At 39.9% G+C, this 144,179-nt stretch overlaps 1 protein-coding gene across 1 annotated transcript; it reads right to left on the bottom strand.

Annotated features, from left to right (window-relative positions):
* Positions 1 to 46,769: 46,769 nt before the first annotated feature.
* On the bottom strand, positions 46,770 to 107,602 carry COG6 (component of oligomeric golgi complex 6). Its single transcript, XM_068984448.1, has 19 exons — positions 107,427 to 107,602; positions 104,785 to 104,928; positions 102,038 to 102,109; positions 100,043 to 100,101; positions 96,380 to 96,491; positions 94,423 to 94,505; positions 93,989 to 94,059; positions 90,900 to 90,993; positions 85,077 to 85,205; positions 84,908 to 84,999; positions 83,362 to 83,426; positions 82,167 to 82,258; positions 80,582 to 80,699; positions 70,197 to 70,328; positions 69,694 to 69,861; positions 66,776 to 66,883; positions 65,675 to 65,728; positions 64,155 to 64,234; positions 46,770 to 48,271 (listed from the first exon to the last, which is right to left on the bottom strand). Exons 1-19 carry the CDS (start codon positions 107,577 to 107,579, stop codon positions 48,124 to 48,126), a joined length of 1,974 nt encoding a protein of 657 aa, XP_068840549.1. The 5' UTR covers positions 107,580 to 107,602; the 3' UTR covers positions 46,770 to 48,123.
* Between the last annotated feature and the right edge of the window lie 36,577 nt (positions 107,603 to 144,179).

Raw genomic sequence — 144,179 nt, forward strand, 5'->3', positions numbered from 1 at the left:
ATTTAAGGAGGCAGAATTATTTTTGCAGGTGATGGGACTGTTTTTCGGAAACTGCTTTCTCTGGAAAACCTAAGAGAATCTACTAAAAATATGTCATAAATAATAAGAGAATTCTTCTGGGGGAGAGACTTTGATGACTAAGGTCCTGGATGTAGGAAGACTACGATTTCACCGTATATCCTTGTGTACCTTTTGAGTTTTTTGCCATCTACCTGTTATTACATACAATAAATAATAAAATTAAAACTAGCAACTACAAGTGAGGATATTTTAATCATCCCCTGCATAACTATCTCTGCCAACTGAAGTATTTAATAAGGAACTTTCGTGACAAAACAAGAGGGAATTGTGAAGTTTAAGAGAAAGGAAAAGAATGACCAAATAAAGTTGTTCAAGAAATGCATCTCTAGGGCTTAATTTTCTCACGTTATTCTATCTTTTTGTTATTGTTCAGTCGCTAAGTCACATCCAACTCTGCGACCCCATGGACTGCAGCGCGCACCAGGCTTCCCTGTCCTTTACTGTCTCCTGGAGTTTGTTCCACTGAGTTTGAGCAATTGTCCATTGAGTCAGTGACGCTGTCCAACCATCTCAACCTTTGTCGCCCCCTCCTACAGCCCTCAATCTTTCCCAGCATCAGGGCCTTTTCCCAGTGAGTTGGCTCTTCGCATCAAATGGCCAAAATTTTGGAGCTTCAGCTTTAAACAATCTACAAAAACTAGCCATCTGGAGAACAATATACATCTAAGACAAGAATATCAGTAACAATAATAACCAACATCTAATTAGTGATTACAGTTCGTCAGACACCATTTTCAGTGCTTTTGGTCTATTCATTTGTTTAATACTCACAGCAATCCTACGTGCTGTAAGAGCATATTATTACCCATGTCAGTAAATATGAGTTTCCATTTGGTTCATTTTCACCAAGTAGAGCACAGTGTAGACAAAGGCTGATGACAAAGCCATCTGGCCATGTTTCTATTAGCCAGGGCGCCGGGCAGAGTTTTCCAAGACCTTATCACCTCCCACACCTGGAAGGGTTCCAGAAGCCCAAGGTCTGCACAGGTCACAGAGATGATGATGACGGTCCCAGGGGTGGCCTGACCTTGACCAACAGTCAACATTCAAAGACAATGTTGCTGATGCTGCAATTTCCTGCTTGGAATGCTCCACATTCCTGAGAGCTTGCGGTGAGAGCTAACGGAAAGACTCATCCAGGACTGTGTCCTGAGTGCCTGCGGGGGTGGACCTGTACAGATGAAGCCAGCAACTGGGCAGTTTATTGTGAGTGGTAACAGCACTCACTCAGGAGAAACTGTAAGCATGGCGCTTTGAGAAAATCCCACTACAGAATATCTTAGCTCCACACCTCTGTCCCGAGTGCCTGAAATTTCATAAGGAAGCACTGCTGTCTGACAGCTCCACTATTCCAATAAAAGTAAGATTATCTATCTATGGATTTCCTAGTTGGTGCTAGTGGTAAAGAACCTGCCTGCCAATGCAGGAGATGTAAGAGACGCAGGCTCGATCTCTGGGTCAGGAAGATCCCCTGGAGGAGGGCATGGCAAGCCACTCAAGTATTCTTGTCTGGAGAATCCCATGGACAGAGGAGCCTGGCAGGCTACAGTCCATAGTGTCACAAAGAGCTGGACACAACTGAAGTGACTTAATATATATATACATATATATATGTATATATATACATATGGCATATTATATATATAATTATGGCTAACACTAAATAAAAAGTGAATTGTTTTAAAACTGCAAAAGCATAAAAATCATTGTCAGATATTTGTTTTAAACTTTTCTATGTCTTTTAGTAATTCTGTGCCACCAGGCAAGTTACTTAATTTGAGTTGGTTTCCTCATCTGTAAAACAAGGCTGCTGCTGCTGCTGCTGCTGCTGCTGCTAAGTCGCTTCAGTCGTGTCTGACTCTGTGCAACCCCATAGAGGGCAGCCCACCAGGCTCCCCCATCCCTGGGATTCTCTAGGCAAGAAGGCTACTAATTCTCATTTCATAGGGTTGTTGTGACAATTCAATACAGATGCACACACTCCATCTTATACAGAATCCAGCTGAATGTTAAAGCATCCAGTTAAATGTTCCACTAACATCAGTTTCCTCCTACGCTTTCCTACCTAATTAACCCCATCTTCTTGGAAGGCAATACAAAGGCATTTTGCTGGAATCAAGCTTGACCCGCTTGCCTGGAGCTGGCCCTTTGTGCAGGAACCACCACGCCCTCTTGTTCACTGCACTCCCCTGACCCTTGACCCATCCACTTGCTACAGTTCAGAGCGTGGTGAGCCAATCTTACAGTGAAAAGAGACATTTCCTACCCTTGAAAAAAAAATTGGGCAGAGAACCAGCAGACGTGTGGTGCCTTCCATTTCCCATCTGTAAATTTCTCAAAATACTTTCCAGTAAGCAATCTCTAAGGGCTCATAACCTGATTAATAATATTGTCTCTCAGTCGCTTTTAGTATTTCAGATGAAATAGCGTCTTGAGAAGGTACAGTCGCTGAATTGTGAATAGGAGGCTGTGTGGTCTGCGCTCTTTCTATTCACATGTATGCTAGACTCTCAGAGGGGTGACGGGAATCGACTGGTCATTCAACAAGTTAAAGTTTTGCTTGAGCCTCACAATGAACTAACTCACAGCGCTGCTGCGGATAAAATCCAGGGTCACTTCCAGAAACTGGAGACCTCAACTCAGAAGGGCCAAAGAGAAGGGACATCACCGAGTGGCTCTTCCTGGGGGCTCTTGAAAACATGAGTCTCAGGTTCCTTTTGTCTGAAATTCCATTGCTACAAAGTTGCCCCCTTCAACGGCAAGTCTAAGTATGGTTTTCTCTGTGCAGAACCTTGCAGTATCACTTACGGGCTGGGGGTGGTCAGTTTCCTAGCGATAGGATGCCTAGACTGTCCAGACCTCACAACTGTGCCTCCTGCCACCACTCCCTGCCGACGGTCGTCAGAGCCACCTGCCCTTTTCCGGGCTGGCACCATCCTTCACTCCCTGTCAGATGAATTTGCACAGGCAGGGCCAGCGTGGCGGCCGCCTCTTTATCTGCCAGCACACTTCTTCCTCTGCCCATTCAGGCTGCCTGCAGAGGTCCGGATCAGCTTCCTGTAATCTTGGAGGGGAAAAACGTCTCCTTTCAGCCCAGCTTGTGAGCCTAGTTGCTGTGGGTAACTGATTTCCTCCTCTCTTCTTCCTTGAGTTCACGTAGCTTCCTTTGCCTAGCCTGCTAACCCTCCTCCAACGGTGGGGAGTCTTCTCTACACCCTGGGATCTCAGCGCGTTCCTCCCCTTTCTGCGTCAGAGCACAGGATTTCCTGATCCTGGGATGTATACACAGAGCAGGCACTGCTGGGGTCTGTCTTGACCCCAGGCACCTCCTAGGGATCATCCCTTTCCCTATACATCACGTCGTATTTATATCCACAGCACTGAGGCCGCTCCCAGCTTTGATATATCATTTCCTTCATCCCTAGAAGTTGAGCAAAGCGGAAAATCCTTCATCCTCCAAGTCTACTAGCCCCCTACTCTTTTTCCTGCTTTGACTTGAGGACATTCTTGCAGCTTCAATCCCTAAGCTGGAGGAATTAGTTAGCACGAAGGATGAGTTAACAGTCAGAAAAGTGAAATGTTGCAGGAGTTATCATCTTCCAGCTGAAATCCCTTCTAAGAACCCTAAATGTTTAACACATCAAATAATTTGAAAATGGTCAAAGGGCTTCTGGATATACTTAGAGTATATCTCTGATCGTTTTTGATTCTGATGGAGTTTAAGTAGACATTCGTCGATTGGAAATATGGATTGCATCTGTGGAAAAAAACTCTGGAATGGTGACTAGAAAATGATCATAGAGATCAGTTCACTTTCAACCTGGAAAGGTACATTTACCTATGGAGATCCATAATAAAATATTACATTTCTCACGCGGTCCTAAAGCAGGAAACCCGGTCCCATTACTTCCTGCCATTATACCTCCACTCCCCGGTCTCCCTGCAACATACGCTGTTACAGCCCAGAATTCCCAGGTGTTACTACTAGAATCTGAAGGCAGTTTCTAGCTTTCCAGCCTCACTACTAGAGCACGGACTCAGATGCATCTGTCAAGGTAACCTTCAGTGCCGCTGCAAGACAACCACAGTGCCACCAGCCAGTGCCAAGAGGTCCTCTCTGAGCCAGGCAGTGCTTATGAGCCTAAAAGCATATTGTAGTTGGTCCTGACTAAAACTGTAGATGCCATTCAGATATCCCTTCTCAGAACTTATAATTGCAGGGTGAAACAAACCCACTCCTTGGAGGGTAGGGACACTCACTTCTTAGGAATCTCCTTCCCTGTTCCCCTTTAGAATGGCACCTTGTAGACAGTAAGTGCTCAATAAACACTGATCATGCTTTAGTTAGATTGTGTAAATGGGAAGTCTGTCTTCATCTGGAAACATTTTCTTAGTTTGCTGCTGCTGCTAAGTCGCTTCAGTAGTGTCCAACTCTATGCGACCCCATAGACGGCACAGCCCAACAGGCTCCTTTGTCCCTGGGATTCTCCAGGCAAGAATACTGGAGTGGGTTGCCAGTTCCTTCTCCAATGCATGAAAGTGAAAAGTGCAAGTGAAGTCGCTCAGTCGTGTCCAACTTAGTTTAATTCCCCTCAAAATTGGACATTGGTTTCCACCTCGATGATGTTACATTGGCATTGATTGGTTGTAACTTCATACTTCCATCCACGCATGCTCAGTAACTCAGTCATGTCTGACTCTTTGCAACCCCATGGACTTAGCCTGGCAGGCTCCTCTGTCCATGAAATTTTCCAGGCAAGAATATCGGAGCGGGTTGCTATTTCTTACTCCAGGGGATCTTCCTGACCCAGGGACTGAACGTCTTGCGTCTCCTGCATTGGCAGGTGGATTCTTTACCACTGTGCCACTTGGGAAGCCCCTTCGACAATATAGGCATGAAAAAGTCCCCTCTTTAAACTTAGAAGTTGAACTTGTGTGTGAAAATTGTATTACTGTTGTGTTGGCTATGCCTAAATTGAGGGAGACCCAGGTCAACAGTTAAACAATGTCCAGATGTTATGGGATTAAACTGAGACAGACCCTGGGTCATTTGCTGATGTGGAAACAGAATCCAAATCGGGGACGGTTATTTCATAATATGGACAATCTGGCCACTCAGGGTTAGTTTGAATTGGTCTGTAGTTTAAGAAAGCCACTGGCAAGTGTTGTCCTGTTCAATCTCAGAAGCACATGAGTGACACTGCCAATGTGAATAAAGTTTACATGCGTAAACATGAGTAAAATTTACGTGAGTAAACGGCCATCATTTTAAAACAGAAAAAGACTCAGTTCTTGACTCTAAGAATTTAACATAAAACACAGAAGAAAATAAAACAACTTTAAAATAAGCTACTGTGTTCACACATAACATTAGGAATGACAAAAGAAGAAAACTAAAGGAAGAAACCCAAACAAATAAATATTAATAGTGCAGTAATTGAAAAAGCCAGGCTTTTATGTTGCTGACCATCAGTAAATTTCTAAATAATCCCACCCTGCTAGCCGGATGGCCGCCATGCTCTTGTGAGTGAAAATTGTTATTTCTGTTTGAGAAGTATAAGTTTCCTAACAAAGAGCACAGGATTGAACGGTATAGCTTTGTCTCCACCTGCAGGAATGAAGAGACTGAATTTTTTGTTGTTATTTGAAAATATGCAAGGCCTCTAGGATCACGTAAGAACAGGAGATTGAATCAGTGTGTGTACGTGTGTGCTCAGTTGCGTCTGACTCTGCGATCCCACAGACTAGCCCGCCAGGCTCCTCTGTCTGTGGAATTTTCCAGACAAGAATACTGGAGTGGGCTGCCATTTCACTCAAGTTTACTACACATTCTTCTATAATAAACTAACAATTGGATCAAAACAGGTTCAGTTAAAAGAAGCACATAATTAATGTGAACCACTATGCTTATTTCTATAATGTCTTAATGAACCTATGCATAGAGAAATATTCACCATGTGAACACACTTGTAACCATCATCCATAACAGAAATGACATCAGCAGCACCCCTTACGAACTGCACTTTATTTTTAAAACCAGAATTGAAAACCTTAGTCTTTTTTTTTCCTTTTGAACTTTTTATTTTTGTATTAGGGTATAGCTGATTAACAATGTTGTGATCGTTTCAGGTGAACAGCGAAGGGATTCAGTCATACATATGCATGTATTCATTCTCCCCAAACTCCCCTTCCATCCAGGCTGCCACATCACATTGAACAGAGTTCCATGTACTGTACAATAGGTCCTTGTTGGTTATCCATTTTAAATACAGCAGTGTGTACATATCCCTCCCAAACTCCCTAACTATCCCTTCCCCATGGCAACTCTATGTTCGTTCTCCAAGGAAAACCAAAGTCTTTAGCCATCCATTCTAAGAAAGAGAGGAAGCCACTAGCCACTGACGGACTCTTGTTCCCTAAGCAGCCTGGTCCGGGTGCTGTCCCCAAAACGGCCATCATCAGCCTGGCTATGAAAGGGAGAAGGCAGCAGCTACCACTGGGGCTCCAAACATTATGAGCTTAGGAACTTACCTGGTGGTCCAGCATCTAGCTTAGGGCCTTCCCAGGTGGTGGCAGTGGTAAAGAACCCACCCAATGCAGGAGACAGAGGAGACATGGGCTCGGTCCCTGGGTCAGGAAGATCCCCTTGAGGAGGGCATGGAAACCCACTCCAGTGTTCTTGCCTGGAGAACCCACGGACAGAGGAGCCTGGCAGGCTACAGTCCATAGGGTCACTGAGAGTCGGAAACGACTGAAGTGACTTAGCACACACTCCAGCGGCTAAGACTCCACAGTCCTGATGCAGGGGGCCCGGGTTCAATCCTTGGTCGGGGAACTAGATCCCGCATGCTGCAACTGAAGATCCTGCATGTTGAAAGTAAGACCTGGCACAGCCAAATAAATAAATCAAAATAAGTATTGAAGAAGAATGATCTGTAGGGATTTTTATACTGGTTGCTATAGAATGAGCAAGCATTCTAAGTCACAGTAAGAACTACCCCCACCCCACCAAAAAAGAAACAAACATGATCAGCTCATGGTCATGTCCAAGGATAGGTCTGTCCTTGTCTACATGAAGCTAAGTCTTGATGAAAGTTAATCAGAATGTGGTTTGTCCTCAGAAAACCCCTCTCTTGTGTACTTCTTGCAGAATCTTGGCATGCAGTATGTGCGGAGGTCTTCTCTCTGCTGTGGACGAGTAGAGGTCCCGCTGGTCACTACAGTCAGCGTGGCCAGTATTCTACACCCATACCAAGGCAGAAATGAAACTCTTGTGTTTATGACCCAAACTACAACTTCTACATAAAATAAACTTCCATCTGATTTAAATTATTGTAAGCTGCCTATGGTCCGGTGTCTCAAAACTCTTAGTCCATATGGTGTTTTTGGACTTGGGATCATTTAAGACAGGAGGGTACACCCAGCGCCTGTTATTCCATCTTGGCTGGGAGCAGAAATCTGAAAAATTACTCTCCGACAATCCTCCAGCCTCTTGAGAAGAATAGGTTTTGAGAAACACAAAGCATTTGATTCTTCTAATGCTTTGCTCTGTAATGGGTCCTGTTTTTTGGTGTTTTTTATTCCCCCTTGACCACATATGTGTGGCTGCTTGTTTTGTGACCACAAAGTCTGTAGATATTGTCAGGCTCAGACTTAAAAACAATTAACCATCCCCCTGATTCAGCTGGGAAAGAAGGAATTCACAGCTTAAGAACCCAAGGGGAAAGGAGACAGGAGCCAGGAAGAGTGGAAGGGAAATTATAAAACTGAACAAAACGTGCCAGGATCTGTTTTCTTTTTAGGCTTTAATGTATTTGTTTAAATCGTTTGTTAGTCTGTTTCTAATATTTGTTTAAAAATCATTGTAAAATATATATTTGGACATCTGTCACTCAAAGGGTTAAGCCAGACAGTAGGGGGGCAGGGTGGTTCTGGAGGCTAGTGACCCTGCCAGGTGCTTTTGGTAAAAGGGAGGTAACAATGTGTCTAGTGCATACATATTGTGGGCACACTTCAGCTATTCAAACCCAGACAGAGGAAACAAGGAATGGAGGTTGGGGGAGGGATGGGGCTTAGAAAAGGAACAAAAAGAGAAAATGGCCCAAAACTCTCTGCTGTGGCTCTTCATGTGATGAAAGCCTGCATTGTGTGAAGCTGTGAGTCAAAAGAAGAAGGTTATTCAGCTATTGCAGACTGCATCTCAAATATGAAACAGTTCTCTTCCAGCCTCTTTGCTTCTCCTGCTACAAAAAAAGTCCTCATTAGCTACCATTTTTCTTCTGTGGCATAAAGTCATTTCACATTTTCAGCAGAAAGAATTTAATTTTTTCAAACCTCTCTTCTCTAACCCATCAACCGAATTTGCGCATTCTGGTGAATGGGAGTGAATGCTTGGTCCTAATTTGATGTTTGCCAAAGGCATCCTCTGGCCCCATAATAAGCATCCATGGATTCTGCAGGGAGCAAGCCCTCATCGACCCTCCTCTGAAACAGCTCCCTCAGAGTCCCCAGCCCCCAGGTCCTTCATCACGATCTATTTTCCTTGGATGAGAGCCTCACAGTGAATAGGAAACATTTTTAAGAAAAGGGAGGAGGGGTTGTGAAAGAGATTTAGAGGCCAAATGGGGCCTTCGCAGGAAAAAGAATTCAGCATGGCTGTTGGAACTCAATGGTATTCACTGTCGCAGAAAGTAACGGGCTTTTCACTTAGTTAGCAGAGGTTCACCTTGTGTCCTCGTCTAATTGGAGAACATTTTCCAAGAAGAAAAGAGGGGTCGTGGTTCACAGCCACGCGTCTATGCGTGGGGCTGGGAACCACCCGCCTTTTCTTGTGTAGACTTTTGTGCCGGGAAAAGACTCCTTTTGTGTCTCTGCCTGGTTCCTTGTGTGGCGTTCTTCTGTGGGAATCAACACCAGGGGAAATTATGTAGTTCATCATCCATTTTAAAAATGTACAATTTTCTAGAACCTGCATATATGCATTAATATATGATATTTGTTTTTGTCTTTTCGACAGACTTCACTCTATATGACAGTCTCTAGGTCCTCAGATGATCTTATATGCAAAACAGATATAGAGACAGAGAGATAGAGCACACACGTATGGACACCAAGGGGGAAGGCAGGTGGGGGGATGAATTGGGAGATTGGGACTAGCGTATATTTTTTATAGGAGGATAATTGCTTTTCAACACTGTGCTGGTTTCTGCCACACATCACCATGAATCAGTCACAGGTTATGTGTATGCTATTGATACGATGGATAAAATAGCCAATGAGAAACTACTGTATAGCAGAGGGGACTCTCCTCAGTGCTCTGTGGTGACCTAAATGGGAAGGGAATCCAAAACAGAGGGGATATATGCATATGTATAGCTGATCCACTTTACTATACAGTAGAAACTAACACAACATCATAAAGCAGCTATACGCTGATAAAAATTTTTTTAAATGAAAAAACCAAAAGGTAAATTTTGCCTGAAAATTCTGTGCTTGAACTTGATCATAATATTCTATGTCCAAATAGCTTCAGATCTCCTTAAGTAATAGCGTATATAAAATATCCAAATACTGACCCTGAAGCTGAGTCTTCTATTAAATTAGCTGAAAGTGAAATACTTTGAGAAACTATATTACTAGACTATCTGACCAGAAATAATAATTTTCATTTGTGGCATTAAAATCTGTAAATTACTTCACCCCACATACTGCCTTTGAATGGAAGGGACATTTCTTTCAGGGGAGGGTCAGCCAGCAGACATGCATGCCTGAGGGTGACTTTTCTGCTTCTTGGTGGTCTCATCTTACCTGCAGCAAGTCATTATGCTGCCTTATATATTGAAAGGAAAGTTCTGAGCTTTTCACTTTAATTTGGTTAGTTATCAGAACTTGGGCTATCTGCAGGCTAAGTCTCTTCAGTCGTGTCTGACTGTTTGTGACCCCATGGACTGTAGCCCGCCAGGCTCTTCTGTCCATGGGATTCTCCAGGCAAGAACACTGGAGTGGGTTGCCATGCCCTCCTCCAGGGGATCTTCCCAACCCAGGGATGGAACCTGTATCTCTTAGGTCTTCTGAATTGGGAGGTGGGTTTTTGTTTTGTTCTGTTTTTACTACTAGCACCACCTGGGAAATCAAACGGTAAAGAATCCACCTATAAAGCAGGAGACCCAGGTTTGATCCCTGGGTCATTAAGATCCCCTGGAGAATTGTTCTTGCCTGGAAAATTCCATGGACAGAGGAAACTGGTGGGCTACAGTCCATGGGGTTGCAGAGTTGGACCTGACTGAGCAACTAACACTTGAGCTATTTGCACACACTATCAAATTTCTTCTCTCCTTTTGCAGGCAGCCTTCATGGTCTGAGGGCTATCCCTGGGATTAGTAGGGAGCGATCTGGGTTTCTAGTGTGAACAGTGCATTTGTAAGTAAAAAGCTTAAAACTTTTTCCTTATTAAACTTCCTGACACATGTTCTTGGAATATCACTGTGAATTTTGACCGTCGCAAATGGCAGTTAATCTCAGTAAGATCATACACAGGTTAAAACGCTACTTATTCTTTGGCCATCAGAAAGTTGCCTCCAGGTTGGAAAATACCATGACTTGCTCATACTAGATACCCAGTAAATGTTACTAATTTGATTTGATCTAGGATATCTCTAAGGACTATTTGGAAGCCAGGTTCTCAAACATTCCCACAATACTTTTTTCCTAGTAGCTCAGTTCTCAGGAACTGAGGTGGGTGAAACTGCAGCGATTTCCCGCCCTGGGTCCCTTTCTTATGAAGTCAGAGACACAGCTTTCTGAGGTGACTTCAGGACAGAGCTGTGGAGGAGTCCTTCTTCAATGAAGCCACCCTAAGAATCTGAAAGGATCTATTCAAGGGTTCTTGGGTGGCTCCTCGCGGCTCAGCTGAGATTTATACCTCTGATTTCAGCAGGACTGTTAGGTGCCTTTGAACCTGAGAAGTCACATAATCTGGCTGGCACCTTTCTAGACTCACTTCCTCTGGTGAGAAAAGAATGAGTCTTTATAACAAAGAAGAAAGCATACTGCCTATCCTGGGTCCCCAGCCTAGGTAAGAACAGCATCTACATTTGTCAAAGCCCAACTGGAGGGTGTGGAGATAACTCTGGTTAGGAAAGAAGGACCAGTTTAAGGGGAACCCACCACTGGTGGCAGCATACATTGCTCTTGCCTCCAGATTAGCTCCATCACAGGCTAGAGGTCTGGAATACAGTTAGCAATCAGCATAACAGCTGCTAATACTTATTGAGCACTTATCATATATCCTGGACTGTTTCCAGGTCTTCGCGTTAATTCATTTTATTCTTACAGCTCTACAGGGCAGATACTAATATCATTCTTATTTTACTGATGAAGAAACTGGAGCGCAGAGATTTTAAATAAATTGCCTGGGGAATTCCCTGGTTGTCTGGTGGTTAGACTTTGCCTTCTAACACAGCGGGTGCAGGTTCCATCCTTGATCAGGGATCCCACATGCCTCGGGGCCAAAAAAACCCAAAACATAAAACAGAAGCCATGTGTAAAAAATTCAACAGAGACTTTTAAAAATGGTCCACATCAGAAAAATCTTAAAAATAAAGAAATAAATTGCCCAAGGTTACACAGTGTGATGGTGTAAAAATATGGACACAATTCTTTGAAAGTCTCTTTTCAAAAAGTGTTAGTCACTCAGTCATGTCTGACTCTTTGCAGCCCCATGGACTGTAGCCCGCCAGGCTTCTCTGACCTTGGGATTTTCCAGGCAAGAATACCGGAGGGGGTAGCCATTCCCTTCTCCAGGGAATCAAACTGGGTCTCCTGAATTGCAGTTGGATTCTTTACCATCTGAGCCACCAGGGAAGTGGTGTATAATTCTCCTCCTCCCTTGATTTGAATCAGACTTAGAGACTCCATCCTAATGAGTAGAAGGTGGTGTAAGTGAGGAAATATGCTTCCTAAGTGAGGATAACGACATTGCCCCTTCTCCCAGCTCTCTTTTGGGTCACTTACCCTGGGGAAAGCCAGTCATCACTGGCTTCAGGACTCTCAGGCAGCCTATCCAGAGGCCCATGTATGGGGACCGGAGACAGACTGCAAAGGCAAAAAGAACAGCTACCCCGGCCCCGGAATCCCAACCCTCGCTATGGCTCACCAGGGCGGATTGCCGCACGCACGGCAGCTCTGCCTCCGTAGACGTTTTTCCACGCAGCAGCCGTGACGCTCCTCTGCTTAAAATCGAGAACAAATTCCAAGTTTCCTGCCAGGTAATACAGAGTTTTCTACAGTCTGACCCTGGCCTAGCTTACCTCCCAACAATCCTCCTGATTTTTCAACTTAATATCATTGAATTCTATGCAATTTCTGACTCCACACACCCTTTCTGACTCTTTGAGGACAGGGCCTGGGGTTCGTCTCACCTGGGATATCATCCCTCACTCCACCTGACCCCTTCCCTCAGGCGTTTCTCTTCACTGCTGGAGCGAACACTTACCCTCCACTCTCCAACAGTAGCCTGAAGACAGCCCCACGTATGGGGTATGCTGTGCGGACAGTACCTGCCTGAATGCTTGTCCCCTCCAGGACGTTATAAGCTCTTAGTCAAAAGCTGCAGGATCATATTTAACATTGCATTCCTGGTATCTGGCAAATAGTAGGTGCTTAACAAATGGGACAATGAGTACAAAGTATTTAAGACAACACCTGACATAGTAAGTGACTAATTCATGTTGTCATTGCTGTTGTTGTTAATTTGTTGAATGAAACCAATGGCTACTGCTCATCTATCCACAAACAAACAAACAAAAAAATTGTTTGCTTTCTTCCAGGCAAAAAGTGAAGAGAAAAACGCTAAATGAAAAGAAAAGAAAATGGAATATTACTCAACCATAAAAAGGAACATTTGAGTCAGTTCTAATGAGGTGGATGAACATAGAGCCTATTATAGAGTGGAGACAGAAAGAGAAAAACAAATATCGTATATAAAGGCATATATATAGAATCTAGAAAGTTGGTACTGATGAACTTATTTGCAGGGAGCAATGGAGATGCAGACATAGAGAACTGACTTGCGCACACAGTGGGGGAAGGAGAGGAAGAGACAAATTGAAAAAATAACCCTGAAACAGTACCTTACCATATATGAAATAAACGGCAGTGGGAGTTTGCTGTATGATGCTGGGAGCTCAAATCTGGTGCTCTGCGACAACCTAGAGGGATGGGATGGGGTGAGAGGTGAGAGGGAGGTTCAAGAGGAAGGGGGTATAGGTATACTACGGCTGATTCATGTTGATGTATGGCAGAAACTAACACCATATTATCATTATCTTCCAATGAAAACTAAATTTTTTAAAAAGGAAAGAAACAGAAAACAATGAAGAATCTAAAGACACTAAAGATATGCAGTTAAATAGCCTAAATCAAACGAGATTAACGAGAAAATCAATGAGATTAATGAGAAAATCAAACAAAGCAAGGGGAATTTGTCAAACTTTCCTAGCAGGCGAGATAGTCTCCGCTTGGAAAGTGGCTGTAAGGGAAGTGGCAAATTCCCTATAACTTGAGTCACTAAAAATGAGATCAGACAAACCACTTAAAAGTATACAGCAGTACACATCAGGGTACTGGCAAGAGTTCGTGGGCTTTTTCATCTAATTTCTCTGATTCATTCATAAAATATTTACAATAAAGCTGCAAAACATTTGTGACATCTTTTCCCAGTGTTGGCCTTCATTTTTCCAAGGGGAAAATGCATAGCATTAATATTTACTCAGCTAAGATTACCAGGCAAGGGGACTGTGCGACTCCACCACGGCTAATAATTGAACAATAACATTGGAAATGATAGAGACCGTCATTTTACTGGAAACTTTCTTTGACACTACTTGATTATTTTGATTAGGTCTGTATTGGGGGGAAAAGTCTTGGGGCAGATTGCTACTGTTTGCTGATTTCTTCTTTGAATAAAATTGGTCAGAAATACATTTTCTTAAAATAACAACCGCATATGACGCTCACGTCGTACTTTATTTCTCTTGCTCCCTTACTGCCTCCTCCTTCCTCTGCTTCTTTGTTTCATTTAATGGTTCCTAGAAACCAAGGCAGACACTAGAATAAAAGAGCTGATATTACTATTCTCCTGCAGTTGTTTTCTTTAGCTTTTCAAATACAGTCATATTTTCCCAACTCTTTGTTGATCAAAATTTTGCCTTAAAAAATATCTTTCAGAAATATCTCTGAAAAGATGGTTTTAGAATCTTTCCATCTCTCACTTTAACTGGCACCTGGATTTTCTTCTGATGAATTAAGATGTAACACTACATTAAAAAAAAAAAAAGTTCTCAGGGTTTTTTTGACTCACACGAGCACTCTTGGATGTTAGAGGTGAAGCGTTCAGGGTCTCCAGGACAACCCTCTCATTTTAGCTGAGGAAACCAAGTCCCTGGAGGTACAAAGCCAGAGAGAGTTAAAGCCAGGAATCCAGATATCATAGCTCTTTTATTTAATTAATTAATTTTTATTGAAGGATAATTGCTTTACAGAATTTTGTTGTTTTCTGTCAAGCCTCAACATGAATCAGCCATAGGTATACATACATCCCCGCCCTTCTGAACCTCCCTCCTATCTCCCGCCCCATCCCACCCCTCTAGGTTGATACAGAGCCCCTGTTTGAGTTTCCTGAGCCATACAGCAAATTCCCGTTGGCTATCTATTTTACATATGGTAATGTAAGTTTCCATGTTACCTTTTCCATGCATCTCACCCTCTTCTCCCCTCTCCCCATGTCCATAAGCCTATTCTCTATGTCTGTTTCTCCACTGCTGCCCTGTAAGTAAAATCTTCAGGACCATTTTTCTAGATTTCGTATATATGTGTTGGAATACGATACTTATCTTTCTCTTTCTGACTCACTTCACTCTGCATAATAGGTTCTACGTTCATCCACCTCATGTCTTCTCTCTTTCTCTGGAACTTTGTCTGCTATACCAAGGATGAACGGGGTAGAGATCATTGAGGATGCACTTGTTTTTTCTTTTCCTTCAATCCAAATTTCAGCAATATAACTGTAATGAAAATAAGAACAGCTAACATCTCGTGATCAAACCAGTCCATCCTAAAGGAAATCAACCCTGAATATTCATTGGAAGGACTGCTGCTGAAGCTGAAGGTCCGATACTTCGGCCACCTGATGCGAAGAGCCGAGTCATTGGAAAAGACCCTGATGCTGGGAAAGACTGAGGGTGAGAAGAGAAGGGGTCGACAGGGGCTGAGATGATTGGGTGGCATCACTGACTCAACGGACATGACTTTGAGCAAGATCCGGGAGATGGTAAAGGACAGGGAAGCCTGGCGTGCAGTTCATGGGGGTCACAAAGAGTCAGATACTTAGCGACTGAAAAACATCATCCTGTGAATGCTTATTTTGTGCGCTGTGTTATCCTACACTTTTTATGTGTTTTAGTTTGAGTCACAAAACTATTATCCCCGTCTCACCAGTGAGGAATACGAAGCACTAGAAGGTGGCGTGACTGTCCCAGGGGAACCTGCCTTAGGTAACGGGAGACAGAGGGAGGATGGGATCCTGAGGCCCGAGTTCTGGGGACGCTGCCCCATCCTTACCCTTGAGACCTCTCAGTAAAAGCAGACCTTCCTTGGGGGCTGGGAAAGCAATGGAGGTGCCTGTTCCCCAGTCTAAGTGCTGATATTTGCTTTATTTTTTAAAAAATATTTATTGGATAAGTGTTGATATTTCATTGCTATTCCAGTGTCATCACTGTGGCTTTGCGTTTTCATAATTCCTACTTTATGTCATCATTACCAATGAATTTGGTACCAATCTCATTCCTTGGAATTTCCTGACTATAACAACGAGGATTTGTCAATAATGTGAAAATGCGAATTTTGCCTCTTTGTAAACTTTCTAGATGTAAAAATATTTTTTAAAAGTTGGCCCCAAACCACTGATAAAAAATAATTATAAAGAAGCAGATTGACAGGACCAGTATAAAAATTTATAAGAAAGAAATTCTTTGCCACCTAAATCCACAGATCAAATAGAAGAGCTTTTGAGAATAACGAAAGTTGTACAAAACACTAAATATAGTTCTCAGATTTTTTTCAAAACCTTATAGGAGAAAGGAGTCTTAAAATGGGCATTACATTTATAAAGCTTTAAAATTATATGAAGTTTGGGGAAAAGTAAAGAATATAGAAGACATTGAACGCTGAGACTAAGGTTTCCTTTGGCAGGTATGAACTTGGGGCGTATTGGTGAGCACCCTATGGATAGCCTGCCTGGGCTTGTTAACACAAGCCTGCCTCCAGTTAGCACACTGAGGTAAGCAGTCGGCTGGGCCCTTTCCTGCAGTTAGACAACCCCCCTGCTGTGAACGTGGGGGGACCACTTTAGGGTCTGTTCATTCAGCACACACCACACACACGTGGATTTTCACCTAGTCATATCTACCCAACTCCTTACAACCTTTGAGTTCCTTTTCATGATTAGTTTTTAGGTTCATTTCAGCCAACAATTAGATATCATGGAGCGAACAAAAAACTGTCAGTAGATTCATAATTTCTGTTCCCACCTGGACAGATTAGAGTACAGCATGCCAGGTTTTACACAAGCTGTGCTGTGCTTAGTTGCTCACTCACGTCTGACTCTTTGTGACCCCATGGACTACAGCCCACCAGACTCGTCGGTCCTTGGGGATTCTCCAGGCCAGAATACTAGAGTGGGTTGCCATGCCCTCCTCCAGGGGATCTTCCCCACCCAGGGATCGAACTTGGGTCTCCCACATTGCAGGCAGATGCTTTACCTTCTGAGCCACCAGGGATGCCCAAGGCCTGGTTCTCCTTTGCCTTTCAGCATTCTTGCCTTGAGAACCCCATGAACAGTATGAAAAGGCAAATCACAGAGCCACCAGTGGCAGCAGCAGAGAGTGCATGGTTACACAAGCTATCACCGCATTTCTTATTGTATGGAACACATTTACTTTTAAATAATAAGCAGCTGACTATTAGGTGGATGGGATTCAAGTCCTAGGAAAGGAAGTACCTAGTTCTACAAAACTGCCAGCCTTAACAGTGTCCTGGTTGAACTTGGGCTGGGGCAGAATTCCTATATTCCCATAACTACTCTACTCTAGACCAGAGATAATAGCCTGACTCTTCACTGACTGACTGGATTAGTAAATCTAGAATTAGATCACCAATCCAAAATCAGACTATTTTCAGTTCAGAGCTTGTGTTTTCTTTTCCACCTGTTCTGATCAAAGCTGATGTAGAAACAGATAATCAGCTTCTATTTATTGAAAATCATGGTGTCCCGGCCTCTTTGGTAGTTAGCGGGAAAATGTGCAAATGGCATAAAAACTCGTCTGTCAGAAGCCTCACAAGCAACCTCCAGTGCTCAGGGCTCTCACTGTTTGGAGATACAGAGCTCACGAAGTGTCCTCTCACCCAACAGCCAGGGAAGTCCACTTGGACAGCACTCACCGCTTCTTCAACCCTCTTCCCAAACGAGCTGCTCTCTCAGAGGCCAGTCTCTTTCCTTTGATCACCTTAGAGACTGATCTGCTATTTTTCCCTTCCTGTAGCTGGCATGCCAAGAGAATGCACTGGTCATAGCAAACACCCTCTTCCAACAACACAAGAAAAGACTCTACACATGGACAATATCAGATGGTCAACACCGAAATCAGATTGATTATATTCTTTGCAGCCAAAGATGGAGAAGCTCTATACAGTCAACAAAAACAAGACCAGGAGCTGACTGTGGCTCAGATCATGAACTCCTTATTACCAAATTCAGACTCAAACTGAAGAAAGTAGGGAAAACCACTAGACCATTCACGTATGACCTAAATCAAATCCCTTATGATTATACAGTGGAAGTGAGAAATAGATTTAAGGGCCTAGATCTGATAGATAGAGTGCCTGATGAACTATGGAATGAGGTTCGTGACATTGTACAGGAGACAGGGATCAAGACCATCCCCATGGAAAAGAAATGCAAAACACCAAAATGGCTGTCTGGGGAGGCCTTACAAATAGCTGTGAGAAGAAGAGAGGCGAAAAGCAAAGGAGAAAAGGAAAGATATAAGCATCTGAATGTAGAGTTCCAAAGACTACCAAGAAGAGATAAGAAGGCCTTCTTCAGCGATCAATGCAAAGAAATAGAGGAAAACAACAGAATGGGAAAGACCAGAGATCTCTTCAACAGAATTAGAGATACCAAGGGAACACTGCATGCAAAGATGGGCTCGATAAAGGACAGAAATGGTATGGACCTAACAGAAGCAGAAGATATTAAGAAGAGGTGGCAAGAATATACGGAAGAACTGTACAAAAAAGAGCTTCATGACCCAGATAATCATGATGATGTGATCACTAATCTAGAGCCAGATATCTTGGAATGTGAAGTCAAGTGGGCCTTAGAAAGCATCACTACGAACAAAGCTAGTGGAGGTGATGGAATTCCAGTTGAGCTGTTTCAAATCCTGAAAGATGATGCTGTGAAAGTGCTGCACTCAACATGCCCGCAAATTTGGAAAACTCAGCAGTGGCCACAGGTTTAGAAAAGGTCAGTTGTCATTCCAATTCCAAAGAAAGGCAATGCAAAAGAATGCTCAAAATACCGCACAATTGCACTCATCTCACATGCTAGTAAAGTAATGCTCAAAATTCTCCAAGCAAGGCTTCAGCAATACATGAACTGTGAACTCCCTGATGTTCAAGCCAGATTTAGAAAAGGCAGAGGAACCAGAGATCAAATTGCCAACATCTGCTGGATCATGGAAAAAGCAAGAGAGTTCCAGAAAAACATCTATTTCTGCTTTATTGACTATGCCAAAGCCTTTGACTGTGTGGATCACAAGAAACTGTGGAAAAATCTGAAAGAGCTGGGCATACCAGACCACCTGACCTGCCTCTTGAGAAATCTGTATGCAGGTCAGGAAGCAGCAGTTAGAACTGGACATGGAACAACAGACTGGTTCCTAATAGGAAAAGGAGTACGTCAAGGCTGTATATTGTCACCCTGCTTATTTAACTTCTATGCAGAGTACATCATGAGAAACGCTGGACTGGAAGAAGCACAAGCTGGAATCCAGATTGCTGGGAGAAATATCAATAACCTTAGATATGCAGATGACACCACCCTTATGGCAGAAAGTGAAGAGGAGCTAAAAAGCCTCTTGATGAGAGTGAAAAACTTGGCTTAAAGCTCAACATTCAGAAAATGAAGATCATGGCATGGTCCCATCATTTCATGGGAAATAGATGGGGAAACAGTGGAAACAGTGGCTGACTTTATTTTTTTGGGCTCAAAATCACTGCAGATGGTGAGTGCAGCCATGAAATTAAAAGATGCTTACTCCTTGGAAGGAAAGTTATGATCAACCTAGATAGCATATTCAAAAGCAGAGATACTATTTTTTCGACTAAGGTCCGTCTAGCCAAGGCTATGGTTTTTCCTGTGGTCGTGTATGGATGTGAGAGTTGGACTGTGAAGAAGGCTGAGCACCAAAGAATTGATGCTTTTGAACTGTGGTGTTGGAGAAGACTCTTGAGAGTCCCTTGGACTGCAATGAGATCCAACCAGTCCATTCTGAAGGAGATCAACCCTGGGATTTTTTTGGAAGGAATGATGCTGAAGTTGAAGCTCCAGTACTTTGGCCACCTCATGTGAAGAGTTGACCCATTGGAAAAGACTCTGATGGTGGGAGGGATTGGGGGCAGGAGAAGGGGACGACCAAGAATGAGATGGCTGGATGGCATCACGGACTCGATGGACGTGAGTCTGAGTGAACTCCGGGAGATGGTGATGGACAGGGAGGCCTGGCGTGCTGCGATTCATGGGGTCGCAAAGAGTCGGATACGACTGAGCGACTGAACTGAACTGAACTGAACTGTAGCTGGTATGGAGGAAGAGTGGAGAGATGAGAAGAGCAGAGAGGGGACAGAATTGGCTTTGATCCTTGCTCTGCCACTGGGGAACAGCTCTCAACTCCCCAGATCCTCCTGATTCTCATTGAACAACAGCAACACCGACATCTGCCTAGTGGGGTTGATGTAAGGGTGAGACGTGAAATATACAAAGTGCCCGGTCCCAAGCTGGTGATTCAAAATGGCAGGCATATAGAAGGACAGTGACGGGAGTGTGGGTCTCTATCAGCTGGTTGCTGGTCTGAGACTAGGACCTCTGGCTAGAAGATGGATGCTCTGGAAAACCCTTCAGTTCCTCAGCAGGAACAAGAGAGCCCAAGGTAATTGCCAGAGGGATGTTTTTCAGTTTTCAAAAGAGAGTGTAAATGGGGTCAAGTGCTTGCCTACTGGAACCATCCATAAGAGGTCAAGAACTGAGCTCTCAGGCCAGGAAGGGGAGTCTGGGAAGGGTCCCTGAGCCAGGAAATAGATGGTAAATGATGCGAGCCCACAGGGCCGGGGAGTAACTTTAGGAAAGTCTGTTTCAGGTATTTATTGGAACGCCTCTGATGTTCAGCGACCAACTCAGTTCAGGGGCAGGTCTCCCTGCAAAGAACACAAACTAAGGCCCAGCTCTTGCCCTCAAACAAGGGAGAGCTGAGGAAGTAAAGACGACAAGTTCCCTGAGCGCAGGAACCTTGTCTGGAAGGAAGGTAAGGGTCAGTGAAATCACAGTGACTCCCCCCAAGGTAGCACCCCAAGTCAGGGCTAAAGTCAGGACTGGCCTGCCGAAACCAAGGGCTCTGGACCAATGCTATTCCTCCACTCCCTGCTCCAGGGTCCAGTCACGGTTCGCAGTAACAACCCTGTTCCAGGACTACAGCAGGACTGGGGAGACCTGGGGGAAGGCTGAGCCTCCCCGCACATTCTGCCTCCATCTGGATGCCTCAGGGACAAACGCACCTGGCTGATCTTGCTCACCACTGAGACGGTGCGCAAAAGACGTGCTTGGGAAGCTTGCAGTGAGACCTGAGCGAGGCAAGTGCTTTTCGGCATCCGTGAGAAGTAAGACAGAAAGACTGCTGCGCCTGTGATCAGCTGAGTGAGACTCCAAAGGGCAGGACAGGCCCTGAGTCACTGGGGATTGAGGCGGTTCTCATCTCTCAGCCTTGAGTGAAATGACCCAGGCGGTGGCACCGTGTCCCCTTGCTGGGCTGCACCACAGCTGAGGCCACACCATCTGAGCTGCAGCTACACAAACACAAAACGCAGTCACCAAGGAGCAGCTAGCCTGAGCCCGGAGAACGACAGGGGGTGAAAATGAACGTTAAAAAGATGATCAACATTACCAAGTGAGGTCTCGTAGAAAGGAGAAGAGACAGTGAGGCAGCGGGAACTGGTGAAAAAGCCTCCCGGCAATACATATGCAGGAACTACACGCTTCAGTTGTTACCAAACTTTCCACTCATTAAAACTTAACTGGGAGAAATTAAAGTGCATGATCTTAAGCAGCCTTTTATAGTTTAATTCCTGAACTGTTCTTAAAGCAAATTTGACAGCAAACTTTCTTCAGTATTCTGGTTACTGGCTACTGCTTACAGATACCTCCGAAGCCACAAACAGATTTCCTTTTGTTTTTAAATAATCAAGTGGCTTATATTGACCATATATGTTCATATATATTCATATAACATAGAAAGGAGAAATGAATAAACACATTAGGGAGCAGGACACAGCAAGACATGGCGAGAAAGTGGGGAAACTCAAGGTCTAGCAACAGAAGACTGACCTCAGTCAAGCTTCTGCAATTTACATAACACAAGCCACTTAGTCGCCTCTTACTCTCAGTTTCTTTATCTGTAAAAATGGGAATAGAAGTAACATTTAACTCTGAGGACCTTGGTGGGGAGACAACATAGATCTTATGGAAATGTGCTTTGTAAAAAGCCCCGTCCTAGTATTACGGCTTATAGCATCATCAGCTGACTCTGAGGGCAGCTCCAGTGAGAGGAAGCCTTGGTGTAGCTCGTGCTTCTTACTAGGCTCGGAGGGCACAGGCACTCACTGGCAGCCCAAAGAGAAAACCCAACTAACATGTAAAAGACACCAGCGGTAGCAGTAGGTGTTAAGTAAATCACCAAATAACCACCTTTGATACAAACCAGAAAATGTTAATACCTTCTGATAGCTTACTGATCTCTCATTCTTTTTGCAGGACAGATTTAAATTGTGAATGGTACTAAATAGCTAATATAGTAAGCCCCCTACGTATGAACTTTCAAGTTGAGAACTTCCAAAGGTGTGAACGTGCATTCTGTCAAGATCAGATGTGAGTGAAATTGCAGCTTGCCCTCTAACTGTGTTAGCTGGTCACCTAAATGAGCTTTGCTGGCTGAAGCTCCAATACTTTGGCCACCTGATACAAACAGCCGACTCGTTGGAAACAACCCCAATGCTGGGAAAGATTGAGGGCAGGAGAAGGGGGCGAAAGTGGATGAGATGGCTGGATGGCAGCACCAACTCAATGAACATGAGTTTGAGCAAACTCCGGGAGATAGTGAAGGACAGGGAAGCCTGCCATGCTGCAGTCCATGGAGCAACGAAGATATGACTGAGAGACTGAACAACAGCAATGACAATGGGCTCTCAGAGCAGAACTTGTTCATACATAGGGGACTTAGTGTATCCGCAACAACAGCACAAGAGATTCTGCATTAGTTTCACCTGGCAGCGTTAAGGTGCTGGATGGCTGGGGGATGCTGCATTTTCATAAGGCAAGGAGTTTGCCAAAGTGACCACTAGACAGAAGGTACTGTACTCACGTACTTCCCCTCACTTTACAGATGAGAAAACTGAGCTTAGGGAGAACAGCTAATTTTTGAAAGGTCCCAGAGCCAACATCTGGAATTCATATCCAAAAATGCTCATAACTGTTGTGTCACATTAAGCACAGAACACTTAGGAATCTGGAAAATTGAAGAAAAAAAAATACTGGCTGGCTGGAGGGTTTCTGAATTGGTTTAATCACTTTAGATAACAATTTGGCATTCTCTTATAATCTCGAACATTATCATGCTCTACAATCCAGAAATTTCACTCCAAGATAGAGGAATTCTCATGCATTGAGTATGTACATAGGAATGTTATGGAAGCCTTGTTCATAATGCAAAACAAAACAAAATATCTGGAAAAACCAAAAGTTCTTTTGACAGGAGAATGGACAGATAACTTGGGACATTACATAGCAGTGAATATAAATGAACTGCAACTGAACACAATTGCAAAGATGAATCTTGAACATCACACTATGCAAAGTGTAAGTTACAGAGGGTTACCTATAGAATGACACTGTTTCAATTAAACTCAAAACAAGTAAAACTAACGAATAATGAGTGTGGATACATACATCCTTGATAAAAGTGCTAAAAAGTCAGGGGAAATGTAGGGACCAAGTTCAAGCAGATGATTCCCTCTAAATGCAGGCAAGGGTGGAATAAATGGCCACGTGCGTGTGCTGTGGCCTCAGCCATATCCGACTCTTTGTGACCCCATGGCTCTCTTTGTAGCCCGCCAGGCTCATCTGTCCATGGGATTCTCCAGGCAAGAACACTGGAGTGGGTTGCCATTCCCTTCTTCAGGGGATCATCCCAACCCAAGGACTGAACCCATGTCTCTGCAACACCAGCATTGCACGTGGATTCTTTACCACTGAACCATACCAGGCAAGTCCCAATGGCCACAGGTAGATGCAAAAGTGTTGGGAACATTCTAGTTATTAAGTTGGGGGTTAAGTCCATGGGTCACCACTTTGTTATGCATCACACTACCATATAAATTAGATATATTACTTTAAATGAAGTAGATATAATGAGGGCTTCCCTGGTGGCTCAGACAGTAAAGAATCTGCCTGCAGTGCAGGAGACCCAGGTTTGATCCCTGGGTTGGGAAGACACCCTGGAGAAGGGAATGGCAACCCACTCCAGTATTCTTGCCTGGAGAATCTCATAGACAGAGAAGCCTGGTGGGCTACAGTCCATGGGGTCGCAGAGTCGGACATGACTAAGCAACTAGGACTTTCACTTTTACAGGTATAATGAAAATCTTATTTTTTTTAAGTTACCCCTGGGACTTATCTGCAAAGGTAAATGGGCATACAGAAGACTCCACCTTCTACACCCTCCCTTAGGTACCTGAAGCCTAGACAACTCCAGGAAAAGACACCAGACTGAGGGGACATGGGTCTGATTAACCAAGTCTGTTTTCTGGGCCCTCCAAGCTTGATGGCTACCTGGGGCTCCGGGGCCTGGGTAAACAACCCTGTCAGCCCAGCAGAGCAGATGAGAAAGCGCTGGGCCACCCAGGCGGCAATCTCGATGTCTGCTGGGTGGGCCAGAAACTGCGGGTGTCCCTGCCCTGTGGACACAGGAGCCCCCTGCAGAGAGCACGGGGAGGGGCGGGGGCAGGGGGAGTGTCCATGCTCCAGAGCTCAGGGGCCTTGGCCACCCCACCACCCCCGGACGCCAGCAAGCCAGTGCCAGAGGGACCTCAGCACGGGGCTCTCTAGCTGAAGCAACTGAAGTGAGTGGATAATTGCACATAATAGAGTTGAAATATAATTGCCTCATTAAAATGGGTTACTAAATCTCATTGTGCCTGGGTGTGAAAGAGAGAGACAGAGATGCGTGTATTAAACTGCAAGTAGAACAAAACAGCATAAATGAATGTGAGCGGGAGTGATCTGAGTGTGCCTGACTGTACCACCAGGTTCCACAGGAGACCCCAGTGACCGTGGGGTCATCTGAAGGACTGGTGAAGCCCGTCGTTAGTGGCTGCTTCGGGCAGAGATGGCTCAGAGCGGGGCTGACCCAGAGCAGGTCTCATCTCCTGCTGATGCGTCTCCATCTCGGAAGATGAAGCTCTGGTCTTGTAGCAAGCCATCTTTGTCCTGCCACTGTATATTCAGAGCTCATCCCTGCACGGCTACCCAAGCAAGCTGGACAGTGGGCACTTCTCATGCCTTCCTGGCAGAATTCTGAGCAGGCATGGGACCTGTCTGCGGCAAGGATGCCGAAGAATCAGAGAATGACACTCCCAGCACAGTCCTTGCCAACCTGTAAGGAAGTCCCTACGAGTGCCATCTTCCCCTCCTGCCCCAGAAGTGTGGACACAACTCTGATGAGATCATCACATGCTCCTGCCATCAACACAGAGAAATAACACTCTTCTTCCCTCACAGGGGGGCCACCAACTGCAATGCTTCCTGCTGCTCCCCCTTCCAAAGCCACCCCTCCAAAGTGCCAAAGCCCCATTTGAGAGCTCTCCAAGGGATTCTTGCCTGGAGAATCCCATGGACATAGGAGCCTGGCAGGGTACTGTCCATAGGGTCGCAAAGAGTCAAACACAACTGAAGCGACTTAGCATGCACACACTGGAGCACAAGGGGAGAAGACCCCAGCTCCTCACCCAGTTTGGAACATTTGAAAGAAAAAAAAACAGGTATTTCTGAAAACAACTCTGAGTTCTTATTGCCTCAACAGCTGCAAAAGGTCATACCTCACTTTGTTATTAAGTTTCTAACATGCATTCAATCTGACAATGAGCACAACTTAGTCCAAAAGAGCAAGTTTTTTTTTTTTTTTCTCAAAATGCTCACACAATAAGATGTCGAGACTAATGAGTTATTTTCTTTTCAGTAGTAGAAAGCAGATAAACACGGACAATCTGGTGTCGGTTAAGGGTCACTAACAAGACCCAAAACCCTCTTTAGAATCCCAAAGTCCACGGGTGTCCGGTGTGGGCACAGCCTAGGTGAGGACTTTCCAGGGGACTTTCCAGTGGTAAAGAATCCACCTGCCAATGCAGGAGACACAGGTTTGATCCCTGGGTTGGGAAGATTCCCTGGAGAAGGAAATGGCAACCCATTGCAGTATTCTTGTTGGGAAATCCCATGAACAGAGGAACCTGGTGGGCTACAGTCTATGGGTTGGAAATAATCGGACATGACTTAGCAACTGAGCTCACATGCACAGCTTTAGTTGAGGGACTGGAGATGCAAAAAGACAGGAAGGGGAAAGGGGCTGCAGGCCCCAGCCCTAACTGCAGAGAACACTGAAGGCGCCCCCTCGCTCTTACCAGCCTGCATGACTCACCGCTGCTGGTAAGCCCTTGACTTCAAATGCAGATTTTCACTTAGACAGACAGATTTGTCTCTACGCATGATTAAATACTCTCTTGATGCCTCAGATAAGTTCAGAAGTGCAAAAAAGGAGGAGGATAAGCTTTTTAATTACAAGCAAGTCAGCCTGGCAAACAGAACTCTCAACCTGTCCAAGTTGAGATGGACTTCCGGACCTCGCCAAGATCCCCATCTGCTTCTTCTGTGGGGGCTTGGGGAAGGGGGTGCTGATTCAAGTTCCCACAGAAAGAATTAGAGAATCTTGGACCAAATGCTTAGCTCAAACAAATAAAGAGCCTCAGTTCTGGATAAAAGTCAAATTGTTAAATTGCACCACTCTGTTTTGGGGTTTTTGTGGGGAGGGGGCAGGGGGGGTTGGATAGGGGGTTGCGGGACACAGCAGAATGAGAAAGTGACAGAATCAGATTTCAGCTCATCTTGATACGATTTTGGAGTTACAAAAGCAACTCTTTTTCACGGTTTCCCCAGGCTTTGCTGGGTGCAGGCAGGGGTGCCTGGATGCCATAATCCCCCATGTGGCTCTCTCTCTCCCACCCCCGCGCTCAGCTTCCTTGAGTGCCAGGATACTCCAGAGCCTCAGAATGGAGCCCTTGAAATGTTATGAAACAGGAATTGGCAATCCTTTCCTTTCAAGCTGCCAAGATGGAGAAGGGGCTTGAGCAGTGGGGAGGGAGCAGAGGGGAGGAGGCACAGGAAAGGTGAATGCAATATGTCAGCTGGTGTCACGACTCAACCACTAAGGTGCCTCCAACTGTGCGCCCACCACTCTAGCGGCAGCCAGATGGAGGGCCGATGGGCAAGAAGACGGGGACAGAGGCAGCATTGGGGAGAGCGCGGAGAAGCCAGCAGCTGCCGGGCTGGCAGCTGATGCGGCTATGCCAGGCTGGCACGGTGATCAGGGAGCCTGGAGCGCCCCCTGCTGGTAAGTGAGCAGGGGCTTGGTTGCTAAATCTCCTCCCTACAGGCAACTTGGCATTTTAGCCTTCATGGTTTTGGCACGTGGCCTAATTGCTCAGAATACCGGCTCAGTTAGAGAGTGGCTCCTTCATCACACTCAGTAACTATCTGCACACAGCACAGAAGCTGTGATATTTCTATTCCAGCAAGTCCTCTTTCCCGACCACCAAAATTCCATGGAAAATTCTCAGAAGCTGCTGGATATAAACCAAACTGAATTTTACATTAATTTTATGCTTCAGATTACAGATGATTCTATAGCTGGCAGATTGGCCACCAAGCAAGAAAATTGCCTCCTTATTTTGTTCAAGAAACCATCTACAATGAATATTGCAAAGTTCAGTGATATAAAGGATTCATGTTTTTATTCTCAAACAATCTGGGAGCTGGAAAACAATGTGGCATGCTAGCTTATGCTTGTGACTGTGATTATGTGCCCTAAATCACTTTGGGACGAGGTCACAGAGGTTAGATCAGATTCTCTCTAGTATATAAGATATCAGGATTGCAGAGATTACAGTCAGATGATAGTATTTGAAAACCGGTAAGAGCCAACAGAATCCAAGTCACCCAACCCAGGGTTTGAGAGAGAAGGAAAGAACTGAGCAATATGAATGTGAAGATTTAGCTTAATTTATCATGGGATCAAAGTGACTGGTGCTGCTAATAGTTTATAATCAGCTTAATTGGTGAGTCCACAGTTAATAACTTTGAAGCGGGACACAGCCAACAGGATTCTAAAACACGGGATGGCAGAAAAAGATCGACTTCGTTATCAATTATTCTTTTTAAAAATAGATTTTTTTGATGTGGACCATTTTTAAAATCTTTATTGGACTTGGTACTTTATTGCTTCTGTTTTGTGTCTTGGTTCTCTAGCCATGAGGTATGTGGGATCTTAGCCCTGCAACCAGAGATCAATCTGCACCCCCTGCACCAGAAGGTGAAGTTTGAACCACTGAACCACCAGGGAAGTCCCTCAATTGTTTTTTTTTTAAGAAATAAATTTTACTGCCTTTGCTAAAAACTTTAACAGCAAAAAATCCATATAATGCACTTCTAAGTAACTAATAACTTCAGATATGCAGATGACACCACCCTCATGGCAGAAAGTGAAGAGGAACTAAAAAGCCTCTTGATGAAAGTGAAAGAGGAGAGTGAAAAAGTTGGCTTAAAGCTCAACATCCAGAAAATGAAGATCATGGCATCTGGTCCCATCACTTCATGGGAAATAGATGGGGAAACAGTGGAAACAGTGTCAGACTTTTTTTTTTTTTTGGCTCCAAAATCACGGCAGATGGTGACTGCAGCCATGAAATTAAAAGACGCTTACTCCTTGGAAGAAAAGTTATGATCAACCTAGATAGCATATTCAAAAGCAGAGACATTACTTTGCCGACTAAGGTCCATCTAGCCAAGGCTATGGTTTTTCCTGTGGTCATGTATGGATGTGAGAGTTGGACTGTGAAGAAGGCTGAGTGCCGAAGAATTGATGCTTTTGAAGTGTGGTGTTGGAGAAGACTCTTGAGAGTCCCTTGGACTGCAAGGAGATCCAACCAGTCCATTCTGAAGGAGATCAACCCTGGGATTTCTTTGGAAGGAATGATGCTAAAGCTGAAACTCCAGTACTTTGGCCACCTCATGCGAAGAGTTGAGTCATTGGAAAAGACTCTGATGCTGGGAGGGATAGGGGGCAGGAGGAGAAGGGGACGACAGAGGATGAGATGGCTGGATGGCATCACGGACTCGATGGACGTGAATCTGAGTGAACTCCGGGAGTTGGTGATGGACAGGGAGGCCTGGCGTGCTGTGATTCATGGGGTCGCAAAGAGTCGGACACGACTGAGCGACTGAACTGAACTGAACTGAAGTAACTAATGGTTCAAAAAATATAATGAATAAAACTTAAATATCGAGAAATAACTTCCAAGCATATAAGGCATAAACTGACAAAACTAAAAAGAAACAGAAGCCAATCCACAATCACAGTTAACATTTTTTAAAAAGTACCTCTCAGTAGCCAGTACAAAATGCCGATCAAAAATCAGGACTACAGATGATCTGAACAAGATTAACAATATTTACCCTTGTAATGTGTGGAACATTGTACCCAATAACTACAGAACACATCATTTTCCAGTATAAGGAGGATATTATTCACTTACATAGGTCATTTGCTGGACCCTAAAGCAAGTATAAACAAATATAAAAGGACTGATACACAATACATATTTTATGGCTCCAGCAGAATTAAGCTCTAAATCAATAATAAAAGATAACTAGGAAATCTTCATATATTTGGAAATACCTTTCTAATTAATCCATGAGTCAAAGAAAAAAAAATCACACAGGAAATGAGAGAATACTTTGAAGTGAAAGATTATAAAAATATGACATAAAAGTTATGGATACAGCTAAGTCTGTGTTAGAAGGAAATAAAGGTGAACATATTTATTAATGAATATATTACAAAAGAAAGTTTGAAATTTGATGATATAAATTTCCACTGCAAGAAGGTAGGAAAAAAAGAGCAAATAAAATACGAAGAAAGCAGGAAGAAGGAAATGATACAGATAGAGAAAAAAAATCAACAAAATAGAAAATAATCAATCACACAAAAAACAGAATTCTTTGACAAGACTAGCAAGACCATAACTCTTAACAAGACAAAAAAAAAAAGGAAAGAAAGCACAAATTACTAATACCAGGTTCACAGACATTAAAAAAGATCAGAGATAACCTAACAACAAATTAGATGAAATGGACATACACCGTGAAAAAAAGAGCTCATCGAAACTAATACAAGAATGAATGGACCATACAAATAGCCCTATATTTATTTTTAAACTGATTCTGTCATTTAAAACCTTCCCCCAAAGACATCACAAGATAAGTAGGCTTCACTTGGAATTCTAAACATTTAAGGAAGAAGTAATAACAATCTTACACAAACTATTCCAGATTAGAGAAAAAAGGATAATATGTCCCACTTAGTTTTATGAGGTCAGTATAACTTTATGACAAAAACCCAACAAAGGCACTGAAAAAAAAAAAAAGGAAAATAACAGAGCAATCTCTCTCATGAACATAGATGCAAAAATTCTACATACAAAATGAATAAATCAATTCAAGAGATATAGAAAAAGAGATTGTACATTATGATCACTGCAGTTTATTCCAGGAAGGCAACATTTGACATTTGAAATTCTCCACACTGAGCAAATAACTACATGGTTATCTAAATAAATAGAGAAAATCATATGGATAATATTCAATACTCATGCATGACTTAAAGTAATTAGAACAGAAGGGAATGTAGTCAATTCAGTTCAGTTCAGTCGCTCAGTCATGTCCAACTCTCTGCGACCCCATGAATTGCAACACCAACTCCCGGAGTTCACTCAGAATCACATCCATCGAGCCGGTGATGCCATCTAGCCATCTCATCCTCTGTTGTTCCCTTCTCCTCCTGCTCCCCAATCCCTGCCAGCATCAGGGTCTTTTCCAATGAGTCAACTCTTCACATGAAGTGGCCAAAGTATTAGAGTTTCACCCTCAGCATAAGTCCTTCCAATGAACACCCAGGACTGGTCTCCTTTAGGATGGACTGGTTGGATCTCCTTGCAGTCCAAGGGACTCTCAAGAGTCTTCTCCAACACCACACTTCAAAAGCATCAATTCTTCGGCGCTTGGCTTTCTCTATAGTCCAACTCTCACATCCAAACGTGACTACTGGAAAAACCATAGCCTTGACTAGACGGACCTTTGTTTTTAATATGCTATCTAGGTTGGTCATAACTTTCCTTCCAAGGAGTAAGCATCTTTTTAAATTTCATGGCTGCAGTCACCATCTGCAGTGATTTTGGAGCCAAAAAAAAAACAAAGTCTGACACTGTTTCCCCTGTTTCCCGATCTATTTCCCATGACATGATGGGACCAGATGCCATGGTCTTAGTTTTCTGAATATTGAGCTTTAAGCCAACTTTTTCACTCTCTTCTTTCACTTTCATCAAGAAGCTTTTTAGTTCTTCTTCACTTTCTGCCATGAGGGTGGTGTCAACTGCATATCTGAGGTTATTGATACTTCTCCCGGCAATCTTGATTCCAGCTTGTACTTCTTCCAGCCCAGCGTTTCTCATGATGTACTCTGCATATAAGTTAAATAAGCAGGATGGGAATATGCAGCCTTGATGTACTCCTTTCCCTATTTGGAACCAGTCTGTTGTTCCATGTCCAGTTCTAACTGTTGCTTCTTGACCTGCATATAGGCTTCTCAAGAGGCAGGTCAGGTGGTCTGGTATGCCCAGCTCTTTCAGATTTTTCCACAGTTTCTTGTGATCCACACAGTCAAAGGCTTTGGCATAGTCAATAAAGCAGAAATAGATGTTTTCTGGAACTCTCTTGCTTCTTCCATGATCCAGCAGATGTTGGCAATTTGATCTCTGGTTCCTCTGCCTTTTCTAAAACCAGCTTGAACATCGGGGAGTTCACAGTTCATGTATTGCTGAAGCCTGGCTTGGAGAATTTTGAGCATTACTTTACTAGCATGTGAGATGCGTGCAATTGTGCGGTAGTTTGAACATTCTTTGGCATTGCCTTTCTTTGGGATTGGATTGAAAACTGACGTTTTCCAGTCCTGTGGCCACTGCTGAGTTTTCCAAATTTGCTGGCATATTGAGTGCAGCACTTTCACAGCATCATCTTTCAGGATTTGAAACAGCTCAACTGGAATTCCATCACCTCCACTAGCTTTGTTCGTAGTGATGCTTTCTAAGGCCCACTTGACTTCACATTCCAAGATGTCTGGCTCTAGGTGAGTGATCACACCATTGTGATTATCTGGGTCGTGAAGCTCTTTTTTGTACAGTTCGTCTGTGTATTCTTGCCACCTCTTCTTAATATCTTCTGCTTCTGTTAGGTTCATCCCATTTCTGTCGTTTATTGAGCCCATCATTGCATGAAGTGTTCCCTTGGTATCTCTAATTTTCTTGAAGAGATCTCTAGTCTTTCCCATTCTGTTCTTTTCCTCTATTTCTTTGCACTGATCACTGAGGAAGGCTTTCTTATCTCTCCTGGCTATTTTGAGGAACTCTGCATTCAGATGCTTATATCCTTCCTTTTCTCCTTTGCTTTTCGCCTCTCTTCTTTTGATTGTAAGGCCTCCCCACACAGCCATTTTGCTTTTTTTGCATTTCTTTTCCATGGGGATGGTCTTGATCTCTGTCTCCTGTACAATGCCATGAACATCATTCCATAGTTCATCAGGCACTCTATCTATCAGATCTAGGCCCTTAAATCTATTTCTCACTTCCACTGTATAATCATAAGGGATTTGATTTAGGTCATACCTGAATGGTCTAGTGGTTTTCCCTACTTTCTTCAGTTTGAGTCTGAATTTGGCAATAAGGAGCTCATGATCTGAGCCACAGTCAGCTCCCGGTCTTGTTTTTGCTGACTGTATAGAGCTTCTCCATCTTTGCCTGCAAAGAATATAATCAATCTGATTTTGGTGTTGGCCATCTGGTGATGTCCATATGTAGAGTCTTGTGTTGTTGGAAGAGGTTGTTTACTATGACCAGTGCGTTCTCTTAGCAAAACTCTATTAGCCTTTGCCCTGCTTCATTCTGTACTCCAAGGCCAAATTTACCTGTTACTCCAGGTGTTTATTGACCTCCTACTTTTGCATTCCAGTCCCCTATAATGAAAAGGACATCTTTTTGGGGTGTTAGTTCTAAAAGGCCTTGTAGGTCTTTATAGAACCGTTCAACTTTAGCTTCTTCAGCATTACTGGTTGGGGCATAGGCTTGGATTACTGTGATATTGAATGGTTTGCCTTGGAAATGAAGAGAGATCATTCTGTCGTTTTTGAGATTGCATCCCAGTACTGCATTTCGGACTCTTCTGTTGACCATGATGGCTACTCCATTTCTTCTAAGGGATTCCTGCCCGCTGTAGTAGATATAATGGTCATCTGAGTTAAATTCACCCATTCCAGTCCATTGTGTTTCACTGATTCCTAGAATATCAATGTTCACTCTTGCCATCTCCTGTTTGACCACCCAATTTGCCTTGATTCATGGACCTAACATTCCAGGTTCCTATGCAATATTGCTCTTTACAGCATCAGACCTTGCTTCTATCACCAGTCACATCCACAACTGGGTATTATTTTTGCTTTGACTCCATCCCTTCATTCTTTCTGGAGTTATTTCTCCACTGATCTCCAGTAGCATATTGGGCACCTACTGACCTGGGGATTTCCTCTTTCAGTATCCTATCATTTTGCCTTTTCATAGTGTTCATGGGGTTCTCAAGGCAAGAATACTGAAGTGATTTGCCATTCCCTTCTCCAGTGGGAATGGAGACCTCTTCACCATGGCCTGTCCATCTTGGGTGGCCCCACACGGCATGACTTAGTTTCATTGAGTTAGACAAAGCTTTGGTCTGTGTGATCAGATTGGCTAGTTTTCTGTGATTATGGTTTCAGTGTGTCTGCCCTCTGATGCCCTCTTGCAACACCTACCATCTTACTTGGGTTTCTCTTACCTTAGACATGGGGTATCTCTTCATGGCCTCTCCAGCAAAGGGCAGCCGCTGCTACTTACCTGCTACTTACCTACTTACCCGCTGCTACGAAGTTGCCCCTCCTGACCTTGAATGTGGAGTAGCTCCTTTTGGTGCTCCTGTGCCCGTGCAGCCACTGCTACTTGGACGTGAGGTTGCTCTTCTTGGCTGCCCCTCCTGATCTCGGACTAGGGGTAGCCCCAAGTTAATCTACAAAATACCTACGTAGTGAAAGCTCTCCCTCTTTCCCCATATTTTAGAAAAAGAGAAGAGTGACCACTCTCACCACTTCTATTCAACACTATAACACTGTATTGGTTAAACATTATACAGTACCAGAGAGCTAGGAAAAATAAGAAGAATCAAAACTCCCACTAATTACAGACTATGTGATAGAATATATACATAAAAGTTTACAAAAGAATCTACAGATAAAATTTAGAATTGGTAAATTTAGTAAAGTCACTAGTCAACATACAAAAATATATAAAAATCCAGTGTTTTATACAAAAAAACAGAAAATGAAATGATCCATTTAGGATTATCCCAGGAATGCAAGAGTAGTTTATCATCAAAAAAAAATATAAATGTCATTTACCACAAGTAAAAGAAAAAAGATGCATGCTCATCTGAATAGATTGTGAAAGTCATTTAATAAAGTTCAACACATTCATAATTAATAACTAAGAGTATAGAAGACAAAAAGAACTTTCTCTCTGGTCAGTGGTGAGATACTGTGAGCATTACCTTTAAAATAAGAATCAAGTGTCCATTATCATTGCTATTAGTTACACTGTGTTGGAGGTTCAAGTCAGCATATTAAGATGAGAAAGAGATAAAGGGCACATAGATTGCAAAGAAACAAACAAAACTGTTATCTAGTCTCAAATAATACGAATGTTTATACAGAAAATCCAAAGCAAAATCATCATAAATGAGTTAATGCTTGGATCTAATATAAACAACAGACAAAGATCAATTCCATTTCTATATACAGCAACCAATAATTTGAAAATGCAACTTAAAAACAGCATTTACACCATAAATAAGAATTGTAAGTGTCTTTGGAAAAAAGTACAACAAAATTTTCTTAGATTTAAATAAAGTTAAATAAAAAACCTAACTCTACACCTAAAGCAACTAGAAAAGGAAGAAATGAAGACCCTCAGGGTTAGTAGAAGGAAAGAAATCTTAAAAATTAGGGCAGAAATAAGTGCAAAAGAAACAAAAGAGATCATAGCAAAAATCAACAAAGCCAAAAGCTGGTTCTTTGAGAGGATAAATAAAATTGACAAACCATTAGCCAGACTCATCAAGAAACAAATGGAGAAAAATCAAATCAATAAAATTAGAAATGAAAATGGAGAGATCACAACAGACAACACAGAAATTCAAAGGATCATAAGAGGCTGCTATCAGCAATTATATGCCAATAAAATGGACAACTTGGAAGAAATGGACAAATTCTTAGAAAAGTACAACTTTCCAAAACTGAACCAGGAAGAAATAGAAAATCTTAACAGACCCATGACAAGCATTGAAATTGAAATTGTAATCAGAAATCTTCCAGCAAACAAAAGCCCAGGTCCAAACAGCTTCACAGCTGAATTCTACCAAAAATTTAGAGAAGAGCTATCACCTATCCTATTCAAACTCTTCCAGAAAATTGCAGAGGAAGGTAAACTTCCAAACTCATTCTATGAGGCCACCATTATCCTAATATCAAAATCTGACAAAGATGCCATGAAAACTACAGGCCAATATCACTGATGAACATAGATGCAAAAATCCTTAACAAAATTCTAGCAATCAGAATCCAACAACACATTAAAAAGATCATACATCATGACCAAGTGGGCTTTATCCCAGGGATGCAAGGATTCTTCAATATCCGCAAATCAATCAATGTAATACACCACATTAACAAATTGAAAAACAAAAGCCATATGATTATCTCAATAGATGCAGAGAAAGCCTTTGACAAAATTCAACATCCATTTATGATAAAAACCCTCCAGAAAGCAGGAATAGAAGGAACATACCTCAACATAATAAAAGCTATATATGACAAACCCACAGCAAACATTATCCTCAATGGTGAAAAATTGAAAGCATTTCCCCTAAAGTCAGGAACAAGACAAGGGTGCCCACTTTCACCACTACTATTCAACATAATTTTGGAAGTTTTGGCCACAGCAATCAGAGCAGAAAAAGAAATAAAAGGAATCCAAATTGGAAAAGAAGTAAAACTCTCACTGTTTGCAGATGACATGATTCTCTACATAGAAAACCCTTAAGACTCCACCAGAAAATTACTGGAGCTAATCAATGAATATAGTAAAGTATCAAGATATAAAATCAACACACAGAAATCCCTTGCATTCCTATACACTAACAATGAGAAAATAGAGAAATTAAGGAAACAATTCCATTCACCATTGCAACGAAAATAAAATACTTAGGAATATATCTACCTAATGAAACTAATGACCTATATATAGAAAACTATAAAACACTGGTGAAAGAAATCAAAGAGGACACTAATAGATGGAGAAATATACCATGTTCATGGATCAGAAGAATCAACATAGTGAAAATGAGTACACTACCCAAAGCAATCTACAGATGCAGTGCAATCCCTATCAAGCAACCTACTCCAGTACTCTTGCCTGGAAAATCCCATGGATGGAGGAGCCTGGTAGGCTGCAGTCCATGGGGTCATGAAGAGTCGGACATGACTAAATGACTTCACTTTCACTTTTCACTTAGTGGGAAATGGCCACCAACTCCAATGTTCTTGCCTGTAGAATCCCAGGGATGGTGGACCCTGGTGGGCTGCCATCTATATGGGGTTGCACAGAGTCGGACATGACTGAAGTGACTTAGCAGCAGCAGTAGCAGCAGCAGAACAAATAATTTCACAATTTGTATGGAAATACAAAAAAACTCAAATAGCCAAAGCAATCTTGAGAAAGAAGAATGGAACTGGAGGAATCAACCTGCCTGACTTCAGGCTCTACTACAAAGCCACAGTCATCAAGACAGTATGGTACTGGCACAAAGAAAGAAATATACATCAATGGAACAAAACAGAAAGCCCAGAGATAAATCCATGCACCTATGGACACCCTGTCTTTGACAAAGGAGGCAAGAATATACAATGGAGAAAAGACAATCTCTTTAACAAGTGGTGCTGGGAAAACTGGTCAACCACTTGTAAAAGAATGAAACTAGAACATTTTCTAATACCATACACAAAAATAAACTCAAGATGGATTAAAGATCTAAACGTAAGACCAGAAACTATACAACTCCTAGAGGAGAACATAGGCAAAACACTCTCCGATATAAATCACAACAGGATCCTCTATTACCCACCTCCCAGAATATTGGAAATAAAAGCAAAAATAAACAAATGGGACCTAATTAAAATTAAAAGCTTTGCACAACAAAGGAAACTATAAGCAAGGTGAAAAGACAGCCTTCAGAATGGGAGAAAATAATAGCAAATGAAGCAAATGACAAAGAATTAATCTCAAAAATATACAAGCAACTCCTGCAGCTCAATTCCAGAAACATAAATGACCCAATCAAAAAATGGGCCAAAGACCTAAACAGACATTTCTCCAAAGAAGACATACACATGGCTAACAAACACATGAAAAGATGCTCAACATCACTCATTATCAGAGAAACGCAAATCAAAACCACAATGAGGTACCATTTCAGACTAGTCAGAATGGCTACAATCCAAAAGTATAAATGCTGGAGACAGTGTGGAGAAAAGGGAACCCTCTTACACTGTTGGTGGGAATGCAAACTAGTACAGCTACTATGGAGAACAGTATGGAGATTCCTTAGAAAACTGGAGATAGAACTGCCTTATGACCCAGCAATCCCACTGCTGGGCATACACACCAAGGAAACCAGAATTGAAAGAGACACGTGTACCCCAATGTTCATTGCAGCACTGTTTATAATAGCCAGGACATGGAAGCAACCTAGATGTCCATCAGCAGATGAATGGATAAGAAAGTGTGGTACATATACACAATGGAGTATTACTTGGCCATTAAAAAGAATACATTTGAATCAGTTCTAATGAGGTGGATAAAACTGGAGCCTATTATACAGAGTGAAGTAAGCCAGGAAGAAAAACACCAATACAGTATACTAACACATATATATGGAATTTAGAAAGATGGTAACGATAACCCTGTATGTGAGACAGCAAAAGAGACACAGATGTATAGAACTGTCTTTTGGACTCTGTGGGAGAGGGCGAGGATGGGATGATTTGGGAGAATGGCATTGAAACATGTATAATATCATATGTGAAATGAATCACCAGTCCAGGTTCGATGCATGATACAGGATGCTCAGGGCTGGTGCACTGGGATGACCCAGAGGGATGGTATGGGGAGGGAGGTGGGAAGGGGGTTCAGGATGGAGAACACTTGTACACTCGTGGCGGGTTCATGTTGATGTATAGCAAAACCAATACAATATTGTAATTAGCCTCCAATTAAAATAAAATTTATATCAAAAAAATTTTTTCTTAGATTTATATGGAGAAAATGATAAAATTTTTCTAAGGGACACTAAAACTACCCTAACTAGATAAGGAAAATTCAACATGTTCATAACTTGGATTATTTAATATCATAAAGATATTAATTCTATCCAAATTGATACATAGATTCAAAGTAATCACAACCATATTCCCAACTGCTGTTTGTGAATATAGTGAGATAGCAAAAAGCCAAGAATGCCCAAAGCACTCTAGGTGAAGAAAATAAAATGGAACACTCTACCAGATACCAAGATTTTTCCCTGGTGGCTCAGATGGTAAAGAATCTGCCTGCAATACAGGAGGCCTGGGTTTGATCCCTGGCTTGGGAAGACCCCCCAGGAGAAGGGAATGGCAACTCACTTCAGTATTCTTGCCTGGAGAATACCATGGAGAGAGGAGCCTGGTGGGCTGCAGTCCATGGAGTTGCAGAGTTGGACATGACTGAACGACTTACACACGTTATAAAACTTACACAATTCAAAAATCAGTTATAGGTGCAGAAATAAATGAACCCATGAAAAGAATGCAAAGAAAGATCCAGAAATGTGTCCACATATATGGAAATTTGAGAGGTATGACAGAATGGCACAGCCTCACCCCACCATGATGACACACAGAAAGCAGGAAGCAATATTAACTCAGAACCATCCCCTAAGATTTGCGGTTACCAACAGCAACACCACAGTTAATGATTTACCACTTGCAAAGAGTCTTTTGATAAATCATAAGAGTGAATTTGCACATTTTTGGTTTCTGCAAATGCCATTATGGTTTATTATTGCATGATTCACTTTTAACCTGTTAATACTCAGTGGATAAGTGGTTTTCTTCTGTGTAAGATTCAGAATAAGGCAGGGTACCTTGATGTTTTCTTTTTGTTGTTTATCTTTTTAAACATTTTTAAGTGGAGGATAATTGCTTTACAATATTGTTGGTCTCTGCCATACATCAACAAGAATGCCACAATTATACCTATGTTCCTTCCCTCTTGAGCCCCCTCCCACCTCCCATCCCATTGCACCCCTCTAAGGCTGGGATGAATTCAGAGAGGAGCACTGAAACACATTACCGTATGTAAAACAGCCAGCCAGTAGGACTATGCTGGATGATGCAGGGAGCGCAAACTTGGTGTTCTGTTGTTTACCTTTGTTTTTAACGATGGCCTTTTGGCCTTCGAATGCTTGCTTTACTTACATCTTTGTTTATGAAAAGGAACTAACATGGTTTTTAAGCAAGGAAAATTCCTGATCTCCCATTAAATACATATTGCAAGTCTGTGAAATATGAATCAAATCTTTGGTCTCCTTTTTAAGACTTGGCTTCTACGGTAAATGTACTTTTTTTTTTAACCTCAGTTTCATCTCTATTACCATTTTATATTGCATCTGAGTCCTGGCTAACAACAGTGGCCAGCTCTTGTCTGAATCCTGCAAACTAGGCTCATAACAGACGACACCCCTAGAAAGGCTGGGCTCGACACAGGGGACCCAACTTCTGATGATGGCTTTGCATGAGAAAAATCACTCTTGTCTCTTGACATTTTGTGGTTAGTGGGCAAAAAATGAATGCTTCCTCCAGGGGAATTTCAGATCTTGACATTAATGGAAATGAAGAGCATACTCAAGTAAATTAATTTCGTGGTGGCAAAGTAATAAACCTTGAAAACCCCAGATTGGCTTGGACCTTCCCTGTTTAAAATACACAGTGACAGAATACTTTTCAAAAAATGATATATCCCCTCAGAGCAAGCAAATATTTCATATGGATATTTCTGGCTCCATCAAAAATTTTCCCCAATTCAACTCATTTTCATAAACTTAGTACCATTCATTTTTACTTATCAGTGCTAGGAAAGTTTTATTTTTAATATTCACTGGCATTAATGTGAGTTGAATTTGATAGACTAGCATGCTGTTATTAGTATGATTACTATATTCATTTCATAGCCAACTTATGATTGTTTTATGTCAGCTGTCTCCAAAAGCATATTCTGAGGAGGAATAAGTATGTATTTTCAAGACAGTTGTGTTTAAATGCAACTATAGTCCAAAAGTAATCATATGTAAGGCCTATCTATTTACAATTGTTAACAGCATATTATTAACTATTAATAATTAGAAAAATAAATTGATCTCCTGGAAGTATTCAACAGTATTATGTGACTGCACTTTTACTTATACTTAAAAATCCATTATATTGCATGGAAGATGAAAACTTGTTGCTTAAGGCCACAAAGATTTATACCTACAAATGGCTCAGATGGTAAAAAAATCTGACTGCAATGCAGGAGACCTGGTTCAAACCCTGGGTTAGGAAGATTCTCTGAAGAAGAGAATAGCAACGCACTCCAGTATTCTTGCCTGGGGAATTCCATGGACAGAAGAGCCTGGCGGGCTACAGCCCATGAGGTCACAAAGAGTCAGACATGACTAAGTGACTAACACTTTCACTTTTTTCTTCTCAGAGATTTAGTTTTTAGCTTTTACATTTAGATCTTTCAGTTGATTTTCAGATATGAGATATAGTCCAGTTTCAATCTTTTCTGTGTGGTTTTCCAGTGGTTCCAGTGCCATTTATTTAAAAGATTATTTTTTCCTCATTGAACAGTCTTGACAGCCTTGTTAAAAAAAATTAACTGATGATGGATGTACGGGTCTATTTCTGAACTCTAAATTCTGTTCCATTGAACAATATGTCTATCCTTATGCCAATCAATATCACACTGTTTTGCTTACTGTATCATTTAATAAGATTTGAAATGGCAAAGATTCAAGATAGCTCAGTTGGTAAAGAATCTGCCTGCAGGGCAGGAGATCCTGGTTCGATTCCTGGGTTGGGAAGATTCCCCTGGAGAAGGCAAAGGCTACCCACTCCAGTATTCTGGCCTGGAGAATTCCATGGACTGTACAGTCCCTGGGGCCGCAAAAAATCAGACACAACTGAGTGACTTTCACTTCACTTAGATTGTTTTGGCTATTCATAAAGTCTGCTGTATGCCCATATGAATTTTAGGATTAGCTTGTCTATTTCTGGAACACAAAAAGGTAGGTGGAATTTGATAGAGGTTGCACTGAATCTATAGATCAATTTTGGGACTACTGCCATCTTGACAGTATTATTTTCCAATCCATGAATATGAAATGTCTTTTCATTTAGATGAAAGTGAAAGTGGAGAGTGAAAAAGTTGGCTTAAAGCTCAACATTCAGAAAATGAGATCATGGCATCTGGTCCAATCACTTCATGGGAAATAGAAAGGGGAAACAGTGGAAACAGTGTCAGACTTTATTTTTTTGGACTCCAAAATCACTGCAGATGGTGAGTGCGGCCATGAAATTAAAAGACGCTTACTCCTTGGAAGGAAAGTTATGACCAACCTAGATAGCATATTCAAAAGCAGGGACATTACTTTGCCAAGTAAGGTCTGTCTAGTCAAGGCTATGGTTTTTCCTGTGGTCATGTATGGATGTGAGAGTTGGACTGTGAAGAAGGCTGAGCACCGAAGAATTGATGCTTTTGAAGTGTGGTGTTGGAGAAGACTCTTGAGAGTCCCTTGGACTGCAAGGAGATCCAACCAGTCCATTCTGAAGATCAGCCCTGGGATTTCTTTGGAAGGAATGATGCTAAAGCTGAAACTCCAGTACTTTGGCCAACTCATGCGAAGAGTTGACTCACTGGAAAAGACTCTGATGGTGGGAGGGGTTGGGGGCAGGAGGAGAAGGGGACGACAGAGGATGAGATGGCTGGATGGCATCACGGACTCGATGGATGTGAATCTGAGTGAACTCTGGGAGTTGGTGATGGACAGGGAGGCCTGGCGTGCTGCGATTCATGGGGTCGCAAAGAGTCGGAGTCAGACACAACTGAGTGACTGAACTGAACTGAACTAACATCTTTCAACAGGGTTTTGTGGTTTTCCATGGAGAATCACTCCCTTGGTTAAATCTTCTCCTAAGAATTTTATTGTTTGCAGTGCTACTATAAATGAATTGTTTCAATTTTCAGATTGCTCATTGCTAATGTTTAGAAACACAACAGACTTTTGCATACTGGTCTTGTATACTGCAACACTGCTATACTATTAATTCTAATATTTTTATTCTTCAGTGTATATAAATTATATATATATATATATATGTTACATATATATATATAACCATGTGCTGTGCTAAGTCACTTCAGTTGTGTCTCTTTGCAACCCTATGGAACATAGCCTGCCAAGCTTCTCTGTTCATGGGATTCTCCCAGCAAGAATACTGGAGTGGGTTACCACGCCCTCCTCCAGGGAAATCTTCCCGACCCACGGATTGAACCCACGTCTCTTGTCTCCTGCACTGTCAGGTGAGTTCTTTATCACTAGCGCCACCTGGGAAACTCATATATAACTGTGTGCCATTCGGTACTTAGTCACTCAGTCCTAACTCTTTGCGACCCCATGGACTGTAGCCTGTCAGGCACCTCTGCCCATGGGAATTCTCCAGGCAAGAATACTGGAGTGGGTTGCCATGCTCTCTTCCAGGGGATCTTCCCAACCCAGGTCTTCTGCATTGCGGGCAGATTCTTTACCACCTGAGCCACCAGGGAAGCCCAAGAATACTGGAGTGGGTAGCCTATCCCTTCTCCAGGGGATCACTCTGAATCAGGAATTAAACTGGAGTCTCCTGCACCGCAGGCAGATTCTGCACCAGCTGAACTATCAAGGAAGCCCAATATATGGCCATAATCAATCCGCAAACAGACACAGTGTTGCTTCTTCCTTTTTAGTTGGTGTGCCTTTTAATTTTTTCTTGCCTAATTGCTCTGCTAGAATTTCTGGTATGCTGTGGAAAAGAAGTGGTAAGAGTACATCCTTGCTGCTGCTGCTGCTAAGTCGCTTCAGTCATGTCCAACTCTGTGCGACCCCATAGATGGCAGCCCACCAGGCTCCCCCATCCCTGGGATTCTCCAGGCAAGAACACTGGAGTGAGTTGCCATTTCCTTCTCCAATGCATGAAAGTGAAAAGTGAAAGGGAAGTCGCTCAGTCGTGTCCAAATCTTCACAATCCCACGGACTGCAGCCCACCAGGCTCCTCTGTCCACGGGATTTTCCAGGCAAGAGTACTGGAGTGGGGTGCCATTGCCTTCTCCGAGTACATCCTTATCTTGTTGATAACTTTAATGATGGTAGCCTTCGATTTTTCAGCATTAAGTAATGCTAGCTTGTTTTTCATAAATGTCTGTTCAGTTGAAGAAATTTTCATCTATTCCCATTTTTTTTTTTTTATCATGAAAGGGTGTTTGTTGGATTCTCCTACATCTATTGAAGTGATCATGCATTTTTTTTTCCTTTACTTATACTGTTAATACTGCATAGTACATTGACTTGCCGTGTCTCACTGACCTTGCACCCGGAACTAATCCCCTTAATCGTAGTATATAATTGTTTAATGTGTTGCTCGATTCCATTTGCTAGTATTTTGTTAAGGATTTTGTGTCAGTATTCACAAAGGATATTGGTCTGTAGTTTTCTTGTGGTGCCTTTTCTGGCTTTGCTTATACTAAAAACAAATGCTGGCCTCACAGAATATGTTAGGGTGTGCTCCCTCCTCTTCTATTTTTTTGGGAAAAATCTGATTAACAATTACTGTTACTCCTTCAAACATTTGATACAATTCATCAGTGAAGATATCTGGCCCTAGACTTTTAAAACTAGAAGTGTTGTATTGCTAAGTCTCTGCTAAAGGTCTACTCGGATTTTCTTTTTCTCCTTGAATCAGTTTTTCTAGTTATTTTTCTACTTCATCTATATTATCTGTTGACATATTTATTTGTAGTTTATCATTTTTATTTCTATAAAGCAGTAATGCCCCTTTTTATGTACCTGGTTTTAGTAACCTGTACCGTTTTTTTTCTACTTGACCCAGCTAAAGGGTAGTCAATTTTTTTGTCTTTTCAAAGAACCAACTTTTCACACTTGTATTTTGTATTTTTACATATATAAGCACCTCTTTACACATGATGCTGAATGGTCAGCACACCCAATAACTGAAATAACATTCTTCTTCTTAACATAACGAGCAGGGAGCACTCTTAGAAACTTCTTCCTACGTATGTCTTGAAACACCTGTCTGCATGCATTACACAAGGCAGTGTAAGATATAGTTTCAACACACTGTGTTAAGAAATAACTTTTGAAACATCCTTTTTTACATATGTACTCAAACACATCTATACATGCATTCATGCATTAGATTCCCTCTTAGTCCTAGGCTTTTTTTTTTTTTTTTTGATAATTTGATTGCATGATGTACTTTTGTGTGTATTTCTTTGAATTTATCCTACATAGAATCTGGTAAATTTCTTGAGTGTGTATAGTAAAGTTTTCATCAAATGTGTAAAGTTTCCTTCCAATTTCTTCCAATATTCTTTCGGCCTCCCCCGGCCTTTTTTTCTGAGATTCCCATTGTGTGAATATTGTTGACAATATTCAAAATCTTTGAGTTTCTGTGCATTTTCTTTCATTTTATTCTTTCCTTTCTGTTCCTCAGACTAAATAATTTCAGTTGACCTGTCTTCAAGTTTGCTGACACCTTTTTCTATCTGTTCAAATCTGATGAACTCCTATAGTGAAATTTTGTTATTATACTTTTCAACTCCAGAATTTTTTAATAAATTTTTATCAAATTATAACTTTATCATTTTAAAGATTATAAACATAACTATAAAAACCTCCTTTTGGAAATTTCTTCCTCTTTCTGGATATTCTCTATTTGGTAAGATATAAATTCTACTGAATTCTAACTTTACCCCAGGCCCTGTGCTAAACAATTTCTTTCAACCTTTTTTTTAAAAATTGTGAAATATGTAAAGAGTTCATATTTTAGAAAATTTAAAAATGACCACACATATACTAACAATCAAGCATAAGAACAGAACATTAGTAACTTCTAAGGATCCTGTGAGGTAACCTTGAAGTCTGCATTAATCCTTTCCCATATTTCCTTACAGCTTTACCACATACATATCCATGAATAATGTGCAAATTTGCCTTATCTTTTATTTTAAAATTCTATAAATGGACTCATACTATTCTGAGATTGTTCTGTTCAACATTACGTATTTGGGAATTGTTTCATTTTTCACTACTGTGGAGTATTCCACTGAATGGATGGATCTAAGGATGTGAGCTAATAGTAGCCAGAGAAAGTTGAGCTATGCATACTCCTGAGGGGGAAAAAAACTGAGGATCAAGCCCTAGAGTATGCCAACTCTTAAAGGTCACAAAGACACAAGAGAATCAGGGAAGGTTTGGTGAGTGAAGTGAATGGAAAACTAGCAGAAAGTTGTGCTGTGAAAGCCTGGAAAGCACAGTATTTCAGACAGAAATGTGTGGAATGCTATTGAAAGTTTAATAAAGGAAGGAATGAGAAGAATCCACTGATCTGACAACACACAATGCTATGGGGATCTCATCACGACTGGCTGTGTTGCAGTGATGTGGGGATGCTGAAGCCAGCCACACAGGGGTAATTCAGGACACAATGGCAGTAGAAATGTTAAGACTACATGCATAAATGACCATAAAATGCAGCAGAGAAATGGAGGTATTAGGATCCGGGAGGTGGCAAGTTTTAAAAAACATTATCAACACTAGAGCACTGTGTATGCTGTCAAGAATAATCCTACAGAGAAGTCAGAAGTCGCTGAAGCAAAATAAAGGGTTAACTTGAGAGACAAAAGTCCCTGAGAAGGGGAGAGAATGGAACCCGGAGTCCAGAGGAAGGGAACTGCTTGTTACACGAAGAGGATGCTGTCTCCAACACAAGAGGAGGAAAGACGAAGATGATGAATACAACTAGGAGGGTAGAAGAAAAATGAGGGAGATAAATCTGACAGCTTCCATCTCAATGAATCATGAAGGTCATTAACTAAGTGAGGGTGAAGGGTCATCTTGAAAAGTAGGGAGCTGAGCTCACCTGAGACAGAAAAGGATTACACAAAGCAACACCAAGTAGCATTTGAAACTGTGCTCATGAATTAAAAAAGTCAGTCATTCTACTGGGCGTGATTTTTCTCAGGTAACATTCACTGGTCCAATACAAGCACAGAAAAAGAATTGGAAACATTCCATCAGAGAAGGCTTTGGTCAGGCAAATAACCTCCCTCTCTAAAGGGAAGGCTGACCTGCATCACCCAAGGTTATACTTAAACAGTTCAAAATGTAAACTATGAAGTAAACAGCAAATACAGTGTTAAGCTCCTGAACTAACCCTTGCAGTCTTTTATTTTAACTAAGTTCTCAACATCACACTGACACCACATCATGCTCGCCCATCTTCCACTGGTTTTATCAATTTGGCCCTGTATTGTACTTTCCTTCCCATTAGCCTATTTTCTAAAAACACATTGACAAGATGTACAAAAATACTGCAATGATCGCTGTTCTAAAAACACTTCAGTATTTTATTTGAAAAAATTAGGTAGAAAGATAAATATATTTTTATTCCCCCTAGAAAACAAAGGAATTCACTAGTGGTAAGCAAGCAATCTTTTCTCACAATAGATACAAATTATATAAAATTTAAGCTCTTGCCTTACATCATACTTTATTTTCTTTACTATATCACATTTATTAAAGGAAAAATTAAAATACAGATTAAACACCAAAAGAGATGATATGTAACCAATTACTCTTGCTCCAAAAAAATACAATTGTAATTTCAGATAGAACAGGCCCCGTTCTGACAATACCAATTTGTTATATATTCTGTATTTGCCAAATAAATATTATCTTACTACTTTTCAAAATATTTCAACCTAACCAAGGTTCTCCTTATACCTCATTTTCTCATTTGTAATTTGGGGACACACCTCTTTTTATAGATCTACCAGAAATTAAGATTTTGCTAATAAGAACTGTCCTCAACATCTTACGAACAAAGTCAAGTCACATCAAATACATTTAGATTTGTTTAAAAAAAAAAAAAAAACTGATTTTGAATCTCAGTTTTGGTCAAGTTTCAAAGTCAGAGCCCAAACAATTTTTTGCAAGGGGCCATCATATGGGTAGATATGTCATCAATTAGAAGTTTGCTACTTTGGTATTTTCCCTCCAGTGATAGAATACATCAGTTTTTTGTTGGCTTAAACATCAGACAAAATGAACAGACAGTTGAATTTAGAGTCCACATGGTACAACAAACACATTCCTTTAAACTCCAGACTGACATGCAGCACACTTCACACCTACATCCTAGCCGAAGTGCCGAACTTCACCTTGAGTTCAGTCCAGGGCAGACACAGAGTGGAAGCCACCTTTAAATGACTGTTCTCTGTTTTTGCTGAATGTATATTTCTGCTCCTCCGTTTAAGCATACTTACGCACAATATCTAATAAGGAAGCAAATGAATCTTTAAGTAAAGAGATGCTTATTAATATTAGGTCATATCTTCAAACTAACTCTTAAGTTTAGATAATTTTTAATGTACAGTTAAATTTAGAACTAATCTTGTTTAAAAAAAAAAATCCCTGAAACCTCTCATTCTACTCTTTTTCCACATATGTGTATTCCAGAATTGAGGGAAAATAGCAGAGCTAGAGACAAGGTTAGCAAAAACAGAGTCCTTCTGTGTGGAGAGCAGATACAGAGCAACTGCTAATAACCCAGGTCAACATGTTACTTACTTACACATTACTGTGACCAAAGCAGTTACTGGGATTCACATTCTTATGATACAAAGAAAATTGCAACCATCAGATTTCAAAGTAAAGATGAACAGACTAAAAACCAAGAAAACCTTCAGGGTTTTAGGAATGCAGTATTCTGCTACCACACTCAAAGGCGATGATCAGGAGAGAAGTGTCCGCACTTGCTGTGGCGATCGGTGTAGAATGCTCCCAGGATCTTTGTACTCATTGACCGGATTCATCACAGCTGCATACACTTCCCCATAGGCTCTGCAGACTAATTCTGTAGACTGTTTTATGATCTGCTCTCTATTGATAAACAAACAGATCTGTGTTAACACATAAGCTGAAAACGAAAGACTAAGCATTCCAAGAAAGCTCCATACTTGAACCAAAGTATTTCATATTTATCACATCTTATTAAAAATCTTTGTACAACTACACAAGTTATCTTGGTTTGGGGATAAAGGGTTTTTTTATATTTATTATTTCTTTATGAAATCTCCATTAGTATGTAGGTTGCAGAAGGGCAGGGGCAGTGTTTTGCTCACTCTGTAGAACCGTGATGTTTAGGATGGAACATTGGCTAATATATTGTGAATTACTAAACAAGAAATAGAAACTGCAACCCACCATCAATGGACTGATTTTGCAAACCCAACTGACAACACATTAACTGTAAAGAGGCTTATAACCATTCAAATGTACCAATCCTTCAAATCTCAGAATAACTTACAATATACAGTCCTTTCACCTACAGCTCCTATACTAATAATCACATCTCCTCGATTACTAATAATCTTCATCTCTCCCACAAAGGTGACACTTGTCTGCAACAAATCACAGCATTTTTACAAACACACATTCCTATACAAGCACATAAGAAGAGAAATAATTTTAAGTAAACTGAAGTAAATGTCTTTAGAAAAAAATAGCACTGGGTTCTTTAAATCTGCATTAATTGTTTAATAGTTTTCATGACATTTAGTTCATCAACTCCAACTGCTCCTTTATCACTATACCTACTGATGAAAACAGGCTTCCCAGGGGCCTGCCAATGCCAGAGATGTGGGAGACACAGGACATCCCAGATCCCTGGGATGCACAGGTTCCCTGGAGGAGGAAATGGCAACCCACTCCAGTATTTTTGCCTGGAGAATTCCATGGACAGAGGACCCTGGCAGGCTACAGCCCATGAGGTGAAAAAAGTCAGATACAACTGAGCACACAAGCACTGACAGAAACACTTTTCTGATGTTCACAGTAACTAACTTAAAACGTGTCTTTAAAGCTTTACTCTCAACCCTACTTGTTTGGTACCTCTGTCAGTGTCATATCTATGTGCCATCACTTCAGTTCAGACCGTAACAAACTCCCGCCGGGAGGAGAAAGCAAAATCCCATTGGTCTTTCTCCAGCCAGTCTCCTCCACATTTAGTGTAGCTTAAGCAGATGACACCAAGCTTATGGCAGAAAGTGAAGAGGAACTAAAAGCCTCTTGATGAAAGCGAAAGAAGAGAGTGAAAAACTTGGCTTAAAGCTCAACTTTCAGAAAGCTAAGATCATGGCATCTGGTCCCATCACTTCGTAGGAAATAGATGGGGAAACAGTGGAAACAGTGTCAGACTTTATTTTTTTGGACTCCAAAATCACTGCAGATGGTGACTGCAGCCATGAAATTAAAAGATGCTTACTCCTTGGAAGGAAAGTTAGGACCAACCTAGATAGCATATTCAAAAGCAGAGACATTACTTTGTCAATAAAGGTCCATCTAGTCAAGGCTATGGTTTTTCCAGTGGTCATGTGTGGATGTGAGAGTTGGACTGTGAAGAAAGTTGAGTGCTGAAGAATTGATGCTTTTGAAGTGTGGTGTTGGAGAAGACTCTTGAGAGTCCCTTGGACTGCAAGGAGATCCAACCAGTCCATCCTAAAGGAGGCCGGTCCTGGGTATTCATTGGAAGGACTGACGCTGAAGCTGAAACTCCAGTACTTTGGCCACCTCATGCAAAGAGTTGACTCATTGGAAAAGACTCTGATGCTCGGAGGGATTGGGGGCAGGAGGAGAAGGGGACAACAGAGGATGAGATGGCTGGATGGCATCACCAACTCGATGCATGTGAGTTTGGGTGAACTCCAGGAGTTGGTGATGGACAGGGAGGCCTGGCGTGCTGCGATTCATGGGGTTGCAAAGAGTTGGACACGACTGAGTGACTGAACTGAACTGAAGCACTGTTAGATTAATCTTTCTAAAGCATAACTTTTATCATGTCTCTCCCTTACCCAGGACCCTTCAAGGCGACTCAATGTTTTCTTCCAATTTCAGAGAAGTCAGAATTCCTTACCCTTTCACTTAAAATCTTCTGTAATGCTATCTGCATCATTACTCTAATTCTACAGTCCAGCTCAACCCCTGACTGGCCTATCTGCCCTGCTCTTCCTGACCTCAGGTCCTTCGCTCCCTCACATACCTCCATTAGCCTGCAATGTCTCTCATCCACCTTTCAATGCTCTTAATTCTCAGGAAAAATGGACTCCCTCATCCACGAAGACTTCCCTGTCCTTCAGTGCTAGAAATAACCAGTTCTTAGAACATCCATGACCAAAATTATACCTCTGTTAAGATTATCTGTGGAAATATGGGGATCAGTGGTCTAAAGAAGAATAAAACTGGTTGAATGGAATGAGGAAGGGAGTCCACTTATGGTCTTGGGTCATTGCACACTGTTCCGATGGGGTCTCAAACTCTCGATTTGAGCAACTGTGATTTGTTAGAACAACCCCACATTTCCCTAAAGCTTCCAGAATGAGACTGAGTAGAAGGCAGATACGCTGAGTAACTTTTTTGAGCAGAGTGGAGCAATGCTATTGGCTGTACTACCTTGGAAGGGAGGATGGTAGAAACTGATTTGGTAACCTACTTTACCAGATGAGGCTTGGAGATTTTTTAAAAAAACCTGCTGGTTAGTGATTGCTCCTATAATTAACTGAGCGTAACAATAGATGTATCAAAATGATACAACAATCATTTTCTGTAAGTGACACAGCTGAAAAATACTATAATTAGCATTTAAAAAATCTGTTAACTGTAATATTTTATACTCATTTGCAACAAATAATGAATTTTAGATATAGCACTTCTAGTTCTCTACTAAAATCAGTAAGACTTTTTATTTGAATTGTTTTAATATTTTATTGGAATACAGCTGATTTACAATGTTGTACAAATCTCTGCTCTACAGCAGAGTGACTCAGTTTTACACATACATACATTCTCTTTTTAATATTCTTTTCCACCATGGTTTATCCCAGGGGATTGGAGATAGTTCCCTGTGCTATATAGTAGGACCTTGTTTATCCATTCTAAATGAAACAGCTTGCATCAATCAACTCCAAATTCCCAATCTATCCCTCTTCCTCCTCCATAAAAGCAGTAAGATATTTGGAGGTTTATAAAATATTACTCACACCTCATACTCTAAAATCTGTACTCAGTCTGAACAGTGTGTACTTAAGCTACATGTGAAACATACAAACAAGGCTATTCCTTCTTACAATAGGTTTAAAATCAGAATAAGGTACAAAAATGAATATTAAACACATTTTTTAAAAACCCAGAGTTAATAACTGGTAAATACAGAATTACTGAAAATTCTGAAAATAATCAATTTAAAATTTTAATTTCAAATCCATGCAGTGAAAATTTTTAACATTACTAAAGCTTAGTTGTAACTCAGGGCACATTTCCACCTTTAAGCCACAACTCACAAGACAGCTGAAAATCATTATAAATCTGCAACACAGAGAACCAGAATAAAGCAACACTGCTAAGACAAATAATTAAATAAAACCAAGCCAATAAGACCAAGTAAGAGTTTGTAATTCATTTTAAATGTTTGTATTTGATGGCATAGGGCTTCCTCATTCCACTCCCCAGTTTAAGAAGCCACCAAGACAAGGGAGGGATCAAAACATGAACACGGCTGCACTGAACAAGATGAGAGATCCAAAAGCCTGTGGACAAAAAAGTCTTTCACAGAGTGGAAAGAAAAAGGGAACGGAACAGAAGGGGTCCTCCTGGCCTAACAGCCAGCTGTTAAAGTCAACAGGACAGAAATGCAACGGAAATGGAGATTCTCCAAGTGAAGCCGAGTCAAGCCAAACTGTGAAGAGCAAGAACTGTGACTGATAGTGATTCCATATTTCTGGACAAATGTTAGAAGTTCATTTATTACTACCCAAGCCAGGTACAGGTCCACACGCTCATATTCATTAATGTTTTCCTAATGAGTTATACATGGCAGAGGTAAATGGTACAGTGAAGGACATTACTGTCAGAAGATCTTGACTCTAGCTCAAGTTCTGCTACTTACCGCTGCCTTGAACAAGTAATTTAACCTTTCCAAGCCTAATTCCAATATCATAAAACAAAATACTGACCTTGATAACCTTTACTAGATACTTTCAGCTTTGAAATTGTATTATTTCATTAAGCTAAGAGCTTTTTAAAGAACTGCTGTTAAAAAACCTATATATGCTTATTCATACACATACACACACATATATGCATCCACGTACATCACTTTGTGGAACTCGGTTCCCTGAGTAACGAAACGTATCAGTGACTTATACATAAATGGGTAGTGTTTCTAGAGTAATAAAGCAATTTTCTTGCCATTTTACTATCTCCTCCTTTTTATTTTTAATGCTAATTACTATGTAAGTTCACCCCTTATGTTAAAAAGTTATCACGTATATCTTATCTGTCTGCCTTCTGCCTGCCTGGTATCTTGGTCCAAATTATTCACTAATATTATGTGTGAAATATGAAGGTCAAATAATGAATCATTACAGTGAAAAATAAAATCAGTGTCAAAAGTGGAAAATTCAAGAACTGTATAAATACAAAATGACCAGCAAATCATCTCAGTCTAGTCATGTGCTTCTAAAAAGGTGGAATATCCTTATCCACTGATCTTTTCAAGTACAGGTAAAGAAAAGCAGTATTTTTTTTTTTTTTTTTTGCCTCAGTCATGTATGCTATTTTCTAGCATGGGTACTGACCTCAGATTTTACTTTCTGTATTTTGATCAATCACAGCCAATCACATACTTGATGAGTGTGATACTTTTAGAACTGTTTATGTTAAAATTCTAAAGATAAATCCTGCTTTTCACATGACCAACAACAGATATGCAAAAGTCCAGTTAAAAGGGAAAAGCTTCTGAATGTAAGCCAAGATTCATCTATAAAGTTAGATCATTAACTTTCTTGGTCTCTTTACATGTCTTTACATGACATTCTCACTGTAATTTCAAAAAATTTAAAACAAGACACATACAAATAATTCATTAATGTAGGAAATTATTAAGATGGTAAAGTTGATTCATAAAACGTTTTGAGGAAATGGTCATTTACAGGCATTGGAAAAGGAAGATTAGGATAAATCAGGTTACAGATAAAATGAACTAACATCTCATAGAGCAGGAAAGTTTCATCTCGGAACCTTTTAATCCATAGTAAACAGAAAATCAAACAAGGGTACATTCCCCTAATTTTTGATGGGTCTATTAACAATGTTTCAATATGACATGAAAAAGACATGCTGGTCTCCCAGACCCTACACACCTTACTTCCATGGTCTGGAAAGTCTTCTTACTTTTGCAAAGTACAGTTGCTGTTTCCCCCCACCCCCCTGTATAGTTTGCTATTCTAGTATATCAATATCAAAGATAATAATCATGTAGCTAATGTGCTATGAGAAAAAATAAGAAATAAAAGAGATGAGCTTGTTACACAATTTCACAGAAGTGCAAAGTATTTTAGTTATCTATCTGTGAGAATACCAGACATTAAGAAATTATTTTTGTCCAGTTATAAATGTCACAGTATAAAACTACAGTTATAAATTCTGAAAATACTAATAAACATTATTGTATAACTAAATGGAGATACCATTCTCATTTTAAAACATGCTCACTGAAATTACCTTACATATAATTTAAATAATTATTTAAAGTACTGAGCCATAATAAGAAATTAACTGCTAACTTCCAAAATCAGTGAGCTTGTCATTAATCAGTACTTTAAGATTTTTGGTTGCCATAACAACATGATAAAACTTTCAACATTACCATAAACCCAGCACTTCTAAAAATAACTTATTTCAACATTCAGGTTCTGTGATCACTAAAATTGAACTTTATTACAGCACCACAGTTAAGAGGCAATCAAACATGCCACAGGAGAAAAGAAGGTGTTACAGTTTAACTATTCCCAAAAAACTAAGGGGAAAAAATATACCTATGTATACTAGATTGGTTTAGAAATGAACATTTTGATTTCTCTCTATCACAATATAAATACCAAAGATGCCACAGTGGGTCAGCTTTCTGTCATTCACAGTAAAAATTAAAGTGTATCTGAGGTGAGACCAAGGCACAGATCTCACATATGTCTCATACAGCCTATCACATATGCCTAACATTTTTGAGTTTCCTTTTAAAATAGTAAAACAATATAATCTCAGCAGAGAAACAGTTAATACAAATACAGTACAAGCTAGTGTTAAAGAGAACAGGCTCTGGAATACTGGATTCGAATCTTGACTCTGCTTCTTGCTAACTGTTTGACCTTGTTTCAATTATTTAACCTTTCCAAAAAAAAATGTCCTTTCTGTAAAATAGAGAGACTAATGTACAGACTTACCAAGAGGGTTAAGTAAAGCAATTCATTCAAGGATCACTCTAGCTGAGATGCTAAAATTAGACTGTAGAGGCCGGTGTGGGAATGGTAGAGACGGCAAGGGTCAAAGAATAGTTTCAAGGCTGATGTGATAATCCAGGCACAGATGATACTACCTTGGACCAGAGAGGTAACTGTGGAGACAGTCAAAAGTGACTGGAGTCTGCTCTCATACATTTCTTTCTAGGTAAATATTTAATAAATTGGTTCCATGGCATTTTGATTGGAACTACACTGGGAATTTACAGCTTACTACATTACATACCCAGTTAAGAGAAGAATATCATGTGTCCACATTGGAACACTGGAAATCTACAGCAAACATCACACTTCAGTGACGAAATATCAGAAACATTCTCAGTAAAGTTCAAAGTAAAATACGCACACTCACCATTACATCTACTATTTACCTGGAGCACCTAGCCAATGTGAGTTTAATCATAAATACTGAAAAAAATTAATGACTCATTAACTTCAGATGTCTGTATCAAAACAAACAAACAAAAAAAATCAAGGCAAACAATTGATAAACTAATAGAACTAAGAATTTACTTACCTGGTCAGATTCAAAATTAATGTACAAAATTTAGTATTTTTCCCTATTTACCAGCAACATCTAATGAGAATACGCAATGGAAAATAAAGGACCTTATCAAAGGAGTCACAAAACTGTTTCCTAGGAATAAACCCAACAAGATACATGGACAACGATATGAAGAAACTAAGTTTTTACTGAAAATTCTAAAAGATGATCTGGATAAACAGGTAGGTATACCACGCTCATAGGAAATACTCACCAGTGGCTTTCTTACATCTATTTGTTCTTATGTTAGCTGACTGAATGTTTTACATGCACTTTAAAAGAATGTTATTTTCTGTAGTTGTGTGTGGTATTTTCTTTCTGTTCGGTTGAGCTGATTAGTGACACTGTTCAGTTCCTTTACACCAAACAAGTAGTTTTCTACTTTTTCCATTAATTATCGAGACAGGAGGGTTGAAATATCAAAAGGAATGCCAATTTATCTATTCTTCTTCAATTTCATAAGCTTATATGTCATGTTTTTTGAAGCTCTATTAGTTGCACATATTTACTATTATATCTTCTTCATGAATTGATCCTATTATTGTGAAATATCCCTCTTTATCTTCAGTAGTATCATCTTCCCATCAGCCTAATTTTTCTGATATTAACATCAGAATATAGCTACTTCAGCTTTATTATATTTTTATTTGCATAGTATAATATGATCTTTTAAACATGCCCTTCAAGTGGGTTTCTTACAGACTGCAGACAGTTGGGCCAGGTTTTTACACCCAGTCTAATACTTTCGGCCTTTCAACTGGAGTGTGTAGCCCTTTTACTTTTAATATAGTTACATTTGGGGCTGAATTTAGGTTTATCATCCTACTATTCATTTTATATTTGTACCACCTGCTCTTTTTTTCTCTTTTTCTGCCTTCTTTTAATCTAATTGTCTTTTAAACATTCTATTTTATCCACTGGCATATTATTTATTTTAGTGCTCGCTGTAAGGTTTACAATCTATCTTCAAACAATATTATGCACTTTATGAGCAACCTTCAACATCTCAACAGTGTACTTCTACTTCCTTCCCCCTTCATCGTTTATGCTTTTGCAGCCATAAACTCTATTTCTCAGGGTTAAGAACCCCACATTCACTGTGAGTATTTTTATTTTAAAGGTCCACCATCTTCCATATTCAGCATTTCCTGCGCTAGTCATTCCCTGGTATAGACATGAGGTTTCCTGTGGTATCATTTTTCTTCAGCCTGAAGAACTTCCCTTATCATTTCTTGCAGTGCAGTATACTGGTGATAAATGCTCTCTACTTTTGTTTATCTTATCTCAAAATGTATTCTTTTTGCTTTCAGTTTGAAAGATACTTTTGACGAATACACAAAGTTGAAACTGTTTTATCATTCAGCTTTTTAAAAGATGTGATTTACTGTCTTCTGGTTTGAACTGTTCTAACAAGAAGTCAGTAGTATCCTTATCATTGTTCCCCACAAATAATATCATTGTTCCACTTAAAATCTTGCTTTTTAAGATTTTTTTTCTCTTATCACTGGTTTGTAGTAATTTGATTATGGTATACCTTAGTATAAGTTTCCTTGTGATTTATTTAGCATCCTGAATCTGTGGGTTCATGTTTTCCATCACATCTGAAAAAAATTCTTTTATGCCTTTGATTTTTTTATGCCTTAATCTCACTATGACCCTTCACTTATATTCCAATGCTTGTTATTGTCTCACAATTCGCCACCTAAGATTTTCCATCTGTTCTACAGCTTTTAATTTTTTCCTACCTGAGCTTCAGTCTGGGCAATTACTACTGTGCCCTCTACAAACTGATTGATCTTTCCCTCCATAATGTTCAACTGGTGATTATATCTACCCAGTGAGTTTTCCTCTTAGTCCTTGAACACATCTGGAAATAGCTATTTTAAAGATCTTACCTGCTATTTCTGTAAACTATGTCGGTATGTCTGTTTCTGTTGACAGATTTGTTTCTAGTTTTGGTTCACACATTCCTAGTACTATATCCAAGTACTTTTTATTGCATGTTCAGCACTATAAATGTAACACTGTTTATTGTATTTTGCCATATTTATGAGTGTTAAGTTATGTTCTGGAAGGCAGTTAATTAAGTAAAGATCCACATGATCTTTTAGAGGTTTGTCTTTTCTTTATTAGTATGAGTCTAAAGTAGCCGAAAGGAGCTACCCCCAACCCGAGGTCAGGGGCTGCGGCCGGGAGGAGCTACCCCACCTCCGAGATCAGGGGCAGCGGCCGGGAGGAGCTATGCCTTGCCAGAAGCCAGGGGCGGCAGCCGAGAGGAGCGTCCAAGGAGCGCTGTCTGCGCAGGCGCAGGTGGGCCTAGGAGGGGCTGTGGTGAGGAGATACCCCTCATCCAAGGTACGGAGCAGAGGCTGTAACTTTGCTGGAGCAGCCGTGAAGAGATACCCCACGTCCAAGGTAAGAGAAACCCAAGTAAGACGGTAGGTGTTGCAAGAGGGCATCAGAGGGCAGACACACTGAAACCATACTCACAGAAAACTAGTCAATCTAATCACACGGACCACAGCCTTGTCTAACTCAATGAAACTAAGCCATGCCCTGTGGGGTCACTCAAGATGGGCGGGTCATGGTGGAGAGGTCAGACAGAATGTGGTCCACTGGAGAAGGGAATGGCAAACCACTTCAGTATTCTTGCCTTGAGAACCCCATGAACAGTATGAAAAGGCAAAATGATAGGATACTGAAAGAGGAAATCCCCAGGTCAGTAGGTGCCCAATTGCTACTGGACATCAGGGAAGAAATAACTCCAGAAAGAATGAAGGGATGGAGCCAAAGCAAAAACAATACCCAGCTGTGGATGTGACTGGTGATAGAAGCAAGGTCCAATGATGCAAAAAACAATATTGCAAAGGAACCTGGAATGTTAGGTCCATGAATCAAGGCAAATTGGAAGTGGTCAAACAGGAGATGGCAAGAGTGAATGTCGACATTCTAGGAATCAGGGAACTAAAATGGACTAGAATGGGTGAATTTAACTCAGATGACCATTATATCTACTACTGCGGACAGGTATCCCTTAGAAGAAATGGAGTAGCCATCACGGTCAACAGAAGAGTCCGAAATGCAGTACTTGGATGCAATCTCAAAAACGACAGAATGATCTGTTCATTTCCAAGGCAAACCATTCAGTATCACAGTAATCCAAGCCTATGCCCCAACCAGTAATGCTGAAGAAGCTGAAGTTGAACGGTTCTATAAACACCTACAAGGCCTTTTAGAACTAACACCCAAAAAAGATGTCCTTTTCATTATAGGGGACTGGAATGCAAAAGTAGGAGGTCAAGAAACACCTGGAGTAACAGGCAAATTTGGCTTTGGAATACAGAATGAAGCAGGGCAAAGGCTAATAGAGTTTTGCTAAGAGAACCCACTGGTCATAGTAAACAACCTCTTCCAACAACACAAGAAAAGACTCTACACATGGACAATATCAGATGGTCAACACCGAAATCAGATTGATTATATTCTTTGCAGGCAAAGATGGAGAAGCTCTATACAGTCAGCAAAAACAAGACCGGGAGCTGACTGTGGCTCAGATCATCAGCTCCTTATTACCAATTTCAGACTTAAATTGAAGAAAGTAGGGCAAACTGCTGGACCATTTAGGTATGACCTAAACCAAATCCCTTATGATTATACAGTGGAAGTGAGAAATAGATTTAAGGGCCTAGATCTGATAGATAGAGTGCCTGATGAACTATGGACTGAGGTTCGTGACATTGTACAGGAGACAGGGATCAAGACCATCCCCATGGAAAAGAAATGCAAAAAAGCAAAATGGCTGTCTGGGGAGGCCTTAGAAATAGCTGTCAAAAGAAAAGTGAAAAGAAAAGGAGAAAAGGAAAGATAAAAGCATCTGAAAGCAGAGTTCCAAACAACAGCAAGGAGAGATAAGAAAGCCTTCCTCAGCAATCAGTGCAAAGAAATAGAGGAAAACAACAGAATGTGGAAGACTAGAGATCTCTTCAAGAAAATTAGAGATACCAAGGGAACATTTCATGCAAAGATGGGCTCGATAAAGGACAGAAATGGTATGGACCTAACAGAAGTAGAAGATATTAAGAAGAGGTGGCAAGAATACACGGAAGAACTGTACAAAAAAGATCTTCATGACCCAGATAATAACGATGGTGTGATCACTTACATTCATCTAGAGTCAGACATCCTGGAATGTGAAGTCAAGTGGGCCTTAGAAAGCATCACTACAAATAAAGCTAGTGAAGGTGATGGAATTCCAGTTGAGCTGTTTCAAATCCTGAAAGATGATGCTGTGAAAGTGCTGCACTCAATATGCCAGCAAATTTGGAAAACTCAGCAGTGGCCATAGGACTGGAAAAGGTCAGTTTTCAATCCAATCCCAAAGAAAGGCAATGCCAAAGAAAGCTCAAACTACCGCACAACTGCGCTCATCTCACACACTAGCAAAGAAATGCTCAAAATTCTCCAAGCCAGGCTTCAGCAGTATGTGAACCGTGAACTTTCAGATGTTCAAGATGGTTTTAGAAAAGGCAGAGGTACCAGGTTGCCAACATCTGCTGGATCATCGGAAAAGCAAGAGCATTCCAGAAAAACATCTATTTCTGCTTTATTGACTATGCCAAACCCTTGACTGTGTGGATCACAATAAACTGTGGAAAATTCTGAAAGAGATGGGAATACCAGACCACCTAACCTGCCTCTTGAGAAACCTATATGCAGGTCAGGATGCAACAGTTAGAACTGGACATGGAACAACAGACTGGTTCCAAATAGGGAAAGGAGTATGTCAAGGCTGTATATTGTCACCCTGCTTATTTAACTTATATGCAGAGTACATCATGAGAAACTCTGGGCTGGAAGAAGCACAAGCTGGAATCAGGACTGCCAGGAGAAATATCAATAACCTCAGATATGTAGATGACACCACCGTTATTGCAGAAAGTGAAGAGGAACTAAAAAGCCTCTTGATGAAAGTGAAAGAGGAGAGTGAAGAAGTTGGCTTAAAGCTCAACATTCAGAAAACGAAGATCATGGCATCTGGTCCCATCACTTCATGGGAAGTAGATGGGGAAACAGTGGAAATAGTGTCAGACTTTATTTTTCTGGGCTCCAAAATCACGGCAGATGGTGACTGCAGCCATGAAATTAAAAGACGCTTACTCCTTGGAAGAAAAGTTATAATCAACCTAGACAGCATATTCAAAAGCAGAGACGTTACTTTGCCAACAAAGGTCCATCTAGTCAAGGCTATGGTTTTTCCTATGGTCATGTATGGATGTGAGAGTTGGTCTGTGAAGAAAGCTTAGCGCCAAAGAATTGATGCTTTTGAACTGTGGTGTTGGAGAAGACTCTTGAGAGTCCCTTGGACTGCAAGGAGATCCAACCAGTCCATTTTAAAGGAGATCAGCCCTGGATATTCTTTGGAAGGAACGATGCTGAAGCTGAAACTCCAGTACTGTGGCCACCTCATGCGAAGAGTTGACTCATTGGAAAAGACTCTGATCCTGGGAGGGATTGGGGGCAGGAGGAAAAGGGGACGACAGAGGATGAGATGGCTGGATGGCATCACCGACTCGATGGACGTGAGTATGAGTGAACTCCATGAGTTGGTGATGGACAGGGAGGCCTGGCGTGCTGCGATTCATGGGGGTCGCAAAGAGCGATTGAATTGAACTGAACTGACTGAAAGTAGCCTTTACTGTAGGACAGATTAGCCTCACTTTTAAGGCTTAGACGTTCCGAGGTCTCTAAAGCACACTGTGAGTCCCAGTCATTTATCTGTTTGCACGTTTCCAGTAATCACTATTTCTTTGGTAGGCTCACCCGCCCCTATTACCAAATCTGCTTTATTTTCTGTTTATACTGGCGTTCCTGATAGTTAAAGATAGTGGCTTAAAAAGGAGGGCTTCCTGAGCGGCACTAGTGTAAAGAATCTGCCTATAATGCAGGAGACCCACGTATGATCCCTGGGTTGGAAAGATCCCCTGGGGAAGGGAATGGCAACCCACTCAGGTATTCTTCCCTAGAGAATCCCAAGGATGCTTAAAAGGAGGCAGTGAAAGAGAAGAAAACTATTCCATTTACCTCAAAAAAAAAAAAACCAAAAAACCAAAGTCATTACGTTTAAAGAAATTTGCTTTGTTTCTACCATATGCAACAGATAAAGATTCCTGAATCAAAGAATTCTCAAATCATATCCACTTTTCTACACACTCACTTTAAGAAGCATCTATAGTCTCTATTTCTTAAATTATTCATACAAAGAATTCTGATTCAATAAGAGAAGACAGAATATTTTATAAATATGCATGACTATGGTTTCTATAGTCCAACCTCTATTTTTATACTATTAAAAGGTAAGTGTTGGAGTCTGGCACTGAAAAAAGAACAACGCCCTTCCAATTCATCACAAGGAAGGAAGGATTCTTTAAAAATGCTTCAATTTTCTACTTTTTAATTTTTAATACAACCTCATTTTCTGGCTACTTAAATTCATTCAATAGCTTATTCCAAGGCTGAAGTATTCAATCAAAATCCACTTTGAGAGGCAGTCAAACTATAACACAAGACAAGAAAAGAAAGAAGAAGAGAAGAGTGACAGGGGTTCCCAAGGTACTGCAAGCACAGAGACAAGCAAAGTTACAGAGAAGAGAACATTAGCAAAACAAGACAGGAATAAAAGAAGTTTTACACTGCAAAGCTCTATTTCAAAGAAACAACTGATATTTTAAATACACTATGAATAGAAATCTATATGGATATGAAATTATTTTAGCTTAAAAACAGATTACCATTTTAAAAAGGTTCAAAATTTAACTGAATAAAAGTTACCTCCTATTACTTCAAATGCCTTATAAGTAAGATCAAATGCATATCATGCCTATATAGTACTAAGTACTAAAACAAGTGGTTCAATATAAAAAAGTTACAGGTATTTGGTTAAACAAAGTAAATAACTTAAGAAAACAAACAATTTGCATTATGGCATAAAGGAATTTGCTTTACAGTCTCCCAGTTCTTTAGAATTTTAGTTGACAGTATGAGATCTTTTAAGATAAAAAAAATAAAAGCAAAAAAATAAAATAAAATCAGTTACACTGACCACAACTAATGCAGGAACTCCTTAAGAAGGTAACAGAGTAGAGGTTTGGTGAGTGTCACACTCGAAAGTAACGTATTAAGATTGGAATCCATTTCAGAAGTCAAGAACTATAAGCCAAGGACGATTGACAGACGGAAGTCTCCAATGATACACAGTCTAACCTCTTCACTGTCCAGTTTCTTCATTAGGTTAGATACAGTTAGAACCCTAACTCTATGTCCGAGAGAATCCATTTCCAGCCAGTTCTAATAGACACCAAATTCTTCCTCACGCTGAGCCCAAAGCTGCCTCCTTGCTCTACATATTGCTCCTCAGAACAACAGAAGGCAAGTGGACCACCTCTGTACCACGACATCCTTTCAGATATTTAAAGCATTTTTTTTCAAGTTGCATAGTTCTTTCTTTATTGTACTTTTAATGTAAATATTTGTCCAAGTGTGTAATTGACATGTCAGACTATAATCTCTATTAAGATAGTAAAACTGGCTTTTAAATCTCACTCTGTACTGCCTGGTACACAGAGCACTTAATACACTAGCTGAATGGAAAGAAAAAAAAGGTACAGATGTCTGATTTCCTACTTGTACAAAACTGTCAATATTTTTGCTAAAATCAAGAAAGTCACCCAGTATAATCTCTCACTTTCTTCTAACTGTAATATCCTTATATTTTAATGTATAGTCCTTTGCCTTGAACACATGTCTAATACGTGATATCGAACAATTTTATAATGTATTTATAGAAACTTCCAGAGTCCAATATGATCTAAACAGTAGGACATCTATGTTGCACAATGAACATATTACTAATCTTTTATCACATATTCAGTGCAATTTTGACATTATATTAATACAATGGAACTTTGTATCATCACATTGTAGCTTCAATTATATAAGTCCCATTATTTTTTAAAAAAGCATGTATGGCAAAACCAATATAGTACTGCAAAGTAAAATAAAGTAAAAATAAAAATTGAAAAAAAGAAACTGATTTGGGAGGGTAGCGTTGAAACGTGTATATTATCATATGTGAAACAGAACGCTGGTCCAGGTTTGATGCATGAGACAGGGTACTCAGGGATGGTGCACTGGGATGACCCTGGGGGATGGGTTGGGGACAGAGGTGGGAGGGGGGTTCTGGATGGGGAACACATGTGTGCCCATGGCTGATTCATGTTGATGTACGGCAAAACCCACTACAATATTGTAATTAGCCTCCAATTAAAATAAATAAATTAATTAAAAACTTATTTGGACTCCAAAAAAAAAGCATTCACTAAATAGATACTTTCAAACTACAAACAAGTAAGGAACAAGTATGAACAGGGTAAGGTCAGATCTCTTAGGGGTGCTGAGGTAGAAAAAAAGGCTGAGAACTATAAATCCTCAATGATTAAATCTCCTTTTTTAAAAAACAATTTTTTTCTAAGAAATGTATGTGAATCTTTGGAATAGGCAATGGCACCCCACTCCAGTACTCTTGCCTGGAAAATTCCATGGACAGAGGAGCCTGGTGGGCTACAGTCCAAGGGGTCGCTAAGAGTTGGACACGACTGAGCGACTTCACTTTCACTTTTCACTTTCATGCATTGGAGGAGGAAATGGCAACCCACTCCAGTGTTCTTGCCTGGAGAATCCCAGGGACGGCGGAGCCTGGTAGGCTGCCGTCTATGGGGTCGCACAGAGTTGGACACAACTGAAGCGACTTAGCAGCAGCAGCAGGTTGTGAATCTTTACCAACTATTAATAATTGGAACCAATAAATACTTACTTCACTGTGGCACTTAGAAGAAAGTTCAGCTGTGGCATTAACAGGTTGTCAGGAGCGGACAGATAGCGATCAAACTGAACCTAAATGAAACAGAGAAATTGGAAACACAAAGTGCACATATCTGCTAACAGACCTCCCTAATAATCATCCCTTTTTAAGGATTAAATCCTTGGGAAAATCTCATATTCCAAATAACGAGGTCTTTGTGATCAAAATGACTTATTTCTTATATATTCTAACTAAATTCACTGCAAGTGTCAACTCTTTAAGGTACTCAGTATCAGCAATATCTACTTTTAAAATTTCAAATCCAAGCCATTCATTTTGATCTCCCTCACCAAACTTCTGGGTAATAATAAGATGTTAAGTCATCAGATTTCAAGTCTACCTTACTTTTTAAAATCCAGAGTATCTGTTAATCATTCATTATTTTTTATTTATTTTAATAAAAATTTAATTGGAGACATTTATTCATTATTAATATTCATAGAGTACCTGTTATTAGAAAGGTACCTTATAATATAAATATAATGGTGAGCAAAAAACGACAGTCCCTAGCTTCACAGAGCTCATGGTCTAGTGAGAGAGGTAGTGAACAAATCTAAATAAAGGAAAAACCAAGGCACCAATACTATAAAAGCATCCATCAGGACGACACAGATCTAATCTTTGTGTCTGGCAAAAGCGTCTCTGAGCAAAGGACACTTTAAGTGAAATCGTGAAGATGAACTGACATTAGGTTAAGTGTGTGCATAGTGGGGACAGTGTGGATGAAGGCTTAGGTGAGAAAGAATGGCTACTAGAGCTCAGTTCATATAGGACTTGAAAGCTTTTCTAACAGATTCTAATTTCTACTGTAAAAGCATTAGGAAAACCATTAAAGGAGGGAAATAATGAAAGGGGGGAAATCATCTGATTTGAATTTAAGATGCTAACTCTGGCCACAGCAAAAAGAATCAAAGGGGAGGTCGTACATAGCAGATGCAAGAGCAACAAATGGGTAGCTCCTGCACCATCTCAAACAAGGGCAAAAGGAGTGGAAAGAAGAGAAGATATCTGAGAAAATCAGAGAGCAAAATCATTGCGATTTGGTTAATAGTAAATGGGATGAAGGAGTTGACTCTGAGATTTTGGATCTGCATGATTTAATTCACAGCATTATCACAATTCACAACTGTATTCTTTATACATTTATTTAGTTGCATGATAAATGCAGCTCTTATTGGTGGTTTTCTCTAATGATATATAGCCTAACTTCTTCATGTTGTCATTCCTGTTTCTTCATTAGGTTAGGAGTAAAAGTCTGAAACTGAAGAAAACTTAAACAGGAATAATAAGACTATTAGGGCATAGTGAGATATTACTACCAATGTCTGTCTTGATCAGACCTCTTTAAAGGGATACGTGTGCAATCATTATGACTGGACCCAGTTGTGAATACACCAAATTATCACATGGGAAAGAGTAAGAATAACATTCCATAAAGAAACGTATACTGACATGCTTTATTGCGTACTTACCATTGCAGCCTTCAGTGCCACAGAATCTAGGTTGGGCAAGTTAGCTAAAGGGCCCTTAAGGAACAAAAGGCCAAAAACAAGATGAAAACAGGTGCTATACGTTACAGTTCACTTATGAAATACAGTCCATTAGGAGACTTTCCAAATTTGACATTTTAGTTTATTTCCAAAGAACGTCCTATCTTCAACCTCAATTAAAAGAGGGACTATGACCTGTTAATTTCTGTATAACTAGCGTGAAGGTCCTCAATAATAGGTGTTGGAGTGAGGAGCACATACGTTTATGGACAATGAAACAGCAGGATACTTCAGATTTAATCATAAGCAAGAAAAAAGGGCAGTTAAATACTGAGAAATGGCAGTGAGAAATAGGGACTTGAACAGTCTCACTTTGACAATTTTAGATAGTATTAAAAAGGTAGCAGAATTAGCTCCTTCTGGTGGAAACTTGCTTATTACCTTATCAAAAGAAAAAATTCAAAACCTGTGCTCTTTGAGAGTGTCACTTAAGAGTTCCTGGGTTACAAAATATTCTTCACCTTAATGTTATTTAAAAGAGTTTTTTGCTTTTTAAAGAAAAATGCTTACATGGTTTCCTAGGCTTTTCTCCTACTCCGTGTTCCAATTCTATTGGAGTTCCGTAACTGAACAAGATCGTATGCTAGCCCCAGAAGTATTTACCTTTCCAAATAATAGACCGTGATCTGCTCAATTAAAATGGGGAATGACTGCTATTTATATATAGTAATCTAAGCATTCAATTAGTTGATGGTGATAAAGGACTTTGAAAAATTTACCAATGTATTAATTTATACATTTTTCTATACTAATTTTTGTATATTTTCATTACTTTTAACCCAAACTATCTATAGTAAAAAGGACAGTTAACATTTGGGGACACTCTATTTCAGGTAGTCATCTGAGCACTACACAGGCATTATCTTACTTGATCTTCAGAATAACCCTATGTTACAGATATTAGTACCCTCAATTTACAAATGAGGAAACAGAGTGGCAGAGCCAAGATTCTAATGAGTCTAGCTCTAGAAGACACAGTCTAAATTGGTGTTTCTCTCTAGTTAGAAATGGCCATGTGCTTACCTGTTCAGCTTTATGTTGCTGTACCATGTTATAAATATAACTCAAGCCTGCTCTGGTTAAAACGTAAGAAGCTTGCTCATTTATGAGCGTGTCCAAATGTGCTTCAATCTAAAATAAAATACAATGAAAAGAAAACATTTTAAAAGAAGAATAGGACTGCTGAGAGGAGACGCAGACTGGCCTGGACTCCTAGCTCTTCATCGTGCTCCTTGCTGAGGCACAGCGACTGCTCTTCTACAAAGACTTCTCCTTCCTCAAAGAGGAGGTCCCCTCACAAGTGCCAAGCAAGTCTTTGAGGATTCCAGGGCTACTCAAAAAAATGTGAGCTGCTTCTTAGCTCTTTTAAAAGCTGGTATGAAGCAAACAAACAAAAACTACTCATCAACAACAACAATGTAAAATAAAATACTTAGGAATTCTGGGAGGATGAGGACTTGCTGTTTCTCACATCCACACTGCCTCATGCTCCCAACTTACTGGACTGACTCAGCCAATCAGATAGGCCATCTGGAGAGGCCCAGAGGAAATCCCACAGGGGCTGAAGCTCTAAGTTCCCCTGAAGAAAGCAGATCTGGGACAACTAGGGGATGGTTGAGGACCCAGCAGAAGACTAGTCAGAGGCGTCAGGGTCCGGGGCTGCCTACAGAGACTACGCTGGCAGGTGGGAGTTATATGCGCTCACCTGCTTTTGCTGTTCTTGGGGAAGCTACCTATGGCTAATGGGGGCAGAAGTCACAGGCGGAGACTGCCTGGTGGGATGACAAATTCCCAGGAAGGGAATTCCCTTCCCTTTACCAGTACAGGCCTGAAAGCCTGGAGCTCTTCCTGCTGTTCCTCCCTCACTGTTGTCAACCTGTTTACCAATGGCACAGTTCACTATTAATAGATGATGTTCCCACCTGAATGCTTGCCATTGTCCAAGCCTCTACAGTAACTGAGGCCCTCCCCTTAAAAAACTTACAACTGGTTTAAAAAAGGTGATCGGTTCTAAGAGGAAAGCCACCAGAGTAATGAAAACAAGTGTCTTTTCTTGAGGTAACACAGGTAGCTGAGACAGCAAACAATCCGCCTGCAATGCAGGAGACCCGGCTTCGATCCCTGGGTTGGGAAGATCTCCTGGAGAAGGGAAGGGCACACACTCCAGTATGCTTGCCTGGAAAACCCCATGGACAGAGGGGCCTGGTGGGACACAGTCCATGGAGCTGCAGAGTCACATGGCTGAGCGACTAACACATGTATACTGAAAGACACAGAGCGCTTTAATTTTTTCAAGTGAATGCCCAAGAAAGTACAATTAGAACCTTTACTTACTAGTCTCTTTGAAAAACCAAGAAAAATAAGATTGCAAATCTAAATATTTAATGAAAGAGTTACCGCTAAGAACCAAATTAGTGTCTGAAAGAAAAATGGAAGAATAGTAATACAGAATAAATATCAAAGAAATATATTAAAGTGAAGAGGTTTAAAGAGAAATTAAAAGACAAGTTCAGGAGATAAAGCCAACTAAGGACAGAAGCTTTTTATATTCAGAATATAAAAAGTAACAGATGGAGAAGTGATAATTAATTAAAGATTACAGAAAACTTTCTTGAGCAAAAAAAAAAAAGGTTGAATCTTCAGACTGAAATGGCTGTGCAAAGTCCAAAATGGAAGTAACAAAAAAAGAGACATACTAAAAAATATCCTGAGGAAATATCTGAACTCAAAGGAAAATCGTTGTAAGCTTCCACATGACTAAAATAGGTTTATCACAAAACTAAAGAGAATCAGACTGGCCTGGATTTCTTACTCAGAACACTGGAAGAAGTTTAAGAATGGAAGAAAATTAAAGATCTGAAGATCAAGAATCTTTTACTAAACAGGGAAAATCACTACTTCAGGGGCATGCTTCCCAGCAAGCAGCCACAGCCTTGCGCAGTCCTTCCACACTGATTCTGGTCTGGCCCATGAGACCAGCACTGGCCATCGCCTAACAGCAAGCACAATGCAGACCTAATAAGCACTTACATGGTGGGGTGTGTCCTCTTGGGATGCAAAAAATAACTTTGGGATATTTAAGAAACAAGGATAACTAGTGATAAAACAGATTGTTGGAGAACTGATACATACCTGCACACTTCAGGAATAGATTTAGACAAACAGCAGTCTGGGGCTGAATTAGTGATAAACACATTAAAAACTAATGAATTTTTAAAAAAGATTTTTACTAATTATACATCAACAATTATGGAAGAAAGAAAAATTAATCATACTTCATATTTTGTAAAAAAAAAAAAAGAAAGAGCAGGAAATATCACAAATTTAGAGGTCTCAAAACTCATTTCTTGGAAAAATCAAAAGCAATACGTTTTTACTGCAGCCACTGCCAACTGTTTATATTCTTGTGATAATAAAGAAGATTCAGAGTTTTGTATTTTTGTAAAACATTTTATCTACCAAATCACTATTTCAAACTCAGAAGTCAAGTGTCTGGTAAATTTTATAAACGGCTTTGTTGTGACGCTTAAGTGAGACCGTTTGGCTTAAGGACCAGCATGGTTGGTTTAACAAATTGTAATGTTGTGCCTAACACTGATTTACACATAGACAAAAATGTATCTGTCCTTTGCAACACCTTCCGCACAAGCTCTGCAGTTCGAAAAATATAGCACGTTATTCACAGTTCGGAAACTGAAATCTGCATATAGGATAATGGTTCAAATTAGTCAGAAAAGCTCCATTCTACCACCACATACTATGGTTTGAATAAAATATCCTACTCATTACATACCCTGGCTTCTCCCAAACTAAACTAAAATACTGAATATGGGATTCATAGAAATCAGGTCACTGAAGTTAGCTTACAGCCAGTAACTGAGATCATGTATGGAAAAAGAAGATTTCATCACAGTGAGCAGGCATGTCATGGCAAAATTAACCTGGAACTGCAGCATTTCCAGACGTCTGTCAGTGAATTCAAAGAGAGCTAATGTCGTCTTCATCATATACAGTGAATTGACCATGAAAGTGGCCATGTCGGCTGTGCCCAAATGGCTGGCTGATACAGTGCACATCTGGAGGAGAGGGTCCAAGACACACGACAGGACCTACAATGAGAAGCAGAATTAGACAGACCCTTCATCTCCGCACCAAGTCACGCAGGTCTGTGCTAATGGCACCTCAGAGTGAATGCCAAACTAGAGCGGAAGGGACCGACTTACAGAAGCACATATGAAAGAGATTAAATGGTACAGAAATCATAACTCTTAAAACAAGCATCGCTGAGTATATATTACTTTTTAAATTAATGGGAAACGGTTTACTATTTGAAGGTAAAAACACTGAGAAGGGGTGTCAAGATACATGGGTTACAAAATGCCAGAATTTCAACAGAAGGTACATTAGAGGAGTAATGGTCATTAAGAGTGAATTTACAACACACCTGCACAAAATCAGCTTGACGGGCATCTAATGGCACAACTGAAGAATCATGAGATGCTAGAACTTCACGCAGCAACACGAGCGTCTGATTTAAGGCAGAACTTGGCCCAAGATCAGGCGGCGGGAGTTCAACCTAAAATAAAGGATGATCTATACACTGCTTATACTTTTCTACTAAACTTTAGTGTCTAAATAAATGTCAGTTCACAGTAAAATCATTCACATGAAAGATATAAAGCACTGGCTGACATATTACAAAATCTATCAGCTATCAATTGTTTATTCCCTATTGTACTAATGAAAACCACAGAAAGTGACACAAAAGTTTTTGTTAGGTTATCTCAGAATTAATATATCAGAAGTATAGAATTTGTACTTTTAAGATACAAAAAATTATGAGGAAAAACTTAGTAGTCTTTGAATTTAGGATTATATTTCCATATGGATTTGAAACGGCCTATTCTATTTAGCCCTAGTCTTAAGAAAAAAGTAATTCAGAGAGAGACTAGCACTTCCCCAACTATAATTGAGAATCACCACTCCCTGTCATGCCCCAGTCTTAAGATATTGTGGCTCAATACATACAGGTTCAGGGTCTATATACTTGAAACTAAATCCCCCTACAACTGAGTTCCCTCACTGAGTTTATGAGTAATCTCTTATCCAAAACCAGACTCCCTTTCTTGTCCTGCCTGCCCTTGCTCTCCTCAGGACTGATGAGTATCAAAGAAAAGGGGAGACTGAAACCAAGCAGGACCCTATAGGACATTCCCAGGTACAAAAGCCCCTCCGTGTCCCCCATTTCCTGTTTGTAGAACAAAAGGCTTTAGTCTCCTACGCCTTTCCTGAGTTCCGAAGAGCAGAAGCAAACGGTTAATGATTACGATAACAGACTCACAGGACTCCTAGTTCCTTCTGAAAAGATACAGGTAACAATCCGATACATACTCTGAGTTGTTCTGGAGAAAGTAAGACCCCATCCGGGCAGAGAATGGTGACTACATGCTGATCACAAACACACAGGCCCCTGCTGGAACCAGCAGGTTAAGATTTCCAGAAAGTTACCTTATCACCAATAAAGTAATCAATAACCAATAACCAATCAGAAGGTCCACAAGCTCATCATGCATCCTAAGATCCTTTCCCCTAACATTGTCTTTAAAAACCCTGCCTGAAAGTCATCAAGGAATTCCTATCTTTTGAGCATTAGCTGCCCGTTCTCCTTGCTTGGCACTCTGCAAATAAACCCTTACTTTGTTCCAAACACCCACCGTCAGAGTTTGGCTTTCCAGCCCTGTGGGCACGAGGACCCTCTCGGTAACATACATTGAAACCATCACCACATTCTATACCACAACCATTTCCTCTGAAAGTTTCCTCCTATCTTACTTATTTACGGAATTACAATTTTAAGTCAATAAAATAATTCAAAAGAAATTTAAGAGTGCAAGTTAATGTTTGAAATGTCAAAAAAATTACAACTGTTTCACATATTATATTTAAAATTTAACAAGCATTTTAGCTGAAAAAATTGTTTTTGCCTGTTTTTCCTGGCAGAATAATCTCCAAGGAATAATGTAAATCTCGAAGTATTCCTCTTAAAAAGCACTTTTCAAACTTTAAGATGCAAACAAATGACCAGGGAATCTGGTTAAATGCACATTCTGATTCAGCAGGTCTGAATCTTAATCTCAGATGCCTGAAGTTCTTCATCTCAGCTAAACTAATAAACTCCGAGGTGATGCCCAAGCTGCTCCTCCAAGAACTACAATTTGAACAGTAATAAGACATTCTAAACAGGAGTGATATCCAAGAATTTAAATCGAAATTTAAGGGATCATTTAGATTTTCTTTTCAGAGTGCTAGGCAAGTCAACCCTGCTTATTATTAATTTGATATGGGTTTCATTTATGATAAAACATACCCTTTAAATTAGTACTGAATTACTACAGTGAAAAGAACTTTTCAGAAAATGTCTAACTAAAACTGCTATGACACTGTGTCGTTTAGGGGATCCTTTAGATTTTGCTAGATGCATAGCTATGAATGTTTCAGGAGAGCCTGAGAAACAAGGGAGTACACATACTTGGCTACTGGAGTGCTTCACACACTTTGCTAGGGAAAAGGGACATCTTTCAATAAAATAACGTCCTTGAACTTTCCTTTAGCATACCAGATAAAGAATTAGCTCCCAAATGTGTCTTTTTAAAAGCAAAGAACGAATCATAAAAGAGTTCATTTCTCGCTATATCTTTATTTTAAAAGCTATTCTTCCTAACAATTTTATAATCCACTTTAAAATTCTATTAACAAAAAATGGGTGCTTTGGTAGTGAAGACCGTTCTGCAATATGTGTTTTCCTCATAAGGCTATAATCTTCTCGGAAGAGATGAATGGTTTATAAGAGGCAGAATAAGATGATAATATACTTAACATAAAATATGGAACATTAAAATTTGAAGAAAGTAAGATTTTCTGAAAGAAACCTGAAATGGTTGTCTACATATAAGTTACACATGAGCTATAAAAAGTATCATATTCCAATCTCACGTAATGTTAAAATATCCCTAACTATTACCCAATTCATATCTAAGAAAAACATTTCAGGGCATAATTATTGATAATAACAATAAATAATAATAATAGTCATAAACCCATCCACCTAATCTCACATAGGCTGCAGTATTAATTGGTACTTAATATATTCAAATTACAATTCTTCCTTTCCCTGTTTTTATCCTATTCTGTTCTAGAATTTAGCTGGAAGACACCACACTTAAAATTTGCCTTTGATTAACCATCGTATTTTCCTGCAACTTTCATTTTAACTTTATAAGAGAAATACAGTATTTAAGAACTTAGTGGGTTTTCCGAATGAAAATAAAACAAAATAAATGGATACCATTTGAGAAAAATAAGTGTGATCCTTCTTTCCCCGCATGGACAAAAATAAACTTTATGTAGATTAAAAATTCAATGTAAAAGTGAAATTACAGAAAGACCTAAGAACATGCATTTATATAAATTTATTAAATAATCTAACACTTTCCCACTACTAGATATTAACTTTAGCATATAATAAATTCTATATATATTTTCTTGATGTGGGAAAGTTTTTGAAGTATGTTTTATAGCAAGTTCCCAAAGGAGAAACAATAGAGAAAAGAAATGTTAGATTTTACTGTGTAAACATTAAAAGGGATTTATCAGAATATACTACAGGCAAAATCAAAAGGTAAATGATGACATGGAGAAAAGATTTATAATACATATGACACTTAATATTCATAATGTATAAAAATATCAGAAAATAACAAGAAAAAGATACAACTTAGTAGGAAAAGGGCAAAGGATTTGAAAAACCAATCCATGTGGTAATGATAATGACTGACTTTCACTTGCTGAACTATCCCTGCAATCCAGGAAGAAATCCCAGTTGGTCAGGCTGTATAATCTTTTCTAAGGACTTCATTTGTTTGCTAGTTATACTTTTCAACTCCAGAATTTCTTGTTGAGATTCTCTGCCTCTTGGTAGGTATTTCCACTGTGTCCACACACTGTTCTCCTGACTCACGTTTAACATAACTGTTCTTAAGTCTTTGGCTGGTAAATGTGCCACCAAGTCTTTCGCAGGAAGGTATCTGCTTTGAATGGGCCACATTTCCCTGTTTATGTGCCTTGTGATTTTTTGCTGAAAACAGCATTTGTTAACCCTGGAAATAAATTCTCCCCCTTCTCCAGGGGGTGCCATTTCATGTTACTACTTTTTTTTTTTTTAACTTGCTGTAGGCTATCTCTGTGCCAAGGATCAGGCTGAGGTGTAAACTAAAATTCTCAGGTCTTTCTGAGCCTGCTCCTTTCCCTGAACATGTGGTTACTTTTTAATTTTCCTTGTATATACTGTTGTTTTTGAATGTTTTTAATGTCTGACTCCCATCATGGGAAAAAGAAAAAATATTAAGCGGGTAGAAAAACTGCATTAACCTTTGAAATCACCAGGAAGTCAATTTAGCCAAATGACTAATTTAGGGGGAGGAGTCTGTCACAACGCGGAGGTGTAGAAACAGTGGCCACCTTCCTCTTCACAACCCTGGGATGAGAGCACAGATCCCAGAGGTATGGAGGACAGGGTCCTTTTTGTCCACCCTGGCTCTACAAGCTGTGTGCAAGGCACTCAAGGAACAAGTGCACAGCTGCCCACCACAGCCCTGGGGGTGGGAGACGGGTAGTTGCAAGTATGCTAAGAGCTGAAGTTGACCAAAATTAACTGCAATTTACAATCCAAGCCTTCCCCTGGAATTTGCAATTCTTCAATAGACTCCAGAGTTCCAAAATAGTTACACCGGACAAATTCTGCTAGTGCAGTTTTGTCTAAGGTGTAAAGACAGATTCCTGGTTGCCAAATTCCCCAAATTCCCTTGTTGCCAGATTCCCACGTTGCCAAATTCCCCCAAAATTATTAATCCTTGTATATTGATCTTGTCACCAATTGTATTTCTTGAGTTTTTGAAGTACAATCAGAGCATTCACAAATAATCTATTTCTTACTTTAAAATGTTTGTATCTCTCATTACTTTATCTGGACTTTTATTTAAATAAGCAGTTCTTGGCAAGTATTCTTGTTGTGTTCTTTCTTGATTTAAACAGAAACATAATACTAGTGCTTCTATGTTAATCATGATATTGGCTGTTAGTTTTATTAATCTTTATATGGTAAAGGAAGTATTTCTACTTTCTCATTTACTAATACTTTCCCTCAACAATTTAATTAAATATCTAATATGCCATCAAATTTGGAAAACTCAGCAGTGGCCACAAGATCGGAAAAGGTCAGTTTTCATTCCAATCTCAAAGAAAGGCAATGCCAAAGAATGCTCAAACTACTGCACAACTGCACTCATCTCACACGCTAGTAAAGTAATGCTCAAAATTCTCCAAGCAAGGTTTCAGCAATACATGAACCGTGAACTTCCTGATGTTCAAGATGGTTTTAGAAAAGGCAGAGGAACCAGAGAGCAAATTGCCAACATCTGCTGGATCACGGAAAAAGCAAGAGAGTTCCAGAAAAACATCTATTTCTGCTTTATTGACTATGCCAAAGCCTTTGACTGTGTGGATCACAAGAAACTGTGGAAAATTCTTAAAGAGATGGGAATACCAGACCACCTGACCTGCCTATATGCAGGTTGAGAAACCTATATGCAGGTCAGGATGCAACAGTTAGAACTGGACATGGAACAACAGACCTGGTTCCAAATAGGAAAAGGAGTACGTCAAGGGTGTGTATTGTCGCTCTGCTTATTTAACTTCTATGCAGAGTACATCATGAGAAACGCTGGGCTGGAAGAAGCACAAGCCAGAATCAAGATTGCTGGGAGAAATATCAATAACTTCAGATATGCAGATGCCACCACCCTTATGGCAGAAAGTGAAGAGGAATTAAAAAGCCTCTTGATGAGAGTGAAAGAGAAGAGTGGAAAAGTTGGCTTAGAGCTCAACGTTCAGAAAACTAAGATCATGGCATCTGGTCCCATCACTACATGGGAAATAGATGGGGAAACAGTGGAAACAGTGTCAGACTTTATTTTTTGGGGGCTCTAAAATCACTGCAGATGGTGATTGCAGCCATGAAATTAAAAGATGCTTACTCCTTGGAAAGAAAGTTATGACCAACCTAGATAGCATATTCAAAAGCAGAGACATTACTTTGCCAACAAAGGTCCGTCTAGTCAAGGCTATGGTTTTTCCTGTGGTCATGTATGGATGTGAGAGTTGGACTGTGAAGAAAGCTGAGCGCCGAAGAATTGATGCTTTTGAACTGTGGTGTTGGAGAAGACTCTTGAGAGTCCCTTGGACTGCAAGGAGATCCAACCAGTCCATTCTGAAGGAGATCAGTCCTGGGTGTTCATTGGAAGGACTGATGTTAAAGCTGAAACTCCAGTACTTTGGCCACCTCATGTGAAGAGTTGACTCACTGGAAAAGACTCTGATGCTAGGAGGGATTGGGGGCAGGAGGAGAAGGGGACAACAGAGGATGAGATGGCTGGATGGCATCACCGACTCGATGGACGTGAGTCTGAGTGAACTCCGGGAGTTGGTGATGGACAGGGAGGCCTGGCGTGCTGTGATTCATGGGGTCGCAAAGAGTTGGACACGACTGAGTGACTGAACTGAACTGAGTAAGTTTTAATCCTCCTCTCTGGTTATTATCTCCAATTCTGATGCTATATTTTAAATTTTCTCACTGCTTAAAGAATTGCTAGAAGGTTGTCAATTTTGTTGATCTTTTCAACAAATAATCAATTTTGTTTTTCTGGTTTCTAATTGATTGTAGAAATGTACATTCATTTTTCCTTTTACCATTTTGCTTTATTATTCTCTTTTCAGATTTCACAATAAGAATGCCTCCTACATTTTATTCTATTTTTTTAGTTCCTATGTTTTCCAATTAGTAAAGCTTTGGGTAATACTCTCCTGTGCTTTTCCCATATTGCAATGTGGCTCTTGCCCCCACCACGTGAATAAGTCACGGATCACCTACATATTGACAAAGATAACAAACCTGCTGTCTCTTTTTTTAACAGAACTCTTCCTATAGTATGTGCCACCAACCATGCTTTCACCTCTATTCTCTTGGCTTTTCTGATGAAATCCTCTTCTCATTTGTCTCCTGCCTCTCCAACCTTCTTCAGAATCCCACCATCGTTGGGCTTACCTTCTTCTCTGAAATGCTACTGTTTCTCAAGACTGTGTCCTAGAAGCCCTACTCTCATTAAAGATGATTCCTAGTGACCTCATATAAACCCATGGATTCAATCCTTTATACACAAAACCCTGTAAATCCAAATGCACGGCTCCCTGCTGGATGAGATTGACTATAAAGGAGGATATCCCACGTGCGTCTTGTCTAATTTAGACAATACTGTCATCTTATCCCCTAGATTTTGCACTTTCTCTTTATTCCAGATACTTGCAATTAGTATCAATATTCCCAGGTTGGGAACTTAGGAATTATTTTAGAACTCTTTCCTCTGATTTAACCACATTCTATCAGTCACCAACTTTTGAAGACTTACCTTTACCCTTCAAGAATCTGTCCCCTTATGGCTCTTCCCTTAGCGTATGTATTTTCATAAAAACTACTTCAATGAAAATTCCTTCACTACCCTGTCTGCAACCTGACTTCTCTGTCTATATTCCATCCTGTCTCATTAAACAAAGAGTTACATATTCTTTTTGCTTCCTCTACTTAGGATAACCTCTACCCACCCCACTTTTCACCTATCTAATCCCTATGTCCTTCAAAGTTCAACTCTTGTAACTCCCTCTCTGGAAAGCTCCCCCTCTGCATATGTATATTATTATGGACACATATACTCCTCCTCTAAAGGCAAAGGAAAAAAGGAAAGATATACCCATTTGAATGCAGAGTTCCAAAGACTAAGCCTTCGTCGTGATCAAAACAAAGAAACAGAGGAAAACAACAGAATGGGAAAGACTAGAGATCTCTTTAAGAAAATGAGAGATACCAAGGGAACATTTCAAGATGGGCACAATAAAGGACAGAAGTGGTATGGACCTAACAGAAGCAGAAGATATTAAAAAAAGATGGCACGAATACATAGAACCACAATACAAAAAACATCTTCATGACCCAGATAACCATGATGGTGTGATCACTCAACTAGAGCCAGACATCCTGGAATGTAAAGTCACATGGGCCTTAGGAAGCATCAGTATGAACAAAGATAGTGGAAGTGATGGAATTCCAGTTGAGCTCTTTCAAATCCTAAAAGATGATGCTATGAAAGTGCCGCACTCAATATGTCAGCAAATTTGGAAAACTCAGCAGTGGCCACAGGACTGGAAAAAGTCAGTTTTCATTCCAATCCCAAAGAAAGGGAAAGCTAAAGAATGTTCAAACAAATGTACAACTGTACTTATCTCACACGCTGGAAAAGTAATGCTCAAAACCAAGCCAGGCTTCAACAGTACGTAAACTGTGAAACTTCGAGATGTTCAAGCCAGATTTAGAAAAGGCAGAGGATTCAGAGATCAAATCGCCAACGTCCGTTGGATCATCAAAAAAGCAAGAGAAATCCAGAAAAACATCTACTTCTGCTTTACTGACTACACCAAAGCCTTTGACTGTGTGGATCACAATAAACTGTGGAAAATTCTGAAAGAGATGGGCATACCAGACCACCTTACAATGCCTCCTGAGAAATCTGTACGCAGGTCAAGAAGCAACAGTTAGTAGTGGACATGGAACAACAGACTGGTTCCAAATAGGAAAAGGAGTACATCAAGGCTGTATATTGTCACCCTGCTGATTTAACTTACATGCAGAGTACATCATGAGAAATGCTGGGCTGGATGAAGCACAAGCTAGAATAAAAATTGCAGGGAGAAATATCAATAAACTCAGGTATGCAGATGACACCACCCTTACGTCAGAAAACGAAAAGGAACTAAAGAGTCTCTTGATGAAAGTGAAAGAGGAGAGTGAAAATGTTGGCTTAAAACTCAGATCATGGCATCTGGTCCCATCACTTCACAGCAAATAAATGGGGAAACAATGGAAACAGTGAGACTTTAATTTTTTGGAGGCTCCAAAATCACTGCAGATGGTGACTGCAGCCATTAAAGAAATTAAAAGATCTTGCTCCTTTTAATTAAAAGCTATCATAGAAAAGCTATGATAAACCTAGACAGTATATTCAAAACCAGAGACATTACTTTGCCAACAAAGGTCCATCTAGTCAAAGCTTTGGTTTTTCCAGTCGTCATGTATGGATGTGAGAGCTGGACTAAAAAAAAGCTGAGTGCCAGAGAATTGATGCTTTTAAACTGTGCTGTTGCAGAAGACTCTTGAGAGTCCCTTGGACTGCAAGGAGATCCAGCCAGTCAATCTTGAAAGAAATCAGTCCTGAATACTCATTGAAAGCACTGATGCTGAAGCTGAAACTCCAATACTTTGGCCACCTGATGCAAAGAACTGACTCGTTGGAAAAGACCCTGATGCTGGGAAAGATTGAGGGCGGGAGGAGAAGGGGACGACAGAGGATGAGATAGCTGGATGGCATCAAGACCCAATGGACGTGAGTTTGAGCAAGCTCCCGGAGTTGGTGATGGACAGGGAGGCCTGGCGTGCTGTAGTCCATGCAGTCCAAGCGTCAGACATGACTGAGCGACTGAGCTAAATACTCCTCCCTCCTGTGCCAGCATAACACATTGCGGATGTCTTCCATAAAACACGTGATTCTACAGTAAGCACTGATTTATCACACTATTTTCCATGAATGGAAGTGCAACCTGAGACCGACAAACCTTCACTGTTTGCCCTTGTGCTCTCATTAGTAAGCAACATTCACAGTTTGTATCAGGGGTGAATGATTTTAGAAAAATTGTGCCTAAATAATAACTTATATAACCATATCTAAAACAAGGACTGACTGCCTGTTAGTAAACTTCTGGTGATACAGGAAAACACATAAGTGAAATACTTCATCTCCACAAATTCATGCTGCTTTTCCAGAAAATTTGAATCCTATGTTAGGGTCAGACAGTAGACTCTTAAGGTTTCCCTGAGCTTAGGAATGTAAAATCCAGGGCCTCTAAACTGGACTGCTACTGACTGCTCAACACCATACTATAAACCTGCGTCTAATATAACCAAGCAACTGGATAGAGCAGCATAATTTAAAACAAAAATGGTGATTGTGATACATCTCTGAAAAACCTGGGTCCTTAATAATGAAACAAAAACAAAGAAGGATTTGATTGTTATAAACCCATTCCTTAAGGTCTCACCAATTTACTTGTGCACAACACAATGCTCAATGTAAAATACTAGCTCTCACAGAACTCTTTCAGGTTTTTGCTTGTTGTTTTGTTTTGTTTTCTTTGCTTTTATGGAATTTTTTTATTATCTTACTTGTTTCATAATTGTAATATGTAACTCAAAGGCACATAAGTTCCATAAGGAAAAAGCTAGACCACCAGTGTAAAAATATATGCCAGCTGTTTAGAAAAAGTATTTACTAAAAGTTCCAGGTTTTCAATCGGTATGTCATTTTAGTCCTGACCTATTAAATATAGAAAGTCTGCTTTAATTACAAATTGTGGGTTATTGAAAAATGGTAGTAAAACTAGGGCTTTGAGATTCTACTTCCAACTATGACTCGATGTTATACTGTTCTAGGAACAGACTATAAGCCTACAACCAGTAAGCCATCCCAAAATGAATTTTCTTGTTCATAGGAAGAACTCAAGAGAACACTAAATGAAATGGGAAAAAAACTGTCACCAATGTAAAAACAGTAAAACAGCATTTTTGAATGTGAAAGACTCACACAGTATAAGAACTGCATTTTTCAAACATACCTTGTCCATTAACTTACTGGCATGAAGACTTAAGCTGCTGAAGAATATTTTTTTGCTCAGCAAATGCATTTCTTCAATGGTAGTCAACAATGTAGTTGCGCTATTTCCAATAATGCCACTAAAAGCAAAGAATATTTCTGGTTGCAAAGCAGGTCTAAACAATTTAGCTCTATAACTGGGTAGAATTTTAAAAGATCCAGATTTAAATAAAAGTTTTTATATAGAACATAACCTGTGAATTAAAAAACTTAACTCTAGTCTCATACAGAAATGAGGTTTTTGGTTTTTTTTAGGTTAGGTGATGAACAAATGAAAGCAAACTACAGTGTTTTCAATATCTCATAATCTCTTAGAAAAGCAGTGGGTTAGACTAAACCCTTATAGCATGCAAATCCATGTGGCTATTTTTCTGCTATTACAGTAAATGCATGTTTTGATTATCTGAAGATTAAAAGATCTGCTTTTAATTTAAAGGAAGCCATTCCATCAGTAGCTCCACGGAGAAAATATTATTAATACTGAGCTTTTTTAAATAGAACTTATGCCATATCAGTAACACATGTGCAAATTATAAAGTATTATGATTATACAGCTGCCAAAAAAGTATCTTTAAACTAATTATGAAAAATTCGGTAACATTTTTAAATAACTACTCTATATCCTATAATTCTCAATTTTCTCCTACAAGGATATTTCTTAGACTTGTCCAGTGGGGTTTCTCATTTTTTGCAGAATGTAACACAACCATGTATATGAAACAATTTCCAATTTTATTTTCCTATTCATGTACTGAAAGTGATTCTTCTGTCCCTGATACTGGCATGCTTGTAAAAAGTCATCTAAAGTGATTTTTTAATAGACTATCAAAAATATAGCTTGGAATACCATTGTTTTACCACAACTCACATATAACATGGTCTTACAGTGAGTGACATTTACAATAGGGCTCAAGTGTACGTATGCTGTCAAAAGATATATGCATGGTGAAAATGAATGCAAATTTTGGAATCGAAGATTATATTTTAGATAAGACAATGGTTCCTAGATAAGACAAGTGGTTCCTAATCAGATAAAGTCACTTTAATTTAGAGAAGATAAGATAGCTATTAATAGTACTTAGAAAAGATAAAGCTATGATTCTGTTTTACCACTAATGGAAAACTAAATGTTAAAGAAGAATTTATGTTATTTACATTCAGAATAGGACATTTTACTAATTATGCCGTTCTGAGTATAATACAGAGCTGCTTTAAGTGCCATGGATCTCGAATACAGAAGGACTCAAAAAATACTTCTATTATAGACTTATACTGCTATATAAGCTGTGCGTGTGCAAATGTGTGTGTGTGTGTGTGTGTGTGTGTGTGTGTGTGTGTGTGTACGGTTACGCCTGGAAAAGACAGGAAAAAGGAAATGACGGACCTCAAACTACAACATGTATAATATGCAAATAATGACTCACATGGTGTGGAGGTTCACTTAGTCAACAAATAGAATACACACACACACATAAATACTATACTGTGCTCTAACTGAAATGAAGTAGACATGGGATGTAATGAGCACATTTAACCATTCCACTTACCTGATTGTGTGGTGGTAAAATTTGAGGAGGTTAGAAATTTTATATAATAAAACTGCCCCAGGTTCAGCAACTATTACTTGTTCAATTCGAACCTATTAAAATATGTGACAAAAAATTAAACATTTCTTAAAAGTGTAACTTTTTCTTCATTAATCACATGTGGTGTGAACAGCATTAAAGAGATTAAATTTCATGATTATAGAAATCACAAACTTCCTTCTAAATAAGTAATATCTGAATATTAAATCAGAGGATGGTAAAACAACACAAAAAATTTAACACAGGTATACTCTATGAACAAATGATCCATTACCTACAGAATTTGGCTCAAGGCAACTGCTATCAGAAATAATCAATACAATAAGATCATCTGGAGGTTTTTTTAACCAGCATATAATGGAATTTTGTTCAGCACTAAACTGCAAAGCAGCTGTTACATGCCTAAAATTATCAGTAAAATGGTATTGCTCTATGAACCAATAGTAAGGGGAAAAAAATGAAAAAAGTTTTACCTTTAAACAACTAAACTAAGTTTCTTTTAATATTAATTAGAGAACAGGAAAGCAGATGGATCTTGAGTTGGCTCCAACATATTTGTCTAATTATAATACTACCAGGGCAATATCTCAGATCTAGTTCAAAATTAACTTGAAATGCTCAAGATTAACTACTGGGAATCTTTCTAATTAAAACCCATCCTTCACTAATCTTTCCCTTACTTCACATTCCCTAACTAAAAAATACAATTGAAACTACACTGAATGTGCTTACTTACATATTATACTACATCTATGCTTAAGCTGCAGAAAACATTATGTCTTCTTGTTTTCTAATTAGATTCTAAACAGACATTGTATTTTCTATTCCTTTTACATCTCTGCAGCACTTAGCAGGGTAATACACACGCAGGAGATGTTCAATAAAGACTTTTGAAAGCATTTCGATTTTGGAGTATGTTGTAATACCAATGAATATGATCTGCTAAAATATTTTACATTATAAATACATGTAATAGTATACAAAAACCTTGCATAGAAAATTGGCAATGATTATTTTAAAATGAGTTTTATTATCCAACATTAATGTGTTAATTTGACAAAATTACAGCTCAAGTTGTTATTTCTTTAAACTCCAAATAAGGCAATAATTTAACCACATAACACATATTTGATATAATATATACAAAGTATTTTACCTTTAGTGGCCTGCACACACCCTCAGTGATATGGCCAACAACTTCTTGAATATTTTCTTCAACACCTACGGTTAATTATAACATAACTGAAATTTTTTTCATATTGCACTGTTTCACAGAAGTACAAAAAATCAACAAACACTAATACCTGTGATTAATGGCATTAATGATAAACATTTTAAATAACCATTAATGGTATTTTATTAAGTTCAATATCTTTTAGGATATTACTAACTATATTAATATCTGAACCTAAAGCTCTATCAATTCATTTGACTGCTGATTAATGAAAAAGATTGTGAAATTAATTAACTGAAGGAGGTGATGAGTAGATGTATTAGGATCTGTTCCACAAACTCCTTATTCTAGGCAGACATACTAAGCACACAAACTGCAGGTATAAGATGGAAAACACACCTTACAATTTAATGGAAACACTGACATTTACTAATTACTGACCACTTGTCAAGGTCTGTACCGTGTACTTGGACATGTACAGCTTGTAACCACCTTCATTTTCACAGATGGAGAAACTGAAGTTTAGAAGAATTCATGCCATTCCCACGGAAGAACCTATTTCTAACTCCAATTATTTTCTTCCTGCCTCTTAATGCGGCCTCTCATGTATACGTTACTAACAGCTTTTAAGAAATACATTCTTTTAAACTCAGTTATTAGAGTAACAGAAAACAACTTTAAACAATGCAGACTGTGTGCCAATCTATCACAGACACTGAATCTAGTCTGAGTATCAGTGAGGAGGTTGAGTCCTGCACCCATTTGCATACCAGACTCTCCTGGAAGGTGACCTGATGAACCAGCATGGTGTGGGGCCGCACCATGCAAGACAGGCAAGAGACACCCCCCACAACACGTCCCTTCCCTTCCCATCAAAACCAGAACATCTTAATTATCCACTAACCCCTTCTATCACAGGTATCTCAAGACAGTCACAACTAAAAAGACCAGAAATTCTGCAAACAGATGTTAGCAACTCAAAAATAATCATTTTTCTTCTTTGAAATTAAGACAAAAATTTTAAGTACATTCAGTACATAGGCAATTATTCAAAAAATTCTGAAACAGTCACATGAGAATGAAAAAAGGGGCTGAGTAGTATTAATAGAAAAGAAAGAAGTAGGAGCTTCAGGACCTTAAGAAAAGTCAACGAGCTTGTGTGCTTGTAGACAAAACGGAGACAACATCCCCTTTAGCCTTTAGAGGACAGTGCCGTACAAGATCTGAGACAACATACACCAGGCACTCCAGAGGCACCTCGAAAGGGGAGCAGAGGGGTCCTGGCTCACTAGGGAAGGCCCCAAGGGTCCGGTATAAAAATGTTATCAGTTGTGTCACAAAATGACAGTGATGGAGAAGAATTCACTAGAAAAGGGGAAACTAGAGAAAGGAAGACTCATTAGGCCGCTTACTGAATCACCTGGGGTGAAGAGTTTATTTCCATGAAAAACAGCAGCGAGAACAGAAACAGAGAGATCCTGTGTGACGTGCTACATCTCAGATGAGCAGCAGCCGCCGGCTGACCCACCTTGTGTAGTTACATGCTTCAGAAGAGCTTCAAGGTGTTCTTTTTCAGAAGCAGTAGCTTGATGGAGCCAAGCCAACATATCTCCTACGTATCTAATGGAAAAACTAAATGTTAGTGAAAATTTCCTTCAGAAAAACACTGAATACCCCAATACTGTCTGCTACTATACCTCAAAGGGTCATGGGAATGCATTTCAATGGGTCTAGGGGTACCTCCTGGGCCCCCTCTTGTAAGAGCATCAATGAATCCACGAACCACTGTACTTCTTCTGGCTGTTCCAAACTCATCTAAGGTATACCTAGAAGAGACAAGTTATTAACAAACAATTGTTTTTCTTCCTAATGGCTATATCAAACTATTTATGCACTTTCTCAGATAAGCTATCTAACACTTTTTTTTACACAGTTCTCTCAAGCAATACTGCTTTAAACAACAAAAAATATTTAATAAATAACTTTATCATAGTGATAATTGAATCCAAAGCTGTATCTTTTTATGTCTAAGAAGGAACGCAGGGATTTACAATCAGTAACAGAGGTTGTGGCAATAACGGATAGAGTAGGGGATTTGGTAAAAGTAAAATTTGAGACAAGGTGGAAACCCTGAATTCTACAGGTTTCAGCGCCCACCCCTTGTCCAAAACATGACACTCCATTGCACACAGAAAGCCTAGTATATGGTTCTCAGAGGCTGGTTACAGTTAGAACTCTGCAATTCAAAATATAAGACTTTTCCTTCTACATTAAAAAACTCTCACGTATATTATTACAATACCACCAAAATTTGTCCAAATTATACCAAATACCACCAAAATATACTATTCATATTTAAAAGCTTATTTTGACTCCAATGTTAAACATATTACATGCTAATTGAATTTACTGACCAGTTATGCATTAAGAGCAAATACTTTCTTTTACATATATTTACAAGTTATCAATTATAGTCGATGGGGCAGAGGGAAGACTTTCAAGGCTGAGGAAATTTTTAGGGAAAAAAGACTTTGAACTGGAAGCTCAGACCATTTAGGGTCAAATGATAGGATGGCTTAAAGTTACCAAGAGTCCCTGTCTCCCTGACTAGAATCAGCCTTTGCTTCTCACTGTCGCCGCTGTTGCCCAACTGAAAGTTCTGGTTTAAAGACACACAGGAAAACAAAATATTTTTTCGTAGTCCCATGCCAGCAGATTCTAGATCCATGAACTTTTACATCTCTGAACAGTACTCTACTAAATGTTGAAAATTATTTCATTACCCTATATATAAAGAAAAGTTACAAAAATTTCACCAAAGTTTTCAAAAGAATTTCTTAGGCTACACTGCTTTCTTTAATCTACTATTGATTTCATGAAAAAACCCACATTTTCTTTTTTAACAGAAGAAAGCTAGAAATGGGGCATATTTTTAAATGAAAGTGTAGCGAGGCAATCAACAGCAATAAATTGTTAGGACTCTGAGCCTTCTTAAAGGACTATGTACCAGTAACCAGATCATGGTTGTGTGTGGTTTTTGGTTTTAGTTAAAAGGAAATGGTTTTGAAATTCCATGCAGTGACATACCAGCAATACGTCAAGATGAAAATGCAGTTATCAAGCTAAGTTTTGCAAAAGTGCACAGTTGCTTTACATTCACTTTGTTTTTTTAAACAAATTAGAACCAAGGTGCTTATTTCTATTTCTTCCCTCATGCTCTTAAAAATGTAAATGCTTAGGGTACAGAATGTCTTCCTTTAAAGACCATCAGTTCTATGAAGTGACTTGTGATCAGATTTATGACAGCACAAAATTCACAAACTTTTTAAATATGTAAAACTTATCTTCCCCTGGGGACCCAAATGACTGCATAATAAATAGAAACAATGTAACTTCTGTTTCTAGGACTATTCACTGTGACCACAAGTTATATTAAAAACCAGTGAATCCACTGGCATTTTAAATGCAGGGAGGGGCAATTTTAAAAGTCTGACAAACACTAGAATCTAATCTTTTTACTATAAAATATAAATAAACATTTATATTAATGTTAATTTTCCTGCAACAGATATAATTTGAAGCAAGAAGAGCATGAGCTGAAATGAACCTTCAGTGGTATCTGAAGACATGAAATATCTTTTCCCAGAGACAAAAGAAAATTTCCTTGACCAAAAAGAGACTCTTTTCCAACAAAGGTCAAAAACTGAAAATGCAGGTTTACAAAAGTGAATGTCAAAATTATGTAAATATTCTAAAATGCCTCTAGTTAAAAAACCAATATCCCCAGTTTTTATGTTTATCCATAATAGAAAAGGAAAAATTCTGGTCAAAAAGCAAATAAAATGAAAAAATTTTGTCCAAAAAGAGTCAAAGAATAATGTAAAAGCCTCTCTAAGAAATGCAAGAAATAAAGAATGAAAAAAAATCAGCATTGTATATATTACTATATCCTTTAATAATTGACATGCTGAAGGTTTACCAGTGAAAAGAAGACAACATTAATTTGTCCATTTCTACTTGGAATAAATTTCTTTTTGAAAACACTTCTGTACTTGATGTATTAAAAGTTAATAATGCATTAGCATTCCAGTTATATAAGACCTAATAAAACCTGAGTATGACAATTTTCCCCAAAGACTTTAATAACTGACGTTTTCTTAAATGTGATACCTATACATTTGAGACTCAATAATGAAGAGTGAAGTGTCTCTACTTTATTTAAATCAAGTTCATATAGTGCCATCTGGTGGTTAACATAATACATTATAAAGTTTGTCCCTAAATTTAAGGAAACCACTGCTTTGAAAACAAGTGATTACTTAAGATGAAAGGCCAATTTTCTCTTTTTCAGCGTTGATCTTATGGTACTTCAGTTCAGTTCATTTGCTCAGTCGTGTCCGACTCTTTGAGACCCCATGAACCGCAGCACACCAGGCCTCCCTGTCCATCGCCAACTCCCAGAGTTCACTCAGACTCACGTCCATCAAGTCTGTGATGCCATCCAGCCATCTCATCCTCTGTCATCCCCTTCTCCTCCTGCCCCCAATCCCTCCCAGCATCAGAGTCTTTTCCAATGAGTCAACTCTTCGCATGAGGTACCCAAAGTACTGGAGTTTCAGCTTTAGCATCATTCCTTTCAAAGAAATCTCAGGGCTGATCTCCTTCAGAATGGACTGGTTGGATCTCCTTGCAGTCCAAGGGACTCACTAGAGTCTTCTCCAACACCACACTTCAAAAGCATCAATTCTTCAGCGCTCAGCCTTCTTCACAGTCCAACTCTCACATCCATACATGACCACAGGAAAAATCATAGCCTTGACTAGATGGACCTTAGTCGGCAAAGTAATGTCTCTGCTTTTGAATATGCTATCTAGGTTGGTCATAACTTTTCTTCCAAGGACTAAGTGTCTTTTAATTTCAAGGCTGCAGTCACCATCTGCAGTGATTTTGAAGCCCCCAAAAATAAAGTCTGACACTGTTTCCACTGTTTCCCCATCTATTTCCCATGAAGTGATGCTAAAAGTTTCCTTCTCCCGCATTCAACATCCAAGTGTTTAACCATCCATACTGCACTATGGCCCCCATCCCCTGTGTGTCCTGTGAAGATACATCTTCTTTGCCTATTTCAGTTCTATTGTCTCTCAAGCATTTTGCTTTGCTGTCAGGTAGGCCTTAAATACACTTCTCTTTAGCTAAAAATTTTCCACTTTATCTCCTTTCAAAATAAAAATAATAGCCAGTACTTTGTGATGAGTAAAGCATGATGTTCAACACCTTATGAGAACATTCCAATTTTAATCTTCACAACAAGCCAGCAAGACAAGCACTATTTTCATCCTCATTTCACAGCTCAAGAAAACTGAAGCCTATAAAGGTATGTGGGTTCATCAAAAAATCTAAAAAAAAAAAAAAACACACACACACAAACACACACCCAGTCTAACTCAGAGCCCACCATTTAAACCGTTATGCAATACTGCTCCTTTCCAAGTGTTCATCGAGAATCAAAACTTAGAAAAAATACATTTATACAGTAGAAGTCAGCTGACCTTTTCAGAGGCCCAAAATACATGAAGACCTTTTTAAAAAACAATTAACCTTGTGAACAAATATGAATCTGTGGACACTGTTACACATCATTGAACAAGCACCAAATGTTTCAGGTACTATAATTATAACCAAACACCCATACCTTACAGTGAAAAAACTGGGAAAGAAATTTCGAAGACGCTAAGATCTGCTGAGCTGATGGTCAATAATGAGCATCAGCTTATCCCAGGAACCTGCACAACATGCAGATCTATTGTGATCCAGCTCCTGCTACTAACCCGGCAACCAGCTTCTGCGAGTCCCTAGAGGTACACGTTCCTCCTCAACCCATGCACTAGCACCTGCTGTTCCATAAATCTGGGATGTTCTCTCCTCCCTTTTCATCTTGGAAAATGCTTATTAACCTTCAGAACTCACTTTATACCTACTTCCCGGAAGAAACTTTCTCTAATGTACACCTCCTTCCCCACCACCGACTACTCGAGCCACAAAGCACTTGAGACTTGACTTTTAGAAAAGCACTTAATGTATACATTAAAGCTGATTTGTTTACATCTGGTTCCATAAAGTAAAGCAAGTTGAAGGCGATGTTTTATTGATGGTAAGCGTGCCACACTTGGAACTGTGCTTAACATATAGTGAGTACTCAGTAAGTAACACAAGTCCCATCATTTGTGTTCTAAAATCTTATTACAGGACAAGTAATGTTCTAATCAGAAAACAGAGTTACAAGGAAATCTTCTAAAAATATAGAATCATATAGAAGACATGACTCAGAGCAGGACTGAATCCATGAGTTCTCTGGCTTTCTGTTTCCCGAATTTTAACTCCCTACATGGTCTTCCCATGTTCACACTATTCCAGACATTAAGAATGAAACAGGATTTGAAGGAATGGATAAAAAGATGTGGGACATGTATACAAGGGACTATTACTCAGCCATTAAAAGAACAACATAGTGCCATTTGCGGCAACATGGATGGATCTAGAGTGTCATACTGAGTCAAGTAAGCCAGACAGAGAAGGAGAAATAGCGTATGACAACCTGTGTATGTGGAATGTAAAAACAAATGAAAACAGATGAACTCACAAAACAGAAAGATGCACAGACTTAGAAAATGCACTTATGGTTGATGAAGGGGAAAGGGTCGTTAGGGAGTTTGAGGAGGTCATGTACTCGTTGCTATATTCAAAACAGATAACCAACAAGGACCTACTGTACAGCACATGGAACTCTACTCAATGTTCTATGCAAACCTGGATGAGAGGGAGGCTTAGGGGAGAACGGATACATGTATATGTATGGCTGAGTCCCTTCCCTGTTCTCTTGAAACTAACACAGTATTGTTAATTGGCTATACCCCAATACAAACTAAAAAGTTTAAAGACTGAAGACAAAAAAAGGACTTGAAAAGTAAAAGAAAACTAAAACACAGAAAAATAAAAAATATATAAGTTAATAATGCATGAAGTTCTTATCCAAAGCATTATCACATAGCACCTGGCTGCCATAACTTACAGGATTAAAAACCTGAACTCTTTCTTTTCTGGAATCCTACTAATGGAATTCTAATTTTAAATCTTCTTTTCTCATCTCTGGGTAATTATTATTTATTAGTCTATTTGACTTCCACCCCTCCAGGGCAGTGTTAATACAGGAGTTTTAGTTACATACAATTCCAAGGTAATCAATGAGATGGCAGAATGTGGGAAAGACCTTAACCTCTGAATAAATAAGAGACAGTCTAGATACTGGGACATCTTGGTTTTTATATGTGTGTTGCATTCTATAGCATTAATATGCAATTAGGCAGATGCTCCAGCGGTACCCAGATGAAATAAAAATATCACTGTAAATTATTATATTGCTCAAATTATTGTATATAAATTTGATTAACACTGAAATTCAATATAAATTACCAAAGGAAAAGCAAATCTGCTTTTTTATTAATTAGGAAAAAGTCACTCACTTATATAAGACAGGTCTGTCCTGCAGGGCTTCCATTGCCTGAGTCAGTACTGGAGATACGTCACATGATTCTTGTGTCAAGGTTCTGCATTCACCTGAAAAAGAATTAACCTTGTAATACTTGTTAAAATACAATTAGGCCTTTATTATGTCCATTGAACAACCAGAGTCTAAATACCACATTTAAAAAATGCTTGGAAAAGCCTAGAGAACATACCAATAAAAAACTAGTTAATGCTGCTAAACTAAACATTCAAGCTTAAATATCTATTTAACTTCAATAGACCATATCTGCTATGTGGTATACAACACATTTTATTATTATAAGAAACTAGAGTTCTGAAGAAACCAATCAATGAACACTCATACAATAAATAACTGCTATGCTGCTGCTGCTGCTGCTGCTGCTGCTGCTGTGTCGCTTCAGTCGTGTCCGACTCTGTGCGACCCCATAGACAACAGCCAGCAGGCTCCCCGGTCCCTGGGATTCTCCAGGCAAGAACACTGGAGTGGGTTGCCATTTCCTTCTCCAATGCATGAAAGTGAAAAAGTGAAAGTGAAGTCACTCAGTTGTGTCCAACTCTTAGGGACTCCATGGACCGCAGCCTACCAGACTCCTCCGTTCATGGGATTTTCCGGGCAAGAGTACTGGGGTGGGGTGCCATTGCCTTCTCCGAATAACTGCTATACACACAGCAATGTCAAAAAGGGAAGGGAATACTAAATATTCATCACCAGTTCTTTACCCCAGGGGCACTTTAAGCAGTTTGCTAGATGTTTATATGGGTAACTAATACATACTAGTAAAATTTTATCTACTATTCTATCTACAAAATACTGATTAAATGTCTACTCTGTTCAAAAAACAGGACATGTTCAGAAATTCCCAACCTTTCCTAGGTGAAGACCTCATGTTCCTTTGTTTTTAACAGGTAATTCTACTAACACACTATTGAAACATTTTAAAACAAAAATAAATACATGAACCACTTGTGGTAGGCAAAATAACGGTCCTCTCAAGATCCCTAATCACCGAAACCTGTGAATATGTTATTTTATGAAGCAAAAGAGACTTTGCAGATGGAATTAAGGGGATGGACCTTCAGGTCAGTTCAGTTCACTTGCTCAGTCATGTCCGACTCTTTGCGACCCCATGAATCGCAGCACGCCAGGCCTCCCTGTCCATCACCAACTCCCAGAGTCCACCCAAATCCATGTCTATTGAGTCGGTGATGCCATCCACCCATGTCATCCTATGTCGTCCCCTTCTCCTCCTGCCCTCAATCTTTCCCAGCATCAGTCTTTTCAAATGAATCAGCTCTTGGCATCAGGTGCCCAAAGTATTGGCATTTTAGCTTCAACATCAGTCCTTCCAATGAACACCCAGGACTGGTCTCCTTTAGGATGGACTGGTTGGATCTCCTTGCAGTCCAAGGGACACTCAAGAATCTTCTCCAACACCACAGTTCAAAAGCATCAATTCTTCAGTGCCCAGCTTTCTTTATAGTCTAACTCTCACATCCATACATGACCACTGGAAAAACCACAGCCTTGACTAGACAGACCTTTGTTGGCAAAGTAATGTCTCTGCTTTTTAATATGCTGTCTAGGTTGGTCATAAATTTTCTTCCAAGGAGTAAGTGTCTTTTAATTTCATGGCTACAATCACCATCTGCAGTGATTTTGGAGCCCAAAAAATAAAGTCAGCCACTGTGCCCACTGTTTCTCCATCTATTTCCCATGAAGTGATGGGACTGGCTGCCATGATCTTCGTTTTCTGAATGTTGAGCTTTAAGCCAACTTTTTCACTCTCCTCTTTTACTTTCATCAAGAGACTTTTTAGTTCCTCTTCACTTTCTGCCATAAGGGTGGTGTCATCTGCATATCTGAAGTTATTGATATTTCTCCTGGCAATCTTGATTCCAGCTTGTGCTTCCTCCAGCCCAGCATTTCACATGATGTACTCTGCATATAAGTTAAATAAGCAGGGTGACAATATATAGCCTTGACATACTCCTTTTCGTATTTGGAACCAGTCTGTTGTTCCCTGTCCACTTCTAAGTGCTGCTTCCTGACCTGCATACAGGTTTCTCAAGAGGCAGGTCAGGTGGTCTGGTATTCCCACCTACTTCAGATTTTTCCAGTTTATTGTGATCCACACAGTCAAAGGCTTTGGCATAGTCAATAGAGCAGAAGTAGATGTTTTTCTGGAACTCTCTTGCTTTTTCGATGATCTAGCTGATGTTGGCAATTTGATCTCTGGTTCCTTTGCCTTTTCTAAAACCAGTATAAACATCTGGAAGTTCACGGTTCACGTATTGCTGAAGCCTGGCTTGGAGAATTTTAAGCATTACTTTACTAGTGTGTGAGATGACGTTAAACAGGGACATTTTCCCAGATCACTTAAATGGGTCCAAGGTAATCATCTAGGTCTTAAAAGTGGAAGAGGCTAGCAGAAAAGTCAGAGATACGAGATGGAAGAAGAGACAGGAGAGATTCAAAGTGAGAAAGCGACTCCATCTACCACTGCTGGCTTCAAAGATGGAGGAAGGGGCCACAAGCCAATGCAGGCGGCCTCTAGAAGTGGGAAAACCCTGTGGCAGCCGGCAAGGAAACTCAGAGCTCAGTCCTCAGACTCAAAGAACTAAGTTATGCCAAAAAAGTGAATGAGCAAGGCAACAGATTATTCCCTAGAGCCTCCAGAAATGCACATCTTTTCATTTTAGCATGGTGACTTCTGACTACAGAACTATAAAATGATAAACTTACGTTTTATTTTAACCCGTTAAGACTGAGATAAATTTGTTACAGCAGCAACAGAAAACTAATTCATCGTAACGATTATATTAACAACAAGGGATGTCTAATCAACCTTAAGATAATCTGGGGCACAAATACTGACTTTAATATTTTTTCATTTCCATCCTTAATCATATATAGAACCTGAATTATAGTACTTATGAGGCAAACACAAGTTACAGTATGTTCAAATTTTTTGATTACTAAAATCAAAATATGTTATCAAATAAATACTAAGTGAAATAAAATCAAGCATTCATGAATCTAGACTGCATCAAGGAAACCACTTACTTTGAGCCCACCGGTAAAGTCTTTCGTAAGATGTTTCTTGAAGCAAGGCCATTTGCTCCATAATTTCTAAACTAAAAAAATTAAAGATTATAATTTATTTAAAAGTTTTAGCCAATAGCTAAATCTAAGAATCTAATTATTTTAATTACAGAATGATTTCATTATACCCTATTAACTTTTTATCATTTTGTGGAATAATTTTTTTTATAATTTTTTAATCATTAAATAAATGTTGCCAAGTTTTAATACCATCACTTAGACACTCAACTGCTGTTTTACACTAAACATCAGGGTATAACTTCCTCTTTATCCAAAGACACATGAAGATTAAATTTCTATTTTATGTAATGCCATACACTTTAAGAATCTGGAGAATCTTTAAAATTTTGCAAATACAAGTGGCAACACAGTCATGAACTGAAAAGGCTACTCACCCTGCTGTTTGTTGGTTTGTACGCAAGAGAACTTTAACATCATTATGAATCTGTTTTACTCTTCCCAGTGCCTTGAAAAAATCCTTTAAAATTAAGAATGTAAATTTAAAGTTTCCATGTTTTCAGGTAAAACTGTATTGCTCTAAATTGAAATATCACAACAAAAGAAAAAGAAATTATTCTACCTACTCTAATGAAGCCTTCCTTATACTTATCTCAACTTTCTCTAAATTTTTATAAAATGTATAATAGATATTTAGTGAAGTGAAAGTTGCTCAGTCGCATCCCCCAGACTCTTTGTGACCCCATAGACTATACATGAAATTCTTCAAGCCAGAATACTGGAGTGGGTGGCCCTTCCCTTCTCCAGGGGATCTTCCCAACCCAGGGATCAAACCCAGGTCTCCCGCATTGCAGGTGAATTCTTTATGAGGTGAGCCACCAGGGAAGCCCATTATTCACATTTTAAAACATATATTAATTTGATGTCTAGTATATGCCAAACAGTGTACTAAGATGCGGAGATAAAAAGTTTATAAAGACAAAATTTCTGTCTTCAAGACATATACAGTTTTGTGAAAGAGTAATATAAACCTGAAGATTGTAACATAAAGAAAAACATGCTATGTATTACATATCTTAAGATGTAGAAAACCCAGGATGGCTTCATCATCACAGGAGATGATGGTTTCTGTGTCTATCGTATACCCTTTCTTGCCCCCTCATCCAGGAGCGGAATGCAAAGTTGGATGTATAAACATACACGAGTTGACCAATGCTGAACTCCCAGCTTTTTTTCCCCTCTATAAAAAGGTACTGGAGCCTTAGTTTCCAGATAGCCACAAATAGTGTTCCAACCATGAAAAGTAGCTGATGAGTTATTTTTCTTTGATGAACAAAAACACTTTTTAATGTTTTAAAATCCCTAATACTGTTGATTATTTCTGCTGAGGCGGGGGGGAGGGAAGGTGTGATGTCACATATTTAAAATACACAAAGTTCCTCAAACTATAAAGGCAATAAATACCAATAGGTAAGGTACCTACAATTCTCTCACCTACTTAACACCCTACACTCAAGGGACGGGTTCCATCCCAGCCCAGGCAGTAAGATAACAGTGACATCTATCAAGAGTCACTCAGTCAGCCCCCGACCCTGGCCCTCCTCAGGAACTCTTCCTGCCCTCAGACCCCAGGCACAAGTTTGCAGTTCCTCCCAGTTAGGACATTAAAAGATTCTTATCAAGAAAAACTGAGTATCTTCAAAGGGAAAAAAAGAGGAATGATAATTTTCCTTGTTGTTTAGCGTTTTGAGAGGCTTTATAGCTTGAAGTTTTGGAAAGAATGGCATGGGTTCAGAAAAGAATCAGATGAAAAGGTAAGGAGTTCCTAATCTCAGGAAAGACCAAAAGTTGTGAAAGAACATGTGATCATTGCAACATCACTGCAATGTAAACAGAACACGCCATATAACTGCACTGTAAGGCGGAAGAAAAGAGAACACGTATGTGCGGGGGGAAAGGAGCTGTGGAGGGAGAGGCTAATCACTCTTAGCCCATGGTAGCTCATCCGTAGAAAATAGTTAACATCGATATCCAAAGCATACTCCTTTTCACCAGAGGTCCAGAATACAGAATCTACAAAAGAAGCAATTAACAAGATTGAAAACGGTTGCCAAAGGACTTAGAGATGGAAAGGAGTGGAATAGGTGATGAGGTGATGTAGGCTTTCCTTATAAGCCTTTTTGTACTCTGACTCCTCAAAAACAAAAAAGAAGTACACGTACTGCTTTGAAAAAAATAAGATAATTTAAAATCTGTACCTTAAATTGCTCACCTTAAAAACATTTTTAAATCAAAAAAATTTCAGGTGGTAAAATAAAGCCTTAAAAAAGAGTGATTTCTCTATAACATCTGTAACTGCTGTGCTTTAAGTGATTTCAACAGAAAGCAAAGTACCTCAGTGATGGGTCCTTCTCGTGTACCTCGGAGAAGACTCATTTCGTCAGAAGTCAGCTGGAACTTGGATAAGAAGGCATCTGCCACTTGTGCTCTTATTTCTAATCTTTGACTGTAATATTTTTAAAAAGGCAACAGAAAATCAAGCACATTATGCATTTTACATAGCATTAAAACAAGTTACATCTCTCATAACTTTTAAGACAAAGACGTGAAACTGTCTCAGTATCTTCAGAAGCCTCATTTCTGTCTCAAATATTAGCAGCTCATCGAGCACGTACGTGGTCAATTAGCTGATATTGTCCTACCTCTGCAGAGGGCACAGTAAGAGGCCACAGTAAAATGATGAACTAACCTTTATGCAAAAGGAGAAATAAGTTCATGAATGGTACAGGCAATACAAATCCTTAGCCACTTATATGTATGTGAATAGTTCACCTTATGGTAACAAAGTTGTAAGAGAGACATAAGCCAATTAATTTCTTCTCAGTTACTAAAAAGTTCTAAGCCTTTGAAGCTTGTACATGAAGTACACAAGAAATCAAAATTCAAGCCTATTATTTACTTTAGGTTAGCAATTGAAGTCAAGAACTCATCTAGTAATTCTTCATCAATCCAAAAAAGAAATCACTCCTCCATTTTGTCTTCCCCACTTTTTCTGCACACTATCATGACAAACAAACAAAAAAACATCTTTTCAGATTATATTATCTGAGTGCAGCCAAGTTAGACTAGCTGGCAATTAGGAAAAAGCACACTTGAGTCTGCAATTAGACCTGCAGGACTGAGTTGGGTCACAATCTAACGGCAAGTCAGGAATACAAACCACATGAGCAGAAATTCAACATTCCTGCCTTCTAGATTTTAGATTTGAAGATATACAAATAAAACTAAAGTGTTTCACTAGTAGTATTCACAGGGCAGTAATATTCTCCAATTTCAAAATATTCAAATGAAACTGAACAAACACTATCTGAACAGACAGAACAACGCATGCCATCTTTGTTTTGTTTGGACTCTTGGGTTTCCAGGTTTAAGTTCACTATGTCAACCGCTCCCAAAGAATGACAAGAGCTAAAAAGAAAAAGCCCTCCGGGTGGCAGTAATGCTCTATTTTTCTCAAATAACAATGCAAAGCACCTACTTAAATCTATATGGATTTAAAAAACCTATGTCCTTAATTATCTTATTAAGTACAATATCTACAAGTTACCTTAACATGTTTTGTTTTATACTTTCAGAAGCTCAAATCATTATCACACAGCATTTAAATTAATGATAACACTTCATAAAATTCCTTGAGACTGTACAAATTAACCGTTTCAATGAAAATCTTTCGGGAGTTTCTTTTGGATCTATCTTCACAGTCAATTTACTGGGCACAAAGGAAAATCAATCTCTTTAGTTTACTTTTTCATTATGTTTTAACTGAATCTAGTACAGCTGACCCTTAAATAATGTGTGGGTCAGGGACTCCTACCCTGCCCTGTACAGAGGAAAATCTGCATATAATATTACAGCCAGCCCTCTGGAGTAGAAGCTCCAACCCACTGTGGAATGTGTAGGACTACAAAAAAAAATATATATATATATATAAGTGGACCTGTGCAGTTCAAACCTGTGTTGTTCAAGGGTCAGCTGTTAATTCAGTATGCGCACATACTAACTGAGAGAAAAGACACCACATTAACAGTAGCTATGTCTAGGTGGTGACGTTACATCTGATTGCAATTTTCTTCAAGTTTTATACATGTAAATAAAAGGAGAAGAAGAAAAATGTGATTTTTGCTTGCCTTCTCCTAACCTTTCACAGGGCAATGAAAGAATATGTATCACATATGTTTTGGATTTTCACATGTATATTTGGGCAAAATAAATTGCTTTTATATTTTTATGTAAACTGTAATATCAAAACCTAAGTTACAGTAAGTACTTTATAGCAAATAACACAATCAAAATAAAAACTATTAAATAATAAAAAAAGAATGAGAACATAAGCAACACAGCAGAGGAAAACTATCTAATTAAGTACAGAAAAGCTTCTGTTTCCAGTCGCCAAAGTCAATGAAGAAACAAGATGTACTACACATCTCTGTCTAAAAAGCGGAGAGGGATATGAAGGATAGTACTCCTTGAGGTGTGTCAGGCAGTGTGTTCAGCACTCAATATAAATCACTCATCCATCACAACAACCCTGTGATGTAGCTTATTATTCCTTTTTTTCAGATGTGATAACTGAACCTGAAGGAGTTAACAAAAAACTCATGTAAGATTAAAAATCTAATGAGCTCTTACCTACGATTTAATTAGAATTCAGCTCTTCAAGGACTACATCCTTTCCACTGTAACATACTACACCTCAAAGAAAAACATGAACATTCACGAGAGAGAAATATGGCTGATGGGCCTTTCCAAGAGACCAAAAAAATACATAATAAATAGTGATTTCGCCAATATTAAAAACAAAGTTCATATATATTCACTCAAAATCACACACTGAATCTACAATGTGTTTTGCACTGAGACATAAAGAGAGAATAAGAGGCTGTCACTGTTCTCAAGGAGCTCAGCTTTGTAGGAAAGAGACTCAATCAAACCAACAATTAGTTACAAGAGATTGTACTACATACTAAAGATGGCAAGAGAAAGATTTAACTCAGGCCAGGAGAAGGCAATGGCACCCCACTCCAGTACTCTTGCCTGGAAAATCCCATGGACAGAGGAGCCTGGTAGGCTGCAGTCCATGGGGTCGCTAAAAGTCGGACACGACTGAGCGACTTCACTTTCACTTTTCACGTTCATGCACTGGAGAAGGAAATGGCAACCCACTCCAGTGTTCTTGCCTGGCAAATCCCAGGGACGGGGGGAGCCTGGTGGGCTGCCGAATATGGGGTAGCACAGAGTCGGACACGACTGAAGTGACTTAGCAGCAGCAGCAGAAAGGGTTTGAATAAGCTTTGTATATGGGATTGGTGATCTGTTACTCTCTTGGTTTGAGACATAATTTTCAATTGAATCCACACTTGTTCTCATGTCAGCCAACAAAAACATAAGAGAAAAATTCACAGGTGGGTCTCTAACCGCAAGGAAACTTCTCTTTCAAAAGATGTGTTGTGATACTAAAAACATTCTAATCTGATGCTCAAGGCACATGCTTAGTTCTGAATACAGAAATTCAACACCTGCTTTTCCTTAGAGTGCACTGCTCTGTGAAGCCAACCATCTCTTCAGCATAGTGTGCAATTTTCCTCACCATGGTCCATGCACCAATGGGAAAGAGATGTGTGGTGACGGAACAGTTCTGTACCTTGACAGTAGCAGCGTACATAATCATTAAGTTAAAAATAAAAGGCAATTGTGAAAAGATAAAAATTACTAAAAAATTTAAAAATCTACTGCTTGTTTAAAAGAGCAGTCAGTTTTGAATGATATAGCAAACAAACAATACATCATCACTTCCAAAAAGGGATAATCTCAGTCCCAGCTATCAATGTTCCTAAACACTGATTTATTTTTTACTCTTGGATAATAGCTTAAAACCTCATATTTTGTATCATTTTTTAATCACTTTTTTGATTATTTTAACTCTGCTTTGAAGTTATTTATAGTTTTATGAGTTATCTCCAAATTAAGGAAGAAGTGATTATATAAAGAAAAACTTACCTTTCAGCTTGAAGTTTAGTGGTTTTTACTATTAAATCCTGAGTCTGTTCCTTTGCTGCCTAAAATTATAAACATATCTAATATTAGAACATTTCAATTTTATTATACTTCAGAAAACTAACACTGCCAATTACTGGAGTTCAACAGCAAATGAGATCACACTCCAGAACTCAAAGATATAAAAAAGGCCCCAAAAATTGAAACAGATGTTTTAAGGCTCACATACTACATTTAAGAACTCACTCAGGCAGAAAACAACACAATATTGTAATTATCCTCTAATGAAAAATAAATAAATTTTAAAAAAGAAGAACTCAGAATTCTCAATATACACATAATGCTAAGGCTTACAAGAAAGAAAAAGGTGTCACCATGATGGAAATGAAGACCATGCCATCCAGTCCCATCACTTCATGGCAAATAGATGGGGAAACAGTGGAAGCAGTGTCAGACTTTATTTTGGGGGGCTCCAAAATCACTGCAGATGGTGACTGCAGCCATGAAATTAAAAGATGCTTACTCCTTGGAAGGAAAGTTATGACCAACCTAGATAACATATTCAAAAGCAAAGACATTACTTTGCCAACAAAGGTCCATCTAGTCAAGGCTATGGTTTTTCCTGTGGTCATGTATGGATGTGAGAGTTGGACTGTGAAGAAAGCTGAGTGCCGAAGAATTGATGCTTTTGAAGTGTGGTGTTGGAGAAGACTCTTGAGAGTCCCTTGGACTGCAAGGAGATCCAACCAGTCCATTCTGAAGGAGATCAGCCCTGGGATTTCTTTGAAAGGAATGATGCTGAAGCTGAAACTCCAGTACTTTGGCCACCTCATGCGAAGAGTTGACTCACTGGAAAAGACTCTGATGCTGGGAGGGATTGGGGGTAGGAGGAGAAGGAGACGACAGAGGATGAGATGGCTGGATGGCATCACGGACTCGATGGACGTGAGTCTGAGTGAACTCCAGGAGTTGGTGATGGACAGGGAGGCCTGGCGTTCTGCGATTCATGGGGTCGCAAAGAGTCAGACACGACTGAGTGACTGAACTGACTGAACTGATGCTTTTTAGTGAAACAGAGGCACTGGCAGGGCCAGTGAAGGATGGAAAACATGGCTTCAGTTATGGATGTGCTGAATTACCAGGAAATCTCTGAATGAAGTTGTAAGTTAAGTCACTGATACTCAATATACAAAAAATACCCCTCATAGAGGGTTCTGGTGAAGATTAGAGATAGCCCCATCTACAAGACAGAGTGCTGTTCCTGACCAAGTCATACTAAGCAATCCTCTCTACCCTGAACCAGAGCTGAAAGGATCAGGAATGAAAACTTGATGAAAAGGTATTTCAAAGACTAGGAAAACATTTATAAGGTGAACTGAAACAAACAAGTGTACCAATGAGATTCTCTCTCAGTGACCTGAACTGGGCAATACTATAAGATAAGACAGTCAGTAATGAGAGGAGAAACAAGTCAGTGGTTGGAGACAGGTAGAGACATAAAGGCATTAAACGAATCAGAAGTATGTAGATCAATGCTAACTCTGCAGCCAAATTAGGGGTTTAGACTGCTTTAATAAATGGCCCTACACTTACAGACATTTTCCTGAGATATTTTTTAGAATGAGTATAAATCATAATTAAGCTGGGTCTTCACTGGGCATAGCTTTAGTCTGAAAGTTTCCTAAGGCTTTCTACTAAGGAATTTATTTCTGCTGCATTTGTGGAATATTATGGAATTCAAAAGTTTATCAAAACTTCACACAGTTATCTCTATACTGGCAAGATCGAAATACAAAAGTTTCTGGAGTTAACTGCACAATATTAGTAAACCATCACTGAAGAAACACAAAGAGAGTTATAATTTTTAAAAATTTACATTCGAACTTACTACAGGGCATGATGTATCAGATATCCACACATTCTGTAGACTTATCTAGCAATTTCTGAAAGTTTACTCTGTTATCAGGAACTAGGTTAAAATGCGTCAGTATACCGGACCTGTAGGCGACTTGTCATATCTTTACAACAGCTGCTCATTGCTTGAACATCTTCATGTATGCTTTCAAGCTCCTGAAAAGGAAAAAAGTAACATTAGATATAGTTAAAACATTAGATAAAGAAATTTCTCTTATTTTAGCCAAATCTTTATTTTTGTTCCATGATATTCTTTTGCCAAAGCATGACAAAAGATTCTGTATTTAAGACTGAAAATGATGAAAAAGAATAACGCCTAGAATATGAAGATATTTTTAAAAACTAGCATATTTCTTTTTAGAAAGGGTCTGATAACAGGAAAATGGAAAATTTTTAAGAATATGAATACATGTTTATTCATATTCTCATACTAAGAATTTATCCTAAGAAATTAATCAAATAAGTGTGCAACAATATATGTAAGAGATGATCAACACAGAGTTGCCTAAAACAAATGACAAGTGTGAAACATTTCCAACCACACAATGGAAATCTGTGCATCCATTAACAATGATAATATCTATGCACACACACGTGTGTTATTATGGAGAGATGTCTATATAAGGCTAAAAAAGGGCTCATAAAACACATACAACACCCCCCCATGTTTTTTTCAGAAAAATACACATATATGTGTGCAGAAGAACACAAGGAAAGTCCTGAAGGACCACACAAAAAAATACTGAGATTATTTTTGTGTAATAGAATCATAAGTAATAGTTCTATTTCTGACCTTACTGTTGATCCTAAACAGCGTCGAAGTGAATAGGAGAATGATTTCAAAATAGCAATAAATATCAGCAACAGCAAACAGATACAAATAGGCAAACTAATCTATTTCCTTAAATCTCACTGTATAATCTAATGAGACTAGCACTATATTATTAGCCAACTAGGTCAAGAATAACTTATTCCTAATATTTACTTTAGCAAATGGCAACCCTTTCCAGTATTCTTGCTTGGAAAATCCCATGGACAGAGGAGCCTGGCAGGCTACAGTCCATGGGGCTGCAAAGAATTGGACACAGCTGAGGGACTAAGCATGCACTACAGTACACCGAATGAATCTGACTTGTAAATAATATAGTATCGTTCATGGACATAAATATGTTTGACGAGCTTCAGTCCACTGCAGTCATTCTTCCTGATCCACAAATCATCCTATCTTTGACCAGTGGAAACCCCTTAACTTAGCTCCATAGTCCTTTTGACACTTCCCAGTAGTCTTTTATGGCTTCCTCGCTTTGGTACTTCTTTTCAGTGGGAAATGGTGTTTAAAGAGTACACTTTAGATGTGCTCATCACTACTATCCCTCCCTAGTTTTATGAATACTATCAAACTTCCCTTTTAACCTTCCAGATTATTAGACTTCAGCCAATGAAATCCTACTGCACAGTTAAAAACAGTCTACACTGGACTTCCCTGGTGGTCTATGGTTAAGAATCTGCCTGCTAGTGCAGGGAAAACAGGGTTCAATCCCTGGTCTGGGGAGATCCCACAGGCAGCAGAACAACGAATCTCATGCACCACGACTACTGAAGCCTGAGCACCTAGAACCTGTACACTGCAATGCAGAGTAGCTCCTACTCATCTCAACCAGAGAAAGCCCACGTGAAGCAACGAAGACCCAGCGCAGGCACGAAAACCCAGTGCGGGCACAAACAAACAAATAATAAATCTTTAAAAAAAAATAGCCTGGTGTTTATTAAGCACTCGCTGGTACCATATATGACACTTTGATACAACTCACATAGAAATATTAACTATGTAATATCACTCTAATTTAAGGTAATTAATAACATGACATAATAAATAAAATTCATTTTCACTTTATGATGAGTAGACTGCTCACTCAAATATAATGAATAATTATTTATTAGCTTAAGTAAATGATTTTAATTACTCTGAAAATTTCATAATTTAGGATGCAGTAAGGTTCAGTTCAGTTCAGTCGCTCTCAGTCGTGTCCGACTCTTTGCGACCCCATGAATCACAGCACACCAGGCCTCCCTGTCCATCACCAACTCCCAGAGTTCACTCAGACTCACGTCCAACAAGTCAGTGATGCCATCCAGCCATCTCATCCTCTGTCGTCCCCTTCTCCTCCTGCCCCCAACCCTTCCCAGCATCAGAGTCTTTTCCAATGAGTCAACTCTTCGCATGAGGTGGCCAAAGTACTGGAGTTTCAGCTTCAGCATCATTCCTTTCAAAGAAATCCCAGGGCTGATCTCCTTCAGAATGGACTGGTTGGATCTCCTTGCAGTCCAAGGGACTCTCAAGAGTCTTCTTCAACACCACACTTCAAAAGCATCAATTCTTCGGCGCTCAGCCTTCTTCACAGTCCAACTCTCACATCCATACATGACTACTGGGAAAACCATAGCCTTGACTAGACGGACCTTGGTCCCTATTAATCTCCAGGGAAAAATAGTTATCCAAGAGAGGTGTATTCAACGAGAGACTATTTCTACCGGAAAATCACTCAGAGAAATGGTTTTTTGTTGCTGTTTAAAATGCTAAAATTAATAAAAGAATTTCCCAGAGCAAATATTTCAATGTTCTAAGAAGCAGCATTTGTGGAGGTTACAGATTTAGAAATCACACCAATCCAAAGAAAGATGCTGCTCAAGGAATTGTTAATAGTTATATTTTCTATTTGAACATGGTACACAAATAGCAAGCATATCAACTCTATTCATAAAAAAACTTAGCACAAAGCCAAGCATACAGTAAGCTCTCAATAAATGCTAAATGAAAAGAGTTTACATACTTCTTTCACTTCCTTGAAAATGCTTACAAACTCTTCATTGATGGCTAAACTTCTGCGTTCAATATCACCACGTAAATTTCTTCGAGTCCGCAAACTATTTTCAACAAAAAAGGTTGATAGTGCCTTAAGAGCTTCCAACATCTCCTACGTAATTGAAAATAAAAGAATATTATTGGGACCAATTTTCAAGTGTTTTTCTAATCTTAAGCAAAAACTTACTGAAATCATTTCCCAAGAATTTATTTCCATTACACAATCCAAAAAATACCAGAAGACTTTCACATTACTGAACAGCAAACTTATTTCTGAAACACAGTAAGGACATATTTACTTGTGCATCATGACATATATACAAGGTTATTCATTGCAGGATTGTTTGAAATTGCAAAGATTAGAAAGAACCTTAATGTTCACCTAAAAAAGACTGGTTAAAGAGACTTTTATACAGCCATTGAAAAGAATTGGAAATTCTGTATGTACTTACATAGCGTGAGCTTCAAGATATAAGTAAGTGAAACAAAAAGTTACAGAAACATCTATAACACCAGATGTTTAAAAAAAAAAAAGGACTATGTACAGTACATGCATATTTACTGGTGCCTGCATAAACCAACTCTGGAAGGCTATATCTAAAAAATAAGTACTAATGGTGGCTTCTAGGCTAGGAACTGAGCAACTGGGAGCCAAACTTAGACTTAAGAGAGGAAAGCCTCTCTGAGATGACTTCTGAACCAAAATAACTCATGCAAGATTTGACAGTGGCCAGTGGCTTAGCCCAAGATGGTTTAAGCAAATAAAAAAGATACTCCAAAAAAATTAGAATATATTTTTCAAGATTGAGCCTATAGGATTTGTAATGGATTGGATGTGAGATGTGGGGGAAAAGAAAACAACAGGAATAAAAAAAAAAACAACACTTATATGTTTCTTGTATGAAGGGTAAATGGTGATGTCCTTTACTAACAGGGGAAGAGAACCAGTTTGGAAGAAAATCAAGAATTCTGGCTATGCCGTCTGTGTGATATGGACCAGGTATCCAACTGGAGGTGTCATGCAGACAACTGGAGCTTGGTAGAGATGTCAGGAACAGGGTTAGAAATTAGAGAATCATCATGCTTTTTACTATTTAAAAAGGTATTAGACTAAAAGAGTTCTTTAACAGAGAGAACATGGGTAGAGGCCAGAGGACCAAGTCCATTGTGTCCAATAACACCCTAAATCCTACAGACAGAAATTCCTACACCTGAACTAATACATGTTCAAACAGGCTGAACTTTCCATGTTTTGATTACGCTATCATAAAAACACTGGACACATTTGGTTACTCACCTAAATCTAACACTATACTGCAAGTCAACTATACTTCAATTTTTAAAAATGGCTGGAATGACAAAAACTGTAAGGCTATTTAAATTCAATTTAATATTTAAGAGACAGAAAAATATCTTTAGCTATAAATATTTATGGCAAAAAATAGATAAAATAAAGCTGTTTATTTTTTGGAACACAGCCTTGATACATCCTGGAGTCGAGGCTAAATGAGTGGTCAGTAAAAGCTAAATGAACAAAATCACACAGACTAGGGGACAAATGACAGCTCGCCAGTTACTAGATATATGTCTTAACCCAGAGACACTCTCTCCATACCTTATTTTTCTCATGAGTAAAAAAGAAATAATGTTAATTTACCAGAGCAGCTGTATTAAAAGAGAAGATCCATGTCAATAATAGGCACTTTAAACCCTTAATAAACTGTATAAAATTAACATTTACTGAGAATTAACAAGAAACAACTCCTGCAGCGCTGTGCTGAGCATTTCACCTGGTTTCTCTTATCGAACCCTCGCAACAACCCTGAGAAAGTAACTTGCGGTATTCCCAATTTACAGATTTAACATCAGCTTAGAGAAGTTAAGGGACTTACTCAAACCAGAATGCACCAGTTTGCTGGTTATATCTAATAAGTGGTGGTCCTAAAGACCACCTTTCTTAGTCATCATAGTATAATGTGGACCATCTCCCCTGGTGGCTCAGACGGTAAAGCGTCTGCCTACAATGCAGGAGACCTGGGTTCGATCCCTGGGTCGGGAAGATCCTCTGGAGAAGGAAATGGCAACCCACTCCAGTACTCTTGCCTGGAAAATCCCATGGACGGAGGAGCCTGGTAGGCTACATCTATGGGGTCGCAAAGAGTCGGACACGACTGAGCGACTTCACTTTCTTACTCATCATAGTATAATGTTAATCTTTTACACACAAATTCTTATCGATAGCTTACTGTCAGATGCCTACACATTTACCTATAAAACTCACTTCTTTATATTTTTTTTTTCTTTATGCCGTTATGACATGACCAACACCTGTCGGGGTCAGGGAGAACCCCTCTTCCACCGTTTGCTGTCCGGACCCAGAATCTTCGAGGAACCGTTTTAAATAAATAGAGGTACACCCTGGAAACCTCTCCGTTTTTCCAGGGTCTCCTCGGCTTCCCCCTTCTCACCTGCCCCACGTCGGCAACGTAGCCTGGGGTGACCCCCTCGAGGCGAAGACAAGGGACAAGCGCGAGGGCGCCGGACAGACGATCACCCCCCGACCCCGGCTCCCAGGGATGCGCGACCCTCGGCCCCTCCAGCCCCGCTCACCTTGTCGTTGTCCAGCCGGGTGTCCAAGATCTTACGCAGTTTCCGCGACAGCGGGTTGCTGGTCTGCGCCGAGGTCCCACCGGTCCCATTATTGAGGCCGTTGGCAGCCCCGGTCGCGGGCACTACGACTACTTCCCCGCTGCCCTCGGCCATAGCGCCTGGCGTCCCGCCTCTGGACAGGCGCCGGCCACCTCAGCGCAAGAAAGGGACGCGCCAGTAGCCGCGCAGCACGCATGCGCGCAAAGGCCGCGCATGCGCCCTCGGACGGCTGTGCCCCGCCCCCTCCTGTTCAGCCCGGCTGCTAGGAAGCCGGTTGGTTTGGGCGCGGTAGGGGGGGCAGAGAAATCGAGGGAGGCGGAGCAAGATTTCAGGCTGGAAAGAGGAGACTCACTTGAGACTGCGTTTGCAAAGTGGACTGAAATTCAAATCAAGGGTAGAGCTGGGGTATTACGATTTATGGAATTAAAGAGATTTCGTAATCCTCAATCTGTGCAAGTCTGAGCTAGACTTACATACACTGAGACCTGCGTCTGGGCAAATACGTTGAGTTAAAGCTAATTCTAGTTAAGTTCACTTAATACTGTGCAGCCGTTTCCCGCTATGAAGGAGATTTAAATGTGGATGCGCGAAGAATTCCTAAATACAGTATGTGAAAAAACCAAGGTGCGTTACAGTGTGTGTAGTGTGATCACCGTGTGTGTGTGTGTGTGAAATACCGGTACGTGTAAATTTGGGCTTTTTTTTTTCTTTTTTAGGATGGCATTCCTTTAGCAGACAGATTTGCACTTTTCATTTTGTACCTTTCCAAACAGACTGAAGTTTTCTAATCTCCCTCATGTGTTACTGAATATATTAACTGAGTACATTAAGGTAGGGGGCCCACTTTTCTGTGTTTATTTGTACTTCTCTGAATTTGCAATTGTAATAAAAGGGAACAAGATAATTTGGAAATTAGAAATATAGTAGGATGAAGACAGGAAAATTACTGTAAAATTTAAGGATGTTTCCGCTGGGAGGGATTAGGGGCAGGAGGAGAAGGGGACGACAGAGGATGAGATGGCTGGATGGCATCACTGACTCGATGGACGTGAGTCTGAGTGAACTCCGGGAGTTGGTGATGGACAGGGAGGCCTGGCGTGCTGCGATTCATTGGGTCGCAAAGAGTTGGACAGGACTGAGCGACTGAACTGAACTGAACTGAAAGCCATTTATATGCTTTTTAATATTCACCTATTATTCTTTTATAAGGCTAACTATAAATTTTAAGTTAAGGGCTGGAAATCAATACTTTTTTAAACAGTTCAATATTTTCCAGCAGTTAAAAACGAATATTCAGGTAAGCCTCACCAGAGATGTAGGTTTTATATATGTATTTATTTTAATATGTGTGTGTATAATATATATATATAACAATTTTATTGACGATAAAGGTTTTATTTTAGTGAAAATGTAAAGGTATTTATGTATACTAAACGCCTTGTGATAATAGACACTGAAAGAATTAGAGACAGGCTCTGACTTAAATATTTTAATTTAGTGAGAGAACAAAGACTTATATATAAAAGAGTAAAGCATTTTTATGTAACCACAGAAGAACCATGCTGAAGTGTAAAATCCAGACATTCTTACCTTCCAAGTAGCAGTTGAACGGAGAGCCTTATCAATTTCCCTCTCTCCTCCTTTGGTTTTTTGTTAAAGCTTTCCTGCTCTTTAGTTTCTGACATAGGTGGAAGTCACACCATATTGTTCACTGTGACTTTATCAAAATATTATATGGCATTTATTAAAGCCATATCCAGTGAATCATAGAATAAAATAGAATATTCAATCCTCTACATTCTTCCCTCTATTAAAAGCAACGAGTGCGTTTTCAGCCGTGTCCGACTCTCTGCAACCCTAAGGACTGTAGCCTTCCAGGTTCCTCTTTCCATGGGATTTCCCAACCAAGAATACTAGAGTGGGTTGCCATTTTCTTCTCCAGGGGATCTTCCCGACCTAGGGTTCAAACCCATGTCTGTTGCGGCTCCTGCATTGGCAGGTGGGTCCTTTACCCCTGAGCCACCTGGAAAGTCCACTAAAAAACCCACAGTTTCTATTACTTAGCATCCAGATGTATTGAGAATCAGGCTCAGTGCTAGGTCCTTTTAATGCACTGTTCTTTGTGCCTATTCTGCAACATCAGAATCATTACCATGTTATCATGTCATTAGTATTTTATGATGAGTAAATGAGTAAGTAATCCAAGGCTATGGAATCCTTCCCAAGGTTATAAGGCTAACCTCACACCACGTACTTACTTACTAAGTTAGCAATAGTTTTCAAATTCTATTACTGCTTCTTTGGTTTTTGTTTTGAGTTATGTACACCTCTCACTTGGAATGTAGGCAAAAACTTTAGCAGCTAAACTTTTAAGTGTGTTCTGTGTTTGCATTGTCTGTTCTTACTACTTTTGCACTGACACCAGGATTATTTTTCTAAAGCAAATTCGGCCCTGTCACTTTGTGACTTTAAAAACCATAGTGGCAATTATTGAATAAAGTAACTTTTTAGTATGGTGTACATAAGTAAGTAAGTAAGTGCAGTCGCTCAGTCGTGTCCGACTCTTTGTGACCCCATGGACTGTAGCCTACCAGGCTTCTCCATCCATGGGATTCTCCAGGCAAGAATACTGGAGTGGGTTACCATTTCCTTCTTCAGGGGAATTTCCTGACCCAGGGATCGAACTCAGGTCTCCCGCATTGGAGGCAGACGCTTTAACCTCTGAGCCACCAGGGAAGATGGTGTATATACACCTTCATAATGAGATTTCAGAGTATCCCTCTTAGTTTATTTCTAGGCACTTGCTTATGGTTACCATGCTCAAACCACCTGTATTTTCTGGGCCACAAACACATCGCAAATTTCTAAGTCTCCATACCTTGGCACATACAACTCACTCTCCCAGAAATGTCTGCTCCTGTGAAACTTGTGAGATCCTATTTGTCCTTCTGACTCCACTCAAATATCACTTCTTCTCTGTACCTTCCATAGCTCCCCATCTGTCCTTGGGCAGAGTTAATTGATGTGTCATGCAAATTCCATAGCAGATAATATCCCGCATCTCTATAACTTCTGTCATTCAATTATTTTTAAATTTAAGTGCTTATTGTTTCTCCTCTGGACTCTTAAGTACTTGGATGGGAATCTTTGCCTTCCTAGTCTTCTTCATAGTATCTTACACAGTATATGTGCTTATTAGAGGCTTATTGAGTGGAAAGTATTGAAATGAAGTTTTATGGTTTTATAAGTGATAGAGTTCTTTTTTTTAATTGAAATCCCAGGTGGTGCTGGTGTAAAGAACCCTCCTGCCAAAGCAGGAGACACAGAACCAAGCATTCAGTCCCTGGATTGGGAAGATCCCCTGGAGGAGGACATGGCTACTTCAGTATTCTTACCTGGAGAATCCCATGGACAGAGGAGCCTGGAGGGATACAGTGCATGGGGTTGCAAAGAGTCAGACATGACTGAAGAACACAGCATGCGTGCACATAGATGATTTACAATGTTGTGTTAGTTTCTGCTGTACAGCAGAGTATGTGTGTGTGTATGTGTGTGTGTGTGTAATATAAATTTTTCTCACATTCTTTTCCATTATAGGTTATTGCAAGATATTGAATATAGTTCCTCGTGTTATACAATGGTGGTGTAATCATTAAGTCGTATCCAACTCTTGCAACCCCATGAACTGTAGCCCGCCAGGTGCTCTGACCATGAGATTTACCAAGCAAGAATACTGGAGTGGGTTGCCATTTCTTTCTCTGGGGTGCTATACAGTAGGACCTTGTTGTTTATCTCTTTTGCATATAGCAGTATGCACCTGTTAGTCCCAAGATACTAATTTATTCTTCCCCCTTTCCTCTTTGATAACATGGATTTTATCATGTTTTCTACGTCTGCAAGTCTGTTTCTGTTTTATAAATAAGTTAGCTTGTATCCTTTTTTAGTCTCCATATATGAGTGATTTTATATGATATTTGTCTTTCTCTGGCTGACCTGCTTCACTTAGTATGATCTTCTATAAGTCCATCCATGTTGCTGCAAATGACATTATTTCAATCTCTTGAATGGCTGAGTAATAGTCCATTGTATAAATAGACCACATCTTTCTCCATTCATCTGTTGATGGATATTTAGGTTGCTTCTATGTTTTGTCTATTGCACATAGTGCTGCTGTGAATGTTGGAATACATGCATCTTTTCAAATTAGAGTTTTCATCTTTTCTAGATATATGCCCAGGAGTGGGATTATTGGATCATAGAAAAATAAACTCACAATGACTGAAAATATAAGACATGAAACTGTAAAACTTGTAGAAGAGAATATAGGCAAAAATGCTCTGACATAAATCATAGCAATGTTTTCTTAGATTAGTCTCCCAAGACAAAACAAATAAAAGCAAAAATAAACAAATGAGGCTTAATCAAATTTATAAACTCTGGCACAGCAAAGGAAACCATGAACAAAATGAAAAGACAACATACAGAATGGGAGAAAATATTTGCAAATGGTGCAGTCTGCAAGGGCTTAATACCCAAAGTATATCAACAACTCATACAGCCTAGTATAAAAAATGTAAACATGAACACCCCAAGCAGAAAATGGGCAGAAGACCTAAAGAGACATTTTTCCCAAGAAGACATACAGATGGGCAACAGGCACTTGAAAAGGTGATCAGCACTAATTATTTAAAAAATGTAAATCAAAACTACCAGGAGGTATTACCTCACAGAGGTCAGAATGGCCATCTCTGAAAATTCTACAGTCATTTAATGCTGGAGAGGGTGTGGAGAAAAGCGAACCTTCAGACTTTACCAGTGGGACCGCACGGGTGTTACTGCTGAAGCCTGGATTGACAGGTCACTTTACCAACTGAGGCTCGACTGCAGGCTGCCTCCACAGCACAGCTGTGTCTCTGGAGACTGTTGTTTAAACTGCTGTCACCTCCTGAAGAGTTCTCCCTGCGTATACTTTTTGCGTCACTTTCTCTTGATTCCCTGAAGTGCCAGTTTCTTTGTGTCCACAGATGGTGTTTCTACATTTACGTGTCCAGTTAATTGAACCTAAACTACATGTCCACGCTCTAGTTTCCAGGAAAGCTGAGAAATGGAGTACGAATTTTAGCTTTCATTTTTAGTTATTTCAATTTCTCTGCAAAAGTCCTTGTAATGTGCTGTCTCTCCTGTGTATTTCTCTCAAGGACTTTGAAGCATCGATCCCACATTTCTTACCTGTCTGCAGTAACAGCTCCCTGTGCCTTTTCTTTGGGCCTTCTGTTCTTTGCTTTACTACCTAGAACTCAGTTTTTAGGCATTGAGAGTCCTCACATGGAAATAACTCCTCTTATCTCTCTTTCCTCTGAAACCTCGTGAATTTTAAAGCTGCTTCTAATTCTTCACTTTTTTTCATTTCAGACATATTTTCTGCCATCCTTCACTTCATCCTTCATTTTCTCATCCTTCATTTTGTCCTTAAAATTCTCCAGTTTTAAGGTTTCATGACTGAAACCTTAGCAATCATGAATCTTTTTAGCAGTAAAATGATTTCATATCTTCTTCAAATGAAATCTGCAGAACAAATAACAGTGTGGCTGCTCTGACTGAAGCCTGGGTAGAAAGTGAAGTCACTCAGCTGTATCTGACTCTACATGACCCCATGGACTGTAGCACGCCAAGCTCCTCTGTCCTTGGAATTCTCTAGGCAAGAATCCTGGAGTGGTTGCCATTCCCATCTCTAGTTTCTTTGCTAGGTACACTTCTGTGTGTGTGTATGTCATCTGTGTTGGAGAAGGCAATGGCAACTCACTCCAGTACTCTTGCCTGGAAAATCCCATGGGCGGAGGAGCCTGGTGGGCTGCCATCTATGGGATCGCACAGAGTCGGACACGACTGAAGCGACTTAGCAGCAGCAGCAGCATGTCATCTATGTAGCCTCCCTTGGCAGCCTTACCAGTAGGAATTTGGGTTTGCAAAGTAACAGATAATAATTTACTGGAAGGGTGGGAGAGAGAAAGTGAAAGTCGCTCAGTGGTGTCCAACTCTTTGCAACCCCCTGGACTATACAGTCCATGGAATTATCCAGGCCAGAATACTGGAGTGGGTAGCCGGTCCCTTCTCCAGGGGATCTTCCCAACCCAGGGATTGGACCCAGGTCTCCCACACTGCAGGCAGATTCTTTACCAGCTGAGCTACCAGGGAAGCCCCAAAGGGTGGGAAGGCAGCTCCGAGGACTGACGGGAAGACTGAAGACCCAGCTGGGAACCAACAGCAACTCGGGATCCCAGTAGCTGGAAACGCTGGCCTGTTTGTAGGGCACTGCCACTAATCCTTTTTTCTGCCTTTGCTCAACATTCAAAGTCCTGAAGCAAGTCCACTTTGACCATATGCCCATCCATTGGTCAGGACACCATGATTTATGATTCTGATGTGTTACTGATCCAGATGTGGTCTGCTTGACCAAAGAGCAGCAAAGCCAATTTACCGACCCCAGGTTGCAGTGAAAAAAAGTGCAGCATTTACTGCAAGGGGCCAAATGTGGGGTGAAGCACGGAAAACATGCAATGCATGCTCAAAAGACCCGAACTCCCCCATGGTTTTCAAGGAAGGGTTTTTAAAGACTGAGGGAGAGAGTCCCAGGACGTGTGTTCAGCTTGTGCAGAATTCTCTGATTGGTTGATGGTGAGGTAACAGAATGATGTTTCAGGAAACTTAGTCATCAACCTTCCAACTGGTCTGGGGGCTATGTGCTGGTGGTCAGCACGCAATTAACATCTTCCACCTGGTGGGGTGTTAGTATTAATATCTGTAAAACAACTCAAGGATATGGCTCAGGATATTATCTATAGCCCTTGAGAAAGAACTGAAGGTTCTTGACTATTTATGGCTAGACTGTTATGATTTTGTCTTGTTTAACTGTTTTCCTTGGTTTTTGCCGTTTTTTTTTTTTTTCACTTCTCTGATTAAATTTTCTGTTTGCAACTCTGGGAAGGCCTAGGAAGCTAAAGCTTTTTACAAAGAAGAGGCAGGGGACTTGAGGGTGTCTGTCTCTGGGAAAATCCAACAGGATCTTGCTGGGTTTCAAACCCAGGAGCACACAGTATTGGAGACATAATTCAGGTCAATACAATAACTATAAATTTGTGGTCTGTGGGATACATTAGGAAATAGTCTATATTAAAAAGGTACAAATTTCAACAAGATAGTAAAAAGTTTAATTACAGCCCCAGCACATGGGGTAGAAGGGGCTGTCATGCAAATTTTAATTAGCTTTGAGCAGACAGATTAGTTGTGACTCAGTGAGGTGGGTATGAGATGTTGTACACCCAAATGAGACAATTAAATTATATTTATGATGGGGTTATAATACAAATTCTGTCAGAAATTATAGTAAAAATAAAATGGCTAATAAGTAGCCAGATGAAACTTTCTGAACAGGATTGGCATATTAACAGGCAGCTTAGGTAGATTATTCTGGAAATTGCCACTAGGTTCCAGGTCTCTGTCTAGAATCTCTAACCACAACCTGAAATTCTTTGAGTCAAGAGATGATAAATGACTTAGCAACTGTGTGAAGATATAAAAATACAGAAAAATATGATAAAATCAAATCCTTGGAATCATTATTTTTTGTACCAATTTGGGATGTTCAGGGCAAATCTAGGTGACCCCAACTGCAGAGAATAAATGAAAAAGAAAACAGAAAATTTGAACAGTGTATAATCATCTGAAAAATACAGGCCATCTTGTTTTTAAATCTGACATCTTAAACTTGTAATTTCAACCTGAAGATTGTGTGTGTGTGATTTTAATTTTAAAAGGTATAGTAGTATTTTAAAAGTTTTAACAGCATTTACAAGTTTAAATAAATCCAAAGCATCAGATCTTTAATATTAGGCTTTTAAGTATCATTTAAGTACTTAAGAATATTTTGTGTTTTAGATTTATACTTCTACCTGCTTGTCTATTTGAAGTACACTAGAAAAACAGATATATAAACCATTTTAAGTTGAAAAGTTTAAGATAATTAAGTCAATCACAAAATTTAATTATATTTAGGAGACTATAACTAGCATGACTTTAATACAAAATATTTGAAATAATACATGAATAAAACTTATGAGTTGTACTAAATGCTTGGGGAAATTAAATATCCTAAATTTAAAGTTGACTGTTAATTAACAACCACTAGATTTGTAAGTTCAGTTGCTCAGTCGTGTCCGGCTCTCTGCGACCCCATGAACTGCAGCATGCCAGGTCTCCCTGTCCATCACCAACTCCCGAAGTTTACTCAAACTCATGTCCATTGAGTCGGTGATGCCATCCAACCATCTCATCCTCTGTCATCCCCTTCTTCTCCCACCTTCAGTCTTTCCCAGCATCAGGGTCTTTCCAAATGAGTCAGTTCTTCGCATCAGCATGCCAAAGTAGTGGAGTTTCAGCTTCAACATCAATCCTTTCAATGACTATTCAGAACTGATTTCCTTTAAGATTGACTGGTTGGATCTCCTTGTGGTCCAAGGGACTCTCAAGAGTCTTCCCCAACACCACAGATCAAAAGTATCAATTCTTCGGCGCTCAGCTTTCTTTTTAGTTCAACTCTCACATCCATACATGACAACTGGAAAAACCATAGCTTTGACTAGATGGACCTTTGTTGGCCAAGTAATGTCTCTGCTTTTTAATATGCTGTCTAGGTTGGTCATAAATTTTCTTCCAAAGAGCAAACATCTTTTAATTTCATGGCTGCAGTCACCATCTGCAGTGATTTTGGAGCCCCCAAAAATGAAGTCTGCCACTGTTTCCACTGTTCCCCATCTATTTGCCATGAAGTGATGGGACCAGATGCCATGATCTTAGTTTTCTGAATGTTGAGCTTTAAGCCAACTTTTTCAGTCTCCTCTTTCACTTTCATCAAGAGGCTCTTTAGTTCTTCTTAGCTTTCTGTCATGAGGGTGGTGTCATCTGCATATCTGAGGTTATTGATATTTCTCCCGGCAATCTTGGTTCCAGCTTATGCTTTATCTAGCCCAGCGTTTCTCACTGTGTACTCTGCATATAAGTTAAATAAGCAGGATGACAATATACAGCCTTGACGTACTCCATTTCCTATTTGGAACCAGTCTGTTGTTCCATGTCCAGTTCTAACTTGCTTCCTGACCTGCATATAGGTTTCTCAAGAGGCAGGTCAGGTGGTCTGGTATTCCCATCTCTTGAAGAATTTTCCACAGTTTATTGTGATCCACACAGTCAAAGACTTTAGCATAGTAGATTAACTTAATATTTAAGTTGTATCTTATAATCAAAATTGTAATGTATACAGTACTGGTGAAAATGAGTGCACATGCAAGAATTCCTTTCTACACATAAAAGCCATCTATACATTTGTAAAGAACCCTCAGTTATCAAATGATAATTCTCCAAAAAGCTACTGATACATTGAAACCACTGGTAAAGTGGTTGGTGCCCTGGTTTTGAAGTCAGAAAGCCTGATTTAAATCTCAACTCTACCACCATAAGACCCTGGACAACTCACATTTTGCCTGCAGTTCTTGGCCTCCTCATCTGCAAAACGCTGTAACACTAGCTGAGTTATTGAATAATGAGGACTAGATGAAATAAGGTGGATGCAAGATGTACTACGTAATCAATCCATAACATATTTGTCACATTTACCCAGGCTACTTCACACACCATCAGTGGAACTATACAGTAATCCTCCATTCCTGCCAAGTCTCATGTAACAGTTCTACATTCTCAGATAAATAAAGCATACATATTTTTTCACACATTTCCTATCCCCTTTCAGCTTCAAGTTTCATCTAGCACACACATGTACGCATACACCAACTCTTTGTGACCCCTTGGACTGTAGCCCACCATGCTCTTCTGTCCATGGGATTCTCCAGGCAAGAATACTGGAGTGGGTTGCCATTTCCTCCTCCAGAGGATCTTCCTGACCCAGGGATGGAACCTGTGTCTCCTGCATTGGCAGGCACATGCTTTACCACTGAGCCACCTAGAAGTTCCACGTGGTTTAAATACCACATGTAAGGTGTAAACAACTGTGTACTTTCCAGAGCTCTGGCCCTTCCCTCTTTCCTTGTATGGGTGCATATAATCTCCAGAAACAAACCTCCAGTTGTGTCTTTTTCATTCTTGAGGTCCCCATCTACAAGGTTGCCCACTGGTCTCATTTAACACATGCCACATTTACTCACCAGATAGTAATGTCTCTAATTTAAATAGCCACAGTTAATGTTTTCATTGCTCAGTTTCTACACTGCAGCTTTAACATACGAACAATCTATTTCCACTTCTTTTTTATTTGGCCTCCAGTTGTCACTGTTCTGCATAGATCTGGCTGCTTTTGGCTTTTAATTGATTGCTATTGATTTTGTTTTCAGAATAGTTGAGACCATGGCCTCTTAGCAGAACTAAGCAGCCCTCCTGTCACAAGGAATCTGATGCCTGTTGAACGCTTTTTCTGCTTCAGTTTCCCCCTACACTATGCTTTGCCTTGGCCATCATCTTCCTCCTCCTGGAACTCAATTTTCTTTCTTCTTCCCTTCAAGCACTGTTTTTAGACTCTCAGAAGACATCTTTTCCAAAACTGTCCTGAGACAGGCCAGCTGTCCCTTCCCTGTGCTCCCAAATCACTCTCCAGGTGGTTCTCTCGTGGCCCCTCTCACACCCCAAGTCATCATTGACATGTTTTTATAATTCCCACTAACCTGTGAGCTTCCTAAACCTAGAGACCATCTCATTCAGCTCTGACTACTTGATATGTCATGCAGTTTCTGAAATGTGGTTGGAATTTTTAAGTATTTGTTGAATAAATGGAAAAATTTTATGAATAAAGGAATAGACTGATTTATTTGAATTAACGATGACCCAAATTATAGAAAATATATTCTATTCCAAGCCAAACTAAAAACACAGCATGTCTGCTATTAGTAATGTCTTCACCGTTCATTCATTTGCCCAGAAGAGAAAGTCATGGTTACCGCTGCTTTTTCTCCTCTACTCCCCTTATTTCGCCTGGTAATGAATCAGGTACTGAAGTCCTGTCATTCCTGCCTTCACTGAAACCCCGTATCTACCGCTTCCATCTTCCCCTTCTTAGTCCCAACCCTTCTTCCCTTATTCAAGACATGAATTATCTCAACAATTTATTAGCCCTCCTTTCCCTTCTTTCTCTTTTACAGTTCATTATAAAATAGTCTATTATAGTTCATAAAATAGTCTCTTAGGGTACCTTGGCACCAGATTTTTTTCTTAAATATAGCTCTTGATATATCTTGAAGTATTGATACATAACTTCCTGGCCCCAAACCTTTGCTATATCTTTATTCCAAAATGTGAAACTTCAAAATTATTACTTCCTCACAGCTAAAACATTTTGAGAGTATGAGGAGTACAGATGTACACATATTTATAGTTATATATTTAAGTTATGACTGTAATAATATTAGTGATATGAACAGGCATATGCTTCATTCTTAAATAGGCACAAAAGGTAAAATGTTGAGATAAAGAGAAAATTAAGTACTTTGAATAATTTTTATTAATATTAAAGAACTTTTGAAATCTACATTTTTATTATTCATGATCATACTGATCTACAAAGGCAGAAAATTTAGAGGTATTTTATCTGCTTAGTTGTTTTGTATTGAAAGGTTCTATATGTATTCATATTTGTGGATACATATATTTACTTAATATTTTGGTAGCTTCTCTGGTGGCTGAGATGGTAAAGAATTCACCTGCAATACAAGAGACTTGGGTTCAGTCCCTGGATTAGGAAGATCCCCTGGAGAAGGGAATGGCAACCCACTTCAGTATTCTTGCTGAGAGAATTCTATGGACAGAGGAGCCTGGCAGGCTACAGTCCATAGGGTGGCAAAGAGTCAGACATGACTGAGCTACTAAGACTTTTACTTTTCATATTTTTAAAAACTGTGGTTAACACTTTATGATACAACAACCAAAGTTGCTGCTCTCTTTCTAAGTTTAGTTTGTTTTAATACCTCATTCAAGGGCTATCATGCAAAAAAACTCAAGATGTCACAAAGACACAATACTATTATGCCATTGATGAGAAGGTTCACCATAAATAGTGCTGGACCTATATTTCAAATGTCACATTTTCAGATACTATTTATCAGGTCGCATCAGATGATCCCAGTTTTGGTTCTATAAGGTGGCCAATGAACATCTTATACTTGGAGGATAAGGAATATCAGCTCTGCACCTTTCAACCTGCCTGTGATTGTATTATTAGTATTTTCAATCTGTGAGTTCTCTGAAGGCACCTTTTTAAGCTATTTGCCATTTTGTGATGATGTTTACTTAAACTCAGATGACATAATCTATAAATCCACCTACCTGGGCTGCCACATTTGCAAACCTACTGGAAGGTAGCCATTTGCTAAGAAAGCCTTCTTCAGTGATCAATGCAAAGAAATAGAGGAAAACAACAGAATGGGAAAGACTAGAGATCTCTTCAAGAAAATTAGAGATACCAAGGGAAAATTTCATGCAAAAATGGGCTCAATAAAGGACAGAAATGGTATGGACCTAACAGAAGCAGAAGATATTAAGAAGAGGTGGCAAGAATACACGGAAGAACTGTACAAAAAAGATCTTCACGACCCGGATAATCACGATGGTGTGATCACTCATCTAGAGCCAGACATCCTGGAATGTGAAGTCAAGTGGGCCTTAGAAAGCATCACTACGAACAAAGCTAGTGGAGGTGATAGAATTCCAGTTGAGCTATTTAAAATCCTGAAAGATGATGCTGTGAAAGTGCTGCACTCAATATGCCAGCAAATTTGGAAAACTCAGCAGTGACCACAGGACTGGAAAAGGTCAGTTTTCATTCCAATCCCAAAGAAAGGCAATGCCAAAGAATGCTCAAACTACTGCATAGTTGCACGCATCTCACATGCTAGTAAAGTAATGCTCAAAATTCTCCAAGCCAGGCTTCAGCAATATGTGAACCGTGAACTTCCAGATGTTCAAGCTCGTTTTAGAAAAGGCAGAGGAACCAGAGATCAAATTGTCAACATCTGCTGGATCATGGAAAAGCAAGAGAGTTCCAGAAAAACATCTACTTCTGCTTTATTGACTATGCCAAAGCCTTTGACTATGTGGATCACAATAAACTGTGGAAAATTCTGAGAGATGGGAATACCAGACCACCTGAACTGCCTCTTGAGAAACCTATATGCAGGTCAGGAAGCAACAGTTAGAACTGGACATGGAACAACAGACTGGTTCCAAATAGGAAAAGGAGTACGTCAAGGCTGTATATTGTGACCCTGCTTATTTAACTTCTATGCAGAGTACATCATGAGAAACACTAGACTGGAAGAAACACAAGCTGGAATCCAGATTGCCGGGAGAAATATCAATAACCTCAGATATGCAGATGACACCACCCTTATGGCAGAAAGTGAAGAGGAACTAAAAAGCCTCTTGATGAAAGTGAAAGAGGAGAGTGAAAAAGTTGGCTTAAAGCTCAACATTCAGAAAACGAAGATCATGGCATCCAGTCCCATCACTTCATGGGAAATATATGGGGAAAGAGTGGAAACAGTATCAGACTTTATTTTTTGGGGCTCCAAAATCACTGCAGATGGTGACTGCAGCCATGAAATTAAAAGACACTTACTCCTTGGAAGAAAAGTTACGACCAACCTAGATAGCATATTCAAAAGCAAAGACATCACTTTGCCGACTAAGGTCCATCTAGTCAAGGCTATGGTTTTTCCAGTAGTCATGTGGATGTGAGAGTTGGACTGTGAAGAAGGCTGAGTGCTGAAGAATTGATGCTTTTGAACTGTGGTGTTGGAGAAGACTCTTGAGAGTCCCTTGGACTGCAAGGAGATCCAAACAGTCCATTCTGAGGGAGATCAGCCCTGGGATTTCTTTGGAAGGAATGATGCTAAAGCTGAAACTCCAGTACTTTGGCCACCTCATGTGAAGAGTTAACTCATTGGATGCTGGGAGGGATTGGGGGCAGGAGGAGAAGGGGATGACCGAGGATGAGATGGCTGGATGGCATCACCGACTCGATGGACATGAGTTTGAGTGAACTCCGGGAGTTGGTGATGGACAGGGAGGCCTGGCGTGCTGTGATTCATGGGGTCGCAAAGAGTTGAACACAACTGAGCAACTGAACTGAACTGAACTGAAACGCTGAAAAATAGCAAAGGAAACGACGCACTCCCAATCCTGGCATTCTGGAGCATGCACCCTTCATTCAGGATGCTTCCTGGAATATACAGGACGTGAGAACTATAGCCTTGCAATATGGACAGTTAGAGAAGCAGGCTCAATCTATAGAAATTTCAGTTCAGTTCAGTAGCTCAGTTGTGTCCAACACTTTGTGACCCCATAGACTGCAGCATGCCAGGCCTCCCTGTCCATGACCAACTCCTGGACTCAAACTCATGTCCATAGAGTCAGTGATGCCATCCAATCATCTCATCCTCTGTCATCCCCTTGTCCTCCTGCCTTCAATCTTTCCCAGCATCAGGGTCTTTCCAAATGAGTCAGTTCTTCCCATCAGGTGGCCAAAATATTGGAGTTTCAGCTTCAGCATCAGTCCTTCCAATGAATATTCAGGAGTGATTTCCTTTAGGATGGACTGGTTGGATCTCCTTGTGGTCCAAGGGACTCTTAAGAGTCTTCCCCAACACCACAGTTCAGAAGTATCAATTCTTCAGCTTTCGTTATAGTCCAGCTCTCACATCCATACATGACTGCTGGAAAAACCATAGCTTTGACCAAATGGACCTTTGTTGGCCAAGTAACGTCTCTGGTTTTTAATATGTTGTCTAGATTGGTCATAACTTTTCTTCCAAGGAGTAAGTGTCTTTTAATTTCATGGCTGCAGTTATCATCTGCAGTGATTTTGGACCCCCCCAAAATAAAATCTGTCACTGTTTCCACTGTTTCCCCATCTATTTGCCATGAAGTGATGGGACCAGATGCCATGATCTTAGTTTTCTGAATATTGAGTTTTAAGCCAACTTTCATTCTCCTCTTTCACTTTCATCAAAAGGCTCTTTAGTTCTTCTTAGCTTTCTGCCATAAGGGTGGTGTCATCTGCATATCTGAGGTTATTGATATTTCTCCTGGCAGTCTTGGTTCCAGCTTGTGCTTCATCCAGCCGTGCGTTTCTCATGATGTTCTCTGCATTTAAGTTAAATAAACAGGATGACAATATACAGCCTTGATGTACTCCTTTTCCTATTTGGAACCAGTCTGTTGTTCCATGTCCAGTTCTAACTGTTGCTTCCTGACCTGCATACAGGTTCTCAAGAGGCAGGTCAGGTCGTCTGGTATTCCCATCTCTTTCAGAATTTTCCACAGTTTATTGTGATCCAAGCAGTCAAAGACTTTGGCATAATCAATAAAGCAGAAGTAGATGTTTTTCTTGAACTCTTGCTTTTTTGATAATCCAACAGATGTTGGCAATTTGATCTCTGATTCCTCTACCTTATCTAAATCCAGCTTGAACATCTGAAGTTCATGGTTCATGTACTGTTGAAGCATGGCTTGGAGAATTTTGAGCATTACTTTTTGTGAGATGAGTGTAATTGTGCTGTAGTTTGAGCATTCTTTGGCATTGCCTTTCTTTGGGATTGGAATGAAAACTGACCTTTTCCAGTCCTGTGGTCACTGCTGAGTTTTCCAAATTTGCTGGCATATTGAATGCAGCACTTTCACAGCATCATCTTTTAGGATTTTAAATAGCTCAACTGGAATTCCACCACCTCTACTAGCTTTGTTTGGAGTGATGCTTTCTAAGGCCCACTTGACTTCACATTCCAGGATGTCTGGCTCTAGGTGAGTGATCATACCATCGTGATTATCTGGGTTGTGAAGATCTTTTTTGTATAGTTCTATGTATTCTTGCCACCTCTTCTTAATATCTTCTACTTCTGTTAGGTCCATAACACTTCTGTCCTTTATTGAGCCCATCTCTGCCTGAAAAGTTCCCTTGGTATCTCTAATTTTCTTGAAGAGATCTCTAGTCTTTCCCGTTCTGTTGTTTTCCTCTATTTCTTTGCATTGATCCCTGAGGAAGGCTTTCTTATCTCTCCTTGCTATTCTTTGGAACTCTGCATTCAGATGGACCAAAGTCATCATTATATTTTATTCTTATTGCTTCCCTGTACTTTGCTGCAGTGCAAGCATTTCATCCCTTGTTTTAAACACATCCAGTGCTTTTCATTCCCACTGTGCACATACCCTCTCTTCTGCCTTCAGTGCTCTCCCCACTTTTCCTCTGTGTCCCCTCTACCTTCTAGGTTTCTAGAATACCTTCTAGAATACCTTCATGAAACCTCATTCCATTTGGGTATTGTTCTTTTTACCTCATCGGAGCAAAGGTTTGTAGAACTTAAAGATTCTCTTTGACATTTCAGTTAGAAATAATTATGTGTGTTTATTATCTCTTCTATGTGCAGGTTATAAACACCTTATGAAGAGGTGCTGAGTTTCATTAATTTTTCTATTCTTAATAATTATCTTGCAAACATTTTAGCATATAATAGACATTCATTCTAAGACAATGTGGTACCATAAAACAATGTGGGCTTTTGAGTCAAAGTGACCTGATTCCGGGAAGAAGGATTAGCATTCTGGTGAAAATTTGGTGAAAACATCTATCTATTGTTTCAAACTATCCAACAAGGAAATGGTCACACATTTAGTCTCCACAGGTGGGGTGAAGCAGGTGCCAGCTGAGAATCCCCCAGGAGGTGCAAAAGAGACTTCTCGGTTTGGTAGGGCATCAGATTGAAGTTCCTTTCAGTAGCATGAATCTATGGTTTGGAGCAGAAATACCAAATCTCTGAAGGCCACTTCCAAGGGGAATGCTGTTATATTTGAAAGTCATCTGCCATATCTCAATTATTTTGGCCATCTCTGGTCTTATTTATTGACTGACACGTGAATAACATATACCCTGTTAAGAACAAGAAGTGATTTCAGGTTCTGATAGGTTTCCTTCTCCTTTCACAGATTAACTAGCTCAGTAATTGATGATGTCCGAGCTTCCTCTGGAGGACTAGCTGTCCTGCTGCTACCAAGAATTATGAAATCTATTAATTCAGTGTGATATCACCCAGCCATATTCCGTAGGCACAGACAATGAAGACAGTTTAGGTGATGGAAGCTACGTAATTGATTGCAAGGCGAGTTTTGCTGTCTTCCACACCCGCTTTTGACCATTTAGCCAGCAGAAGAAATAGTTGCCAGCATTGTTTATGATTAACAGAACTGTTAATATCCTACCAGCACAAAAGTATAAAACACACACATACATGCATACATATGCGTTCACACACACATGCGTGTGGTGCTTGGAATAGCATTAGAGTCTCTCCTGGGAGATAATGTGGCAGTTGCACTTTTTCACTGAAATTGATGCTCCTGGGTTTGGGATGACATGTCCACACTGCTATATTTAAAATGAATAACCAACAAGAGCCTCCTGGATGGTACAGGGAACTCTGCTCAATGTTATGTGGCAGCCTGGAGGGGAGGGAAGTTTGCGGGAGAATGGGTACCCGCGTATGTACCAACAAGTCCCTTCGCTGTTCACCTGAAACTGTCACAACATTGTTAATCAGCTAGACTCTGATATAAAATGAAAAGTAAAAACAGAAAAAGAAACTGATGCTCCTGGAAGGTGCCCCATACTTATCTGTGGGGTTCTCATCATCCAGTTTGAGAAACAGAAAGGTGTGTTACTAGATTAAAGACAGCGAGGGTGAAAATGACATGGGACCTTGAGGTTGCTTAAAAATATTAATAAGAGAACATGAATGATGTAGAGCAGGTGGAGGACATTGGGAGTAACTCCAAATCGTGGCTCATGACTGCCCCTCTGTGCGCCACCCTGGAAGCCTGGGAGTGCACAGCCTACCAGCAATCAGAACCCACCGTTTAGAATATTCTAAATTCTGCCCCCTTTGGATTTCTGAGGATGCCCACTGCGTGTTTGTATGAAATAAGTTTTAGTGTCTGTCAGTGAATCAACTCAAAGAGTGAAAATTCTCCACTTTATGTAACTTTTTTTTTTCTCTTTTGAACTTTTTATTTTGTGTTGGAGTCCAGCCTATAAACAATGCTGGGATAGTTTCAGGTGAACCGCAAAGGGACTCAGCCGTACATATACAGGTATCCATTCTCCCCTAAACGCCCCTCCCATCCAGGCTGCCACATCACATTGAGCAGGGTTCCATGTGCTAAACAGTAGGTCCTTGTTGGTTATGCATTTTAAATACAGCAGTGAGTACATGTCCCTCCCAAACTCCCAAAGTATCCCTTCCCCCAGGGAACCATGAGTTCGTTTCCTAAGTCTGTGAGTCTCTTTCTGTTTTGCACATCAGTTCATTTGTACCATTTCTTTTTAGATTCCACATATAAGGGATGTCATATGGTATTTCTTCTTCTCTGTCTGAATTACTTCACTCGGTATGACACTCTCTATTATACTATGTTTACTTTCCTTGTTCACTCAGTCCTCTTCCCTATTTAATTTTCCTCAGAAGAGTAGAAAGGGAAATTAACCACTTGGAATTCAGCAAATTATAGTGTAAGCTTTTAAAAGGAGTTGACTTTTGACCCATGGCCCAGACTCAGTGGATCTCTTAGGAGGGAGGAGGAGGATGATCTATGTTAAAAAAGGAAGGAAGGGAAAGATGGGGAAGGGAAGAAAGAAAAGGAAACGTTTAAAAAGGAAGACTGGAAGAAAGAAAATGTGCTGTGTTCAACTGCTCTGTGCTTTTCAGTAAAAGCACATCCAAATATTACAAAGAGAAGCTTTATCTCTACAATAATTTTGCCCCTCTCTCTTTCTGGTTCTCCCAAACCCAGGAAGGTTGTAATGAAATGGATAAAAGTGGAATTTGTATTATGATTATTATATCCATGCCTCGTTAATTTTCTAGCTTGTGGTAAAATTGTTGTTGTTTAGTTGCTAAGTCGTGTCCGACTCTTTTTCAATCCCGTGGACTAAAGCCCGCGAGCCTCCTCTGTCCATGGATTCTCCAGGCAAGAATACTGGAGTGGGTTGCCATTTCCTTCTCCAGGACATCTCCTCAACCCAGCCACTGAACCCAAGGGATCTCCTGCATTGGCAAGCGGGTTCTTTACACTGAGACACCAGGGAGGCCCTATGGTAAAATACCTGGAGGCTAATACATGTAGCCATGTATATATACATGTATATGTATGTATATAAATGTACCTATATACCACACAGTAAAAATTAGTATAATGCCTTAAAGTGAAAAGTGAAATCAAGTGAAGTGAAGTGGTGTCCGACTCTTTGCGACCCCATGGACTGTAACCTACCAGGCTCCTCCATCCATGGGATTTTCCAGGCAAGAGTACTGGAGAGGGTTGCCATTTCCTTTTCAAAGGGCTCTTCCCAACCCAGGGATCAAACTCAGGTCTCCCACATTGCAGGCAGAGGCTTTACCATCTGAACCACCAGGGAAACCTGTCAATAAATATTTGTTAATGAACAAATAAACTGTTCTCTTATAAAAAGCAAGTTCTCTGGAATTTACAAACAGATCCAGTTACGATTATGGATCTTTAATCATTATTCTGTGGGCATATGTTTATCTAATGTTGCAGACATGACGTATGTGCTTATAGCTAAATGGAAGTTAATTGCCACAATCAAGAAAAACCATTCAAAATAAGCATCCTACTAATTTAAGATCAACAGCATCCTTTTTTCAGACTAAAGAAAATCAGAGTCTTAGTTCAGTCCCTGGTTCTTTAAATATACTCAGTAAATCAAGATTAATGTAGATAATATTAAATATAAATATCAGGGTTATTGTGCCTTCAGATACAGATCTCATTGAGAAATTTTATATCATTCCTGGCAACCAAACAAATTGATGCCAGTCAGAAATTGGAAAATATTTGTTAATAACCAACCTCCTAGAGAAAGCACATGTTATTTCTGAAATATGATAAATTTTAGAAGTGTTAAGAAAGACCATAAAATCAAACACAGACGGTCATGAGCAATTTCTTTCATGATTATAGACTTATGGTTCAGTTCATCAATATTTGAATTACATGTGTGCAGCTCAGTGATTGTTAAACCATTTCTCTACAAACTACAAATTAATATTAATGAGAAACTCAACAGCATTCAGCAGCAGCATTCTGTCACTTTGCTATAGTCATCACTGATTTTCATTTTAAATATTAATGCAGTGCAATTTTCATCAGATTAAAGCAATAATCACACGGAAACAGTGAGACCCAAGTCAGGTGACATTTTATCAGAGGAGGTTCAAAAGCAGAGCTGTCAACAGTGACTGGGTAGTAAACTTGGAATTGCTCTCCATTGGCATAGAATTATGAATGAGTCCATCCATCTTAATGAATAGCTGACCCCTGGGTTATTTGGTTTGCAGTTTGGGGCCAATCCATTTCAAGAGCTGCCTAGTGTCAGAGATAGAGTGGTTTATTCTGAATAAGAAATTCAGTTCAGAATAAACTGAATTAAAAAAATTCAGTAAGGCCATGGAACAGAGACACCAAAGCCAACTGGAACTTTGTAGCAGAGGAAGGAAGAGTCCAGAGAAGAGCTTGGGGAGGCGCGACAATAGGTCAGTAGCAACGTTTGTGAAGAACCAGCATCTTGGTGTGAGAGGCCTGATAGAACATGAACTATGTGTTATTGAGCCAGCCCTGCTCTTTACATCTGAAGGAGCAAAAACAGTGTGCTCTCAGAGGAAAGAAAGCAATTTTTTTTTCTTTTCCAGATTTTTCTTAAGGGGAGTCTCTTTAACCAAGATGTGATTACAAAGCCTAAATAGCAGAAACCAGATCCAATCTCTCTTTGGACCTCAGACCAAAAATCATATCAGATGAATAATGATTTATAAGGAGAAATCCTCTCTTTTTCTTGCATAACTCCAGGCTGTTCCTTGAAGTCCTGTTTCTAAAGCCTACTTTCTATTTTTTAGAGTAAAGGATGGGCACTGCTATTAATTTTGTTATTAACACTAAAGAGCTTGTCAATCACCTGCCTCTGACAGAAACTGACATCAAAATAAAAATTACTAATGAATATTTATATACTTCGCTAGGCTTGACACAAATATATGAGCATGGATTTTTAATTGAAAATTTTTTTTAAGTCATTGAATTGATGTTCTTCATTCCCATGTAACTTTATAAAGCAGTGTAAAATTTTTATAAAATAATTTTTTTGTAAAAAAAAATCTTTTTCTTAAAGAAAAAAGTGAAAGTGCCATAACATGTCACTGAGTTTGCTTTAATTCCACATGTTAATTAACCTTGATTTCTGAAGCAATAAATGTCCACATACAGGGTAATTTTCTTAAAAAATGGAAAGCAAACAACTATTTATTGGAATTATGGTATCCTTCAAAAGGTAAGGGATAATTTAAATTAAGTATAACAAAAGAACATCTCTGATTTAGTAATGAAATTTTTCCTCACCAGAGACAAGAGAATAAAATACAGATATTGGATGGAAAATTTAATGCATGTTATTGACCCTGGTCTTCCGTTGTTTTTAGTAGGTGCAAACAAAATATCCTAGTAAAGCATTATGTTAAATGCAAAGAAAGTACCATTTGCCCAAGTACATACATTGTGATGGAAAGTAAAGCCATTCATACTCTTTCTACATTAAAAATATGGTATTTACAATAGTTATGTGTACTTCTATAACATTTTAAATGTCTGAGAAGGTTTGATTATCACACAGGTGAAAGTGCTACATTAAATGTATCTGGGAACAAGATAGGGTAGAAACATTGAATAAAATTAATAAGTATGAGAATGTTGATATGAGCCTATTTTATACATTTGTACATAAATTTTCATTTTATATGCCGAATGAGTAAATATACAAATTATTCATTTATAAATGGTTATTTAGGGAGAAAAATACCAGATTTGTCAAGGGAGAGAGATCATGTATGGGTGGCAGAATGCATAGAAAAAAAAAAGGTGTCACTAAAAATAGACAAGAGTATACATACTTATTTGTGTAAAATTATAAACGTGTGGGTAGAAACATTAGACATAACGGTTCTAAATATAGCTACTGACTTCTGTAAGTCCATTTACAAACTGTTGAATAAAAATATTAGAGTTGAAAGTCTATAAAGTGTATTATGCAATGGATAAAAGCAAAAAAAGAGAAAGCAGAGATATTTATATATCTATATTTATATAGATGTGATTGTATTTGCTTGTTTAACCAGGAGACGATATATAAGGATGCGTACTTGATCTAGTAAAAAATGAATACCCCTGGAGACTAGGAGGCAGGGAAAGTTATTAGCATTTCTTTTACGTATCTCTGTATTATTTCACTTATGCAAGCATGCACTAGCATTCTTTCCACATTTAAAACTTTTGTTGAAGTAAGACCTAGGAAACTGCACATATCTTGGATGTTCAGCTCAATAAAACACACCGCACAGCATCTGAGTCTCCCTGAAGCCCTTTCTAGTTCTTGTTTTCCGGACCTCCTCTCTTTGGACCTCCATCCCCATAGACTAGTTTCATCCATTTTTCAACTCTATATAAATAGAACAATACACTGTATATTTTCTGTGTCTGGATGCAGTCATTTAACCTCAGGTTTGTAAGATTCATTCATATTTTTTTATGGAACATTAGTTCCTTCCTTTTCATTCAATTAGGGATACAACCTAATTTACTTATATACTAGTGATGGACACTTAAGTTGGTCACAGTCTTGCAGCAGTAGGAATACTATGAATGCTGCCACAAATATCCTTAAGGCACACACTATTTCTTTGAGTATAGCTCAGGGTTCTGTTTGCAGTGAGCACCCTTGCGGGATGAGGCAATGTTCTGGGCAAAGATTAGGCTTGCTGTTTGCTATCAAGGGCTTCCCTGGTGGCTCAGGTGGTAAAGAATCTGCCAGCAATGCAGGAAACCTGGTTTGATCTCTGGGTCGGGGATATCCCCTGGAGAAGGGAATGGCCGCCCACTCCATAAAGGAGCAGGTTCCCCTCGTTCATTGTTTCTCCCTGTATTGCAACCCACTGCACGTGCAGGTGGCATCTGGGCTTTCTGTGTCACCCCTGTGGGACGTTGGGGGAAAGGGTCAGTTCAGTTCAGTCGCTCAGTCGTGTCCAACTCTCTGCGACCCCATGGACTGCAGCACACTAGGCCTCCATGTCCATCACCAACTCCCAGCATTCACTCAAACTCATGTCCATTGAATCAGTGGGGGAAAGGGGGACAGATGCAAATGACGGTGTTCATACTGCTTCCTATACTATAAGTAACAAAACACTTTGTCCCTGATCCAGGCCTCTTATGTCTACTGCCAGCATCCTCACAATAGTAACAGGTTAATTGATCAGCTTGTGGTATAAGGTAAAAGCAAATCGCAAGCGGGCCCCCATCACATGAAATGAAAGTGAAAGTGTTGGTCGCTCAGTTGTGCCCGACTCTTTGTGACCCCATGGTCTGTCCATAAAATTCTCCAGGCAAGAATGCTAGAGTGGGTTGCCATTCCCTTTTCCAGGGGATCTTCCTGACCCAGGGATTGAACCAGGGTCTCCTGCATTGCAGACAGACTTTTTACAATCTGAGCTATCAGGGAAGATAGTAAATATTTCCCACCAGCATAACCACAATAAAGACAGCAGAATCAGGAAAATAACTTTGAAAATCTACTGGCTGTGTAAATTTTTTGGCTCTGTGTGTCCACCATCAGTATCACCAAGACCTTTGAGGACATCCACTGTCCCTTGGACTGCAAGGAGATCAAACCAATCAATCCTAAATATTCATTGGAAGGACTGATGCTGAAGCTGAAGTTCCAATACTTTGGCCACATGATGTGAAGAGCTGGCTCATTAGAGAAGACCCTGATGCTGGGAAAGATTGAAGGCAGGAGGAAAAGGGGATGACAGAGGATGAGATCATTGGATGGCATCACCGACTCAATGGATATGAGTTTGAGCAAACTCCAGGAGACGGGCTTCCCTGATAGTTCAGTTGGTAAAGAATCCACCTGCAGTGGAGGAGGCCCCGGTTCAGTTCCTGGATTGGGGAGATCCCCTGGAGAAGGGAGCAACTATCCACTCCAGTATTCTGGACTGGAGAATTCCAGGACTGTATTGTCCACGGGGTTGCAAAGACTCGGACATGACTGAGCGACTGAACAACAACCAGTACAGGGAGTAGAGGTGAAAATTCTCAAGTGGGTGAGAATTTAGACTTGCTCTCGGTACTGGTGGGGAGAAGTGCAACCCGGATGGGTGTCCTGCGACCACGGCATCCCCTGCATTCGAGGTCGAGACCAGGAGGCGCCAGGACCGCCGCTGGGACTCGGGCTCCAGGTTCTCAACCCTCTGGGAGACACTGGAGCTCCGCAGCTCGCGGGGGTGGTGTGGAGGGCGCCCCCTATAGGCTGACGCGCCAGCCAGGGCAACACGAGGTGCGCAATGAGCCCTCTGGACCAGGCTGCTGTCCCGGCTGCAGCCGCTGTGAAGTCCCTGCTGGTCCCTGGTGCCCGCCTGGGCACAGACAGGATGGAGCTCCATAGCCTGGAGCAGCGGGATGCGAGGAGGAGGCGCAGACGCAGGAGGGAGGCGGGGAAGGAAGGAAGGAAGGCTAGCAGGAGCCCAGCCAGCCAGCAAGGGTGCAGTCCAGGTGACCGCAGACCCTCCCACGGACTCTTCGGGCAGACTATCATGAGCTGTCCCAGACGTTTGGTGATAATGCGTGCGTGCTCACTTGTGTGGGACTCTGGGACTCCACGGACAACGACAAAGACTGTACTTTCTAACTTTCTCGATTCTTTGTTTCCAGTGCGGGACTTCCCTCTCTTCATAAAAAGTTAAATACCCAGAGGTAAGGCTGCTCCTGCCATACTCAAGACTTCTCAGGGAAGTCCATTTCCTTCCACCCCCCAAATGGGAATTCTTTGTGACCGTGTCCCCTTCGTCCACGTTCTCTCAGCTGAAATGCTAATGAGCTGTAGCCCACCAGGCTCCTCTGTCCATGGGATTCTACAGGCAAGAACACTGGAGTGGGCTGCCATGCCCTTTGTCCAGGGGCCCTTCCCCACCCAGGGACTGAACCCATGTTTCCTGTGTCTCCTGCACTGGCAGGTGGATTCTTTAGTGCTGAGGCACCTGGGCCCAGACGTTTACTGTCTTCCTAAACTTCTTCTGGTCCTTCCCAGCACAGGCTGAAGAACAAATTATCTCTGATGGTCTTAAAAAGAATCCATAGATCCCATTCAAGTTTCACAGAAGACAGTTCAGAATCACATGAGTTCGTCACCTCTCTTTATTCTCCTTCAGTTGGGACAGTTTCTCTCAACCTCTCTTCACATTTATGACTCTGACACTTTTGAAGATCACTGACCAGTCATTTTGCAGAAGGGCCCCTCTATTTCACTCTCTCTGCTTTTCCTCCTAATGAGATTCAGGGTGTGTTACAGGTAGGAACATCACGGTTTTTGATGCTGTGCTATAATTGCATCTTATCAGCTGATACAGAATTTTGATTTGTCCAATTACTGGTGATATTCACTTTGATTGTTTAAGGTGGTTCATAATATTACAGAACTCTTCACTGTAATATTATGACTTTTCCTTTCTATTTAATAAGTGTTTCATGGGAGTAATTTGAAACATGCTCAATCGTGTCTGTGTCTGATTCTTTGCAACCCCATGGACTGTAACCTACCAGGCTCCTCTGTCCATGGGATTTTCCAGGCAAGAGTACTGGAGTGGGTTCCCATTTCCTTCTCCAGGGGATCTTCCTGACCCAGGGATTGAACCCAGGTCTTGCGCCTTGCAGGCAGACGCTTTACCTTCTGAGCCACCAGAGAAGTTCCAAAATATCTCATTTTTTATCAAACAAGTTTAAAACTTAGTTTGTTTGTTTAGGACTCATTGTTTCCTATTTCATTCAATGAGTCATAATCTGTGGTTATTATTATTTATCTTTCTGCTCAAATTGTCTCAGACTTGCCAGAGTGAGGCTGTTCAAACTGGCTTCTGTGCCTTTTTGATACAATTCCATCATTGAGTATTTGCTTTCTTTCTGTCATAATAATATATTCCAAGCTTATCTCATACATTCCTCTGCCTACACAGATATCTACATATTCATCTACGTATACAGAAAACCATAATCTCACTTCAATCCTTCTATTTCCAATCAACAATATAGGATTCATTTTCATTTTCTTCCTTTGATTATAGCTCCCTTCCAAACAGTAAGAAACTTGGTTTCCAAGATCCCTAATATATTTACATTTTTGTTCAATCCCCTCCAGGTAACCTAATAGAAATTAAGCAAAATATTTAGACAGAGACTATTTCATTGTCAAGAAGCATAGAAAAAGACACTCAACATCACAGACATAGAGTCCTAGTTAAAATGCATCCAATGACAGAGAGATCAGGTTCATTCATTAGTATTTCAGCTGAGAGAACTTGGAAGAATGTTAAATGGCCACAAAGAATGAAGAGGTGGAAGGGGCTGGACTTCACTGAGAAGCCTTGAACATGGCATGAGCAGCCTTACCTCAGGGTGTTTAACATTTTATGAAAAGAAAGAAGCCGCAGACGGGAAATGAAGAGCAGAGGAGGTTAGAAGGTACAGCCTCTGTCGTCCTTTGGCCCAGAGTTAGCCTTGTGAGTCAATATAACTGTAGTATCTTTCCCTGGGAATTTGTCCCCTATTCTCCCACCTCCCCTTACCTTGCTACTTCTCTGCTGGACCTTTAAGTGCTAGACTGAATCTTTAATTTCTTCTATATGGTGGACTTGAGAAATAATCAAGCCAACATTTGAGTCTTTCAAAGAACCTTTCATAATTTTCAGAGCCTCTCAAGTTAATCAAGCACTGACTTTTCTGTCTGCCACAATTTCAATCACTCTCTTGTTCCCTACAAATCCTGAGGTCAAATGTCAGTTACCGTTTATCATCAAGTACCATTTTTATTATAGCAGAAAAATATCCATTTTTGTTGGTTTTATAAACATGGGGAAATAAAAGACAGAAAGTCAGTTGACTTTTCCTCATACTTGGGTCTACTTTACTCATTTATATTTCTTTGCTGGTCCCTGTAGACATTTGAGTTTGAGATTTTTAACTTAAAGAATTTAACATGCCCATTCCTAATGAGCCATTTGGCTAGAAAAAAAAAACATGTATGAGGATTACTTTTGGATAGCAAAAGATGTAAAAAAAGGAGAGATGGGAGAATCATTTTATATACAGCAAAAATGTGAATGTATATTTCTAATATTTATCCCAAACAAGAAAAGAAACTGTGAAAAATGCTGCAGAAGTATGGAGTTTGGAGAGTTCAGATGCAGCAGGGAGCCTGGAAAAAGGACATGAAAAATATCCAATAATTCTTGAGCCAAGACTTAAAGGATGAAAGGGATTTTTCTTGGCAGAGGGAACTTTATTACTTCATGATGAAGTCTGGGAGTAAATATTGGAACTTTGACTTAGTCTTTCCCACTTCAATTTTTTTTTTATTATAGCAGTCATTACTATTTTCCACACACAAATCCTTCCACAGAAGGGTCAGGATAACGTGGGTACATTAAAATCTAGTTCTCATGTCAATCACTGCCAATGTGATTGCGGCAGTCACTCCCAATAGAATCACTGCAATTAGAATTTAAAAATGAGAAACTTGTAAGGTACAAAAGGAGTCTTGGAGGTGGAGCCACCACCTGGCTCTGCTTAATCCTTGGGTGACTTTGAGGAGGACAGAACTTCTTAGTTTCTGCTTTCCATACACTGTCAATGGAAATAATCCCAATCCTGACTGCCTTGCAGGCTGCCACGGAAGTTTAAATGAAAGTGTATGAAAACACATTTTAATCCGTGACGTGTCGTTCAAATATGAAGCGTCCTCAAGAACATCCAGCACACACAACAAATACTTAATGCTTTTTCAAAGATAAACTTTTCACTTTGGAATACTCAGAAATGTACAAAAAAATTGCAAAAATAAGAGCGAGTATTCCCTTATACCCCTTCACCCGTTTCAGTTTCCTCTAAGATATTTTCATCTTACATACTGTGATACATTGGTCAGAACTAAGAAAGCCACACTGGCATCTTACTATTGATTAAACTCCAGATTTCATCTGGGTTTCACCAGTTGTCCTATGGGTGTCCTTTTCCTGTTTCAAAATCCCGGCCAGGAGACCACATTGCATTCAGTCATCCTGTCTCCTTAGGGTCCTCTGATATGTGATGGTGTCTCAGCCTCTCCCCTTGCTTTTCATGACCTTGACAGTTGTGAGGAGTGTTGATCTGGTATTTTGTAGAATGTCCCCCAGCATGGTTTAGTCGAATGCGATTTAACTGGAGTAATGGGTTTTGGGCAAGAATGCCGCGGAAGTGAAGTGTGCTCTGGTCATCTCATATCAGGGGCCCACACATGGCCAGGGATGTTCATCTATTAACAGTTCACCTGGTTAAGATGTGTGTCTGTCAGACTTCTCCACTGGAAAGTTACTAGTTTTTCCTTTCCATGGTTTATTCTCTACGAGTCATTGAGTCCACCTACTCTCCAGGGAGTGGAGGATGGGATAAGTTCCACCTTCTGGGTGGGGGTGGGTGGTGTCTACATGCATTATCTAGAATCCTTTTGTAAGGAAACTTCATATTTTTTAAACCATCAAATTAATAGAAACGATACCTATTGATGTGAGTTTCCTTGTTTATGCCCTGGTTACTTAACCTCTGGTAAGAGTGTTAAGATTATCCTTTCAGCCAACAGCAGAGAATGGGTGTGAGAATGACGGGTCCCTAAAAACCTGAAAATCCTCAAACCAGAGAATAGTTTCATGTTAAGAGTTTATGTTTGATTGTTTGATTTCAGGCAGTTCCGTATCGAGGAGTAATTTCCTGAAGTGCAAACCATATTCCTAGGTCACCACAAGATGGCACTAGTGAGTAACAACGCCGTTGTTCTAGCTTAAGGGTCTTTGCTTAAAAAAAAGCTCTCTGTACACTGAAGTATCCTCCTTTACCCATTACTGCAATTCTGCCCTGGAAGGATATTTTTAATTAGCAACCAAAATAACATTTATTTGGTTTCCGAAAACTGATCAAGATAAAGCAGTGTCTGGGGGTTTCTACATCAGTTCTAAAGTCTGAAGTGGGTTTCAGCGGGAATAACTTTTTCTTGGGTTTATACTCAGGTATCTATCTGGTGATGGACAGGGAGGCCTGGAGCGCTGCGATTCATGGGGTCGCAAAGAGTCGGACACGACTGAGCGACTGAACTGAACTGAAAATAATCTACCTTTATTTTCACAAAGGTCAGTAAGGTGAAGCATTAGAAGATTATTGATATTATCGCAAACTAGTATGCTTTGTTTTGTCCACAAAAGCCATTAATTTTTATTAGCTAGAATTGATATAAATCAGTGAGGGCCATACCACTTAGGAGCTGATGTTATTTAATAAGGACTTTGGGACTGAATGGGGCTTCCCTCATAGCTCAGCTGGGAAAGAATCCGCCTGCAATGCAGGAGACCCCAGTTTGATTCCTGGGTTGGGAAGATCCACTGGAGAAGGGATAGGCGACCCACTCCAGTATTCTTGGGCTTCCCCTGTGGCTCAGCTGGTAAAGAATCCATCTGCAATGCGGGAGACCTGGGTTCAATTCCTGGGTTGGGAAGACCCACTGGAGAAGGGAACAGCTATCTGCTCCAGTATTCTGGCCTGGAGAATTCCGTGGACTGTATAGTCCAGTTCAGTTCAGTTCAGTCGCTCAGTCGTGTCCAACTCTTTGCGACTCCATGAAACTCAGCACGCCAGGCCTCCCTGTCCATCACCAACTCCCAGAATTCACCCAAACCCATGTCCATTGAGTTGGTGACGCCATCCAACCTTCTCATCTTCTGTCATCCCCTTCTCCTGCCCTCAATCTTTCCCAGCATCATGGTCTTTTCACATGAGTCAGCTCTTTGCAGCAGGTGCCCAAAGTATTGGAGTTTCAGCTTCAGCATCAGTCCTTCCAATGAATATTCAGAACTGATTTCCTTTAGGATGGACTGGTATAGTCCATGGGGTCGAAAAGAGTAGGACTGAGTCCATGGGGTCAAAAAGAGTAGGACTGAGTGACTTTGACTTCACTTCACTCACTGGGACTGTATTAAGGTGCCTTACCTACAGACCACAACTTTTATGTATATGCCCCTGCTAACTGGATTGTGGAGATAGATTCAGAAATGCTGTGCTTAGTTGCTCAGTCGTGTCAGACTCTTTGTGATCCCAGGGACTGTAGCCTGCTAGGCTCCTCTGTTCATGGAGATTCTTCAGGTAAGAATACTGGAGAGGGTTGCCATGACCTCCTCCAGGGAGATTCAGAGATAGGAAAGGGAAAAAAAGAAAGGATGGGTTATGGTATAGACAGAGTCTGACTTAATTAGAGAAAATAAAATAGACCCACAAAATTTAGCTTTGGGGGGCTTCACCCTTGGCTTTCTTGAGCTCAGGATAAACACAAATTTCTATTTCTTCCTCAAAGTTCAATGTTCATTAATTTGATGTATAGAAGTGTCAAAGAATATTTCCACAACTTTTCTTGGTTACCACTTTGTATAACACAGCACACTGTATATTTTGATTCTTTTATTTGTATGAAAAAATTGGTCAAAATTTGTCTTCTCTCTTAAAAAGAAATCATGGGAAACACCAGATTGTATATTGATTTTTTTAAGATCTCTTTAATTTTATCATGTTAAAGAATAAGTCAGAACTTTTTATAGATTTGAATGTGTGGGATTATTTGCTGCTAAATAAATTCTACGTTAGTAGAAGAGTGATCTTCCTAAAATAATAGCTATCATTTGTTGAGCAGTTTACTATGTGCCTGGCAGTGTGATAAGTACATGTGTAGAATAATGCTATGGGAAGATACAGGCTCCATTTTGCAGATGAGCAAATGGAGTTTTAGAGAGGCTAAATGACTGATTTATCCACGTTGAGAAAACCAGTAAGTGGTTGAGCCCAGAATCTGCTGCTTTCAACCCAAACAGGCTTTCTTTCCATCAGAAGTATTTCTATGGCTAAATCAAATTCAGATCAGCCCTGTCATGGTAGCAGCAAGGCATTATGCTTCATCTTATCCTTATATTTATCTTCATTGTACATCAACACTTAATCCAAGAAACTGGAAAATACCAAGATCAAAAGGAAAAAAAAAGATAGCTTTTCTCTTCAGTATTAAATAAGAGAAGTGGGACTTCCCTGGTGTCCAGTGGTTAAGAATCTGTGCTTCCACTACCAGGGGGCCAGGTTCAATCCCTGACTGGGGAACTAAGATTCCACATGCTGCATGGTGTGGCGTGCATAATAAATAAATAAATCAAGAAAAGCATTTGAATTTAGATTCAGTATACTGTTATGACCCCTAACAGGGTCTTGTTTTTTGCATGCTCTTGGCAAACTAATTGCACCCTCAAATTCATCTTAGAAGGATAGGTCAAACTTTTACCGTAGGTTTGAACATGCTGGATTTTCTTATTGTTTTAACTGAATGAATCTAAGATGGCAGAGGAAAAATTCTGCAGAACCTGGCTAGGGAAAAACAAGCAATTCAACATAGATGGTTTGGATTAATTTATTACATTGGGACGCTTGATGGCAAATTGGCCTATCACTCTCCAGCACTAATTAGTATAAGAGACTTGTCATTAAGCCTGTAGGGGGTTCTTTTTGTCTAAAAAATACAAAAATAAAACATTGGGAAAAAGTTAAGTGCATGCTCAGTCATTAAGTCGTGTCCAACTCTCTTGCGACTCCATGGGATGCAGCTCACCCAGGCTTTTCTGTCCATGGGATTTCCCAGGCAAGAATACCTGAGTGGACCGCCATTTCCTACACCAGGAGATCTTCCAGACCCAGGGATTAAACCCACATCTGCTGCATTAGGAGGCAGATTCTTTACCATTGCGGCACCTGGGAAGCCCTGAGAAAAAGTTGTTGTTGTTATTCAGGTGCTAAGTCATGTCTGACTCTTTGCAACCCCACGAACTGCGGTGTGCCCAGCTCCTCTGTCCTTCACTATCTCCTGGAGTTTACTCAAACTCATGTCCATTGAGTTGGTGATGCCATCCAACCATCTCATCCTCTGTCACCCCTTCTCCTCCTCTTAAAAAGTTAATCCACAGCAAAATGGTGCATCTTTCCATCCCTGTTGCTGCTGGGGTCAGTTGAACCCTCAAAAAGTTCATATCATGTAGTTTTAGCATTCACAGAACAGCAGGGATTTGCCTGATCATGGCCTGATTGGTTATTGATAATCGTACCATCTGTCTCTTCAAAGAACCAAGCAGTTTTTGGAGGAGAGAACAATCAGAGTAGGTCTATCGCTGTTCACTGTTACTTGGCCAAGGTCAAACAACAATTTACCAGCTAAGCTCAGCCCAGAGCTGGGTGTTCCTGACTACGCTCCTGTATTTAGATCTCCTTTTTTGTGCATCTCCCATTTCTGTCTCTTTACAGACAAAAACGAAGGTTAGGAAGCGTCCAACAAAAACTGGATGTTTATTCTTTGTCTGCTCTGTTTAACAGACTTGGAGGCTCTTTTGAAACAAGGAAACCCGGTCTTTCCTCTTTCACTACACCATAATTATTTGTTTTCTAAGCAATAGCCAAGTTCAAATAAGACTTGCAATACTTTTGGATCAAAAGCAAGTCATAAATAAAACCTCAACTTTTTGAAGTAAACACATTACACATAATATCTGACAGTATCATGACCATGGAAGAAATAATAGGCATATATGCAAAAGCAAAAGTAGAAGAGGAAGAAACAGAGTGTAATTGACAGGGAGTTTATAACAAGGACAGAACGTGGGTTTCTCTTGGCTAATGACATTTTTAGTATAACTGTACTAAATCAAGTTTTGCTCCCATGTTTACATCTTAGAAGAGACCCTGGGTGCAAATCAGATATTAACAGAAAAGTCATACAGGCTGAAATTTTACATTCACCCTTATACCTAGGAAAAAAAAATATTGAAGGTCCTTATTGCTGCGTTTCTGCCACTAGGAGGCTTCTGGTATAAAGAAACAAATATATAACATTCAAAAAAAAAAAGAACACGCTCATGTTAATCCAAGTACTACCATTAATTCAAGCTCTACCACTAACTAATACGAATAAATTAGTTGATTCATTTCATCTCAGGCAAGTGGTCAGATGCAATGGTGACTAGCCTTATTAGGTAAAGCCACGAACTTATGCAAATGGGTTGTAATGGAACTGATATCTGAATCATAATATGGTCAAGACCCTAACTCTGAATTTAGATTCAGGTCCTTGACTCCCCACATAGTGTTCTTTCGACCACTAAACCCTGTGGGTTTTGATTTTGATGTCAGAAGCTGGCTCTAACTCCTTTTGGAAAACATACATTTTTTTGACACCAGTGTATTGGTGTATTCTATTTATTCTTTCTCAAACCAGTAATAATGTGGGCTTTTTCTTTTATACTTTGGCTCAAAGGGTTTCTAAGAGGCCATGGAACTTTATATTTTTAAAGAAGTGCCTTTTGAAACATCATCTAATAATATATTTTAAATGTTTATTTTATCCTTTTAAATAGTAGGCTGAGGTTTGAGCCCGTGAACATCTGAAGAACGTGTGACTTCCAATCCCCTTAGCAAGAGAATCTCTTTTTTAAATTGGGTTGGGGGGAGAGGGTTGTTTAGTGCCTATGTCTGTGGTCATCCGCAGAGGATGGACCGCAGTGGCACAAAGGGGCAGAGAGGAGTGCTCAAACAACACAGAGGACAGAGGCCTGAGCTTCCAAGGCAAGACAGGTACTAAGCAGGTCAGAAAACTTAAAAGTGTGGGAAGGAGCAATTGAAGGACGGTACAGAAAGAGGGGCCCACCTGGCCTTGAAGATGGCTGTAGGCAGAATTCTCCAAGGAGAAGCAGCTCCTGTGAGACGCCCCGTGGCAGGGGGCTCTGGCGTTCTGTTCTAGGTGGACTGTGATACAGCTCTAACCCTCCACCCTGATCTTTCTCTAAGCCTTTTAAAAATCTGCCACCTGGTGTAGTCTTACTTGGGAGATAAAAGAGGTCTTTTACCACTTGGGGTCTGATGCGAGAATCCCAGGGTAAGGCAGGGATGAGACCCACGACTTAGTGAGAAGAGGCTAGAGTTTCTCCAGGCAGTTTGCAAAAAAGTAGGAGACTCACTGGAAATGAATTTGAGCTATTACAGAAGTGCTAAAGAATGTTGACTCCAGGAGAATGGAAGAGGAAAAAACTAGACTAGAGGTCCCCAACCTCCGGGGTCTAATGCCTGACGATCTGCGGAGGCGCTGATGTAATAATGATAGAAAGAAAGTGCACAATAAACGTAATGCTCTTGAATCATCCCCAAGCCATCCCCCCACCACCCCACCACGATCTGGGGAAAAGTTGTCTTCCACTAAGCTGGTCTCTGGTGCCAAAAGTGTTGGGGATCGCCGGTTGCTCAAGAACTTCAGACCAAACCTGGGTGGCCTTCTACAACACTCCTGACACAGGCCTGCAGCTTGGGTGGACACTGATGGTGTTGGAGTTCACAGGTTTTTGAGTGCACGTTCCACTGGGGCCAAGTCTTATCCTTCCTTACTCTGACCTGAAATTCTCTTCTCCACTGGTCGTTCTATCCAGTGCGTTAGGCTTAGTGGTTCTGTTTCCGAAAGCTCCTTCAACTGATACATGGCTTCCACTTTTAATTAAACATTTTAATTATATAAGTAATCCAGGTTATTTGAAGAAAGATTAGGGAATACAGAAAAGCCAAAAGAAAAATATATCCCTCAATCTTCCCACATTTTACTTTTAATAATTGGCGAGTAACGGCTTTTTTCAATTACATGGTTAAATTTTTGCACACACCAATCAAGGAGTGGCGGATTTGGTTAAGAGAGTTCTAGATAGCTAAAGACTGCACATCCTAAATTTAAACTTTTTACTACATGAAATATTTACAAAGCAGATGATATAATTTAATGCCTTTAAGAAACACATAGAAATGTATAATATTAAATTGCTTTTTGCAATATATATATATTTTTAAAAATACAGAGCACTGAGGGAGACACTGTTGTCGTTGCTTAGGCTTCAGAGGGGTGGTGCAGATAAAAGATGAATTTTTAAAAAATATTTATTTCTGACCATAGCCCACCAGGCTCCTCCGTCCATGGGATTCTCCAGGCAAGAATGCTAGAGTGGGTAGCCATTCCCTCCTCCAGGGAATCTTCTTGACCCAGGGATCAAACCTGGGTCTCCTGCATCGCAGGCATTTTTTTTTTTTTTTAAACTGGCTGAGCCACCAGAGAAGCTCTTAAAAAAAAAAGAAAGAAAGAAAAGAAATCTATAATGTAGACTTTTTTGATGGTACGATATCAGTTTTACCAGTTGACCTAGTGGACGTCTGTTTGACTTTCTGTGGACGTGGCCTCCTTATGACACACTCACACCCTCGTGGTAGCAACTGAGTCTCAGGATCCCTCACCAGACATGGCAGGTATCCTATATCTGTGCCTCCAAGGCAAAAGACACAGCATAGCTCTTACCTTTTCTCCCTGGAAATAAAGCAAAACAGAACCAGAACCCAGAAACACAACACCTGTCTTCTCTGTTTGTGGGTCTCCGTCTCTGTGTATCTCCTTCCCCTCCTTCCTCTTTCTCTCTCCTCTCCCCAGCTCGGCCATCACCACTTCGAACGTCTCTACCTGCTGACGTGGTTGACGTTGTCCACAGCTCCAAATTCTATTCCTGTTCTTATATCTTCTACTTCTCATCACTTTGCCCATACTCTTGCTTTTAAGAGAGACATTGATCTTTCAGAGACATAACTAGCAGAAAACCATTTTCTTTTCATCCACCCTTTCACTTTAATTGGTGACTCAATCCAGAACAGCATTTAAGATACTTTCATTGGCCTTCTGATGCAGTGGAAACTGCTGAAAACTCATTTCTCTCTTTTCTCCTTGACCTCTGTTAGTAAAAACCTGGTGTTGCTGGCATGTGTTTGTGTGTGTGCTAAGTTGCTTCCGTCGTGTCCAACTCTGTGTGACCCTATGGACTGTAGCCCGCCAGGCTCCTCTGTCCATGGGATTCTCCAGGCAAGAATACTGGAGCGAGTTGCCATGCCCTCCTCCAGGGGATCTTCCCAACTCAGAGATGGAAACCACCTCTCTTACATCTCTTGCATTGGCAGGTGAGTTTTTTAACCACCAGCACCCCCTGGTGGAGAAGGCAATGGCAACCCGCTCCAGTACTCTTACCTGGAGAATCCCATGGGTGGAGGAGCCTGGTAGGCTGCAGTCCATGGGGTTGCGAAGAGTCGGACAGGACTGAGGGACTTCACTTTCACTTTTCACTTTCATGCATTGGAGAAGGAAATGGCAACACACTCCAGTGTTCTTGCCTGGAGAATCCCAAGGACGGGGGAGCCTGGTGGGCTGTCATCTATGGGGTCACACAGAGTCGGACACGACTGAAGTGACTTAGCAGCAGCAGCAGCAGCACCCCCTGGGAAGCCCAACAAAATAGTAATATTTAACTAATATTGAAACATGCATGCATACAGTTTGTGATAATTCTTTTTTAACTTCTTTCTTTATTGAAGTCTAAT

This window comes from Capricornis sumatraensis, chromosome 12, assembly GCF_032405125.1.
Source record: "Capricornis sumatraensis isolate serow.1 chromosome 12, serow.2, whole genome shotgun sequence".
Classification (NCBI taxonomy): domain Eukaryota; kingdom Metazoa; phylum Chordata; class Mammalia; order Artiodactyla; family Bovidae; genus Capricornis; species Capricornis sumatraensis.

What these genes read in the sequence shown, in the direction of transcription:
- COG6 (XM_068984448.1), bottom strand. Translation starts at nt 107,579, where the DNA reads ATGGCCGAGGGCAGCGGGGAAGTAGTCGTAGTGCCCGCGACCGGGGCT. An exon ending in ATATGACAAGTCGCCTACAG is followed by an intron (nt 100,102 to 102,037) that starts GTCCGGTATACT and finishes TTATAATTTTAG; the next exon opens with GCAGCAAAGGAACAGACTCA. An exon ending in TGGAAATGCTGCAGTTCCAG is followed by an intron (nt 66,884 to 69,693) that starts GTTAATTTTGCC and finishes ATTTTATTTTAG; the next exon opens with ATTGAAGCACATTTGGACAC.